The following is a 141,742-nucleotide window of genomic DNA, read 5'->3' as shown; positions in this document are numbered from 1 at the left end:
CCCACATGGCAGCTCACAACTGTCTGTAACTCCAGTTCCAGGGCACTGGATACCCATGACAAAATACCAATGCATATAAAATAAAAATAAATGATTTAAAAAAGATTTGTTAAGAAAAAGCATTTGATTCGGGATTCACAGTTCCAGATGTTAAGACTCCATGACCACCATGGCAGGGAGTGCAGCAGCAGGGACAGAAGACCAGCAGCTGAGAGCTTGCATCTGAGTTATGGGCACTAACAGGGCCTGGCGTGAGCTTTTGTGCCCCCAGTGACACACTTCCTCCAACAAGCTGGTATGTCCTGTGTCCTAATCAGTCCTAAACAGTTCCACCAACTGGGGACCATGCATTTAGATCCACGAGTCTATGAGGGCCATTCTCACTCACACCGCCACATGGGGCCTAGTCATTGTCACCTCCACTGCCATCATTCACTGCCTCTTCTCCCCCTAGAGCTCCTGTTCTTCCCAAGAAACCTCCCTCCAATGTCCATGTCTTTCTTGTGTGTCCCTCTAGATTTAGGTGGGTCTGCTTGCAGGAGTGTGGGTGGTAGGCTATCTACCGGTACATGGGCAGCTTACCAGTGGGAACCCCACTTAGGAGACGGACACCCTCCCCTGGAACCATCACCTCTTCCTCAGTGGCACCTTCTGCTGCTACAAAAGCTAGGCCAGCAGGGAGGGTGCTTCCTGCCCAGTGCCAGCTTATTTTCTGGGTTCTGTACCCATGTGGTTGGTGACTTCACAACAGTATCTTCTATCAAACCCAGGTGGAAAGCAAGAGCCTGTATTGTTTGGGAGCCTCTGGGGGCTTCCCTGACCCATCAGACACCCCATACCTATCAGACTACTGAGACAATGGCCCCCGAGAAACTGCAGTTTCTCAGGAATCTCCCGCGAGAGAAGGAAAAGGCTGGAGCCTGGGCCGGGAAAGTAGTCCTGAAAGACTTACAGTTTGTCAGGCCACCTCAGAGGATGGACCTGAGCTGCTGAGATGTGCGTGCCTGCAGATGGACTGGGGTGGAGGGGTCTCACTGGACTTCTTGGTTCCTCTTCCCAACGTGGCTATGTTGAACATCCTCCTTCCTGTTTTTCTAACTGTCCTATTGCAGGTGGGGGCACAACCTAAGTTGTTGGGGTTGCCAGCACCCCGCTCTGACTCGAACGGTTTAAGGACCATTTTCATGCATACGCAGGCCCTGCGGGTGTTGGGTTAATGCTTGGTGTCAAAGCCCTTCACCCCTCTGCACCAGCTTCCCTGTACCTCAGACAGGGAGTGTGATAAGGTTAGCATCTGGCATATGGTGGTGGTCAATAAGGTTAGTAATTTCTATTACACTTATCAGAGAAGTTAGCAACTTTTCTCTGAACATTTAAGTATAAATACGAATTACCATCCAAGGGCTAAGTCGGCAGTTGGCTGCTCAACAAAGCTCAGATTCAGATCAAGGCAGACGAACAAACAGCGAGGCCAGGAAGGACTGCTGGGTACACTCCAAGCTCTCCCGCATGTGTGGGCAAAGCAGGCACATCTGTGGTGTACTTATCTTGCGGACCTTGAGTGTTGGATAATTAACATTCAGAGCCATTGGTATTTTACAGATCTCATGGTGGGAATTGGATGGAGACTGAGGTCATTTCAAAATGCAGAGGTTAGAGGACAATTTGTGGAAGTTTGTTCTGTCATGTCGGGGCCAGGGATCAAACTCAGCTTTGGCAGCAAGCACCTTGCTGGCCCGGACTGGTCGTCTTTAAACACATAGTGGATCCACCCATTAAGGAAACCACCTGCCTTATGCTTCCTTAATCCAGCTGGAGAGTTGCTTGTCCATTCAAGGGGAGTGTTCCGTTTGTCACTGACTAGTTTCCAGCTACCATGAGCCTAAGCGGGGTCTTAACCACTGCCTCACTCCTCCTTCAGAGGGGAATCCTTAACTGCCATTAGGGGGATAGGGATGGCTGGGGGTGAAAGGGCTGACAGCGGGGGAGACCCTCTAGGCCCTAGAGTCTAAGGACCCGCGTAGAACCTGGGAGGTATTTCCATACTGGGTTCCATTTATGAATCATGTGGAGTTCATTTGTTCACACTGAGAAGAGCTACAGTGAGCTGTCAGGTTGCTCAGTGTGAACAGGAGTAATAGTCTGCCAGAGCCTGGGAAAGGGCAGAGCTGGGAGAAATCCGGCCAGGGGCTTTTTCCTGGTCAGACTTGAGCCTGGAGCCGTGATGTGAGAAGAGTCTACTAGGAAGTCACTATGAAGTCTTTATGAAGGGAGAAATCCCAGCATTGGAAGGAACCAGGAAGCAGCGGGTCAGAGAAGACAGAGTGAATCAACTAGAAAACCACAGTTCAAAGATCCCCAGGCTGAGATGCAGCAGGTGAACCGGTAAGGACCAGGGACGAGAGAGATGGCTCAGTGGGTTAAGTCAAAACAGCAGGCTCTACTCACGGGCCACGCCTTTATTCACAGCTATAGAGCTCCAGGTGGGTTCTATAGGGTCCAGCCAGGGCAGAGGGGAAGTGCAGGGCACCACCATCTGGGCCTGGACGGACTGACACCACTGACAGATATGTACCCTGGAACGAGGCTGCAGCCTCCATGAGGCCACCAGCAAGTAGGTTGGGCCATGGGCTGAGAAGGTTGGGTGCTTGGAGGCCATTTTGAAGACAGAAAATATAGCTCAGAACAGGAGTGAATCTGCCCAGTGCTCCCCACAGAAATCAGCAAATCTATGTTGTTTCCTGGCCTCAGCAGCCAACTGCAGAGTTACTTTCCACCCATGGAGGTATTCTCAGGATTCTTTAGGGGCCCTACCCTCCCACTAGCTTGACTGGGCATGGAGGAAGGGACTTGGAGCAAAGAAGAAAAGGAGAGCCAAACGGTGAGCACTCCTGCACAGTGGTGGCTGAACTGGTGTTTTCTCTCTACCCATGGCAGTCAGTGAAACCTTGTGCTCTTGATGCTGCAAATACTTTATTTTAAACACATTTGTCAAGAGATGGCATTACGGTCAGTATAAATTAGAAACTACTACACCCCCCCACTCCCAGACCATCCTCCGCAGGTCTGGATCTCAGGTCTGGCCTTTAACTCTAAACACTCCAGCCTCAAACTCTCAGTGCCTAGATTACAAGCCTGTGCCACCACGCCCAGCCTAGTCTTTTTTGTTATGGAATTAGGATTCAAGTGCACATCATCTGACTACAGTATGCTTAGGGTGTCTCTGGCTGAGCAAGTCTGGGAAACTCTGAAATTTCAAACCCGTTGCAGGTTTGCTGAGAAGGGAAGTGGGGCGAGGCTTGATCTAGCTGTGTCTTCCCTTCCTGGTACTCCTGTGGTCCTCAGCACCACGGCCCTTTCTAACCACGAACACAGGCCCCTCCAGGACCTGTCTGCTCTAGCAGCACTAAGCACGGGGCTTCACGTGTGTCTGAGCGTGGGCACCTGCATACCCTTCCTATTCTGACTCCTCTGGGATAGCTTCTTCATGCTCTGGGCTTTCCCAGCGGAGCGAGCTTACACCAGAGTGTAAGCTGTGGGTCCTCCCATCTCAGCCTCATGCTGCCCTGGAGCACATGTGAGGCCTTGAGTTCTCTACCCAGAAGCAACTGCTTCCATTACTCATCTTCCTTTACTTGCTTCTCTTCTGTAACTATGACTGCCTTGCTGATGACACTTAGAGGACTAGGCCTGGAGCCGCATTGGCCACAACAACCCAGGAAGCTGCACTGGCCACAGCGTCCTATTGGAAGTGCTGGAAAGCACACTCAAGCAGCATCCATAGTGACCCATCCTCCCTTGTCAGACAAAGGTGAAGGCCAAAGTGCCAGCAGGGACCTAGACACCCAGGAGCACTAGAAAGTGCTGCCCTTGTTCCCAGTGAAATGCCACTTACTTCCTCCACTGCTGTCTATAAAGAAGCAGGAGAGAAGCCACAGGACAGAGGGCATTCACAGTTGGAGTTTCTTTAGCACAGCCTAGGACTGAGCTCCCGACCACACACCAGTTCTCTCATGTGGTGACACGATGTTCCCAAAGCTCTTCCAGTAGCTGTCAGGGAGACAGGCCCCAAGCCTCCTATCTGTGAGACTGGGACTCCTTCCTTCCCGGATCACAAAGGCAAAGGCGTTGTTATCAAACTGGGTTTTAAACCTCGGGATGGGATGCCTGTTTTTTCCTTAGTAAAATGAGATGGGCATCAACACTCTGGTGTAGGCCCGCTCCACACTGTAATGAGGATGGACAGCATTATCAACTTCAGGGCTGGATGATAGCACTCACATGCTGGCTGCCCACAAACACTTGGTAACTCCAGTTTCAGGAGATCCAATGCCCTCTTCGGATCTCTACACCAGGCACATATGTCGTGCACACACATACATGCAGTAAAACACTCATACATAAAAAAATAAAAATAGCCAGCCTGGTCTACAAGAGCTAGTTCCAGGACAGGCTCTAGAAACTACAGGGAAACCCTGTCTCGAAAAACCAAAATAAATAAATAAATAAATAAATAAATCTTAAAAAAAAAAAAAAAAACAACTCAACTTGAAACTCTTAAGAGTCAATCCTAAATCCTTGACACGGACAAGCCCCACCGACAGCACAGAGCCTCTCACCCAGCATGAGTTACTGCATCGTGTGTTACTTTTGTTTATGCTGTGGAACATTTGTTTAATGATGTAAAGATGTGTTGCTTTTGTTTATCTCTGTGAAGCTGTGATTCTTTGCCTGTCTAAAACACTTGATGGTCTATTAAGAGCTGAATGGCCAATAGCGGGGCAGGAGCAAGGACAGGCAGGGGTGGAAGGCAGAGAATAGGAGAAACAAGGAAGAGGAGGAGCAACAAAAGAACAAGGAGGGGGGGTGTCAGGGTCCGGCCACGGAGGAAGAGTGAAAGAATGAGATACATAAGTAAGAAAAAAGAAAAGGCCCAGGGACAAAAAGTAGTTGGGATAATTTAAGAACAGTGGGCAAGAAACAAGCCCAGCCAAGTCCAAACAAATATTATTATTCCTAATAATAGCCTCTGTGTGTGATTTATTTGGGAACTGTGTGGTGGCCCCCCCAAAAAGCCAAGAATAAAACATCACACAACATTTTGGTGCCCCACACTGGGTGCCAATAGTTCTCCCTCTCTCTCTCTCTTTTTTTTTTAACTTGTTGCTGTCTTTTAATCCACAGCTGTCTGAATCATAAACTGCAACTCCGTGGCTATCAGCAGTGGTCAGGCCATGAGGGCAGCAGCCTGGGAGATTCTGCAAGTAGCTCATAGCCTCACCTTCTCGTCTGTCTGTCCAAAAGCCCTGGTGCTTCTCCTTGCCCCTCTTCCCTTCCACCTGGCTCCTCCCTACTACTTCCTGTCAGCAGGTGAATTTTACTTAATCAAACACATCTTTGCATCATTAAACCAATGTTCCAGAGCATCAATAAAAGTAACACACCTTAAAATAATATTCTACATCTTGGTCTGAGGATTGGTTGGACTCTGAAGAAGAAAACAATCACATTGATGAAGCTGTGAGCCCCACCTGTGTCAAGAATTTGCAGGCTTCTGAGGACCTATAAGAGCCAGGACCGCATCACCGGACACAGCAATGAGCACAGTTCAGAAGCTGTGAGTGACTCAGGTCTTAAGTGGCTGTCTATTCCAGATACAGAAAACTGACTGTCCACATACAGAAGCTTAAAAAACAAACATGAGGTTTTATTTTTTCTTTGTTGCAGAGAATAAATAGCCACATACACTATACGCCCATTATAAAAGCATTTCTAAAAATGTCACTGGAACAACAGTAGCTTTTTGACTATAGATAGTAGACAGCAGGTCATTTTATTTAACTTTTTTGAATACTTGGATCAAGCTACTTTAAGAAAAGGCTGAGCTTAAAAACCTCACCAAGTGTTATCTTTTTTGGTTACACTAAAAATGATCAGGTTTTAACTTATTTTATTTCAGAGGAAGTCTTTCTGTTATAAAAATTACCCCCAAACTCACAAAAACCTAAACTGACATTAAAAAGTTGGTCCTTGTCCCATCACAGGAATCGCTCAGGAGAATGTGGGGAGAGGGAAGGAGTACCTGGCCAGGCAAGGGCTCCTCCCAGCATGCATGCTGGGCTTCCCACGTGACCAGTGGGAAGCAATGTTCAGTCATCTAAGCCTATGTTTCTGAACAGGTAGGACATGGACTCTCCGTTGTGAATGCGGCGGATGGCTTCTGAGAGGATCATGCTGATATCCACGGTTTTGATCTTGGGGCACTGGAGCTTCTGGATTTCATGTGGGATGGTGTTAGTGACCACCACCTGTGAGTCACAAGAAACAAGAGCATCAGACGCCAAGCAGCTTCAGGGCTGGGGTGTGACTCATGGCAGAGTGTATGTTTGGTGTGTGAAGGTCTGTGTTCAGCCCCAGTACTGCAACAGAACAGAACAGAATAGAACAAAGCCAAACCTGGAAAACAGAGCAAAGCCAGCCAATGTCACAGCTTCACCTGAGGTTCACCCTGTTGGGGGGCCTGTCATCCCCCCACAGCTTCTGAGGTTTACCGTGTCCAGGACCTGCTCTTTCCCACAGCTCCTGCTTCCATTAGGGCAAAGCTGCTCAAGCTTCAAGATCTGATGACCTCATTCCTATCAGTGCAGATTCAGCCCATATGACGCCGACAAATGTTGGAAAAAATGTGGAGAAACTGGAACGCCTGTTCACTGCTAGTGGGGCTGGAGTTGCTCTCCTTCCCAACTGTGGGGAGACCTGGCTCCTGAAAGCTGTCCTCTGACTACACGAGCACCCACATTCACGCGCACAACACACACAAAACAGATACAGATTAATTTTAAAAGATGTAAACAGCCCAAGCTTCCAATGCCTTAGGAAGAGAAAGCATGTAGCACAGCCCCTGCAGAGCACTTTTCAGGCATGGAGACTTACTACATCTTGAAAACACTTCTTCCAGTCACAGACAACACAGTGTGAGATGGGCACACAGGCAAATCCACAGAGAAATAAAGCAGCGGTAACTGAGAGGGTATGTGCAGCAAGAGCTCGCAGGGGAGGTTTCTTCTCAAGTCAGCTGCGTGCCCAGCATACAACTGGAGCACTCTAAACATCACTGTAAGTCCTAACTGAATCAGGTCATACCTCATTCAAATGGGAAAGCGCCATGGTAAATAAAATGCAAACACAATCAACTTTTCATCCACCCCCCGCCCCCCAGTTTTTAAATTTTTTTTTTTTTTTTTTGAGACATGATCTCATTCTGTAGCCCAGACTGATGTAGAACTCATGGCAAGCCTCCTGTCTCAGCCTCTCCAATGCGGAGATTAAAGTCACAAACTACCCTACTGGTTTGCATCTTCTCTTCTTACTGAAAATGAGCTTGTACTTGTTCTGCTTTGCTAAGGATTCAGGCAGTCAGTACCCAGGCAGCCCAGTGATGGCCAGCACTACTACCTCATCAATGGCAGACTCTTCAATCAGCCGGGGGGCATCAGAGGATAACAAGCCGTGAGTTGCCATCACAAAGATCTTATATGCGCCTCTTTCCTTCAGGGTCTCTGCTGCAGCAAGAAAGCTGTCCACGTCATCAATGATGTCATCCTGTCAAATCAAAGACAGAGCAAAAGGCACATCAACCCTTGTAAAGACAGACTGGACAAGCAGGAAGAAGAAAGAAGAGCCAGGGCACCTATGGTTCAGTCTCGACAGAATGATGGCATGTTCCTGTGCCTGCACCCCCACAGCCCTCCCGCACAGCTCCTGCCACTTGCCCGGGAGCTCCTGGCACACTCAAGGCCCTGGGAGGTGGGGATAACTTTGAAATACACAGAAAAGCTTTTTTTGGATGCTTTCAACTCTGAGTAATGGAACTACTTACTTTAAAGGCTTCCCCAAGCACTTTCTTATACTTACTCCCTGTATGGGAAAACGTGACATGGTGGGTTTGTCAGATTTGGGGTCTTATGTTGTTCAGGGTGTTCCAAAGGCCTAGGCTCAAGTGATTCTCCCACCTTAGCTGGGAGTACATACAAGCCCACACCACTGTGCCCAGCTAAGCAATTTCTCTGAAAAACTCAATTATATTTACTTATTTATATATATGTATGGGTACATGAGTACCATATCACATATGTAGAGGTCAGAGATTAAAATATGGTCTACAGAGTGAGTTTCAGGACAGTCAGGACTATGTAGAAAGACCTGTCTTTGAAAAAACATTTTTAAGAGTATAATGGATGTCAGCTAGCTTAAGAGTTCTTTTGTATTTCATTTTTTGTGGATTTGTTCCTGTATTTGTGTATATACTGTGTGGGAGCGCATGCCGTAGCATGCACCTATTACTCAACCACAGTTGAGCAAGATGCAGAGTCTTAGCGAGGGTGTCTACTGCTGTGATGAACATCATGACCAAAGCAACTTGGGGAGAAAAAGGTTTATTTCAGCTACAGTTTCACAACATAGTCCATCAGCAAGGGAGTCAAGGCAGGAACCTGGAGGCCGGAGCTGGTGCAGAGGCCACGAAGGGGTGCTGCTTACTGTGCTTACTGCTTGCTCAGCCTGCTTTTTTTTTTTATAGAACCTAGGACCACCAGCCCCAGGGATAGAACTACCCACAATCAACCCCCATCAATCACAAATTAAGAAAATGTACCACAGGCTTGCACACAGACCAGTGTAGTAGGGGCATTTTCTCAGCTGAGGTTTCCTCTTTCAAAATGACTCTAGCCTATGTTAAGAGGACATAAAAACTAGCCAGCATATAGAGGAAGCATGGTCAAGAGCCTGCAGGACCTCCCTGAAGGTTTTCATTCTTTTTGTGAATCTATAATTACCTCAAAATAAAATGCTGGTTTTTAAATTTGGGGTTTGTGCATATGTGAATATGTTCCATGTATTTGAATGCAGGCAGCCTCTGTGCAAGTCAGAGAACTTGTGCAAGCCTCAGGTACTGCTGTTACCCACTTTCCACTTTGTCTGAGACAGGGTCTCTATTTGCTGGTACATATGCTGACTCAGGAGCTTCTGGGAGGAAATTCTGTCTTTGCCTGCCACTCTCCAGAGAAGCACTGAGGTTAAAAATGTATGACCTGGCCTTATGAGGGCTCTGGAGATTCAAGTTCAGGTGCATGTGAGCATGTGTGAGCGTATGTGTACATATGCCATGGCACACACATGGAAGTGGGAGGACAACCTATGGCCATCAGTTCTGCCTTTCAACAACTGCACGTGCCCTAGGGATTGGACTCAGGCCATCAGGCTTTACTTGCTGAGCTACCTCGGCTGGTCCTTGTTTGTTTTTTAAAAGCTCAGGGCTGTATAGCCGGGCGGTGGTGGCGCACGCCTTTAATCCCAGCACTCAGGAGGCAGAGGCAGGCAGATCTCTGAGTTCGAGGGCAGCCTGGTCTACAAGAGCTAGTTCCAGGACAGGCTCTAGAAACTACAGGGAAACCCTGTCTCAAAAAACAAAATAAATAAATAAATAAATAAAAAGCTCAGGGCTGGAGAGATGGCTCAGAGGTTAAGAGCACTGACTATTCTTCCAGAGGTCCTGAGTTCAATTCCCAGCAACCACATGTTGGCTCACAACCATCTATAACGAGAGCTGGAGCCCTCTTCTAGTGTGTAGGCACACATGCAGACAGAACACTGTATACATAATAAATAAATCTTTAAAAATGCACAGCTGAGTTGAGGCTTATAGGACAAACTTGTAATTCCAGCTTCTAGAAAGGCTGAGGCATGAAGACTATGAGCCGGAGTCCTGACTGAAATGACGAACTAGTTCAAAGCCTCTCTCTCTCTGTCTGTCTTTTGATTTTCCAACACAAAGTTTCTCTGTGTAGCTCTGTTCATCCTGGGACTTGCTCTGTAGACCAGGCTGGCCTCACAGAGATCCTCTTGCCTTTGCTTCCTGAGTGTTGGGATTAAAGGTGTACACCGATACTGCCTGGTTCCTGTGTTTTTCCTTAAACCATTACCATTTTTTCTGTTTGCGGCCAAAATTAACATATAGCACAAAGCAGCAACCAACATAATAATGGGCCACACCGCCCCCATGGTCTTTATGCACACAATTACAAGACAACAGAGTGACAATGGTAACAATAAAAGAGAACCACGTACCACAATGATGGCAATCCTTCCTCCGACGTCACCAACAACTGTGATTGGGGGCTTTTCTTTAGGAATCAGCACTGGTTAGAATGAAACACACACCTCAGTGCCTATGCTCAAAGGTAGAACAAAGACTTAAAAAGGTTTTAAGTAGTTAATGTCACAGGTCATGGTGGCGCACGCCTTTAATCCCAGCACTCAGAAAGCAGAGGCAGGTTGATCTCTGAATTTGAAGCCAGCCTAGTCTACAGATAAAGAGTTCCAGGACAGGCAGGGCTACACAGAGAAATCTTGTCTCAAACAACTAAAACAAATTAATGTTTTATGAAAAACTCCCAATACTTAGGAGGAAAAGGAACTCCCTCAATTGATGGTGGGCTATTCCCAGGTAGCATGAAGCCCAATAATATTGCCTAAAAAAAGGAACAAGTCAAGGACATCCCATGCACCATTGCTGCCCAGGATTATGTTGGGTATGTGAGCCAAGGAAAGAACAAAAGGCATCCGGATCAGAGGGGAGTCCTGAAACACCTCTAACAGATGGTATGCCTCTGTTACAGAACACCCCAAGAAATCCTGAAGCACAGCCCAAGCTAGCACAGGACGCTGCCATCTGCAGGGTTCCAGTTCAAATCTCTATTGTCCCTCATAGGCTTGTGGTTTGAATGACTGGTCCCTAGCTGTGGCACACTGAAGCTGGTGGAACATTTGGAAAGTGAGGACTGGCTGACAGAAGTATGTTAGCAGGAGCAGACCTCTAAGGGCTATACCCAACCCTGATTACGGTCTAGTACTTTCTGCTTCCCGGACTGCAGCTATGCGAACTGTCACTACCTTATGTCACTGATTAAGACTCACCCCACCATGCATTCCCTACACTGTACAATGAACTCTCTAACATTGTAAAGCAAAACCAAAACCAAATCTTCCCACCCTTAAGTTGCCTCTGTCATGTATTTTATCAAAGTGACAATAAAAGGGATAAATCCACGCAGAGAGCCTGGTGTTTCTTCTGATGGTGAGCAGTGACTACTCTAAAGGTGAATTATAAACCCCAGGCTGTGGATATGGCTCAGCAGTTAAAATACTTGTGATGTAAGTGGCAAACATGAGAACTGGAATTCAGGTCCCTAGAACCCATGTAAACATTAGGTGGGTATGGCAGCCCATCTGTAATTCCAGCAATTGAAAGGTAAAGACAGGGATTCCCTGGACCAAGCTAGCTGGCTAGACTATCTGTACTGGTGAGCTCTGGTTTAAGTGAGAGATACCCCAACTTAATACATAATATGGAGAGCAAATGAGGAAGACTTTGAATGTTAACCTTTGGTCTTTACATGAACACAGAAACATGCAAACACACACAGACACATACACACACATATACATACTCTCTTATATATACACATATCACATATATCTACAAAATAAGGGGGAGGGAAGCAATATACAACATACACAATATCACATATATCTACAAAATAAAGTGGAAGCAATATACATATGCACATCTCACACACATACACACACACAAATAAGGGAGAAAAAGCAATCTTGCATGTTTAAGTATTCAAGCAATAAAACATATGGGGATAACCTTAACCAAGGAACTAAGAACATCTGAAAACTAAAACGTGGCTTCAAGAAATGAAAGAAAAGATTCTTTGACATTACATCAAATACCAAACAACAAATGAAAATATAAACTAGACTTCATTAAATTAAACTTTTTGTACATCAAAGGACACTTATGACAGAAAAAAAGAACTCCCAGGATGAGACAGTATTTAAACACTGTCTCTCAGGTGAGAGTCTGGTATCATTCAACTTGATAACAAAAGCCGAACAACCAATTAAAAATTGGCAAAAGACGTGAATAGACATTTCTCTAAAGCAGCAGATACAAACAGCCCGACACAGACACTAGCTGACATTACTAGTCATTGGAAAAACACAACCACAGAGAAATGCCATTCACACCCACTGGATTTTTAAGAAATTTTAATTTTGGAGAGATTGGAGCCCTCATGTATTGTTGATACAGAATGGAACAGCTGGTGCCTTGCTGTCTTCAAGAAGACCTGGGTTTTGTTCCCAGCATCTACATGGCAGTTCACAATCATCTGCTAACTCTAGTTCCAGGGAGTCTGATGCCCTCTTCTGGCCTCTGGGGTTAACAGGCCTGCACATGTGCATGCATACACAGGCAAAATATTCATGCATAAAAAGATGAGTGAGTTTTGTGATTTTTTTTAAAGAAGTGGTGCAACGGTACAAAACAGGTACTTTTTCAAAAAGTTAAACATGATCAACAGGTTGGCAAGCAGTTCCTTGGTATACAGCCAAAAGAAAGGAAACTTGATGTCCACAGAGAAATTCAGCCATGAATGCACACAACGGTGGCAGACACAAAAATGATAGGCACAGCCTAAATTTCTACCAAATAGCAGACATCTACTATGTGACACAATAGCATGCTAGGACCGTGGGCTTCCTTCCAGGTTTTGCTCCTCCATTCTGGTCAGGCTCCCTCCCTGCCCCAGCTCTCCAGAAGACATAAACGTTAAGTCATGATAACATCTCTGGGCAATGCCACTCTCCTCTTAGATCTTAAAAGATGGTCCCAAGTGTAATGGTCTGTCCTGTCCCTTTAAGAGACAAGCCCTGCCCACCCCCACCTACCCCTACCACCACTGCCCCTCTCATTTCTCCCCACCCCGTTTCTTTTTCTCTCCCCCTCTGCCTCTCTCTGCTCTTCCCCTTCTCCCTTTTCATTTTCTCCCTCCATAACCCACTAAATAAATATCCAACCTCGCTCTGCATGGTGTTCCTATCCATCTCAGTCTCTCACCCACCATGTGGCTCCCTGCCTGGGACCCGGCTGCCTTCGTGGCCCACCTTAGTCTCATGGTCTGCTGCCCATTGCTGCCACTCGAGGACCTGCAGTGTTTTTTACTTAAACCATAACATTGGTGCCATGACTCGGTATCTATTCCACTTTGTATTCTGGAAGCATATACTTAATCAACAGGAAAAGGAGGGTAGATTAAAGCTAGAGAAAAAACTGCTTCAGATCAACACTCTGAGTTTCACCCATTTCTGTATAAGATGATATTTATATAAGACTTGGGACTTTTGAGTTGTTACTAGAACCAAGTCAAGACTTAATTGGAGTAGGGCAGTGGTGGTACACACCTTTAATCCCAGCACTTGGGAGGCAGAGGCAGGTGGTTCTCTGTGAGTTCAAGGTCAGCCTGGTCTACAGAGCTAGTTCCAGGATAGGCTCCAAAGCGACACAGAGAAACCCTGTCTTGAAAAACAAAAAAGGCTTATTTGGAATGGACTTTTAGGACTATTGGCTGGAATGATATATTTTGCATGTGAGATAGACATGGGTTTAGAGGCTAAAAAGTGAAATGCTGTGCTCTGACTGTTACAAGCTACTGCAGTAATTTAGGAGTTGGGCTGTTACACTTTGCATTTGATATAACATAAGACAGAACAGTTTTGTGCATAAAGAAGCTTCCTGCCTATGACGTCATGCACTGAAAAGACAAATGCATACAGCTCCCCGAGGCACAGCCCAAGTCTAAACTGCAGAACATTTTTCTAGTCTTTCCTAAATGTGGGAGGCTAACAGGTACCATAATTCAACCAGAAAGGGTATTATCAGTTTTTGCCGACTCAAAAAGTTAAGAGAGAGAATAGAAGGACTGAGTTTGGGTCCCCAGCACCTACATTAAGAATAAATAGATCTGGGTGTAATGATGTGTACTTGTAATTCCCAGGTTGGAGAGGGTAAGACAAGGGGCCCCTGAGGCTTGCTGCCTAACCAGTTTAGACAATAGGTGACTCCAGGCCAGCAAGAGACCTTGTTAAAAAAACAAGCAAAAAGATGGAAAGCACTGAGAAAAATACCTAACATGGATCTCTGGCTTCCATGTGCACGTGTAGCTGCAAATATACATGAATATGCATGTGAACACACACACCAAAAAGAATCCATGGGCTGCAGAAGTGGCTCTGTGGTTAAGAGCACTGGCTATTCTTCCAAAGGACCTGAGGACTTGAGTTTGGTTCCTAGCACCAAGGTGTTCACAATATCCTGTGACTCTAGCTCTATGGCATCTGAAGCCACTTTCTGTACTTGCACACATATGGTATACACATAAAAACCAAAAATAAATATAAAAAACTAGTAATTTTAAAAAGAGAATTTATATTAAAATATCCACTCTACAAATTCAAGCAGCTCAGAGAAAAGTGACAAAAAGGTACTTGTGGACACTTACTTGGGATCTCCAGGCTGGGGTGGATAGCAGCTACACTCCTGACCATGGGTGGGGAGTGCCGGCCATCCACCAAGTCAGACTCAGCATCCTGTGCTTCTCCATGGATCACTGCAATTCCCAGTCGCAGACGCTCTGCAAAAGATTGCGCCCTGCAAAGAACAGCAGATCAAAAACCACACAGGACCTCGGCCTATTAAGGTCTGGGCAAGACACTAAAGGACATAAGCAAAATGTCTCTCCCAAAGGAGTAATTACAAAAGAAAATGACTGCCAGGTGGTGGTACACACCTTTAATTACAGCACTTAGGAGGAAGAGGCTGGTAGATCCCTGAGTTCGGGGCCAGCTTGGTCTACAGAGTGAGTTCAAGGACAGTCAGGACTACACAGAGAAACCCTGTCTGGAAAAACAAAAACTCCAAACTAAAACTAACCAATCAAACAAAACAAAAGAGAATAACCACTTAAGACTCAGAAAGAGGGCTGGAGAGATGGCTCAGAGGTTAAGAGCACTGGCTGCTTGCTCTTCCAGAGGTCCTGAGTTCAATTCCCAGCAACCACATGGTGGCTCACAACCATCTTACTGAGATCTGGCGCCCTCCTCTGGTGTGCGGGCATACATAGAGGCAGAATGTTGTATACATAATAAATAAATCTTTAAAAAAAAAAAAAAAAAAAGACTCAGAAAGAATGAGCGTAGAACCTAAAAATGAGCTGCTTTCATCAGCTAATGAGAAGCTAAATGTTAAGGAACCACCTTGAAGCCTCAAGTTTTCTTTCTTGCAATTGCTAATACTATCTGCGAGACCTCTCTGAGAATCAGTCATATGAAACAAAGTCCATTAAACAGTCTTTAAAGCACTACATATTAATTTTTAAAGCTGTATGAAGGTACAATGAAAACACAGGAAACTACATACTCCAAGCACACAGCTTCACAACCTCTGAGAGATCTGTGTATTGCTGCTTATCTATTTACTTATTCCTAGGAAATTGAGTTACTTCCATTTCTCATTTAAATTTTTTTATTAAGGATTTTTATTTTACTTTTTTTGGGGGGGAGGGGATTTGAGACAGGGTTTCTATTTAATTTTGGAGCCTGTCCTGGAACTCACTCTGTAACTAGGGTAGCCTTAAACTTAAGAGATCTACCTGCCTCTGTTTCCCAAGTGCTGGGATTAAAGGTGTGCATGCCACCACTGCCTATTTTACTTTTAATTATATGTACAGATGTCTCTGTCGTGGATATATGCACATGAGTGCAGCTGCCTGTGGAGGTTAGAAGAGGGTTTTGGATCTCTGGAACTATCCTCTGTACCTGGTTGTGAGTTACTTGACATGGCTGCTGGATTTGGACGGTCTCACTATGTAGAGCAAGCTGTCCTGAAATTCAAAGTGATCCTCCTGCCTCTGCCTCCCAAGTGCTGAGATTAAAGGCGTGCGCCCAGCATATATACGGACCTTTTACAAATTTACTAAAGTGACTATTAGTCCTGGTATCATTTTCCAAAGTCCATGAGATTCCTATGTAAGTGAAGAAGTCATCACTGCATCCACACACATTTTGATTGTTTACCTGCACAGCCCAGAACCTCAGTACCATCTGAATACAAATGAAAGAACAGACACTTCTGTCTTGTTCTAGAACTGGGGGGGGGGGAGGGGCGGCAGCAGTTTTCAACACTGAGATGTCAGCTCTAAGGTTTTTACAGAGCTTTACATGAAGAAAAAGTTCCCTTCTATTCTTAGTTTGCTTAAGCTAGATTGTCAAATCTTTGAGTCTGAGATAGTTATGTGGCTTCTCTTTATTTTTGTTCTTTTTTTTTAAATTTTTTATGGTTTATTTAACTTTATTTTATGTGCATTGGTGTGAAGGTGTCAGATCCCCTGGAACTGGATTTTCAGACAGTTGTGAGCTCCCATGTGGGTGCTGAGAATTGAACCTGGGTCCTCGGGAAGAGCAGTCAGTGCTCTTAACCACTGAGCCATCTCTCCAGCCCCCTTTTTTTTTTGTTCTTTTAACATGACATTCACAGACCTTTAACAGCTGCCACACCAACCTCAGCTCCTGAGGCAAACTCAAAGGGCATGGTGTGCTCATCTTCTGCGCACTGTTCACTCAGATCGCTACCGCGGTGTTTTAGGACTTTCCCTCTTGGTTCACTTACATCCGCTATCAGCAAGGAAGCCTCAGAATTAGGTGAAAGCATCTACTGATCACTGACCATTTTTCTGGAAATGTTTATAAAGTTAGCATTCACTTTCCCATAAATGTGTCACAGAATCCACCATTAAAATCTGGACCTCACTGGGTGTGGTGGTTCATGGGCGCAATCCCAGCTATGGAGACTAAAGCAGGAGGAATGCTTTAAATTCAAGGCCAATGTGAGCTACAGAGAAAGACCTTGTCAAAAAAAAAAAAAAAGATATAGTTTGTATGACTTTAATCATTAACAAAAAATTGTTTTGATATGTCATGTGTATGCAGTGTCTACAGAGGCCAGAAGAGGGTGTTGGATTCCCTGGAACTGGAATTTGAGATAATTCTTAGCCACCTCTTATATATTTTTTAAATATATATATATATATTACATGTGTGAGTGTTTTGCCTATAAGTATGCATGTGCACAGGTGTGCTTGGTGTTCAAAGAGCCCAGCAGAGATTTTTGTGAGCTTCCACTGTGAATAAAAACCAGGTCTTCTAGAAGAGTAGCCAGTGCTTTTAACTGCTGAGCCATCTATCTCTCCAGCTCCAACTTTAATAATTTTAAACTCGGACCTTCTTTACAGCTCAGAATGTCCATTCTGTCGTCTCCTGGTGGAATCCCTGGCTGACCTGGGCTTAGCAGCCTTTCTGAGGCTGCTGTGTGTTCTGCTGGTGGCTGACAGGGAAGGTAGACTGCTGACCATCCCTGAGGACACACCCACTTCTCCTTACAGTTACTGTATTTTGAAAGAAACCCTGCTACTTAGCTCACAATGACTGCAATTTATCACACCCTCCTGAAGAAGTGACCTTTCCTCCTTTTGAGGGTGATGACCTTCCCATGAGAGCAGGCCTCTCCACAGAGGACAGGAAACAGAACAAGCACTTGCTGCAGAGCCCCAGTTCCTACTTTATGGATGTGAAATGCCCGGGATGCTATAAAATATAAAATCCCCACGGCTGCCTCACTGTACTGTGAGCCCACAGGCGAGAAAGCGTGGCTGCTGGAAGGATGCTCCTTCAGGAGGAGCAGCACCACAAGCACACGACTCAAGATGAGTGGGAACCATCCCAGGAAACACACTGTAGGGAAAAAAGGAATAACCCTTTCTCATCATGAAAGACGGTCCTTACTCCTGGGAGTGCTTGTCTCCCCGGCTGTCAGGGGTCAGCTCAGCCACTCTCATTTATTCACTTTCCCATGGTCTGTCACTGTCCTACTCTGCTTTCTGCTGCGGTGACAGACGACAACCTAAATCAACTTCCTGATCACAGTCCACACTGAGGGCCAAGGCAGGAACTCAAGCAGCTACCTCAGAGGAATGCTGTTTATTAGTCTGCTCCTCAGAGCTTGCTCAGTCCGCTTTCTTATACAACTCAGGACTACCCGCCTAGTAGTAGTACCATCCACAATGAACTGAACTCTCACACTAACCAAGAAACTGCCCCACACTAACCCACAGGCCAATTTAAGGGGGCAATTCCTCAACTGAGGTCCCTTCTTCTCAGGTATCTATAGTTTGTCAAATTAACAAAAATTACCCTGCACAGTCATGTTATCTTTTAACTTCAAATCCCACCCTCTTCCACTCACTGCTGTGCACCCTGCCCACACATTATACCCATCCTCCCTCCCCACTGGGCCAGACCCCAATTACATAGGACCCAGCAATTCTAGTCTTGCTTTTCCAGCACCAGTAACAATTAAAAACAGGCATTATCCACAAGCTCACAATAGCTAGAGGGAAACAAGGGGGAGGGAGAGACCATCTCAGTCTCAGGGATAACACTTAGATGACCTCGGGAAAAACAGTTCCCTGGGGTGGGGAGGGGAGGCAGAACCTCCCTGGTACAGCATTCGCACTGCTCCTCAGTTGAGGGAAGTGCTGCTACAAGGCTAGTAATCACTCTAGACATCTAGACTCAGGCTCAGTCACTGTCAAGGTACATTTTTATAGAGACATAAAGCCTCTTTCAGTAGAAAGTGTGATATCACTGTAACACACGCACCTTAATTGTCCAGTGACACCTAAGTAAGTCACCTGCTGGCTTGGTCCTATCGAGAAGTAAATTCACATTTCTAAGGGAAATATGAAGAACCTGTGCCAGACAGTTAAACATAAAAGGTGATCTGTATGTGTACTTCTGTCTGAGCTCAGAGAAAAGGGCTGAGTTACAGAGGGAGAATCTTTTATTAGGAATTACCAAATACCCCAATATTTATGATTTGGTATTGGAGGTTAGGGTGTGGCTCAAAATGGCAGAGCACTTTCTGACCTGTCTGATGCTGAGTTCCATTCCCAACACCAAAATAACAGCAGCAGTAATAAATTAAAAAGCTGTCTGACATCACGTCAGCTGGTAGTCACTGTCCCAGACGTCATAAGCATCACACAACACACACAGATGAACCTTCAGGACATGGTGCTGGGTGAAGAAAGCATAGGTCATTTCCTTGTGATGGCAAATCCACAAAAGCAGACAGACAAGCGTGTCTGCTAGGGGCAGTCTGAGGAGAAGGATGGCTTGATTTCTTAATGGCCACAGGGTGTTTTTCTATGGTACTAAAGTCTTGAAGAGTGACAGGTAGCATTTGTCATTACTGTAAATGCACTATAAAAGCTATGAACTGTGAAAAGACTCCAGTCCTTCCAGACTCTTGGGGTTTGCATCGCGATTCAACTTTACCAGATACTGAAAGCATCAGAAAACTACTTATTTCTGTCTTGAATATGGAGATACATTGTTTTTTGCCTAGTTTCAGCAAAAAGACCTATTTATTACTTTGCACTAGGAATTATATAATTTAGAGATGATTTAAAGGTCACAGGAGCAGGGCTGGAGAGATGACTCAGCAATAAAGAGCACTTGCTGCCCTTGCAGAGGATCCAGCTTCAGTTGCCAGCACACACTGAAGTTCAAAATCAGCTATAACTACAGTTCCGGAATCTGATGCCTCTTCTGGCCTTCATGGACATCAGCCATATATGTGGTGGTGGACACACACACACACACAAGCAGACAAAACACTCGTAAACATTAGAATAAAATAAATTTTAAAAAAATCATAGGTGGAGAGCTGGGTATGGTAGTATGTCTTTAGTCCTAGCACTTAGAGGCAGAGTCAGAGGATCTCTGTGAGTTTGAGGCCAGCCTGGTCTACATAGTGAGATCCTGTCTCAAGTGGATGTGCGTAAGTTACATGGAAAAAATATATTGTCCTTCCATAGTAATGATAGTCCCTGATTTCTTTACACCATCTTGTTTTTTTAGTAAAAGTACTATATTATTTATTATACTGTATTAGTATATGTATGTATTTATGTATTTATGTATGTATTCTAGAAATCCAGTGAACTAAGGCATTTGATTGGGAAATGATTTTAGTTTCTTTCTTTTTCTTCTTGGCAAATAATTTTTACAGAGTTTGAATCCTGTGTGATTTTGTGCTTTCCCGCTCTGGGGCAGTGGTTTTTCCAGAAAGGACTAGTGATTGGTATGTGGAAAACCTTTCAACCAAAACCAGTTTGCAGTAGTTTATCATCAAGCTACCGTACCCTTGGCAAAACCTGGCTTGCGTTATAGATTCTGAGCTGCCTTAGAGTGCTTCCATTTTGTAAATGTCATTTTTCCGCACACACAAACACGTGGCCTGTCAGCTGGATACAAGTCTGCTAATAAGTCACTGAATTCTTTGAAGACGAGGCAATAAACAAAGTAGATTAAGTCATATTTTTAAAAGTTACATTTATTGCCAGGCATGGTGGTGCATGCCTTTAATCTTGGCACTTGGGAGGCAGAGGCAGGTGGATCTCTGTGTAGTCCAGGACAGCTAAAGCTGTTACACAGAGAAATCTTCTCTCAGAAAAACAAAAACAACCACCCCCTACAAAAAACAAAACCAAAAACAAACCCAAAACACTTATTTATTTAAAATGGGTTAGGGATGTATGGAGGTCAGAGAACAATTAATAGGAATTGGTTTTCTCTTTGTACCATGTAGATCCCAGGGACTGAACTCAGGTTAAGCATCAGGCTTGGCAGCAAATGCCTTTACCTTCTGAGACATCTTACCAAATCCCTCAAGCAGGACTTTAATGACAGATCTGGAGACTAAGAGTAGATGCACTAGGTCAATATTCCTCAGATGGGATGACTTTGGTTAAGAAATATGACTGGCAGATACTAAAATAACAGGTAGGTGGCAGCATAATACTAAATTAACCAATGGAAGAAAAATAAGGGGGACTAGGGGAACCACTGCAGCCTGACCTGGACAATGGGATTCAATGGAGAAATCCTAAAGACATGGCAAGAGAGGCTATGCAGTGCCCCTACCTCTTGGCTGAGGCTGGAGACTTGGCCACGATGACTGCGTTCCTGTAATCCGGGATCTGTGGCAGACAAGAGGCCAGGGATTACTACCTTGTCTCAAAGAGGCTATTCCAACAACCAACAAACACGAACATTCCAGCAGACTCAAAACTGTCATTTGGTCACTTAGAAGTTTCACCAAAAAAGAAAAGTTCAAAGTAAAATCTCCCTTTGGGAAACAAAGATAAAAATGTTCTCAATATAAATTTACCTATATATAAAAACCCAGTACCATGGTACACATTGTGAAGTTAACAGAGGTTGCTCTGTAAGTAAACTGACTGCTGTACAAGAGTGATGAGCCAAACTTGGCTCCCCAGCACCCACATAAAAGCTGGGTATGGCAGCCTGTGTTGTAACCCCAGCGCTGGGAGTGGGGGGTAGGCAGATCTCTAAAGCACACTGGCCTAATCCAGCTAATCAATGAACTCCATGTGCAGTGAGAGGCCCTCACAAAGCAAGGTGAACTGAAGAAGACACTGAACACTGACCTCTGGCCTCCACATACATGTGCACCCACACCAACATGTGCACATACAAAAATGCATACTTCACACCCACATCCTACAACAAAACAATTAACAGAAGCAAACCAGGTGTGGTAGTGTGGGTCTATGATCCCAATTACCCAGGAGGCTGGGTTTTAAGAGCTGCATGGTGTGAACCTGTCTCAATAAATAAATATTTTCACGAATCGCACATTGAACGTAATTTCACAATACAAGGATGACATTCACTGAACCTGAATACAAATTCATGTCATATTCCAAAATACTGTGGTTTAATCAGGTGACAAACACAATGTAGTCATAGTCACTCCATGCTAAGGAAAGCCATTTGTGAAAGGATAGTCAACCTAGTGCTCCTTAAAAAAAATATGATAAAAGTCCCTCCAAACAAACAATGCAAGCAACAGACAAGTGTGGTGGCACCTTTAATCCTAGCGTTCAGTGGGCAGAGGCAGAAAGACCTCTGTGCGTTGAGAAAAGCCTGGTCTACATAGTAAGATTTGTCTCCAAACAAACAACAAACAAACCAATCAATCAATCAACACATGACTTACAAGAAAAACCAAGTTAACTAGAGCAAAGTGAGGTGGTACATGACCATAAGCCAAGTACTCAGGAGGTAGAGGCAGGAGGATCAGGAGTTCAAGGCCATTCACTCTTGGCTATGTAGTTTGATGCCAGTCTACTTTACACGAGATTATCTCAAAAATCAAACAACTAAACCAAAAAGCACACAAATAATCAGCCACTTTGGGAACCTTTTCACTGTTGAAAAACTAAGTACTTAATGCTAATGATGATTAGGGAAGATGTCATTGTGTCTGTATATACAAGCGGAACAATTTTTAAGCTGAACAGCAGTCTGCTGTTTCTGACTTCATCTTGGCAGTATTTTCAAACTATAGTCTTAAAACATAAGCAACTCATTAAGTGGCATGGTTCCACTGAAGACCATTCCCATTACTGTTTCCTTCACAATAACATGGCAGTTGTTTTTTTCCTATATGTTTGTCTATGTACCATGTTTTTATGCCCAGTACTGCAGAGGCCAAAAAAGAACCAGATTCCTTGAACCAGAGGTACTGTTGTGAGTCACTTTGTGGATGTTGCAAACTAGTTCTCTGGTAGAGCATCCAGTTCTCTTAAAAGCTAAGCCATCTCTCTACCCTAACAACACTGAATCTTAACACAGGTATCATCCAAAGCCCTGCTAGATAGCAAGTATTCAGTAAGTGAACAAAAATGCTGACTGGACTTGCATTAAGAAAAGACACACCCATGCACTGCTCTCAGGCAAGAAAGCAGAAAAAGATATCCATTTAGGTATGCTGTTTCAGTCAGAAGTCTTTCTGAACCATCCCATGCATTTCACTGCCTCATAATATCACACCCTGTCAAGAGACAGTGAAACAGCCAACAAAGCCATCAATGAAACCAAAGGACTCTAATAAAAACAGGCTGTCTCTTCAGAAGGTAAAACAGGAAATCTTATAAATAAATATCAAGGTTTGATGAGAAAGAACCAAGAAAAAAACCTAGGAGGAAGAAGCTATTAGTCCAAATAAGCTAATGAGCAAATCTGGGAGGAGAGAGCCAACTCCCCCAGGATGCAGTAGTCAAGTGTTAGACCAACAAGTTGCAGTAACTCCAGCCTGGCTTCACAAAAACGGCCAGGTACAATGTGAACACTCAGGAGGTTGAGACAGGAGGATTACCTGATTCCCAGAGTTCAAGATCAGCCTGGTAACAGAACAGAAGCCCATCTCAAAATAAATCAGTAAGTAAAATGAACTGAATTTTTTAGCTTATTGCTGGTCTTACATATAACTCTAAAGAACTTTAAAGAACACACTTCTAATTCATTTCACTACGAATGGGTGTGATGGCTAATCTCCACTGTAAACCTTTCAGAATGTCTACAAGTGTGTTTTCAGGAAGGTTTGACTATGGAGGGAAGAGTCACCCTGAATATGGGTGGCACTGATGGACTAGGTCCTGGACTCAATAGGAGAAAGCAAGCTCTGCTTCCTGAAGGGATGTTGCGACAGTGCCCCAGGTTCCTGCCACAGTGACTCCCCACCATGGGACTGTGCTCTAACTCTGTGAGTGAACAGCTGCTCTGTCAAATCTTATCACAGCAAACAAGGAAGTCACTGATACTATGCCTTAATCATCGAATAACATCAAACCCTGCCAGAGAGATACAATAGCCAACCAAACAAAACCACTGGCAAAACAAAAGGATTCTAAAACAGGCTTAAGAGGAAGACCTGGACCATCAACCAGAAAACATGCTTCAGAATTATCCAAAGTGTTGCCTTCAAATGCAACACCAAGAACGAAGCTCTCTGGAAGAGTTACTATAGAGAAACACCTTATGTGCTAACAACAGCTCCTAAAAGCAAAACACCAGAGTACCATAAACCAAAAATGTAAAAGGCTTCTGAAATAGCAGATTACATATATTTATAATATTAAACAAATTCTGAAAGCATTTGGGCAAGATCATGGGATAGAATCTGCCCCTGTGTGATCCAACAAAGGGTCAGGTCAAGAAAAAAACATACTATTTTAAAGAGACAGAGTTTTCCTTCAGAAATTAACAAAAGGGAACTGATGAAGTGAGACGCAGGCCAGCAAAATGTGCAAAATATGAAAACTGGATGAAAAAGTCAGCCATGTGGAACTCACAAGTCAATAAGTATAAGGAGGGTGGGGTGAACGCCTCAGCAAGCCAGGTGGTGGTGGCACACGCCTTTAATCCCAGCACTTAGGAGGCAGAGGCAGGCAGCTCACTGAGTTTAAGGCCAGCCTGGTCTACAAGAACTAGGACTGTTACACAGAGAAACCTTGTCTCAGAACAAAAAAAAAAAGAAAAGAAAAAAGAAAAGGTTCAGCAGTGAAGAGCACTGGTTGTTCTTCTAGGATTTGGGGTCAATTCCCAGCACTACATGGTGGCTCATCTGTAACTCCATCTCTAGGGGATCTGCTGCCCTCTTCTGGCCTTGATGGGCACCAGGCATATACATGATGGACATACATACATGCAAGCAAAACAGCCATACATATAAAAATTGGAGGGGGGGGGGAGTTGAGTGGAAAAACATACAGAAATGAAATTTTAGAGATGTGCACTTATGAAGTATAATAGTTCTTTAAACCAAATACATAAAGTTTTGATCTTTTCGGGGAAAACCAAAGAAATAGAATTGTACCATCCCAGAATATTACCATGAAAATTAGATCTAGCTTACCTCCTCTTGAATATACTGTAACAGGAAGGGGGAGGCTCTTAAGTTATCCACTGGAATATTGAAGAAGCCCTGGATTTCCTTCTGGTGTAAATCCATAGTGATGAGATGAGTTAGACCTTCAAACGTAAACAGGTGAAACATGTCAGCAATACCATAATACTACAACAATGATTGGGCAAACACTCGAAAACCTGGCACCTCTACTCCTCCTAATTTTAGTAATATGAGACACATGATTTTCACTTCCATTTCAAGTACAGAAGTAGTGGCTGGAGAGATGGCTCAGCAAGTAACTCTTGCAGAGGATGTAAGTTTGGACCCCAGCACACGCCAGGAGACTCACAACCACCTGTAACTCCAGTTCCAGAGGCTGAGGTCCTCTTTTGGCCTCTAGAAGCCTACACATATGTACATATACGCACACACATACACAAAAATAAAAATAAGTCCTTAAACATAACAAAGAAGCGGTGCTTGCTCTGGCAGCACACGTGCTAAACCTGGAATCAGAAGTGCTTATGAAAGTGCTGTCGCAGCAGATGGCATCTCCTGAAGTTTCCTTAGTGGGGACGACAAAAGCCCGATAGTAATACCAACACCAGGTCACTGTGTCAGCATTTTGTAGGGTCCAGTGGCTAATACTGTCAACCTGATAGGATTTGCAATCACCTAGAAGATAAGCCTCTGGCATGCTTGTGAGGGTTATTTTGATTACACAGAGGCAAGAAGACTCACTAAGTGTAGGTGACACCATTCCCTGGGCTGGTGTCTGCGGCTGCATAAGGAGTCCAGCACTCACTGCTTTCCTTCCTGACTGCAAACAAAGTGTGAGGTGCTGCATAAAGGTCCTGTTATTTTACCTTCTGTGCTGAGATTGCTGCATCTCAGCCTGGGAGTCAGATAAACCTTCCTTCTTAAGTTGCTCTTGTCAGGGGTTGTCACAGCAGTGATGTCATTAACTAACATGGCTGAGGTTTCTGGAATTCACATTTTTTTAAAGCCATGTTTTGCTTTTGCCTTCTTTGCAAAGCTACTTGGAAAATATATTCCATAATAAGTGTATGAAACAGCGACCTGGGGAAGGTACATTCCTTTGTTTGCACAAATTTCTGTGATCTGTACCTCCTCTATCATCATATATACTCACAAGCACAGAAGTCTGACACATACAATGAGAGCTATGTAAGAATTTACAAACACATAGAAAATATTTAGGCTGTGGAATGAACAGACAACGCACAGGATAGGAGAAAATCTTTGCCAGCTACATATCAGACATATCAGGGGAGGTGTTATCTGGAATATAAAGAAATGCACAAAATAAATACCAAAAAATCCAAACAAGCAAAAAACAACCAAAATCCCCAAAACACAAACCCCCAAACTGTCAATCAAACAGCAGGCTAATGAACCAGCTGTTCTCAAAAGAAGTCATAAGATGGGCAACAAATATTTTAGTGTTTGACACCTTGAGCGATCAGGGAAACATAAATAACTACTTTCAACTAGGTGTGGTGAGGCACGCCTTTAATCCCTTGAGACCGCATCTCAAAAAAAACCAACCAAATAAAGAATCCCCCTATCATAAAAAACTTTGAGATTCAATCTCACCCTAGTAAGAATGGGATGGAAAACGAGTAACAATAATTGCTGTCAAGGCCGTGGATAGAAACACTATTCACTGCTACCGAGAGTACAAACTGATGCAGTCGCCGGGAAAATCAACATGGAGAGTTCTTACAAAATCACACATAGAACTACCAGGGGCAGCAGAGATGACTTAGATGTTAAGGGCACTGGCTGCTCTTCCAAAAGAGTTGGTTCTGTTCCCAGCACCTACATAGCAGCTGACAAAGGCCCGCAACTCCAGTTCCAGAGGACCCAATGTCCTCTTCTTACCTCCGAGGGCATTGCAAACATGCAGCACACAGACACAACATGTAGTCAAAACACAGATAAATATTAAAAAACAAAAGGCTACCATATATCGCAGTTAAACCACTCTTTTGCAGATATGCTCTGCCACACAAATACTTGCATATTCATATGTGTCAGATGGTGGTGGCACATGCATTTAATCCCAGCACTTAGGAGGAAGAGGCAGGCGGATCTCTGTGAGTTTGGGGCCAGCCTGGTCTACAAGAGCTACAGACTCCAAAGCTACCAAAAAAAAAAAAACCAACAAAAAAAACCATATATAGTGCTGCTCTATTCACAACCATGAGAAAACAGAATCGGTCTAGTAGTACAAAAAATGACTAGATAATGAAATTGTGGTGCATTATAAACAATGGAATTTTATTCAACTGTAAAAAAAAACTTAATAGGAAAATGGATTTGAATAATCATATTAAACAAAGTAATCCAGACTCAGAAAGACATATACGCATGTCCTCTCATATGTGGCTCCTTTTAATGTTATATGTATGTGTATGTATATGTTGGTATATGATATGGATTATGAGACTAGAAAGAAAAGAGGTACTGAGAAACAGAAAGGGGGGTAAATTAGCACAGCCTACTTGAGGAGCTCCAAGACAATGAGAAATCCTGTCTCAGAAAAAAGGTAAATGTCACCTAAGGAACAACAGCCACAGCTGCCCTCTGGCAAGAGCACACACACACACCCATACACACATGCCCATGCACTTGCACACACTCGTGCACACACGCACACACATCTCTAAAATGAATGATGAAACCTAATAATCTGTACACTAATTTAGAAAATACAAAAATGTTTTTTTAAAATATTTAGGCTGTTACAAGCTGAGAATGTTTAACAGAAAGGAGTACATGTGGTAAAATGAAGATGGTCCCTGTACTAGAGTCTAGCAAAACCTGAATATGACTCAAACTGTCAACACAAATGTTAAACAAGTAATTCAGGAAACAAATGAAACAGAAGGTCTTCTCATTACTTCTGTGTCTTAGGGTGCTGGAAGCATAATTCTCTGCATTTTACTAATTAAAACAGACCTCAGTTTACTGTGGTATGTTTTTCATGATTTCAGATACCCATGGTCCAAAAATACTTAATGAGCCGGGCGGTGGTGGCGCACGCCTTTAATCCCAGCACTCGGGAGGCAGAGGCAGGTGGATCTCTGTGAGTTCGAGGCCAGCCTGGTCTACAAGAGCTAGTTCCAGGACAGGCTCTAGAAACTACAGGGAAACCCTGTCTCAAAAAAACCAAAAACCAAAAACCAAAACAACAACAAAAAAAACCTTAATGACAAGTTCCAGAAAAAAAAAAAAAAAAAAAAAAAAAAAAAAAAACAATGGATAAGTTTAAACCTCAGGTCACCAGCGATGTGACCAGTCTTGTGATGGTCTTCTCCTCCCCCAGGACAGGGTACTGGTGATGTGTATGCTACCCAGCTGGGATGTGAAATGTAACCAGTGCAGTATTACAGGGCCAGCACACCTCTCCAGGGAAGGGCCCGCTGTATAAGCTATCTGTCTTTAGATGTCTTTAAAAGCTGTTCCACTGTTTGCTCTCTGTCCAGAACTCTAGTCAAGAAAATGCTTTGAAATTCCTAAGGTAAAAGACAAATCTGCCATGGTGGTACACATCTTTAGTTTCCTCCTCTGGAGGTAGAGACAGGCAAGTCTCTGAGTTTGAGGCCAGCCTGGTCTACACAGTAAGTCCCAAGACAGCCAGACATAAAGAGACTATCTCAAAAAACAAACAAACGAAGTCAATCTGCCATTCTTACCAGCTTTGCACATCATGGAAGCCAGCAATTTTGAAACAATGGAGCCCCTTTTTCTCATCTTGCACTGCTTGCTATAAGGAAAGTAGGGGATCACACCGATGATGCTCTTGGCACATGAGGTCTTACATGCATACACCATGATCAGGAGCTCCATGATAGTGGTGTTCACGTCCCTGAAAGCCGTGGACAGTGTCAGACACTTAGTATGTTACTTATAACTATAAGACTTAAAGCATTAGACACAAAAAGGACAAATCCCTCTTCTCTCAGAGCTCCATCAGCTCCTGAGCAGATGCCCTGTTTTCTCACTGCTCTGTAGAGGACCAGTGCCACCATCATTCACCCTTCTCCTGCCCCTCATCCCTGTGAACCTCTTCCTCATCATCTCAGTCCTCTGCCCCTCTTTGGAGGACATCCCAAGAGAGAAGTCTACAGTTGCCCTCTCCTACTCTTTGCTCTCTCTCCCATAAATACGCCAAAGAAGCTTTAGCATCCAAAACAGCTCCCCAACTTCCATCAAGAGTCTCCAACATTTGGCTAAATCCGTTGGCTAGTCAGTCTTTCCCTTTCTGCTGCCTCTAAGGCAGCCATTCACCTGTGCGTGCCTACATTAGATGCACAATGTCCCTCTGCCTCTTTGTGATAATTTGAATGAAAATGGCCCAATAGGCTCATAGGGACTAGCACTACTGGGAGGTGTGGCCTAGGTGGAGTAGGTTTGGCATGGTTAGAGGAAGTGTGTCTGTCACTAGGGGTGGGCTTTGAGGTCTCCGTTTCTTCCTGTGGCCTGTAGATCAGATGTAGAACTTTCAGCTCCTTTTCCAGCACCATGTCTGCCTGCATGCCACTATGCTTCCAGAGTTATGATGAAAATGGACTAAACCTCTGAACTGTAAGCCACCCCAATTAAATGTTTCCTTTGATAAGAGTTGCTATGGTCATGGTGTCTCTTCACAGTAATAGAAATCCCAACTAAGACACTACTGCTTCCTGTGGTTCTTTTCTTGGCTCCCACATCTCCTGCCACAGTCATATGTATCCTCCTCCTTTCACCCTTCATCTTTCAGTTCTGTAAATGCTGGCCACTCTCACAGCCCCATCCCTCGCCCAAGATCCCCTGGTGCTAGGTGTTTCCATCTGAATGTGAAAATCTAACCCATACTAAAAGAATTGCTTTTCCCTGAAAGTGCCTGCATCTCCAGAAAACCTGTGCCCACCACCTCACTGGCCACACTGCTCCTCAGGCTACTCTGGACAGAGTCAGAGGTGGCTAGATGACTCTCTTCACATGGTTTTGCCTTCACCGCTCCACTACTATCCTCACTGGCTGACAGTGGCCTGCTGCTGCTCCCCCAAAGCCCTCAGTTTACACTCTAAACAGAGCAGCTTGTCTTTAAAGCCCTGAAATAGTTCCCCTCCACCCACAGCTACACAGTGCCTCCCAGGGCCCTCTAAGATCTGCTCTCACAGTCTTCACCTTGACACTTGCTCCACGTGCCTTCTTAGACACCCACTCTCCTCTTCACTGAGGCCTGCCTTGTCTGTCCCTTTACCCTCTGACCACCATCATCCCAACTCTCTCCCATCATTTAAAAAAAAACTTTGGCAATTTTAGGATTGAACTTAGGGGCTCTTGAATGCAAGACAACTCCTCTACCAGTGAGTAATAGCTTTAGCACTCCCCATTCCGTGCTATATGTCACAAAGCACTTATTCTATGGTCTACCTGCTATCTATCAAATTCTACTTTTTGTTTTGTTTTCTTTGAGAGAAAGGCTAACTATGTGGGCAGGGACTGCCAACCTTTTGACACTGTGACATAATACTGAGGTCTACAAATGTGCTGGGCCTCGGATGCATACAACCTATGGCCCACAGGACAAATACACCTTGTCCATGATGCTACTCTGAAACTAATGATCCTTCCGCTTTAGTCTCTGAGTGCTGGGATTGCAGGCATGCACTACCTTGTCTGGTTTATCATGTTCTCTGTGTGTCTTCCCCGACTAGATCACTTACTATTCTGAGCACAAAAGCATTTTGCACATGTAAGAGGACCCCAATTATTAAAATTATTCAACAAATATTGTTAATAATCGAATGCCAATATTTGGATGAGAAGGCTGTATTACTATTGAACAAACCTGATCCCAGATGAATTAAAAATACTTTCAGAAAAGCATTCTGTAAGGAATAGTAAGCAGGGGAACCATAACAAGTAGATAGTCACCCTGAGGCCAATACCACCCACCACTAACTCAGATAAGCAAATGGATGACAGGAAAACGTCAGTTAATGGACAGGATTGCCTTCATTTAAAATATGTCCTAGGTTTTTAATAGCTTAAACTAGTCTGTACTTAAAAGAAGGGGTGCAGTACAACTTAATGGTACGATGCTTGCCCAACAATAGGAGGCACTTAGTCTGATCCCTACTACTGCTATTAATCCATCAGCAAGTTAACCGACCAACACAGTGCAGCAGCCACTGAATGTGACACTATTGAATCCTTAGCCTATCTCTTGGCATCTCAGAAAGAAGATCCTGGTGTACAGGCTTTCTGCAACCTGGTCAAGACTGAGAACATGTGGAGAGAAAGATTTGATCATACATGTGGGCAAAATAGCCACACAAGTAAAATTAAATAAATAAATCTTTTAAAAAAGAGATTTATTTATTATATAAAGTGTTCTGCCTGCATGTATGCCTGCTGGCCAGAAGAGAACACCAGACTTCATTACAGATGGTTGTAAGCCATATGGTTGTTGGGAATTGAATTCAAGACCTCTGGAAGGGCAGACAGTGCTCCTAATCACTGAGCCATCTCTCCAGGCCCTAAATAAATAAATCTTAAAAAAAAAAAAAAAAAAAAAGAGAGAGAAAGAGAGAGATGGCTAAGAACTGTCTCTAACTCCAACTCTAGGAGATTCAACACTCTTTTGATTTCCATACAAACCAGGACGACATGCAGTACATTTACATACATGTACACAAAATATGCATACACATAAGATAAAAAATACATCTAAGAATACAGAAAGGAGACACAGCTCAGTCAGTAGAGTGCTTGCTAAGCATGCACAATGCCCTGGGTTAAATCCTCAGCAGTGCATAAAACTGAGCACAGGGGCGTGTGCCTGTAGTCTCAGAACTCACAAAGTGGAGGCAGAAAGAGCAGCAATTTGCCATTCTTGACAACTGTCAAAGCAAACAATACCAAACACACAAACACACAAATCCAGTGAAGGGTAGTCACAGTGGTATTTGCCTGGGAAGGCTAAGGCAGAGAGATCTCTTGACACCAAGAGTCTGGGACTGGCCTGGAAATATATCAAGAGTTGAAAACAAAACAAAGAAAGGATTGAGGGGGAGAGGGGTAAGAAAGTCAGCGGTTTTGATAGAAAACCTAGCAAAAAAGGGAGCTGCAGAGAGGGCTCAGTGGTAGAGAGTGCAGGCTCTCCTGGTGTCCAGGAGTATGTGGTACTGCTGTCTGGCTCAGTTCCACTGGATCTGGAGGCTGCTACATAGAAGCTCATGACCATCTTGAACTCCAGTCCCAGGGGATCTGATGCCCTCTTCTGACCTTTGTAGGTACTTGGCACACACACAGTATGCAAATAAACATGCAGGCAAGAACCTCACATAAAATGAAACTAAAGACTAGCAAAAGCACATCAGTTTTAAACTATCTTTTCCTGTGTGTTCAGGTCTTCAGACTGATAGGCGTACCCAACAGGCAGTGAGAAACCACTTACTTTGAAATGGTCTGGATGATAAATACATCTTTTCCTCTCACAGACTCTTGAATTTGGACTCTTGTTTCTAAAGGGAAAAGGAAGGAAAGATACAGTCAATATTTTAAGACATACACCAAGTCTACATTAATTTCCAACCTTGCAAACTACAGAAACCAGGACCACAACCAAACAACAAAACTCACTGACACTAACATATCGCCATTAGTCATACTTCTGAATCAAATTTAGGCTTCTCCCATCACAGGAAAGCAGTGATGTACCCAGTCATCCAGCATCAAATGAAAACTGAGGCATAAACAGTATACTATGAGATAAAGAGGATCAGGAATATGCCTGTTATTAGCAACAAAGGACAAACCAGGACAGAACACTCCACGGGGGTAGGTCTGTAACATCAACACTGGAGGAAAAGGGCAAAGTGTGGTCCAGCTCTATATCAACAAGAACCACATCAACCTTCTGTGCATAGTAGTGCTTGCCTAGAATTCCAACACTCAAGAAGCTGAGACAGGAGGATACAAGAGTTGGAAGCTAGACTGGGCCACAAAGACAGAGCCTAATTCATAAAATAACAGCAAACAAAAACAAAAAAAAATTTAAACATGGAAAAATCCAATCACTTGAAGCTAGGAAACATATAAAACTAGCAACAACAACAAAAATCATTATTATAGCTAATGTCTTAAAATGTGGCAAAAGTTTTTTATTTATGAGCAAGAACTTTTATATAGGAGATGTGACCAGATATCTAGGATTAAGTAACATATTCAGATAGTAAAACACCAAACCCATGTGGTAGACGTCAATAAGGCCAGTCATGGTACTGTTCTTTCAATTATCTCCTGTTGGAAAGTTTTCATTAAAATGCTGGCAAATTGGAGATGTTAACTCAAAATAATTTGCTCAAGACTCTGTGTTCCATTTCAGTAACAAAAAAACAAAACAACTGGGTGTGGTGATGCCCACTTGTAATGCCAGCATTCAGGAGGCTAAGGCAAGAGAATCTCAAATTTGAAGCTAACCTGGGCTATATGGCGAGTTCAAGGCCACCTTGGGCTACATAGCAAGGCATTGGTGCAAAAGTAGCAAGATCATTAGAAAAAAAAATGAGTGTGCTCACAAAAGATTGTGGTGTGCTGCTACAAATGGGCTTTAGAGTCAAGGTATCTGGATCTAAACCCTCGCACTGCTACTTGTGAGACTTTATACCTATCCCTGACCCAGGTTTTCAGAATCTATGAACAGTAAGGAATACAGAAGCTAGTTTCTTTTTTTTTTAATATTTATTTATTATGTATACAATATTCTGTCTGCATGTCTGCCTGCAGGCCGGAAGAGGGCATCAGATCTCATTTCAGATGGTTGTGAGCCACCATGTGGTTGCTGGGAATTGAACTCAGGACCTTTGGAAGAGCAGGCAGTGCTCTTAACCTCTGAGCCATCTCTCCAGCCCCCAGAAGCTAGTTTCTCTGAATAAAACTAAGGCTTGCCCATCTCATTACTCCTAAGCTGGGGAATGAACCAACCTGCCTTGTCCCATAGCCCCATCCTCCCACAGCACTCCCTCATCCAGTCTCCCTGAAGAGAACCCCCCAGATTCTAATCATGCTCTGCTCTGTAGCCACCATCTTAGAGGAGGGCAGCAGCAGTACTGGTTGTGAGCTTTCTAAGACTTAATTAAATACCAGACAAAATCCCGTTGTGAGTACAGAGAGAGAGAATGAGTGTTTACTGAGCACCTACTATGCGTCAGAAGATTATGTCAAGTACAGAGATTATTTATTACTGGCCAAGGATAAGGACTTATATGTCCATATAAGTCGACCACTACCCTTGCTAAAAGAATTTCACTAAGAATGCCCACCATTCTAAAGAAATGCCAAGGGGGCTGGGAGATGGCTCAGAGGTTAAGAGCACTGCCTGCTCTTCCAGAGGTCCTGAGTTCACTTCCCAGCAACCACATGGTGGCTCACAACAATCTACAGTGAGATCTGATGCCCTCTTCTGGCCTGCCAGCATATATGCAAGCAGAATACTGTATACATAATAAAGAAATAAACCTTAAAAAAAAAAAGAATTAAAAAAAATGCCAGGGGCTGGAGAGATGGCTCAGAGGTTAAGAGCATTGCCTGCTCTTCCAAAGGTCCTGAGTTCAATTCCCAGCAACCACATGGTGGCTCACAACCATCTGTAATGGGGTCTGGTGCCCTCTTCTGGCCTGAAGGCATACACACAGACAGAATATTGTATACATAATAAATATTAAAATAAAAAAATGCCAAAGATTAAATAACATTTCTTGCAACTATTTCCTAGAAACACTTTAAGGCATTAACTCTTTGCTTTACAGGAACTAAATAACCAATTGGTGTCAGAGGAACAGTTCAGTAGTAGGCAAGCATGAGGTCCTGGGTTTAATAATGCAGCACATATGAGCATGGGTGTACATGTAGTCGTGCACATGCCCACATACCTACAAACTAAAAGTATAGGCACACAGTACTTAATCACGTTACCGACAGCAAAATAACCTCTACCTACAGTTAACTAACTAACATTTCCATCCAGCTGACCAGCTGGTTATATACTTATGCAGTATTTATTGAATGAGATTTAAGAACCAGCATTCAATCCTACATGTGACTTGCACCAGGGATATTTCTATATAGTATTAGTAAGGATTAAAAACCAGATCCTCCACCTTGCCTGCCTGACTTCCTGCTATCAGAACTGACTAGATAACTGGATCTAACTGTCTGGCAGTCAAGGATAACTTGATGACCCATTACACCACATCCTGTAAGAAGATCCACAATATATATGTCCAAGGAAGCTCACCTCTGTTAGGTTCCTGGTAAACCTGCACTTTGCCCATCTCCACCCCCAGCCGCCTAGAGAAGAGAAAGGGGAAAAGCTGAGAAGGCAACAGAATAGACCCAACATCTTTACTATTAGAGATGACTTATAAGTTGACAAAAGTAAAAGTTATTCTAATTATGAACTAAAGTAAATATTATATCATATCTGTTTGTTGCCTACCCGATCTCACCCCATGACCACCCATGGCCTATGCAATCTGGCTCTCCTGCTTCACAGGCCATCTTCTTAGTGCTCGGGGCCCCACAGCCCACGTTCCCATAGGTACCAATACCTCCTACACACCACAGGACTTAGAACCTGCTGCTCTCTCTGCACAGAGGGGTGGGCTCCACCCCAACCTTCAGCTGATGGCTTATTGGGATCTCTCAATTCCTAGACATCCCTTGGTTTAAAAGGTACGAGAGCACCTAAACTAAGGTAGACTATTCTACCCCATTCGTATGCCCTCCCTGCCTTCTTCCTGGCATTTGTTACCACCTGAAATTACCTAGTTGGTTGTCTTAGCTTGCTTGTCTGGCTCCCATACTAAAATGTAAATTACATAAAAAGAAAGTGTTTGACTGGCCTGCTCATAGCTCACAACATCCAGATCAAGGTTTTTTGTTTTGTTTTGTTTTGGTTTGGTTTTGGTTTTTCGAGACAGGGTTTCTCTGTAGTTTTAGAGCCTGTCCTGGAACTAGCTCTGTAGACCAGGCCAGATCAAGGTTTTATGTATAGCAGAGATTTGGTATGTGTTAAATCAGTTTGTAAAAATAACACTAAACTGTAAGCTGTAAACTATTCTCGTACACTGCATTCACTCCTGTCTGCTAGACTCCAAGAATTTGTCTACAGTGGTGCCTACCACACTCCTGGGAGTTATGGTCACTCACATACAGTAGCCCTGAGTATATTCAGATGATATACAGGTTAGTTATGCCTGCTTTTGAGCTTGACAATCAGCAACAGTCTGATTATCAAATTTAAAATATCACAGGGCATATGGATTTGACTGGTAAAACTGGAACTCACTCAGCAATTTTCTTTGAAAGCTCCATACAGGAGGAATTGGAATTTGCTGAAAACAACACCAGACCTCCTTTGGTTATGTTCATCTTGGTTTCTAATTCAGGAGGCGCCACACAAAACATCAAAACCTTCTTAGCTTTCCACGTCTCAGAGCCTGGAAGAAAAGAGTACAGATAAAGATCACCGCATATAAACACACAGGAGCAGATTTTGTCTGTACACAAAGAATGGCTTCAGTAGAAGGCAAACAGCTGCCGCCATAACGGTGGCTTTAATCTTAAGGGAGATATACTGTGGGCAAGAACAGCCCTTGGAGTTTAAGACCGCAAAAGGCACCACAGTTTCATTACTTTTCATGCCCACTGGGAATAAACGATAAACTTACAAGAAAGGCGGAGCTGAAGAGCTCAATGCTTTACTGTTTGCTGCTTAAAGTCAATTATGGACAACCTCCTGTTATTCTCTGACAACCAAATTCCTCCTGGATTAACACAGAAACATGGCAGAGCCATTAGCAAGGACACGGACTAGCTGATCCTTAAACAAAGAATAAATGGCCCAGATCTTCAATAACACCCGCTCCCCACACTCCCACCCTGCAGCTGCTCTGTGTCACATCTAAATTTTAACTTGTTGATGATGGAGGTGGTTTTGTGATTAAGAGCACTGGCTGCTCTTCCAGGGGACCTTCATTCAATTCCTAGCACCCACACAATGGCTCATAACTGTCTGTAACTCCAGTTCTAGGGATCCAACACCCTCATCTGGCCTCGGCACCAGGCAAGCATAAGGTGCAGACATAAATAAAAATTTAATAATAATAATCATCATCATCACTGGGCATAGCAGGGAACACCTTTAATCTTAGCTCTTGGGAGGCAGAGGCAGGACAATCTCGGTGAGTTTGAGGTCACCCTGGTCCAGAGTTCTATGACGGCCAGGGCTACAGAGAAACTCTGCCTAAATAAATAAATAAATAATCATGTTCCGTTCAGTATCAACTGCAGCAAGACTGACTAGATAACAGTGGTTGTAGGATATGTACATAGTGGGGCCCCCAAGTGACAGATATCAGCACAAGAATAGGGCCTAGTCTAAAGGTGACCTTAACCCTCTCTGGGCTAAGAGTCCTCCTCACACAGCAAGTGCCAGATTGGGTGGAAGATGTGACCATCCAAACCCACACAACCTTTCCTCCACCTCTTCCTTTGTTTACTCAGCTTAGCTAGCTCTAGGGGGACTGGGGCAGCTGTTTTGTTTTGTTTTAAAATTTTTATTATGCAAATTAAAATATTTATTATGCAATAAACCACAAATACCTCTTCCTAGTAAAAACCCGAGACAGCATCACTAAGGCGGAATTCACCAGCACCACCCAGGCTCTTCCAGGACTCCTCCCTGGCAATTAGGGTTCTTCAGCATAACAAACACACTGCCTCAGGCATTTTCCACACATCCACTTGAACTCTAAAAAAATATGGAAAACACACATTCAGTGTTTCTAATACAAAAAACTATCATTGTGAATAGCTCTAAGTTGCTTGTTAGCCAAACTTGAGTCACAGGACAACCGAGTCTGTTCTTCCTAACTGCCGCCTGGACTTGAGTGTGGCTCTGCTGTTGTCAGAATGCCATTATCTGAAACAGGCTTCATACACACAGCAGTGGGACCACCTGGACCTAGGCAACTCAGAGCAGCTCCACCAGCAGGCTAGGAGCACTCCGTAGCAGAGCACCCTTTAGGAGACATTCCAAATGGGAAGGCTAAGGGTCCAACGCAGGCTACAGGGCAATTTCCCTTAAACTGACAAGTCACAGACAGAAATGTCTGCAACCAACTAGTGCTGGTAAGGAGTCCACTGGAGAAAACTGTGGAAAGCAGCTGTGGACCAGGGCTCCCTAAATACTGTTCCGCTAAGACCAGTCCTCCCAAAGCCTGCTTCCATAAAACACAGCCAATTCACTTGTGTACCAACTGTTTCTAGATATGCTGAGCACAGCCACAAAGCCTGAACTGTCCCTTCTGTAAAAAGTATTTCGATCCTGGCTTTCAGAGAATGCAACTCAAAACCCTGGGTGGTGGGAAAGAAGCCCTAACACTGGCAAGGCTGGAGGGATGGCTGAGGTTACTGGGCTCCCAGCAGGCACATGGCAGCTCACACCAGTCCTGGTTACCTACTAAACAGGAGGGCTACCTTTCTACACCCCCTCTACTTCAGTAAGAAGCTCCCAAATAACAACACAAGAGATCCTGAGAGGATCTGGGTGAGCTCTGAGAAGTTCTTCAGCCTCTCTCTCTGCTAGATCTATAGGATTCAAGTCCTTGGGTCTGGAGCCCACATCTCTGAGACCAATCACCCCAAATTCTGCCTTAGAACTGGTCTTCCTCTCCTTGTAGCCTCGTTCTTTCCTTGAAGATTTAAAGGAAACATCCTACTCTTCGTTCACACAACAGCCCAGCCTCTCTTAGCCATGTGTCCCCCCAGGACCTCTCCTGAAGCCTTTCTTTCTGTGTTTCAAATGCACACAGCAGCCGGCCTGGTCTCCAAAGCTGACTTGCAGAGCGACAGCTTCTAAAGTCAAACTGTGACATAAGGGCTGGGGTGTAGCTTAATGGTATAAGGCTTGCCTATCATGAGCTTGGGCTCCATGTCAAATCCCCATGTATGGCCACCCTTGAACAGCGGGGATGGGCAGGGCAGGCACCTGGAAGGGCAGAAGAATCACTGTGACTGCCCAACTCACAAGCTCTTCACCTCTAAGGGCAGCCACTGGTTCCACTCTCCCTCACTCTCTGTTAGAAATTCTGTGGTTTTTGGTTTTGAGACAGACAGGCTGGTTCTATGTAGCCCTGGCTGGCCTGGAACTCACTATGAAGGTATGCCTTAGACTCACAGATACCCACCTGCTGCGGCCCCCCAAATGCTGGGATTGAAGGTGTGCATGCACCAAGAGCAGCCTCTATCTGTGAAATGCTTTTTCTCAGGCTTGGGAGCCCCAGTAGAGGGCTGGGAGGTGCCCATTAGCACAAAGTGTCAGTGTAAATAAGAGGACAGAGAATGTTCCCACCCTCCCCCCATATGCCATAATTACTTTTGTGTTTAACATAAACTTACTCTAGAATATGTGAAAATTATTTATGCATGGGTGAAAACACATCTTTTCCAGAAAATCTCAGCACCTTTTAAGGAGCAAAATCACAGCCATCTCTCTGAATGAGATAATCTGTCAGGTCTCCTGAAGGAAAGCCCTTGTTTAGATGGATTTACTGTTTCAAAACCAGCATCAACATTCATGCTAGAATTAGGAAGCCTCACACAGATGTCTTTGAAGCATCCACTATGTAACCAACCTTCTAAAGAGAGCTTGTAATCCAAGAGGCCTGGCCACATCTTAGGCTCACTGGACTCCAAGACAACAAAGACAGAGGCTTGGTAACAGCCTCCCCACCAACACTGAGAGTTAAGGTAGCAGAGGGTCAACCAGTGCACGCTGAACAAAGCCTCACTTCGGGGACAATAATGGCAAGCAGAACTGAAAGTCATGTGTTAACAAAAAGTATACAGAAGTTACTTTTATTAGTGATATACCTCGCTCCAAGCGAATCTGCTGCAGTGGTAGAGCGTTTGCCTATATACAGGGCCTAGGTTCAACTCCAGCATGGTAAAAAAGCTGACACCAAAGAGATAGACTGATGGTGGACCTTAGTGAATAGTGGATGCTTTGTGCAGCACGCCTGGGTTCAACCAACACCAAAAATCAAAAGTACAAAATGAAATTCTGAAAAACTGGGGGGCAGAGCTTAAATCCTTCTGCGGTGCCTGGCGTTTTGTGCGCCTATCATGAGAACGCTTTCATATGGCCAATGCTATATATTTATGAGTTTCTATTTCTTGGGGACAACTTGAAGAAGCAGGAACTAGATTTAAAATTATTTTAAACCTGGGGAAGTAAACGTTTTAATCTTATTTAATGTGCATGGGTGTTCTACCTGCATGTTTGTCTGTACACGTGAGCCTGGTACCCTTGGAGGCCAGAAGAGGGTATCAGATTCTGAGACTGGCATGAGAGGTGGTTGTGGGCTGCCACGTGGGTGGGTGCTGGGACTCAAAGTCCAGTCCTGAACTCTTAACCACTGAGTCGGCCACACACACCTCCAGCCCCACATCTGGGAAGGTAGTTTTAATAAGAAGATGGGTTTGGATGAGGACCCTAAGAGAGACATACATGGATCTAATTTACATAGGAAATAGAAAAGGGTAAGATCTCCTGAGTAAATTGGGAGCATGGGGACCAGAGGAGAGGGCTGAAGGGGAGGGGAGAGGGAGAGGAACAGAGAAAAATGTAGAGCTTAATCAAATCAATAAAAAAAAAAAAAAAACCCAAGAAGATGGGTTTGTCATTACTTTCCATACTCTTTAACGAAATCACAGTAGGTAAAAGCTTCTCCGACTTTTCAGCCTCTTACTCAGGACACTGGCCCCAAAAGGACAGAGCTCAGTTGCAGTCTGCCTTTTACTACAGTTCTTTGAATACAATAATAGGTTGCATGGCACTGGGTTACACACACACAAAACAACATGGCAACTTGATGAACTCCACAATCAACAGAATCAGACAAATACCTAGATTTTGCAACGTCTACTGTAAACATACCTTACTCAGAAAAGACCCATTTTAAGTGCTAAAGAAAGAAAATGTTTTTTTTTGGGGGGGGGGGTGTTGTCAATTTTTGGAATTTATCCCAAGTAAAGAGCTATGGTCAATAATAGGAACTGCAAGGTTTGTTGTTGTTTTTTTAAGATTCTGTAGCCCTATCTGGCCTGGAACTAGCTATGCAGACCAGTCACGATCTTCCACTAGCCTCAGGAATTAAGGGGTGGGTCACCAGGTCTCACAAACCGCAAGATTATTTAAGAGCAGACACACTGGCTCTATCATACATCTCAGGATAGCTAATAAATATAATGTTCATATCTATGCAAATATTGGGTGACAATGGTACAAACCAGAGCAGTTACAGAAAAAGAACAAGAAGGGTGTCCTACAGTGGGGCTCAATAGCATGCATTAATTATTTTTATTTGTGCATTGAAATTTTTCAGCACTAGGACAGGGCTGGCTCAAAGGCAAGCCACTTGCATAGCTTGCAGCACCTTGCGTTTGGCCCCAGCACGACACGGGAAAAAAGAAAAAAACCGTAAGATACTAGAACTTACACTTCCTCAGGCCTCAAAGCCCGGCTCAGTATTTTCATATCCCTCACAAAAGCTAAACACCCAAATTGCGGCAACATCAAAATAAGAAAAACCCTTATCAACAATAAAAAAGCATTTTCGGGTAGAGTATCTTATACCACTCCTCGCTTCTACGTCTGAGTGGAGTACAATCATTCTTTTCCCGGCCACTAAGGTCGGTCGAGCCGAACACGATGCTCCGGGCTCGCCTGGCTGCAGTCCGCCCGCCGCGGCTCCCGCCCGCCTACCTGGTCCCGACCCCAGCCCGGCCCGCCGCAGCCTCGGCTGCCGAAGGAAGAGAGCACTGCGCTCCACACGCCGTCTTACAGCAAAATGGCGACCCAAGCGCGAGACAAGCGTCCGAGACTGCGAGGCCAGGGGCGGAGCCTGGGGGGGCAACTGGCTGGATAGGGCGTGGCCTGAGGGGCGTGGTCAGAAGGGAGAGGGGAGGGGGCGGGAGGTGTGGGTAGAAGTAGGCGCGACATTTGATGCTGTGGGCGTGGCCCGCCAGAGTGGGAGGGGAAACGTGTTGTGGGCATGGGAGGGGATTTTTGCGTGGGCGTGGCCAGACTTGAGGAACGGGAAAGGAGGCGGGGCCCAGAGCAGGCACTCAGACCAAGACTTTGGCCGGGTCTGTGGGAGTGGCCCGCCCAGGAGGGGTAAGAATGAGAGAGATGGGGGGAGGGAAGGGAAGATGAGAATGGGCGTGGTCAGAAGTGTGGCGATCTGGCTGACCAGAGAGAAGTAAGTGGTGGGAGGTGAAAGTAAGTTGGCCGCTGGTTGCGAGGATTCCAAGTGTGGACCTCGTGAGTATGAAGGTTTAAATTTATAGATTCTGGCTGGGTTCAAGTCTTTCCTGGTCTGCAAACTTGAACCAAGTCGCCTCTTTGGTGCCCTTTCCTCTTCTGAGAAAGGGATGACAGCAGTACCCGCATCTCGTGGGGTTGTGAGGACTAAGAAATCCGCAAACCTCTCAGCATGGTTCTTGTCATACAGTCGCTACTCAGTTATCATTGTTATTATTGTTATCCTCTTCGTTGTCCCTTTCTTCCTTTATTATAGAGAAATTGGTTCGGTGTTTGGTATGTATACTGCTTTTCCAGAGGACCTGCGTTTGGTTCCCAGCACCAATAATCAGGCTCTAGCTCCAAGAGGATCTGACCTCCTCAGACACTTGCACTCACTTGTATATACCCACACAGAGACATACACACATAATTAAAAATAATATTTTTTTTTCAAAAAGGAATTTGTTTAGGCTCTTACTTTGTAGTCCTGACTATCCTGGAACTCAGAGATTCACCTGTCTCTGCCTCCCTGGTGCTAGGATTAGAAGTGTGGCCACCACCCTCAGCAAATTGATTGCTGTAGATATAATATCATTGATGGTGATCCCTTATCATTTATAACATAGTAACAAACAGGTAACACATGCCAGGCATCAGACCATTTACATATGTTTATATATAATTTACATTAATGAGTATAAACAGTAACTTCCAGAGATGGGTTAAAACTTATCTTCATTTTAACAGCTGTGGGAACTAAGCTTCTGGTGAAAAGCCATGGACAGACTCCACCCGCACTTCCTGGCTCCACATCAATACTTAGTGACTCCCATGCCACCTCCAGTTCACAAGCGAGACAAGCAGACATTTATTGGAGGGTGCCTAGGTGGCTAGAATATAATTATCAGAAGGCCAACAATGGTTAGAGTTCATTGGGGGCACGTGGGAAGCTAGAATTCATTGGCAGTGTGAATGGAAACTCCTGACAAGAAGCTCTGCCTGCCTGCCTGCCTGATGCCTGCCCGACTGACTAGGATCTCAGTCCTGTGGAAAGAGACTGGCATGTTATAGATCCAGAGCCTAGTTACCTCATCTCAGGCTAGCTCTACCCCACCGCCAAACGGCCATTTCTTGCCCACCTCTGTGTCTAAACTAACATCTTGTTGCTTAATAGAAAAAAACCTTTTGGAATCTGTAATTTATCTGCTGGCGTTCTTAGCTTTTGGGTTGGTGGAAGGAAGGGTCTGATAAATTCAGAAAAGCCTCCACCATCCTGCTGTAGTTGCCTCTCTGATGCAAACGCAAATATATTTTAACCTTAACTTAATGACTTCCTTTGTTCTGTAAAACTATAGAAACTTCATAAAACCTAGAAAATGGAATTCAGGGAAACCTACACCTATGTTCCTGGGCCATGGTCACTTAGAATGGCTCCAGAATAAACTGTCTTCGTAAGATGAGAGCTATGGTTTCTGTGTTGACAGAAGGCAGGGGAGTAGAGAAGCTAGAATTCATTGGCTCTAGATTGCACTAGGAACTGGGGAATCAGGTCGTCTTAGACTAAGACGTTATTTTACAGGCAAAGAGCATTAGCGTTTCAAACTCTGCATTCTAAATTAGGTGAAGGCGCTACTTCACAGGAGAGGTTGTTTAATGGTCTTCTTTGCTCGACAATTTTCACTAGACAAACAGCTCTTTTAAGTGGAAGGACTGGAGTTGGCACAGGACACACCAGGACCAAGTTCTCAGCACAAAGGAGATCGGTTTGTCCTAGGGGGACAGAGGGCAGGAAATAAAAGACAAAGGCAGAGGACAGAGGATGAAGAAGAAGAGAAAAGGAACAAGGGGGAGGGGAAGGGGTATTTACCCCAGGGATACAAAGGACTGTCTCTGGATAGGGAGGAGACTTCCATTTGACCCACAAGCAAATGGAAGTTTATAAAAGGGAAGGAGGAGACCCTGGGTTGGGATGAGCTGGTTTTTTTTTTTTTTTGATTGGGCATGCAAATTAGGGTAGTCAAAAGGGGGCTTTTGGTTGCTGGACTTTTGATAGCTGGACCTTTCTTGGTAGTCAGTGTCAAGAGGAGGAAGTGGTCAAGTAAGGGAATAGATCTCGGCGACTAGCTTTAGGACTGTCATCTAACGGTTCTGGTTCTTAGCAAGGGGAAGGGTAAAGGCAAAACTGTCAGCGCCATGTTTGCCATGCTTGGCCTGCCAGAGGCCTTCAGCAAGGCCTGTGAGGTCACGTTTGCAGGATTCACTGATGCCTCTTCTATAGGACCCTTTAAAGTTTTACTTCAATTTATTAATTAAACATTAACTAATTTTAAATTGTTTTTCAACTTTTGAGATTATGATATAAATTATAGCATTTCCCTCTTTACTCCCCTCCCTCCACACCCTCCCGTATACCTGCCTTGCTCTCTTTCAGTTTCATGACCTCTTTTGTTCTTAATTGTCCTTCGTGTGTGTGTGTGTGTGTGTTCCTAAAAACATAACGACAATTTATACAACATTTTTGATTGATTGACTGATGGAAACAGGCTCTCACGTATCCAAGGCTTGACGTGGACTCTCGTCAAAGCCAAAGATGACCTTCAACCTATGATCTTTCAAATGCTGGATTTTCTGTCTTCCTCTTAGGGACACATTCTTGGGGAGTGGCAGATTTTACTCCGCATTTGTTTACTTGCCTTTGTTGGGGTGTGGATGGAACTGGCCAATCAAGGCAAGCCATCCCTTTCAGCTCGGTGGTTTGCGCCTAAGCGTGGGCAGCCGGCTAAGCCAATCGCAACGCAGGAGCCCTGCTCTGGCCCCGCAGCGAAGGCTCCTCCTTTCCAGTTTACTTACTGGAGCCACCACCGATTCTTTGCCGGGAGGAAAACCCTCAGAGGAAGACAGAAGAGGAAATGGGTGTACAGACGGTGCTCGGTAGAGCTGACGCAGAACTCTGAGATCAGCCCGCCCGGGACTGCTCCGAAGCCTGGGTTGGTTTGCATCCCTGTGGACTCGCAGCCCGAAGCCTGATCTTCCATTCCTGCCCTAAAGGCACTTCCTTCTGTTGTCCACTCTGCCCGCCCGCCCGCCCCCAACTCTCCCTACCATTCTATTTCCGCACAACTGTTCTCTTCGAGTCGTTTAAACCAAGTCCTTCACAAATAAATCAGTCTCGGCCTGGAGCCACACCCACATGCAGATCTTCACGTGCTCAATAATCCCTTGTGGCAAATGTTTGGGATTTCTGGTTTTTTGTTTTGAGGAATCCGTATTTACATAGTGAAACACCTTAAGATCGGGCTTAAGTCTAAACTCAGAATTTACTTTTATACCATATTTCAAATGTAACTTTGTGTATGAGACAAAGTTTTTTTCCCTACAGATAATATTTATTTTTATTGATATTTATTGAGCTCTACATTTTTCTCTGCTCCCCTCCCTGCCTCTTCTCTCCCCCCTTCAACCCTCCCCCAAGGTCTCCATGCTCCCAATTTACTCAGAAGATCTTGTCTTTTTCTACTTTCTACTTCCCATGTAGATCTATGTAAGTCTCTCTTAGCGTCCATATTGTTGTCTAGGTTCTCTGGGATTGTGGTTTGTAGGCTGGCTTTCTTTGCTTTATGTTTAAAAACCACCTATGAGTAAGTACATGTGGTAATGGTCTTTCTGTGTCTGGGTTACCTCACACAAAATGATGTCTTCTAGCTCCATCCATTTTCCTGCAAAATTCAAGCTGTTGTTATATTTTTTCTGCTGTGTAGTACTCCATAGTGTAAATGTACCACATTTTCCTTATCCATTCTTCAATTGAGGGGCATTTAGGTTGTTTCCAGGTTCTGACTATGATAAACAAAGCTGCTATGAACATAGTTGAGCACATATCCTTGTGGCACGATTGAGCATCCTTTGGCTATATACCCAAAAGTGGTATTACTGGGTCTTGAGGAAGGTTGTTTCCCAATTTTCTGAGAAATAGCCACACTGACATCCAAAGGGGTTGTACCAGCTTGCATTCCCACCAGCAATGCAGAAGTGTCCCCTTTTCCCCACAACCTCTCCAGCATAAATTGTCATCAGTGTTTTTGATCTTAGCCATTTTTTCAGGTGTAAGATGGAATCTCAGAGTTGTTTTGTTTTTCATTTCTCTGATGACTAAGGATGTTGAACATTTCCTTAAGTGTCTTTCAGCTATTTTAGATTCCTCTGTTAAGTTCTCTGTTTAGGTCTGTACTCTGTTTTGTTTTGTTTTTATTGGATTATGTGATCTTTTGGTGTCCAATTTCTTGGGTTCTTTGTATATTTTGGAGATCAGACCTCTGATGTGTCTAATTTAAAACAATGTAATTTCTTGAGTTCTTTATATATTTTGGAGATAGAGGAGAGGGTGTCTGAACTGACCTTACCCTGTAGTCAGACTGATGATTATCTTAAATATCACTATAGAACCTTCGTCCAACAACAGATGTGAACAGAGGCAATGACCCACATCGGAGCACTGGACTAAGCTCCCAAGATCCATTGAAGAGTGGAAGGAGTGAGAATATGAGCAAGGAAGTCAAGACCATGAGGGGGTTATCCACTGAGACAGTTCGCCTGAGCCATTGGGAGCTCACCAACTCCAACTGGACTGGGAGTGAACAAGCATGGGAACAACCAAGCCCCTCCAAAGGGGGTTGACAGCTGGGACAGAATGAGGGGCCACTGGTAGTGACACTGGGATGTGTCTCTACTTGCATATAGTGGCTTCATGGGATCCTATTCTCTTTGAATGTAAACCTTGCTCAACCTAGATGTAGTAGGGAGGGATTGGACTTTCCACAGTGTGGAGTACATGGCACTCCCTTAGGGTTGGAGGGGTGTGAGAAGGAGACTGGGAGGAGGGGAGGAAGGGGGAATTTGGGTTGGTATTTTTTAAGTAATAAAGGAAAAAGATAACACAATGTAAATATTTACTCTTTTTAAAAATTTAGCGGTTTTCTCACAGAGACTGAAGCAGTGAGCTCAGGGCCTACATGGGTCTGCCTAGGCCCTCTGTGTACGTATTATAACATTTAGCTTAGTATTTTTATGGGACTTAGTGAAGATCTTTTCCCATTCTGTAGTGTGCCGTTTTGTCTTGTTGACTGTGTCCTTTGCTTTACAGAAGCTTTTTAGTTTCAGGAGGTCCCATTTATTAATTGTTTCTTTCAGTGTCTGTGCTGCTGGGGTTCTATTTAGGAAGTGGTTCCCTGTGCCAATGTGTTCAAGTGTACTTCCCACTTTCTCTTCTATAAGGTTCAGTGTAGCTGGCTTTATATTAAGGTCTTTGATCCATTTGGACTTGAGTTTTGTGCATGATGATAGAGATGGGTCTATTTTCATTCTTCTACATGTTGATGTTGGGTCCAGGGGGGTTGCGCAAAGATAAGAACACCACTAAGTCTAATAAACCAGAAGTAAAGTTTATTCCAGAAACCAGATCCTAGGAAAACCAGAAGCAAACTTAAAAATAAAAAATAAAATTAAAAAAATAAAAAAACACCGCAGGGCACAGAAGCTTATGAGCTAGCTGAGATCACAGCCAGAGATGGTATTTGTTAGGCTGTGGCAAAAGGCGTTTCTGAACCCACTTTTTATAGAAGGGCACCATGCATTAGCTCTGAACAAAGGAATTTTTACGATCTTGCCCTGACCTGTGGGTCAGTCAACGGAGACCCTCAAGAGGGGAATGAGTTCTAGTAATACCAGAAGGTTAATAAATTAGAATTAACTGGTTCTTAGGCTGAGAACTTAGGAGTTAGCAGAAAGCTTTTTATACTACCTCAAGGTAAAACTCAGATACTGACTGTCTGATATTACTAGCAGTCCCTTTTCTGACTAATTGCTAAAGACATCTGTTTTCTTGCAATTAGTGACTTTTGCTGTAATCTCCTCTGAAACATATTTCATTATAGCTGCCTAGTTACCTACTGACATTAGAACTCACTCTAGAGAGCTTGGGGCTCTCTGTTCACTCAACTATGTTGGCCACATGGAGAGTCCGAGTTTGCAAACTTGTGTAAGAATAAAGGCTCTTAGCTTTTACATACAGGGCTCGGTCTCCTAGTTGGTTTTGGGGGGACTCCGTTGATCTGGGCATAACAGGAGCATTTTCCATTTTGGATTTTGGGATTGGGGGGCTCAGTCTGTATTTAGACAATGATAGGATAAATAGCCCTACCCAGACCTCTTGAAGCCTCAAGAGAATAGATTCTTTGTCTCTTTTGCTAATCACTGCTTCACAGTACCCAGAAATGCCAACCACACATATTTTACCAATATAAAAAACAAAGAAAATGGATAGCTTATTCTCAACCAAACATGAAGTTACTATGGCACAGGAACAGGGATTCATATTACCCTCACTAACATAGATATAGAAAGAGTTTCATGACATTTATATAATTGCAGAACAAAAGAAAGTCATAAATCCAAGCATTTACCAGGCAAATTGTAATGGAGAGATCACCAGGTAAGCAGGTGACAGCTGAGAGGAGAGCTCTGTGCTCTTGTAGGGTTGCAGATGGCTGTCTGATGACATTCTTCCCTTTGGGCTTGAGGAAGCAGAGTTTAGTGCATTCCAAAAGGTTTTCCCTGGTACTTACAAGGGTGTTGTGAAGGAGACTCAATAAAGCCCAAGATGATTTCTTTCTGGTTTTCCAACATTCCAGCTCTCCACAGTCATGAAATTCTGATTGGTATTATTTGGTCAGAAGCTTCACCTCAGCCCCCTGGCACCCCTTGATACAAAAAGTCTGGATTGTTTGCCTGGGGGCTTCACCCCAGCTCCTGGCTTAAGCTCCCTCCTCTGGGAGTTGCCTCAGTTCAAACTCCACCTCCAAGAAAGCCTGCCAAATGGTGACCCCTCCCCAGGGAGGGTCAAGAAAGCCCACCAAATGGTAACCCCTCTCCAGGGAAGGTCGGGACTACTCCCACAGGCTATTTAAACTGCCCCACAGAGAATGTACACGCAGTCTCCCCCTTTTCTCTCCGGTAGTTGTTTCAGCTTTCCTCCCCCCCCCCCCTCTGTGTTTTCCTGGGACCACCCAGGAGCACAGGCACCCAATTAAACCTCGGTATCTCTTAATTCAGTCTGATTTGGTCTGATTGGGATTGTTTGCATCTGCAGAGAGGTTTGTTGGCAAGAAAATACTTAACAGGTATCAGCCTTGTAGACTCCTTAAACTGTCTGGGTCTTTCTCTGAGCACTTCAGTTCACAGAGCTAAAATGCCAAGTTAAAGTAAAAGAAATTCAGCTTTCACAAACCAGTCCAAGGTGGTTCCTGCCCACCCGTGCTCCCAGGATCCTTCGGGTTGCCCTCTGCACACACACAGGTAGACACCACCTTTGGTGTACCACTCTTTCTACTTTTCCTCTTCAGAAGACTAGAAATCGTTGGTAGGCTGATGTCAAGTTTCTCAGCATCAGCTGTTGTGGACCAGAGCAGGCATCCAGCCTACCGGGTTACTTCATGACAACAGCCCTCGCCACCAGCAAGCTGCACCTGTTGAGAGACCTTCAGCAAGAGTCACCCAGTCAAACCAGGGGACACTGGAAAGCTAAGTATTACTCTTTGGATGAAGCAACCAAGTTTGGGAAACGTTTGGGAATACTTCATTTCCCAGCAATGGGTAAAGAGCAAGAAAGGCTCAAGGCGCGCTGGGCTGTAGCTCATCAGTAGAGCACTTTGTATGTGCTGAACACCTTTAGTCCCAGCACCTGGGAGGCTGAGGCAGGAGGATCTCTGTGAGTTCAAGGTCAGCCTAGTCTACAAGAACTACTTCCAGGACAGGCTCCAAAGCTACAGAGAAACCCTGCCTCGAAAAAAAGAAAAAAAAAAAAGAAAAGCCTTGACTTCTCTCAGAGAGAAGGGACAGACAGACAGCTGGGATGGGAATGATTCTCCTTTAAACATTGTTGAAATGCAAACACAGTATTATTTCTGTCACATTATAAAGCCTAGACCAATGACCTTGGATAGACACCCTCACTTTTCTGAAAGCTGGTTACTAATGAAGGAGCTGTGTAGAATGGGGTTGACTTGCATTGAGGTGGTCAGGCAAGGGTCTAGGCAAGTAGCCTTCACCTTTGCTATGACTGTCTTGCCCACCAGGGAGGAAAACGGGGCTTCTGATTTTCTCCAGTGGAGGCAGAGGGGGCGATGGTGGCAGCGGAGAACCATCAGAGGTGGCAGAGGGGGAGATGGTGGCAGGAGAACCATCAGAGGCGGCAGAGGGGGCGATGGTGGCAGGGGGAGAACCATCAGAGGCAGCAGAGTGGGGGTGGTGGCAGGGGGAGAACCATCAGAGGCCCTAGTCAACTCGCCAATCAAGGGAGTCACGTTGGCCTTATTTTTTTAGATTTAACTTATTTTATTGTATGTGTATGAGTGTTTTGCTTGAATGCATTTATGTGTACCACATGCATAGCTGATGCTGTGGAGGTCAGAAGGAGGTGCTGGATTCCCTCAAACTGGGGTTACAGATGGTTATGACCCACCACCACATGGATACTGAGAACCAAACCCTGGTCCTATGAAAGAGCATCAAGTACATTTAACTGCTCTCTAACCCCTTGTTTTGTGAGTATACACACACATATATACATAGATTACATTTATTTGTTTTTTGGGTGGGAGCCTCAATGTGTATGTATGGGACACATGAATGCCACAGCATGCAATGTGAAGGACAGAGGACAGCTTGTCAGAGTCTGCCCACACATACTTACACTATGTCCCTAGCCTGGTCTCAAACCACAGTACTCCTCCTGCCTCAGCCGCCTGGTGTGATAGCCAAAGTTACTTTGTAAGTTTTTATTCCTATGAACTTTGGCTCTATCAAACAAACAAACAAACAAACAAACAAACAAACAAACCACCTCTGATCTGCAAGCCCCTTGCCCAAGGACAGATAGTTCCTGAAATGCTGGGGGCCGTTGTTTATGAGAGAAAACAAGTCACATATTTTCACTCCCCTAAACAAGTTTGTTTGACCCATCTGCACCAGATGTGCTTGATCACATGTGCGCGGGAAATATGTAAGGATGTACACTTGCCTCTGATTGGATGTAGGCAGGAGGTATGCAGGCAGGGAGTACTTCAGGATGTATGCTTGCCTCTGATTGGACCTTGTGGGAAATGTGGTGAATTACGGGTTTAGCTTCTTAAGCCCCTGCAAAACATGACTCGGGGTCATTTTCTGGGAAATCGGAGATGGACCTGGTTAGAGACCATCAACCTATCTAACATTTAATCAAAGCTGGCTTCAAATTTGACTTTAAACTGTGGTAGTGGTCTCATTCTTGACCAATTGGATTAACACTGGGTATTCATTTTCAAAAAGCTAGACAAGAAAGAAAAATAGTTAAATGATATTTGCCTTATCCCAGGTAGAGAGGTAGTAATCATACTTGGTGCTTCTGGAGTGATGGATTACTGGCTGTGCCACCACACCCACCTACCTTCCTTCGTCTCTGTTTAAAGACTTATGTGTATGTCTGTATGGGCATGATATGTTTGTGTAGGTGCCTGCAGAGTCTCAAAGAGGGGGTCAGAACCTTTGTAACTGGAGTTATAGTTATGAGCCACTTGACGTCGGGGCTCAGCCACCCTTTAAAAGTTTTGTGTTTGCAGTCCTGTGGATGGAAGTATCATGATGTGGTCATTGTTGCTCCACAGTGTGTGTGTGTGTGTGTGTGTGTGTACACATGCCTGGTGCTGAAGATGGCCTTGTAAATCTAGGAGGGGGCTCTGCCACTGAGCTACATCCTTAAATGCAGGATAGGCTGAGTTCAGCAGAGATTGTAATCATGGATTGATGGGACAGGATGCTCATGAGACTGGAGCCAAGCGTAAGGATGAGGATTCTGATAGGTTTGCAGAAGGTGCTGTGCTGCAATTGGGAGCCATATTCTGGGAGTGTCTGTTCTTGAACTGTTTCTAAGGATGGGGAGGGAGTGGATGTTGGAGGAGGATCGTACTCAGTTCCCGCACATTCTTTTTTTTTTTTTTTTTTTTTTTTTTCCGAGACAGAGTTTCTCTGTGGCTTTGGAGCCTGTCCTGGAACTAGCTCTTGTAGACCAGGCTGGCCTCGAACTCACAGAGGTCCGTCTGCCTCTGCCTCCCGAGTGCTGGGATTAAAGGCGTGCGCCATCACCGCCTGGCCCCCGCACATTCTTTACAGAAGTTCCCAAACACAACAAGTCTCTCCTTCAAGCTGAGCTTTTGGACTTCTGGTCCATTCCTGTCACATACATAAAGTGACCACATCTGCAGAATAGCTAGCCCTCTGATGTGCAAGTGGTTTCTCTCCTGAGTTTGCCCGTAAGTGACTCACTCAGCTTGCCACCCACTGTGGGATTTCTTACACAGTGAGAAAGCACATGTTTCTGCTGCCCTGAAACCTTCAAAAATGTTCAGAAGACTGACTATAACATTACATTTTGTGAGTAATTACTGCAACATTTCTGATTTTTTAAAATATTTATTATGTATACAGTGTTCTGTCTGCATGTATGCCTGCAGGCCAGAAGAGGGTGCCAGATCTCATTACAGGTGGTGGTGAGTAACCATGTGGTTGCTTGGAATTGAACTCAGGACCTCTGGAAGAGCAGTCAGTGCTTTTAACTGCTGAGCCATCTCTCCAGCCCAACATTTCTGATTTTTGATCTTATAGCTTTTATAAAAGGTAAAGAATTAATTAAAAATTATTAGGTCTCAAAATAACTGAAGTTATATTTATAGTATTTACAGCCTGGGGATATAACTCAGGTTAGGCTGCTGGCTTAGCATGAGTAAGGCCCCCCCAAATAAAAATCAGTGAGGCCGGGGCTGGAGAGATGGCTCAGTGGTTAAGAGGCCTTTCTAAACAGTCACAAACCTGAGCCTGAGCCTACTGCCAAAAGCACTTTGCCAAATAAAGTGGAGCCAGAAATGTGGGCCTGAAGAGGGATTTCCATATGGAGAAGCTGCTGGGCTCTTCATGGCACCAATGGGCAGCTGGGGCCAATGCAGAGACTGAAAGGAGGCCTCCATTCAGGTCTGGGCTGCCTCAACAGTCAGTACTGTGGAAGACAATAAACATACGCTAACTGGTCAGGATTGGCTGAGTTCAGCTGCACTAACAACTAAGTCCCGGTGTGTTGGCTGGCAGTGTGTTAGTCAGCTTTCTGCTTCTGTGACAAGATAACCTAAAGGAAGAAGGATGTATTCTGGCTCATGGTTTCAGAGATTCCAGTTCATGGTCCCAGGGCTTGTGATGAAGCAGTCATGGCTAGAGTACGTGGTGGAACAAAGTTACTTACATCATGGTGGTTGGAAAGAAAGAAGGGCTGTACCTAATATCTCTTCAAGGATACATCCCAATGACCTAGCTTCCTCCCACCTGTCCCCAACAGCTAAGGGCCAAATTCAACACACGAGCCTTTGGGGGACACGTATCCAAATCATAACATACACCACTACCACCAACAAAAACCTTTTCATGCCATCTGTGCCTTGTGGGTCGCTTCTCAGTTCTGTAAAAGGGAAAGAAGTCACACAGGCTAGGGCTGTGGGAAGTGAAGTCAGGAGGTTGCTGAAAACTTGTAAACCTGCTAAATGTTACTGCACATTATTCCAGCCGATTTCAGGGACAATTAAGGTCAGCGGTCTCTGGCCTTCACCACCTCTCAGCTAAGAGGGGCCTCATTAACCAGCCAGTCAGAATGCGTTTGGCTGAGGGTTTCTGCATGGCCAATGAGTTGCCTCTGAGGACGTCTGTTTTAGGACATCTGTTTTGAGCTAGAGGCGGGGAGAGGAAATCAGAACCCCCAAAACTGGAGTTACAAGACTGTTGTGAACCCAAGCCCTCTGCAAGAGCAGTGAATGCCCTTAATTGCAGAACTATCACTTTAACCCTAGTTCTCTATAAAATTTCATATATGTGTGTGCATACAAACACACACACACACACACATTTTTAAAAAAATGATGTAAATCAGCCAGGTGGTAGTGATGCATGCCTTTAATCCCAGCACTGGGGAAAGGGGAGAGAGGCAGGTAAATCTCTGTGAGTTTGAGGCCAGCCTGGTCTACATTGCAAGTTTCAGGAAAGCCAGGGCTGTTATACAGAGAAACCCTGTCTCAAAAAACAATGAAAAATGCTGTAAATCAGTGTGTGTAAATGATATATGTGGGTGCATGCACTTCTGTTTGCACATATAGGGGCCAAAAGAATGTTGGGTATCCTCTGTCTATTCCTCTGAAGCAGGGTTTCTCTATGAACCTGAGGCTTGCATTTTCCTGGTTGGGCTGGAAGCCAGCAAGCTCTAGTAATTTTACCTTTTCCCCCTTTTAGAGCCAGAGTTACAGGCTTATATAGGATGCCCACCTTGTTCTGCAGGTGCTGGGATCTGAACCCTGGCTCTCAGTAAGTGATCCTAACTGCTTGACCATCTCTCCAGCCCCAAGCAGTTCTCTATTTTTTTTTTTTTTTTTTTTTTTTTTGTTTTTCGAGACAGGGTTTCTCTGTGGCTTTGGAGCCTGTCCTGGAACTAGCTCTTGTAGACCAGGCTGGTCTCGAACTCACAGAGATCCGCCTGCCTCTGCCTCCCGAGTGCTGGGATTAAAGGCGTGCGCCACCACCGCCCGGCGCAGTTCTCTATTTTGGTTGGTGTTATATGGAGTAATAGGAGCTCTTCTTTACTGTAATGCACACGCGCTTCCTACAATGCACCCTAACATTTCAAGTTATATTTTATTTGCAGTATGACAGTGTCTGGCTGAATTTTGCATATGGATATCCATTATTCCCAGTAATAGTTGGGCAAACTAATTTTTTCTAGTTCTTTAATGTGCATTGTGTTCTGTTTCGAAGAGTTTTGACCTATCAAACTTTTAAATGGCTACAATGTTCATCTCTAGTTTTGTCAATTGGACTTTAATCCATTGATTTTAGATATCTACCCTTGAACCAGTACCATTCTTTAGATTATAAACTATCTGTGGTTTTGAAATGTTGCAGGTCATTGGGAACCAAATGAAATAACAAATGTTAGATTGATACACACTTTTCATTAAAGGAGTCAAACAGCTTAAAGGACAACATAAAGAATACCCAAAGCCAAGCCCTGGTGGGTAAGATGTAGAAAGGTAGTTTTTTTTTTTTTCAATAATGAGACCTCTCCAGCAGCTAACTGGCCATAATGCATGTGGCTTCACTGAGCCCTAAATCTAGGCTTTGCTTCAAACAAATACAAAACCAAGTTATTTTTTACCCTGTCCTAAAACAAAATAAACTATCATAAAAGAGCTTTTGAGTAATCACAACACAGGTATCAGAGTTCTCACCTGTGCCGGGTAGTGCTCAAATGACTTCAGTCAATCCTCTGTCAACCCTAAAGGGTTAAACTCTTCCCCTACTTGGCAAATTGAGAGATTCATGATAGATGCCCAAGGAGACACACAGCTGAACACAACAGAGCTGGTTTGTGACCAGGTGGACCCCTAAGTTAAGCTGCAGAGACCCTTGAGGAGATGCAGAATAGAGTTTTCAATAGATAATGTTTAAGTTAACATCTACCCATGGTGCGAGCACAGGACTGTTTTAGATGCAGCATGCTGCATGGGGAAGGGTCTGGAAGGTGTGCTCAGGTAGCTCATCTTGGAGAGGCTGGGCAACTTCACATAGCTATCTACTGCTGAACGATCTCCAGGACAGTCCTGCCCACGGAACTCCTGGGAAATCTGCTAATACTTGTTCAGCAACAAAGGTCTTCATAAAACTTTAAAATTGAACCAAGGAAAAGCAAAGCAAAACCCACAGCTGGAGAGATAATTGTGGTTAAATACTGCTCTTGCAGAGGACCCATCTAGGTTTGCTTCTCAGCACTCACATGGTGGCTCACAACAGCCCATACCTCCAGTTCCAGAGAATCAATACCCTCTTTTGATTTCCAGGGGCATCAGACATACATGCAGTGTACATACATACATGCAGGCAAAACACTTGTAGGGATAAACCTTAAAAACAACAAACAAAACCAACCCACAAAAAGCCTACAGGCAATTCCACTTGCTCCCCACACTATTCTCCCTCAGCACCATAGCAGCTCTCTGTGGCCTGGTCTCCTGTGCAGTTTGACAGAGTGCTGTGTGGTCACCCTGGCAGCGAGGTCAGAGTCTTGTTTTTTCCTTTTGATCCTTTGCCAGTTTGCTTTCATCTCTTGTACAAATGCTGTCATTTTAATCATGGATTATTATACATCTCCTATAGGCACTGCTTTATAAATTTATTTTTTATTTTTGAGATAGGTTCTCTCTACCATGTAACTTTGGCTGTCTTGGAACTCACCCTGTAGACCAGGCTGGCCTCAAATGCACAGAGATCCACCTGCATCTGCCTCCCCATTGCTGGGATTAAAAGTGGGCACCACACACTCGGCTGCACTGTATTTTTAGGGCCATCATTTCGGGTCCAATTTCCTGATTTATTTGACAAAAATGCTGCCTTGACCTTTGATTCTTCACTCAAAGATAATGTTCTCACCAGGTTTTTGTAAAGCATGAAAGGGACTTGGGAAGGATTTAGTAGTCTGCACAGCTGCTGATTCAATGATTCAGAACCCACAAAGCCAAATGCCATCTAGAACTGGGTCAGTATGAAAGACTGAGCAAGACAAGTTCTCTGAGCAGTAACAGCTCCCTGCCAAGTTACCGTCCTACAGAAATGAAAATTAGGATGGCTCATAAAGACTATAAAGAAGGGCAATTAAAAGTAAAGTTTGTACTCCTCCTCAGGGTTTTTTAATATTCGAGTCCATGCGCTCATGCCTAATTTGCCCCAATTCAGGTTCCTCTTCCTTGTTCTTAGAGATTGAGACAGGGCATCCATAATCACAGTACTTCCTGGTTCTTATGCTGGACTGTAGAACAACATCTCTTGTGAGAACTGGGGGAGGGGCACTATGTTACGTAAAATAAGTCATTCATTCATTCATTCATTCATTGAATGTTCTCAAACAAAATAATGAAACTGGGTATCAGCAGTTTTAGGCACAATATCCCCAAGCAAGAGATGCTACTTCACAGGACCAGCTGGGTAGAGGAGGAAGTAGCAAAGGGATGAGCTGGAAGAAGGGATGCCATCCTGTCTGACCAGAAGTGCTTCAGGAAGTGGACACCAAGCACCTGCTCCATGCAGAGGGAGGTATAGGGACCTACACATGTCAGATGCATCATTCTGAGGGACCTGTTCTATGCCCTCATCTCTTCTTCATTCAACTCAACTTTCTCCTTTTCACCCCTAGAGAGTGAAGTGTCAACTAACGAGAGCTTCTTCACAAGCTCCTATACCTGGTTTGTGAGGCCAGCACAAACCTCTAGCAGAAGAAAGAGCACATGGGGCTGCAGGAAATCATTATGTCAAGAACAGGTCTTCAACAGGTGACCGTTAAAGAAAATTCATATAGCAAGAAAGGCCAATCAGCAGGTTCCCTGATAATTCCTCTACGTACATCCGCATGGTAAATAGTTCTCCAGGTTATGACTTGAATAGTGGTGCTGACCCACGAATGTGTGAACTTGTCTATTTCCATTTTATGAAATACAGATATGAAATAAAAATACAGAAACATAAAACATTTATTTATTATTGCTATAATCAAGGCAAAAATATTTTTAAACAGTTAGCCTTGATAACGGTAGTATAATCAAAACCATTACTCATGAGTTTACAGTTTGTTCTCCACTGCGAGCCTCTGCTGCTTTATACACAGACCTACCAGACCTGACGTGAGACGAGCTTGAGTTACAGTGTGGTCTCCACACTTCCATTCCTGACTTCACACCAACCTTCCCTCTCAATCTTTCCATATTGTGGTTTTGAAAAGTGGTGTAAGAGGCCAACTAAGTCTACTTACTTGGAAAATCAACTGAGATAACATGGTAATTAAGAGAACATGAAAGAATTCAGCGTAAAATCTAAAAAAATTATTGCAAACAGTTATCACTAATGTAAGGAGGGGGTATAGTCTGTTTTCAGGAGCTTGCATGACAGTCACCAAGAGTCTTAAATCCTGGAGCAGGACAAAGGCTATTAATGACCAAGTTTTTCCAACCTACTCACTAAATAAGCATTTGGCTTGACAAGCCACTTAATATCAACCCAACTATAACCTAAAAACACTGTCAGTTTTATTTAACCTTAATATACATTTGTACAAGCAATTTAAAAAAGGCTATTACACAATGATTCAGTGAGTTTTACCTAGTTTGGAGAATAATGCATGCAGTTACAAATGAGAGGTAGAAACACTGTAGTAAAGACCTAAAAATACAAACATCTTATAAATAAATTTTCAAATTAACTTCTGGAATTTCACACAGATAAATAATGTAAAAATTACATTACTTTGTCCACCAAGTAAATGAAAACCACGCTGTCTCTGTTAAGTGCGATGCCAAAGAGCTTCTGCGCAGCTCTCAGAGTGCAGGTCGTTATGTGAAAGGGTTGAAATGAAAGGGTTAAGACAGGTGAATGCTTTATTCAAGTATTCAAGCAGGAAAGTAAAAGGAACCAAACAATACACAGCACAGGAACCGTTCTTGGAGAGATGTTAATTCACTGTGACTAGCTATTTGGTGAACTGTCAGGACTAACACTGAAAAGTGCACATTAGTCTGGAGAGAGCTGCCCAGTTTTCTAAGGAGAACAAATCTCACTTCTTACTAATTTCATGTAGAAACTCTACATCACTAACAAGCCTTTATTCATCACTTTGATTTGGCCCTATTAAAATTCTCAAGAGTATCTCTTGATTCATGATAGCTTTCTAATACTGCCCAAATAAACTTAGCCTTTAATAAACCTATGGTCACAGGTATCAATGCACATTCTGCATGCACAACAAAAAATGCAACAACCAGCAACTCAAAATACCACTGAGAAGATCTGTTGGTGAAGATTACAGGTGAGAAAAATGCAAAGATTCACATGAATGCAAGTTTCGACCATTTAAAACTTCAATGGAGTATACACATGAATTCTGAAAAGAGCCTATGTATGTAATCAAGTAAAATATTCTAAACAAGTCCATTGTGCCTCAGTTAGTTTTAAATTGCAAAATTCAATACACAGTTATTTTAATAAATTAGTGCAATATGAAAGATTTTGGAAGATTAACTTATGTCCACATTAGATCAAGTTGAAGATGTCACAATTCATCCAAGAGTCACCTTTTGCTTCTTCTTAAAACACTTCCTCCTGAGCTGTTTAAAGATGCATGCTCAGATTCAGACAAACTTACCCCAAATCTCAAACTGTCTGGATGAGCTGTAGACTCTTTGCTTGTATATGCCTTAACAAAGCATGGAATTTCATAGATTACTCAGGGTCGAGTAAAGTGTCACTCACTTTCTTTCCTGTTTAATTATCCACAAGAATAATTGTACTTATGATTCTAGTTCTAAGGTACATTTATTTGCCAGGTTTAATGTGTGGATACTCTTTTGCTTCTGCTTCTATAAAGAAAAAGGAAAAGGGGAGTGACTTCTCCAGTAAGGCAGGTTTTCTACAAACATGTAGTTTTATATTGTTTTTCCTTCTTAAGTTGCTGCTTGTTCTTTGGTAGTCACCACGGTTTCTTGGGGTGGGTGACAGAACCAAACTATAATCCCAAATATGCCACCTCATGTTCCCATGCTGGTCCACAGACAGGTCTGCTGCTCATACAGCTCCAGAGCTACTGCAGAGTGCTGACAATCTTCTTTCAATACTACATTTATCTAGAAATAAAATTTAAAATTATATTAACAAAAAGAACTATTTGTGTTTTCTAACTAAAGGACAGAGGAACTAAAGGGGAAAATTACAACTCTCCCACCATGCTCTGCCGCCCTGTCTTTGCCCCAGAGTTAACAGAATGAATATACTTTCTTTTCTCTGTCCAGTGACAATTCAGATAGGACCTGTAGCTTAATGCTTCAGTGGTAAAATTGGGACTAACATACTGTTAAGAAAAGATTCAGATCTAACAACTCACTTGCTTAGAGGTGTAAGTGATGTCGGGACTGCTGTCCTCTTTTATTAAAGTGTGTATGACCACATACACCAGATACTAGGGAAATATGCATCATACTGGTACCCTGTCACTCTATGTTCTGTTAGCTTTATCAAATCTGTAGTACAGAGATCTTTATAACATTCTTTGGTCTCTAAGTCTAGAAAGTTTAAAAGAGTTCTATTAAGTAATAAACATCTTCCTACATTCTTAAACAGGAACTTGAAAACAATATAAAGTAATGAAAAGATCTGAAGAATAAAAGTAATCTGTATTTCATTCATTCATTCATTTATTTATTGGTTTTTCAAGACAAGGTTTCTCTGTGTAGCTTTGGTGCCTGTCCTGGAACTAACTCTTGTAGACCAGGCTGGCCTCGAACTCACAGAGATCTGCCTGACTCTGCCTCCTGAGTGCTGGGATTAAAGGTGTGCACCACCAATGCCTGGCATAATCTATATTTTGTATGCAGCCTCTCTAATCCTTTGGCATACAAGGTTGACACTGTTCTCAGTGTCAACTTTTTAGAGAAAAGATACTGAGACCACAAAAAGATTAATAATTTGTTTAAGGTTTTAAAGCCAAGACTTAGCTCAAGAATGTGATCCCAAACTTACAACTTAGAGGACAAACTACAATTAATTAAATAATAAATTAATTAATAAATTAAATTCAGTGTTCTTCTTTACCCACAAAAGACACGTTCTAAGACCCTCAATTTATGCCTGAGATTATAAATAGTATCAAATTTTATCTACAAGCATAGCACTATCAATACATTATACCTTGTAACCACTGTTACTAAGTGACCAATAGGTATAGAGAACAAATACAGCAAGTATATACAGTATATACTGGACAAGGGGGTGGATGGGTCATGTCCCAGGTAGCTGAGGACAACTCAGAGAACAGTGCAAAATGTGGATGAGGAAGAAGAGAGGCAAGGGGAAACAACAGAAACAAATTTTGTTTGAAAAAATCCATAATGAAGGCTGGAAAGAAGGCTCAATAGTTAAGAGCACTTGCTGCTCTTCGAGAGGACTGGATTCAAGTCCCAGATCCACTAACCGCTCACAACTCTCTGTAACTCCAGATCCAGGGGATCTGATACCGTTTCCTAGCCTCCAAAGGCACCAGGCATGCATGCGGTACACTTACACATACATGTAGGCAAACACCCAAACACAGAAAATAAAAAAACAATAAAAATTTAAATGCCATAATGATACTCAATTATTTAAAAACTAAACAAAAAGACTTAAAAACAAACAAACTATGAACCAGGCAGTGGTGGCAACACTTAGGAGACAGAAGTAGGTGAGTTCAAGGCCAGCTTGGTCTACAGAGCAAGTTCCACTACAGCCTGGGCTATACAGAGAAACCCTGTATCAAAAAACACAAACAAACAAGAACATTTATGGCGTTTTATTTCTGAGTTTTTTTCATTTAATAGTTTTGAGTCCAGCTGTAGAAAGCTAGACTGGAGATGAGGGAGCACTACTGTGCACTACTGTACCGCGACTTACATTTATGCACATTTTCAACATCAGTAGGGTCCTGCAGGATCTTAGTTAGGCCTTCCAAAAGAAGGGCTGCCTTGTGGTACCGATATACAATGTCTTCAGTCTGCTGAAACATCTCATCCAGGGCTGCAGATTGAACCTAGAACCAGTAAACAAAATGAGAAGATTTGCAGCTCCAAAGATACATAAGTCCTTATGAACAGTGCCGCTTAAAAAATATTAAAATCAATATATTTTGATGAAAGGAAGAAAAACTGTAATGTTATGGTTAAATCCAGAAAGGAAAGAAGCAATGTAATTCCTAGCATAAAATTCTTATTGTCTTAATGTTGTATAGTATTATATACTACCTGCCATTCCAATCAATAGTCTAGAGCAATAGGACATATTCTTGTCAGCTTACATTCCAAAGTTATTTTATAAAACTACTTTTTAGCTATTAAGGTAAATCTAAGGGTATAGCAATAGTACAACTGTAATTTCTCTAAATGGGAGAGATCTATTATGTTGAACAGGTAAAATAACATTAGTTCATAAATTTTCTAATTGAGATACTTAATATCTAAATGTTATATATTCCTCAGTCATTTCCCCACAGTAAATAGAGAAAACTCCAATATTATCCTCAGACAAATGGAAAGTAGCTTTTCCTCAGAGTCTCTATAAAGTCACTCAGTCAAACTCAAGCACCTACATTTTTGTGGATTAACAAGCACTATTTTTTCTAAGTTTTACAGAGCCAGAATTTCTTAATTAGCAGAAAAATGCTAAACATTAATCCAAATTTTAGATAAAACTATAAAAGGATGAGAACATGCCTATATAAATGAAGTTTAAAAGAAAATACAGTAAAACTTATCAAGTGTAACAACTGAGATTATGGACTATAGTAAGTTTATACACTTGGGAGGCCGAGGCAGGCAGATCTTTGTAAGTTCGAGGCCAGCCTGGTTTACAGAGCTAGTTCCAGGACAGGCTCCAAAGCTACAGAGAAACCCTGTCTCGAAAAACCAAAAAAAAAAAAAAAAAAAAGAAAGAAAAAGAAAAAATGTTACAATATATTAAGTACTCAAATGTCTTAATCTAATTACTTCACTAGATAATCACAACACTTGGGACTTGAGAAAGGGTAGGATATAAACTCTTAAAGGGCAGATCATTGTAAGCAGGTGTTCAATAGCCTTGAAAAGGTTACCATTTCCACAGCACAATTGTAGATGAGTTTCTCTGCAGTCACACTGTTGATTTCATCAATAAATCTCTGTTTATCAGAGAAGAAGCGATTCAGCTTTTCTGTAAGTTTCTTGCACATGGTGATGCAGAATTTATATCGTTCATTCAGATTTTTAACAACTGAAAAAAAGTTGAAATTGGAATTAGTTTTAATTTCCTTCCAGAAATAACAGTGCTGTACTTTTCCTGCTTTTGGAAAGAAAGTGACACTACATGGCCACTGAGGGAAAAGACAAAGTCAGGTTCTCCGATCTTTCAGTATGAAAAGACAGACCAAGTACTTCTGACTTTTCTGTATCAAGTAAAGAATTAGAAACAAAAGATCAGCAGAGACTGACTTGGGACAAGGCATGACACAAAGGCCCTTGGAGCCATAGACTATGGTCTGCTCCCGTACCTTGTTTCACAGCTGTGGATGGGCTCAGCTTCCCGGACTTGATCTGAGCTTTGGCGAGATGCAGGGAGGCTGCCAGCAGCTGTGCTGCTTTCATGTATAACACCAGCTGCTCCACCCGCCTGCACCGGAAGACAGGAGCAGACAATTATCCTGGGAACTGACCACAAGACTCAGCATGCTAAATATCAGGCCACAGAGGACTTCATCCTCAATCCCCTCCCCTGCATGCTCCAGACAAGATTTTCCTATGATCCCTGGCAGGTGTCAAAGTTATTAACCCTCCTGCCTTAGTATCCCAAGTGCTGCATGTGTAATACCACACCTGGCCCCACCTTGACTCATTTAATTTTTTTAAAGACCTCTTATGAGGTTTCTTTCTTTCTTTCTTTCTTTCTTTCTTTCTTTCTTTCTTTCTTTCTTTCTTTCAATTTTTTATGGTTTATTTAATTTTTTTTACATGCATTGGTGTGAAGGTGTCAGATCCCCTGCAACTGGATCTTCAGACAGTTGTGAGCTGCCAAGTGGGTGCTGGGAATTGAACCCGGAGCCTCTGGAAGAGCAGTCAGTACTCTTAACCACTGAGCCATCTCTCCAGCCCCTCTTTTTTCTTTCTTTCTCTCTTTCTTTCTCTCTCTCTTTCCTTCCTTTCTTTCTTCTTTCTTTCTTTCTTTCTTTCTTTCTTTCTTTCTTTCTTTCTTTCTTTCTTTCTTTCTTTCTTTCTTTCTTAGATTTATTTTATTTATTATGTATACAGTGTTCTGTCAGCATGTTTGCCTGCAGGCCAGAAGAGGGCACAAGATCTTATTACAGACAGTTTGAGCCTGCTGGGAATTGAACTCAGGATCTCTCGAAGAGTAGTCAATGCTCTTAACCTCTGAGTCATCTCTCCAGCTCCTGTCTTGACTTTTAAATATACATTTAACTCCTAAATGGAGAAGAATTAGTATGGAGAAAGATATGTGAACTTTGAATATTACAGGAACACTGAAACAAAAATCTGTATGACCTCCTTGGTCATCAAGTATCTTCAGTTGTAAATTTTCAGAGAAAGGTGATGTTAAGGTCACATAATAAGTTTTTGTAACATCTCACACAATTAAACAACTTAGATTTCCTTTCAGCTTTTAAAAATGAGACATGGTTTTTTTTAACACATAACAATGCTTACATTTAAATACAAGTTTATAGGAAGCGTAAAGAAACTGGAAATGAATGACAGGAGGCACCTACCCCCAATCTTTGCTTAGCTGGCTGATCTGGTCCACGACTACACTCTCCTGAATCTGGTACAAGGACACAGCAGATGTGCACAGCTCAGGGTTCCCACCCCTCACTGCTGTTAGGTCCAGCACGCATTCAGTAAACATTAGCATCACGTTCAGATGGCGTAAGGTGTCTGTGTGTTCTCGCTGCAAAGGCAAGGTGTTTTATAACGTTTTACATTAAGGACTTAAATGTATTGTATATACAAGGTTTTCCCATACTTATGACTGTTGGAATGATCAAAGAAAACCAGTGTTTTTAAATTTTAGAGAGCTGTTAGAAAATAAATACAAATCAAACTAAATATTATACACAGATATTTCTGCATTTATTATAGCATCCACATAGGTAGGCTACAAAGGTTGCTGTGCTTTAACCAGAAAAATAAAACCAAACTAAACCAAAACCTGAATAATTGAATCAATATGTGTAAAACAAAGACATAACAAATAGGCGGTAGGATATACTACTGTTATATGGAGAAATGGCTCAGTGGTGAAGAACACTGGCTGGCTGCTCTTGCAGAGGACAGGGCTTCAATTTCAAGCACCCACATGGTGGCTCACAAATACTTGTAACCCAAGATCCAGGTGATCTGATACCCTCTCCTGACCGCCATGGACAACAGGCACACAAATGGTGCATAGATACAATGCAGGCAAAACGGCCAAATACTGTATATGTGGTGTGTGTATATACATACACTTTTTTTTTTTGAAACAGGGTTTCTCTGCTTAGCCTTGGCTCTCCTGGAACTTGCTCTGTAGACCAGGCTGGCCTTGAACTCACAGAATCACCTGCCTTTGCCTCCTGAGTGCTGGGATTAAAGGTGTGTGCCACCACTGCCAAAGGAAAATAATTTTTTTTTTTGTTTTTAAGACAGAGTTTCTCTGTGTATTCCTGGCTGTCGTGGAACTCACTCTGTAAGATCAAGCTGCCCTCGAACTCACAGAGACCCAAATGCCTCTGCCTCCTGAGTGCTGGGATTAAAGGAATGCACCACTACTGCCCGAAGAATAAAAAATTTATAAAAATTTAAAGATTACAAAGAGCCGGGCGGTGGTGGCGCACGCCTTTAATCCCAGCACTCGGGAGGCAGAGGCAGGCGGATCTCTGTGAGTTCGAGACCAGCAAGAGCTAGCTCCAGGACAGGCTCTAAAGCTGCAGAGAAACCCTGTCTCGAAAAAACAACAACAAAAAAAAAAAGATTACAAAGATAGGTTTGGAGAGATGCTCAGCAGGTAGAAGCACTTGCCATGCAAGCTTGAAATTCTGAGTTAATCTCTAGAACCCATCTGTAATCTCAGAACTGTTATAGTGAGATGGGAGGTGAAGAAGGGGAAATCATCCAGAAACCCATGGGCTAGCTATAGGAGCACACACTGCAACACAAACAAGAGAGATCTTGTTTCAACAGAGTCCCAGAACCAACTCCCCAAAATTGTTCTCTGACCCCATATGGCATAAATGTGGCACCTATGCCATCATAAATTAAAATATTACAAGGACACTCTTAACACTAAACTTTTTCTTTTTTCTCCTTTTCTGAGATAGGGTCTTGCTATGTACACAGGCTAGTCTATAATTCTATCCTGCTTCGCCTTCTGAAGCTGGAATTACAGCTGTTGCCAACAAGTGCTATGTATTTTACAGCTCAGTGAGTTTTAAGTCTGGGGTGGTTTTTAGTTGAGAGTGATTCACAATAAAGCTCTGATTTTCAGATGAGAGCATGAGAGACATTCTAAAGGATGCCCTTTCAAGACAATTTCAAAATTCAATTCTAAAATTTTCTTCTTTAATTATAAATTTATTTTAAAATTCCAATTAAGATTAAACATTTATTTAAATTGTATGTGTGTTAGTTAGTATGTGTATCTTTCCATGATCAGTCTCCACTTGTTTTTTAAAAAATTATTTGTATTTATTAGTGTTTGTGTGTGTGTGTGCGTTGTATGGGCATACTTGTGCAGGAATATGAAGGTCAGGTGATGATGTCAGGTGTCCTCCACCACTCCCTGTGTATTCTTTTGAGGTAGAGTCTTCCCCTGAACTTAGGGCTCCTATTTTTTCATCAGGGCTGGAAGCCAACAAGCTCCAGTGATTTCTCTGTCCCCTGTCCCCTAAGAAACTGTGGAGTTACAGGTGGGTGGAGACACCTGGCTTGTTACCTGGGTGCTAGATTCCAAATTCTATTCCTCAAGAATGTGTATTAAGTGTTCTAAATCAAATGTTTTGTGACAGAGTTTTCCCTTAAATGTGAAACTGTGATTCAGACAGACTGGCTGGCAATAAGCTTCTGGAATCCACTCCCTTCAGGAGTGGTTATAGCCATGCCATGTCTGTTATAATCTGCTGGCCTGGTCTGTCACCTGTGTGCACTGTCCCTTTAAGAAACAAGCCCACCCTCTCCCAAACTGCCAAGGGAAGCAGATAGCCTGCCTCCTCCAGCCTGAAGAGGTAACTTCTGCACTCTCCCCCCTTCCTCCCCCTCACTTTTCCTTCCTTCTCCATAACCCACTAAATAAACTCTATACCCAAACTCTCTCTGCATGATGTTATCTGTCTCCCACCTACCAAGGTGACCTGCCAAGGCCTCAGGGGACTCTCCATGACCTCGGGTCACCTGCTGCTACCCCTTGTGGGGCTGGCCTTCCCCCGTCCCCTCTTATATCTTAAAAAAAAAACCACAGACCCCCACTACTATATGTTTAAAAAAGAATAACAATGTCTGTCTTTTTTTTAAAGATTTTATTTATTATGTATATGATGTTCTGTCTGCATGTATGTCTGCAGCCAGAAGAGGGCACTAGATCTCATTATAGATGGTTGTAAGCTACCATGTGGTTGCTGGAAATTGAACTCAGGACCTTTGGAAGAACAGCCAATGCTTTTAACCTCTGAGCCATCTCTCCAGCCCTGTATGTCTTTTTTTATGTGGGTTCTGGGACCCACTTTCAGTTTCCTGTACATGGGCAGTAAGCATTTTACTGAGTCATTTCCCCCAGACCCCCAAGTTTTTCTGAAACAGGCGAATAAAGCACTAGAATTTCCAAATGTCTCTCAGTTTTGTGACAGCATATTAGACTATATTCACCAATACATAGAGTGTTGTTCTTAAGTTGGAGTGAGGAACTGGGAGATACAACTCCAAAATCATAAAATGATCTCTGGTTCTAGATTTGTGCTCAGCATGGGACAGATAACATACACTGTGGTTTTTCCTGTAGAACTGGATCCCCAGAGGGAAATTACTGATCTATGAGTGTAGCATCTCATCTGCTTAAGCAGAAATATTTCTGTGTTAATGACTCACCTGGTAGTATGGCTTGTTACTATTATTATTGACATAGGGTCTTTCTATGCAGCTCAGGTTGACCTCAAACTCAAAACACTCTGCCTCAGCTTCTAAGAGCTAGAGTTATAGGTATGTGCCACCATGTTGGCATAATTATTATTTTATTTTATAATTTAGTATTTTTATTAATTTTTTGAGAAGTTCATGCAATGTACTTTGACCATATTAACTACCTAATTATCTCCCTAACTCCTCCTAGATCTATTATGACCTCCTTACCTTCTAATCTTCAGGTCCACATTTTTTAGTAACCCACCAAGTCCAATTTGTGCTGCCTATATACTTATGGGTGTGGGCCATCCACTGGCGCTACAGAGGCCACCTCCTTAAAGGAAACTGCCTCTCCCTCTCAGAAGCCAAACTGTCCGCAGACTGGCATTTTAAATCTACGTTTAGATGCTTTTTACCTAATGAAGGAAAGAAAGTACTGAGGATAAAACATTATGTTTCTAGGGAAAATCTTTTTTTTTTTTTTTTGTTTTGTTTTGTTTTTCGAGACAGGGTTTCTCTGTAGCTTTGGAGCCTGTCCTGGAACTAGCTCTTGTAGACCAGGCTGGTCTCGAACTCACAGAGATCCGCCTGCCTCTGCCTCCCGAGTGCTGGGATTAAAGGCGTGCGCCACCACCGCCCGGTTAGGGAAAATCTTTTAAATTCCTACAAATAGAGTTGGGCATGGGTGGTGCACAACTGTAATCTCAGCAATGGTGACTTCAAGGTCAGCCTCGCCTACACAGTTTTAGGGCGTCCAGGGCTACCTAGTAAGATCCTGTCTCAAGCAAACAAACAAAACAAAAAAGGGATTTTGAAATTTCAGAAATATTTGATATAATTTGTTCTTTCATTATTGTTAGAACACCACATCAGATCAACAATATATTCACACACCTCGCAATCTCTTCCCTACCTCCATCAGTGTCTCCTCTGGTAGTTCAGGGGCTTCAAAGGTGATGAGTCCCTCTAGGCTGGGTGGTGAAGCACCATAAGGCACATATCTCAGGCTGGGAGCTGCCTCTGCTCCTGGTGGGGAAGAGCCCAAGCCCGGCCCAGGTGGGGAGCCCACACACACACGGCCACTTGCAGAGCACAAGGAGCCTCCTGAGCTGCTGGACCCCACTGCAAAGAAACAACACATGTAGCACATGTCCAAAGTAGTCAGAAGAGGCTTTCATACTAACTTCTCATTTACTGAGCATAACCTATTCAAGTGACAAAGAAAATATTTAAAGAAAAGTCCCAGGCTCCTCATTCTATTTGAATATATAAACATGGTCTCTTTACGTATATACATACATACACACACACCCACACATACATGGATGCCTACCCACCAGAAGAAGGCACCAGATCTCATAGATGGCTGTGAGTCACCATGTAGTTGCTGGGAATTGAATTCAGGACCTCTGGAAGAACATCCAGTGCTCTTCTGAGCCCTCCCCAATCTCCCATATAGTATATAATATATAGCATATAGTAAAGTATGGTATAGTATATAATAATTTTACTTTTCATGTTACTTCATTTACTTCTGACATATAACTCTTTAAGGAGGGTAAACAGCTGCAATCACTTTACTGGAACAGAAACCAAAGCCTAGAGAAGTAAAGTGATTTGTCTGACTTCACATAGCAGAACAGTCATGTAAGGCACTAGAACACTGCTCCTTACCTGAGGTGGTTCTTGTTCGAAGGACCATGTGAGTACAAGTAGGGGCTGTGGCACTGTGTGGAGGAGACCCCACAGTGAAGAGGACAGCTCTGGCACTTGCTGCTGCTCCTGCTGGCAATGCCAGCATAACACTACAGGCTCCTGCAGGAGCTAAAACAAAAAGTTGGCCAGATATTAGATTACATTCACAGTATCCTATATGGAACATAAGAAAACATATTTTTATATTAATTTTAAATGTTTATTATTTTAAATTATGTGTATGTGTGTGATGGAGAGTATATACAGGTGGGTACAGATATCCACTAAGGCTAAGCATCAGATCCCCTTGGAGTTGGAGTTACAGGCAGTTGTGAGCTGCCTAATGTGGATGCTTGGAGGCAAACTCATCCAATGCAAGAGCAGTAAGTCCTTTAACTGATGAGCCACCTCTCCAGGCTTGTTTAATATTAATTCTAAAATTCTAACATTAATTCTAAAATGATTATTCAATATATATTTCCAGTAAGAATATTTTAAGGGTCATCAAACTGGGTCAGCATGAGAAATTGCCCTCAAAGCTGATGACCTGAGTTTGACACCTAATAATATCCTGAAGGTAGAAGAACTGCCTCTGGCAAGTTGTCCTCTGCCTTCCACATGCATGCAGTGACATGTGCATGCCTACATACATATATACACATGCAAAATAAAAAGCTTAATGTAATTAAAAAGAGTTGGGTGTGGTATGTCACATTTATTTATTTGGTTTTTCAAGACAGTGTTTCTCTATGTAGCCTTCTCTGGTCTGGAATTTACTCTGTAGAACAAGCTGGCCTCAAATTTGGAGATCCACCTGCCTCTGCCTCCTAAATGCTGGGATTAAAGGTGTGTGCCACCACCATCCAGCTGGTAGGTCATATTTTTAATCCCAGCACTTGGGAGGCAGAGGCAGATAGATCTCTAGGAGTTTGAAGAGCCTGGTCAACATTGTGAATTCCAGGCAGACAGGGCTACATAGTAAGTAAAAAAAATCCGTAGCCGGGCAGTGGTGGCACACACCTTTAATCCCAGCACTTGGAAGGTAGAGGCAGGCAGATCTCTGAGTTCGAGGCCAGCCTGGTCTACAAGAGCTAGTTCCAGGACAGTCAGGACTATTACACAAAGAAAAACTGTCTCAAAAAAAAATCTGTAAGAAAAGAAATTTAGAGTAATATTACTACCTCTGTGAATCTTCACACCAAAGCCTAGTATTCAAAGTTTTAGATAGTTACAAAATATCTAAACTGCAAGTTAAATCTGTTGATAATTAGAAGAATTAGACACTGAGAACTACAAATAAAAATACAAAGGGAAGGGGCTGTAGAAATGGTTTAGTAGTTGGGCGGTGGTGGCGCACACCTTTAATCCCAGCACTCGGGAGGCAGAGGCAGGGGGATTTCTGTGAGTTCGAGGCCAGCCGAGTCAACCAGAGCTAGTTCCAGGACAGGCTCCAAAGCTACAGAGAAACCCTGTCTCGAAAAACAAACAAACAAACAAACAGAAACAAAAAACCCAAACCAAAACAAAAAAAACCCCAACAACAAAAAAAGAAATGATCCAGTGGTTAAGAGCATTGGCTGCTCTTCCAGAGGACCTGGGTTCAATTCCTACTACCTAGCCAGGTGGTGGTGGTGCATATCTTTAATCGTAGCATTTTGGAGGAAGAGGCAGAGATTAATTTCTGTGAGTTTGAGGCTAGCCTGGTCTACAGAGTCAATTCCAGGACAGCCAGACTACAGAGAGAGACCATATCTTGAAAAACAAAACAAAACAAAAATCAGTTCCTAGCACCCACAGGGCAGCTTACAAGCATCTGTAAGTCCAGTTCTGAGGGATATGGCACACTCACACAGACATACATGCAGGCAAAACAACACAACACAAACAGGAAACACCCAAGTTTAAACAAGGTATATCTATGCCTTCAGATAGATATCAGGAAGAACGGGAGGGTACAACAGGTACTAGTCAGGCTGGGGCTGGTGGATTGACTTTGGATTAAATGAAGGGTAGCTGAAAAGTTCCCCCATCTACCAAAGCATGCAGAACCAGCAAGTTTAGTTCAGAGCCTTTTAACAGCCAGACATTTAAAAATTATTATCTTTATGTGACCAAACAATAAAATATTTACATATAAATCATAAACATCAAAGAAGAGATCTTAAACTGAGGGAATAGCTAAATAAGTACTGTAGTTTTGCTTGCTTTAAGATGTCCATATATTACTTTTTTGAAGTTATTTAAGTGTAGCAGTATTTTGCTCAAACTTATATATGTGCACTATACATGTGCGTGGTACTCAAAGAAACCAGAAGAGGTGCTGGATGCCCTGTGCCCAGAGTTATGAACAGTTTTGAGCCCCCAGGTAGGTACTGGGGACTGACCTGAGTCTCCTGTACGAACAAGAAACATTCAACTACTGAGCCATCTCTCCAGCCCCTATAAATCATTAATTTTGAAAGACTAGGATAGAGCTCAATGGTATGTGTATGTGTGTGTATATATATTATATATATAATATATATAGTACATATATTAATATATTACCTGGTATGACAAGGCTGTAGGTTCAATTCCTAACACTATAATCGGTCTACATAATAAGTTCCAGGCCAGTCAGAGCTACACAGTAAAACACTGTCCTGGTGGGGAAGCCGAACAATATGTTACTAGTCTCCCATTAACTTTAGTGCCAAGCGACACCTCTAACTGAAGATGCCTAAGAAATGAATGCCATTCAATGTCAGACACTGCTTTATGTTGCCATCTTTCCTTATTCTGCATCTTAAACTGCAAGGTTAACTTTTTCTAAGAAAGTAACTAAAAAGACATGGCACACAGCTTACTAACCAGAAGCTTTCTGTCTTGATTTACAGAGCACAGAACATACAATAACTTTAGATAATACTGGAGTGTGCATCATCTGACACAACCTCATAATCTTGTCCCTTAACTAGAATTGGAACCATGCATCATCTGCAAGAAAATAACATGTTTATTACCGAGCCTGGCCTAGAAAAGCATGGCTAGGTTATGACTACAAGATGTTTTAATGAAGAGGTTGTGGGACTTGGAAACTGACATCATTTCCTGATCACTGCACTCTGAATTTTTTCCTTCCCTATATGAACAGTGACTGTACTGAGTTCCTTAAGGTGTAGATTTAAAAAATATTTTATTTCATGAATGTGTGCCTGATTGTATACATGAACATACAGGAACTGCTGGAGGTCAGAAGGAAGAGTTACTGGAACTCCTGGAACTGGAGTTACTGACAGTTGTGATGCTGGTGTGCCAGAGGCCTGGAACCAGACCAGTGACTCACTGCAGTGAACATTTCTGGGCGGTGCTGAATGGACAAAAGGGTTTACTGCATGACACACCACAGCTCCCAGTGCCACTAGGAGGAATGAAGAGGGGTTGGAGAGGCAGGAAAGACAGGAGCGAAGTGGGTTTTTTTGTTTGTTTGTTTGTATTATTTTTAGTTAATTTGGAGGGTTTCTTGGGGTGCTGTGAGAGGTGGATATTGAGAATCTGGGAAGTGAGCAAGATTGGTGTACATGTGAAATTCCCAAAGACTCAATAAAGAATTGTGTTATTAAAAAAATTTTATATAGAAAACTCTTTAGAAATGAACGGAAGAGTTGAGCTATTGCCTTATTTGCATAAAAATAAAAAGAATAAATCTTTGACTTGAGGTTACACTGATATACTTCTTACTGGAGAAACGGGTCAGTGGATAGAGCACTTACTATACTATTCTGAGTTTGGATCCTTAGAACTCACATGAAGCTAAGCATGCCTGTTATCCCAATGCTTCTAGGGTAAGTGGGAGGTGGAATCACGAGAATCCCTGGAAACTCATGGCCTTGTTGGCCTAGCATAGCCAGCACTGAGTAAGACTATCTCAAACATGGAGAAGGTGAAGAATGGCACTGAGGGTGTCCTCTGCCTTAAACACACAGTGTTACATGCATGCCTCTACTTTCACACACAAATATGAATATACACACAGATTGTTAAAAGCTTTTTCTTTGTTTTTTTGAGATGGTTTCTGTGTAATCCTGCCTATCCTGGAATTCCTTCTGTACATCAAACTGGTCTTGAACTCAGAGATCTGCCTGCTTCTGCCTCCTGAGTGCTGGGATTAAAAGTGTGCACCACTACTCCCTGGCACAGATATTTGAAAAAAAAGATAAAAGAAATATTCCTAAATAAACAAAAACTTAACAGAGCTTGAGACGACCAGATTTGATATTCTGACAAGAAATACCAAGGAAAAGTTCTTCAAGTCTTAAGTAACTGGCCCCAGAAAGTAATCCATAGAGGTGAGGGGGAAATAAAAGTACATTAGATAAAGGTAAATATGTAATTATTAAAGAGTGTGACTGCCCCCTCCTTCTCCTTTCTCAAATGATTTGAAAAGTAACTTTGTAAAAATAACATGCATGGAGCTAGAGAGATGCTTCAGCAGTTAAGAGCATTTGTTGCCCTTGCAGAGAACCTGAGTTTGGTTTCCAAAACTCACATGGTGACTCACAACCATTTGTATCCCATATGCAACATGCACAAACATGGTGCACATAAATACATGAAGGTAAAACATTCATATTCACAAAACAAAATAAATAAATCTAAAACAAGAATAACATATAATTTTGTTGTTGGGCCTGCAACATAAATAAATGTAATTTATTTGCTAATAACATAAAGAATACAGATGAAAACAAAGCTGTATCTGAGTAAAATATAACATTAGATGGAAACTCAAATCCACAGAAGCAACTAAAAACAACCAGAAATGGTAATTAAGAAAATAATGTACTGAAATATTAATGTAAATTACCTTTTTATTAACTCAGCTTTTTTTGGCAGGTGGTGCTGTCTACGTGCTGAGTTCCTTTTTTCTTTTTTTTCCTTTTTTATTGATATTTTTATTGAGCTCTACATTTCTCCCTGCTCCCCTCCCTGCCTCTTCTCTCCCCCGTTCAACCCTCCCCTAAGGTCCCCATGATCCCAATTTACTCAGATCTTGTCTTTTTATACTTTCTACTTCCCATGTAGATTAGATCTATGTAAGTCTCTGTTAGCATCCATATTGTTGTCTAAGTTCTCTGGGACTGTGGTTTGTAGGCTGGCTTTCTTTGCTTTATGTTTAAAAACCACCTATGAGTAAGTACATGTGGTAATGGTCTTTCTGTGTCTGGGTTACCTCACACAAAATGATGTCTTCTAGCTCCATCTATTTTCCTGCAAAATTCAAGCTGTTGTTATATTTTTTCTGCTGTGTAGTACTCCATAGTGTAAATGTACCACATTTTCCTTATCCATTCTTCAATTGAGGGGCATTTAGGTTGTTTCCAGGTTCTGACTATGATAAACAAAGCTGCTATGAACATAGTTGAGAACATATCCTTGTGGCACGATTGAGCATCCTTTGACTATATACCCAAAAGTGGTATTACTGGGTCTTGAGGAAGGTTGTTTCCTAATTTTCTGAGAAATCGCCATACTGACATCCAAAGGATTGTACCAGCTTGCATTCCCACCAGCAACACAGAAGTGTCCCCTTTTCCCCACAACCTCTCCAGCATAAGTTGTCATCAGTGTTTCTGATCTTGGCTATTTTTTCAGGTGTAAGACTGAATCTCAGAGTTGTTTTGATTTGCATTTCTCTGATGACTAAGGATGTTGAACATTTCCTTAAGTGTCTTTCAGCCATTTTAGATTCCTCTGTTGAGAGTTCTCTGTTTCCATTTTTTTTTAATTTTTATTGGATTATGTGATCTTTTGGTGTCCAATTTCTTGAGTTCTTTGTATATTTTGGAGATCAGACCTCTGTCTGATGTGGGGTTAGTGAAGATATTTTCCCATTCTGTAGGCTGTCGTTTTGTCTTTTTGACCATGTCCTTTTTCTTTACAGAAGCTTTTCAGTTTCAGGAGGTCCCATTTATTAATTGTTTCTTTCAGTTTCTGTGATGCTGGGGTTATATTTAGGAAGTGGTTCCCTGTGCCAATGCCCATTTTCTCTTCTTTTTTTAAAAAAATATTTATTTATTTATTATGTATACAATATTCTGTCTGTGTGTATGACCGCAGGCACCAGACTCCATTACAGATGGTTGTGAGCCACCATGTGGTTGACTGGGAATTGAACTCAAGACCTTTGGAAGAGCAGGCAATGCTCTTAACCTCTGAGCTATCTCTCCAGCCCCCCACTTTCTCTTCTATACGGTTCAGTGTGGCTGGCTTAATGTTGAGGTCTTTGATCCATTTGGACTTGAGTTTTGTGCATGGTGATAAATATAGGTCTATTTTCATTTTTCTACATGTTGATATCCAGTTATGCCAGCACCACTTGTTAAATATGCTTTCTTTTTTCCATTTGATATTTTTTGCTTCTTTATCAAAGATCAGGTGTTGGAAGATGTGTGGATTGATATCCGGTTCTTCTATTTGGTTCCATTGGTCCTCCTGTCTGTTCTTATGCCAGTACCAGGCTGTTTTCAGTACTGTAGCTCTTTAGTAGAGTTTGAAGTCAGGGATTGTGATGCCTCCAGAAGTTCTTTTATTGCACAGGATTGTTTTGGCTATCCTGGGTTTTTTGCTTTTCCAAATGAAGTTGAGTACTGTTCTTTTGAGGTCTTTGAAGAATTTTGCTGGGATTTTGATAGACACAGCTTGTTTTTTTATAATATTTAAAAATTATAATTTAAAATATTTTATTATTTCCAATTATGTGTATATCTGTCTGTGCACATGACAAGAGCCCCAGAAGGTCAGAAAATACCTTGAAGCTGGAGTTACAGGTGGTTGTAAGTCTGGTTCCAGAGGCTCTAACACATTCTTCTGGCCTCTACAGGCACCTGGCAAAGGTGGTACACATACATACACACAAGCAAACACTCATATTCATAAAAATAAAATCTAAAAAAGTATCACATTGGGGGCTGGAGAGATGGCTCAGAGGTTAAGAGCATTGCCTGCTCTTCCAAAGGTCCTGAGTTCAATTCCCAGCAACCACATGGTGGCTCACAACCATCTGTAATGGGGTCTGGTGCCCTCTTCTGGCCTGCAGGTATACATACAGACAGAATATTGTATACATAATTAATAAATATTTTTTAAAGTATCACATTTTCTTATATGTGTAGAGTAACAATGGTAGCACTAAGAAAGGAAATGGAAATTAGTACTTAAGAGGAGTAATTTTTTATTAATTTTTTCATTTATTTTACATACCAACCACAGTTATCCTTCCTTCCTCTCTTCCCACTGCCTCCCCCTACCTCCCATCTATCCCCCATCCACTCCTTCTATATTCAGAAAGGGGCAGGCCTCCCACAGGAGTCAACATGTCAAGCATTTCATATCACATTGAGGCAGGACTACGCTCCATCCCCTGCATCAAGGCTGGGTGAGATATCCCTGCATGGGGAATAGATTCCAAAAAGCCAGCTCATGCACCAGGAACAGATCCTGGTCCTACTGCTGGGGACCCCCACAAACAGGCCAAGTTACATAATTGTTATCCACATGCAGAAGGACTAGGTTGGTCCCATAGGCTCCCTAGCTGTTGGTACTGCGTCCATAAGCTCCTGATCATACTCTTGACTGATGGAGGAGAGTTATCTGTCTATGTTACTTTCATTGGTTAATTAATAAAGAAAACTGCCTTGGCCCTTTAAGAGACAGAAAATTAGGTAGGTGGAGTAGACAGAACAGAATTCTGGGAAAGAGAGGGGAGACGCTTCAGGCAGTCTCCATGCTTCTCCTCTCCGAGATGGACGCAGGTTAAGATCTCTCCTGGTAAGCCACACCTCGTGGTGCTACACAGATTACTAAATACGGGTTAAAGGAAGATGTGAGAATTAGACAATAAGAGGCTGAAACTATGGGTGAGGCAGTATTTAAATGAATACAGTTTCCGTGTAATTATTTTGGGTAAAGCTAGCCGGGTGGCAGGACACAGCCCGCCGCTTCCTTCTACACTTGACCCACCCCCCTTGCTCGTACAATCCCTGAGAGGAGTAATATTTCTATATGTTACTAGAATCAAGTTAGTGTAAATTTCAAGTTGATGGTGAAAATATATGGTAAGTCCTAAGGCAATCGTTAAAAACTAAACAGTTAAAAAACACCATTAAGGGAATCAAAATGTGACATGAAACTGATCACAAGAAAGCAGTAAAGATGGAACAAGGGCAGAGTGTAGTGGCACACATGCCATCCCAAAACTCTAGAGGCAGAGGCCAGAGAATAATAAGTTTGAGGCCAGTCTGGCCTATCTATTAAGTTCAAGGCCTGGCAGGGTTGCACAGTGACAGTCTGTCTCAAAAAAAAAATCAATATCCAACTTTATACATGTACACAGGACATGTTCTAGCACCAAAGACATTCTTTTTTTTAAAAAAATATTTTATTATTTATTATGTATACAATATTTTGTCTACATGTATTCCTGCAGGCCAGAAGAGGGCACCAGACCTCATTATAGATGGTTGTGAGCCACCATGTGGTTGCTGGGAATTGAACTCAGGACCTTTGAAAGAGCAGGCAATGCTCTTAACCACTGAGCCATCTCTCCAGCCCCCACCAAAGACATTCTTAAGTTAAAAAGAAAAAGACAACATTAACAACTATTGAGATTCCACAGTCCTTCTCTTCAGAAACCGTATAAAAAAATCAGAATGAAGTGACATATTAACGCCTATGGTCCTTAGGAGTTGTTCTCTTCAGACTAGAGAACAAATCCAATGAGGTAATTTGTTGCCCAGATACTTTTTAAAATTTTTTATGGTTTATTTAAATTTATGTGCATTGATGTGAAGGTGTCAGATTCCCTGGAACTGGATTTTCAGACAGTTGTGAGCTGCCATGTGGGTGCTGGGCAGGGAACCCGGGTCCTCGGGAAGAGTAGTCAGTATTCTTAATAATCACTGAGCCATCTCACCAGCCCAACCCAGATACTTTTTAGAATGTAATAAATACAATAGAGAGCTGGGCATGATAGCTGGGCATGGTGGCACATGCCTTTAATTCTAGTACATCCAGGAGACAAAGGCCAAGTGGATCTCTAAGTTCTAGGCCAGCATCATCTATGTAGTGAGTTTCAGGACAACCAGGACTATGAAAAGAGACCCTGTCTCAAAGAATCAAAACAAAACCCAAACAAAAAAACCTAGAGAAAACAAGATTATGATAGACTGCAAGATGTGGGTATATATAATACTTAGGGATGCCTAGAATACATTCCAGAAATTTTAATTGCAGACAACCCTGGGGTAAGGATATGAAATCTCGCTGGTGGTTTTTTTTTTTCTTATTTTTGGATAAACAGTTCAGATAATCTCAAAAGGAGTGGTCAATATATATAAACCCTGGAGCAACTCTGAAAGGTCTAGGGGCCTTAGTAACTGGATCTTTCTGGGATTCGGCTGCTATTTAAAAAAACAAAAAAGGTTTGAGAGTACTGTGTTTAGGCTAACTTCAGCCAGGACAATCCTACCAACAATAACATTTTGGTCACAAATCTTCCAATCATAAGAGTATTGCTCATCAAGCTACTGAGTAAGATTTGTTTGGATGGGTACTGAGAAGGAAAATGAGATGAAAGAATGACCTCTACAACTATATAAAAATATGTATTTGTGTTGTTTTAAGCCATCAAGCTTGTGACAGTTTATTATAAAGTAATAAATTACGCATATGCTAACAAATTACCTGTTGACAAGTTAAGAACATTTTCTTACCTATATCCATAGGTCGTTCTGTATTTAAACTATCTGTGCTGCCCTGGTGTCCACCTAATGGCACCTTTACTTGCTGGTCTGATAACTTCCCAGTACTGACAGATCTAAAAAGAACAGTGATGTGAATAATAGGAAAGCACCTTTTAAAAACTGATAAAGAATACTTCAGCATATAGACTGACTTCTCTAACAAAAATAAAAGAAATGGTTTACTCAAGAAACTCAGGAAGAGCTCTGTAGTGGCTGGTTTGGGTATCAACCTGATATAAGCTAGAGTCATCAGACAGAAAGGAGCCCCATTTGAGGAAATGCTTCCATGAGATCCAGCTGTAGGGGATTTTCTCAATTAGTGATCAATGGGGGTAAATATCAGCACATGGTGGGTGTGGCTATCCCTATGCTGGTGGTCCTGGGTTCTATAAGAAAGCAGGCTGAGCAAGCCATGGGGAATAAGCCAGTAAGCAGCACCCTCTATGGCCTCTGCATCAGCTCCTGCCTCTAGGATTCTGCCCTGTTTGAGTTCCTGTCCTTTCTTCAGTGATGGACAGTAATATGGAAGTGTAAGCCAAATAAACCCTTTCTCCCCAACTAATTCCAAATGTATATGGTACATATTATTAATCACATGGCATAAACCACCTACTAATGTATCTTATTGCTTTTACAACAGAATACACTGATTTATAGATTAGTTTTCATTAGTCTTTTACCTGCCAAATACTGTCTTGCTCTGCAGCTCAGATCGTTGCCTCTCACTTCCTTGGACTAAGAGGCAATGGGTACATGCACGAGGGTCATTTCCATCTTTGGACTGGCTTTCAACAGGCCCATGACGAGTAACCAAGGCTAAGAGGTTAGAAGACGCTTGTGTTTTAGGGATTTTGAAAGGAGCTGTAGTCTAAAGAAACATATAAAAGCTAGTTAATATGATGTACAAAATGTTCAGAACAAGCAGGATATACGGTACACTCGTCATGAGTATAGATTTGGGACACAAATGTAGATTCAAATACTGGCTTTGTATTTATGAGTGATGTTTTATATGATGTTTATAATATGGGTTGTTCCTTTAAGCTCTTTAAGGCCCAACTGCCTTTTCTGAAAGGAAAACACTCAACCCAGTAACTGTTCACTACAATTATAACTATTCTTATGATGTATCCTTTTATAAGGTACCAGTTCATAAATATAAAAGGGCTTAAGAAACACACCTTAGTAGGAGAACCAATGATTGTTGGTAAAGGAGTTTTAAAGAACCAGTCAGAACTCCGTGGAGAGGACCCCATGTGCTTGGTGGGAGAGGTTCCAAGGCTGCCAGGCCGACTAGGCTGAGGTGAGTAACTATACCCAGCTCCTGCATGCGATGGACACACGGGGTCGGAGTGCTGCTTTCTGAGCTTCTGCTTGCTCTGATAGATATCAGTGAGGGTGGGGGCGCTCTGTAGTCTAGCACCCAGCAAGAGTGACTGTGGTGACTGGGTCTGTGGCACTGGAGAACCTATCAACAAAATGAAGGCAACATTAAAACCCACAGAGAAGTGCACAGATAAAACACAGGAACTGAAAAAGGCAATCTACGTGTGTCCAAGGACAGTGAGTGTCTCAAGGAGTGCACGTGGAGGCCAGAGAACAACCTCAGGTGTGGGCCCTTGCCTTCCATGCTGATTGAGACATACACCTAGGAGACTAGGTATCCCTTTTCCACATAAATCATGTTGTCCAGCGAAGATCACTAATACTTAAGTTCCACTAAGACACTCTCTGGAGTTTCTTGCAAACCAAATTATTACTACTAACATTAAGAGTATGTAAGTATCCCCAGTATCCAATCTGACACCAAAACCAGGTTTGGTGGTACACATTTGTAATCCCATAGTCAAGAGGCTAATGTAGGAGGATCTCAAGCTTAAAGCCAGCTTGGTACTATACAACAAGACCCTGTCTCAAACAAGTAAACAAAAAACCCAATTAAATAACAAAACCTCCAATAATTATAACAACATAAAAAATATCAATTTTTATTAAAAGCATGGTGGTGCATGCTTTTAATCCTAGTACTCTAGAGGCAGGTAGGTCTCTGTGAGTTCGAGGTCAGCCTACTCTACATAGTGAGAATTCCAAGACAGCCTGCACTAAATAGAGAAACCCTGTTTTTAAAAAAATAAAACAACAACAACAACAAAAACCAAATAAACAGCCGGGAGGTGGTGGCAAATGCCTTTAATCCTAGCACTCAGGAGGCAGAGGCAGGCAGATTTCTTTGAGTTCGAAGCCAGCCTGGTCTACAAGTGCTAGTTCCAGGACAGGCTCCAAAGCTACAAAGAAACCCTGTCTCGAAAAATAAATAAATAAACAAATAAACAAAAGTAATTATATAGCTTTGTTACTTACCATTCCTGCTTGATCTCATTCCAAACCTGACATTTATTAAGAACATTACTTAAAAAAAATTTATATATTTTATGTATGAGTGCTCTATCTGCATATACACCTTCATGCCAGAAGAGGGCATCAGATTCTAACTCAGGACTACTGGAGGAGCAGACAGTGCTCTAAACCAGAGACCCCTCTCCAGCCCTTATTATTCTATTTTTTTTTTTATAAAAATAAACTTAAATAAGTAGAAAAGTAAATGTCACGATCAGGGAAATTTATTTAAATGTTCCTTTAAAAAATTAAAAAATTAAACAAAATGAGTGAAAATTTTAATAATATGTGATTTCTTTAATTATTCTACTCATTACATGTTCACATAGTAAATGTGACTTATAAAAGTGTGATTTACATGTACCTTTCTAGGAATATGCATTATCTAATACAACAATAGAAACACGCACACATATATTTTTTAAAGTTTCTTCTTTCCTCCTTCTTTCTTTTTTTGATACAGTTTTAATACAACATGCTGGCCTCTAACTTGCTATTTAACTGAGGATGTTCTTGAACTTCTAATAATTCAGAGTTCTGGGATTACAGGCGTGGTTTTATATGGTACTGAAGACAGAACCTAAGGTTTTGTACATGCTAGGCAAATACTTTACCAACTGAGCTACATACCCAGCACCTTAGTTTCTTAAGGTTAATTATAAAGAAATCTTATGATCACAAGGAGATATTAGACATATGACACATTAGAAACAATAGACAAAAATTCTAAAAAAAACAGTATAGGATAAGGAATATATCATAGCAATTCTGTTTTTTTAATAAGACTGGAAAATATAACTCAAATTGACTCATAATAAATATATTTTCCTACCTGAGGAGTGTCTACTCCTGGCTTCATGGCCCTGAGGATGCCCACAACAGCACTGACTAAACTGTTCAGGAATGGTACCAACTAGAAATGAAACAAAGAAGAAGAAATTTCATTTTAAGCAATAAAGGACAGAAATGGGCAATACATACACAAACTGCTTAATCTGTAGTAGTTTACATAATTCTAACTGTAAAAGATTTAATATATCTAATCAATGTTTAATATATCTAATAGGTGTCAGGAAGGGTAAGATTTTAAAAGTATTATATAACCATAAAACAAATAAATGCCCCCAACAGGTAGGTCGTCATAGCGTAAGTACAGAATTTGGATAAATGTGGGGCTTGTGGGGTTGCAGGCTCCAGCTCAGTCCTTACACATCACACTGGTGCTGAGGTCAGGTTCCTGACATTTAGGTCTGTTGAGTAGGTCATGGAAATTCATCTGACAGCTCAGTGCTTCAGGGCTATTCTTGTAGTCTGGACAAAACTTTTTAGGCTTTGCTATAGTCTGAGACTCTTCTTTCCTGATTTTTTTTCTTCCTCTCCCAGATGTCAAATCTGTACTTTGGTCTAAAGTCTTCACTGCTTCCTCTTGACCCTCCCCTTAGCCTTTACAGGTGGTTCTCCAAGCAATCTACTGGATATATAATACCTTCTTTTCATCTATCTTACTATGAACACAAACTTCCAGGAGCAAGAAGTTTCAGGGTGTTTACACAGACATAAGACGTTTATAACAGGAATGGGCTCTGTCCAAGTTGTAAGGCAATGAGTGCTTTCAGCTTTTTTTTCCAGTTTATTTATTATGTATACAGTGCTCTGTCTGCACGTATGCCTGCAGGCCAGAAGAGGGTGCCAGATCTCATTACAGATGGTTGTAAGCCACCATGTGGAGCTTGGAATTGACCTCAGGACCTCTGGAAGAGCAGCCAGTGCTCTTAACCTCTGAGCCATTTCTTTCAGCTTTAAAGGTAAGGTTTGGTGGCACAGGGAACCACTTCCTAAATATAACCCCAGCAGCACAGACACTGAAAGAAACAATTAATAAATGGGACCTCCTGAAACTGAAAAGCTTCTGTAAAGAAAAAGGACATGGTCAAAAAGAAAAAACGACAGCCTACAGAATGGGAAAATATCTTCACTAACCCCACATCAGACAGAGGTCTGATCTCCAAAATACACGAAGAACTCAAGAAATTGGACACCAAAAGATCACATAATCCAATAAAAATTAAAAAAAAAATGGAAACAGAGAACTCTCAACAGAGGAATCTAAAATGGCTGAAAGACACTTAAGGAAATGTTCAACATCCTTAGTCATCAGAGAAATGCAAATCAAAACAACTCTGAGATTCAATCTTACACCTGAAAAAATAGCCAAGATCAAAAACACTGATGACAACTTATGCTGGAGAGGCTGTGGGGAAAAGGGAACACTTCTGCATTGCTGGTGGGAATGCAAGCTGGTACAACTCCTTTGGATGTCAGTATGGCGATTTCTCAGAAAATTAGGAAACAACCTTCCTCAAGACCACTTTTGGGTATATAGTCAAAGGATGCTCAATCGTGCCACAGGATATATGCTCAACTATGTTCATAGCAGCTTTGTTTATAATAGCCAGAACCTGGAAACAACCTAAATGCCCCTCAATTGAAGAATGGATAAGGAAAATGTGGTACATTTACACTATGGAGTACTACACAGCAGAAAAAAATAACAACAGCTTGAATTTTGCAGGAAAATGGATGGAGCTAGAAGGCATTATTTTGAATGAGGTAATCCAGACACAGAAAGACAATTACCACATGTACTCACTCATAGGTGGTTTTTAAACATAAAGCAAAGAAAGCCAGCCTACAAACCACAATCCCAGAGAACCTAGACAACAATATGGACACTAACAGAGACTTACATAGATCTAATCTACATGGGAAGTAGAAAGTATAACAAGACAAGATCTTCTGAGTAAATTGGGATCATGGGGACCTTGGGGGAGGGTTGAAGAGGGGAGAGAAGAGGCAGGGAGGGGAGCAGGAAAAAATGTAGAGCTCAATAAATATCAATTTAAAAAAAGGTAAAGTTTGGATATTGTCTTTGCAGACCATAGCATGTTCTAGTGGCACCTGTAAGGGTGAAACGAGGCCAAGATTTGAATTTTTTTTAGCTAAAAACAGAATGGATGATGAGGCTCTTAAATTTTTTTTGTTTTGTGTGGTGCATGAATGTGGATGCCAAAGGTTAATGCTGGCTGTCTTCTAATACTTTTTTCCTTGCTTTTTGAGACATGGTCTCTTATTGAACCTGGGGCTCACTGCCTGGACAACTTGCCCTGCCTTCCCCTAGGGCTGTGGTTACAGATGCACACTGCTTTTACATGGATTCAGATTCAAATTCAGACCTTCATGCTTACATGAAAAGCACTTTACCCACTGAGCCATCTTCTCAGTCCCTAAACTTAAAAACACAGTGTCAGTGAGTATCTGGATTCTGACTACAGATGACCACATACCATCCTGGTACTCTATGCAGGAGATATTACAGACCTAGGTGCTTTGGCCTCCCTTACGTATTCTGACTTCAGAAATGTGTTTCTTTCTTTCTTTTTTCTTGTTTTGAGACAGGGTTTCACTGCAGTTTTAGAGCCTATCCTGGAACTAGCTCTTGTAGACCAGGCTGGCCTCAAACTCACAGAGATCCACCTGCCTCTGCCTCCTGAGTGCTGGAATTAAAGGCGTGCGCTACTACGCCCGGCCTCAGAAATGTGTTTCTTAATTTCACTTAAAATGTAGTTTATCTTTATGTTCGCTGTAGTTTCTGGTATTTCCTCTCTTTTAGGCTTTCTTAAACAACCACCAAGGAAAAGTAGAAGGATCTATAACAAAGCTGCTGACATATTACCACTCTGAGCCAGAAAGCTTTTGGTGAATGTGATCCAGGATTGTATTTTAACTAGTTTTTGCTCATTTTAGTGTTAAATCGGGAAACATTTGATATAATTTAATCCATGGCTTAGGCTAACCAGAAGATGAGGATCCTTTTGATATAAAAGATAAATTTATATTTTCCAACTGTCATCATACCGATCATAGAGATTTTTTTCTCTTCTCCGTGTGTCTCTCTTGGTCACTCTTCCTCCTTATTCTTTGAGGCACAGTCTCTCAATCAGATCCAGAAATTACCTGCTTGCTAGGGAGAAGCAGGGGGGAATTTCCTTTGTCTGCTTTCCAAGGCTGGGATTACAGGTAGGTCACCAAAACTACCCAGCATTTTTGTGGGTTCTGGGGATCTGAACTCCAGTACTCAGGCTCACCTGACAAGCACTTTAACTGTTGAGCCATCCCCCAGGTTCCAATGCAGAGACTGTTTGTTTATTTACTTACTTATATTATTTATCTATTTATTTATTTTGATTTTTCAGGACAGAGTTTCACTGTATAGCATTGGCTGTCCTGGGACTCACTCTGTCCACCAGGTTGACTTCAAAGTCACAAAAATCAACCTGCCTCTGCCTCCTGAGTGCTGGAATTAAAGGTTTGCATCATACTGTCTGGCCAATACAGAGATTTTTAAGATGAAGTCAGGAGTAGGATACAGTACAAAGGTTAGAGTATGTCCTATAATCAGCTTAAAAGCACTGTTATCATGACTCTGTACTCCTTGAGAGTTTGCACTATCCAATTTGTTACAGGGAAAATCAGCTTAAAGATGATTGCATTCAATTTTCCTCACCCAAAGGGGATGGTGAGTAAGGCCTGGAAGAGCCAGTCGAGAGTCTTCGTCCTCCTGTCTGCACTGTGTCTGCTGGTACAGGAGAGCAGGACCCGACCCGGAGGAAGCCCATAGGGCTGGTGTTAGACCTTCGTACCACTGCAGATCTGAAAAGAAAAAAAGAGAATTATTTCCCATCTGATAGGACCCAGAACAGAACTTTATTTCTGACAACTCCCAACAGCACTCCATGTAGAATAGTTTTTAAACATGTAACACATAATGGTTACAAGAAACAAAAATAAAAAATGTAAAATGAGCCAGGTGTGATGGCATATGCCTTTAATTCTAAAACTTGGGAGGCTGTGGCAGGTGGAATGAGTTCCATGACAGCCTGGTCTACATAGAGAGTTTCAGGACTACGTGACAAGATCTGGTCTCCGGAAAAAAAAAAAAAGTAGTAGTAAAATGATAGTTTCCACTCTATTCTTCCTCTTAATCCTTCATGCTTCTCCACTATTCTTAGTCTCTGGTGTATCCTTCCAGAGTTCACTAATGCCCTGAATTCATAACATCACTATCAGCTTTTAACCACTGAGTAATACGTGACATACTAACCACTGTCAATCTGACTCAGGTCCAGTTTCTTTTATCCTCTGAAAAACTACTTAGTTTCCAGACAGCTTTTATTAACTTCTATAGATTGTTACTTATTATATATAAACACATTTTTTAAATTAAAAAATAATGAACGTATTATGTTTAACCTGAGATTACAAAAGGTAAATATATTTTCCAAGAAAGTATTTTAAAGGGAAGTATGGTATTTTACACTTTTGAAAAATCTCTAATACCCTGCTTAATAGGAGACATTTGAATTTTTATAATTGTTTCTGCAATCAAGTTGTTATTCACTATGTTATTTTGGGTGAAGTATATGAAGAAGACAAATTTACACAGGTATGTCCTAGAAAAGCAAAAATATTTTGGTAGCCTTTTCAAGACAACAGTGATACTCTTCTTTGATACTAAGCAAGCAGTGATATCTAAAGAGTTAACCACAACATGAAACTATCCATGAATATTGTGCTCTAACATTAAAGTTCATTCTTCTGAAAAGTATTGGCTCTTTGAATAAATTTGTGCACCATTTTTAAAACAATTTGGACAACATAGTTTCACTGACTATGCAGATAACCCAAATATTGACAATTACACAACAAAGGGCCACATTCGTACCAAAATGTCACGCTATGGAGCTGAAAAGATAGCTCAGTGGTTTAGTGCATTGTTTGCTCTTGCTGAGGACAGGAGTTCAAGTATAAGCACCCACATGGTAGCTCACAACCATCTGTAACTCCAGTTCTAGGGGATCCAACACCTTCACTCTAGCCTGACCTCTAAGGATATCTAGGCTCATAAGTGGGGCACAAGCATACATGTAGGCATAACATTCACACGCATAAAATAAAATAAATCTAAAAAAATGTCACCATCAATAATACAGAAATATCAGAGCAAAAACTAATAATACCTGTTAGCATTATAGTGGTGAGTATGTTTTCCAGAGGTCTGGTTTTGTTTGAAAACTCATTATTGTTTTAATCCTCATTGTTTTCTTCCAAGTAGAAAAACTTAGTTCATTTCTGACAAAATGGCTGCTCTACTCCCATACCATAGTTTGTCATTCTTTAAAATAAAGAGTGCTCAGTGAAAAGGGGGCTAGTTTATCTGGCAGTCCAATCATGCAGTGTTTAACCTAAGGCAAGTAAGTATCTAATATACTACAAATGTGCTTTATTAGCATACTGGGTAGCCTACTAATCCTAGGGTTGTGATTTTTCAAAGACTAGCTTTTGCTGAGTTGTTGAGGATATTCTTCATATGTGTTTGTAAGGATCACAAAGACTAACAGTACACTTATAAGTCATTACCTTATTCATGTTAGGATATAAGCAGTTTTGTTCATTTTTGCTTTCTTCACCATTAATGCATATATCAACACACTGAGAAAAGCAAACTATATTTTAGGCTTATTATTAAGCAGTTTTGACTATGAGCTCTATGAAGAGATCTAAAAACAACACTCTTTGATTTTGGAGACAGGGTTTCTTTGTGTTAACAGCCCTGACTGTTCTGAAACTCACTTTGTAGACCAGGCCGGCCTTGAACTCACAGAGATCTGATTGCCTCTGCCTCCTGATTGCTGGGATTAAGGGACTGTACCATCATTGCCTGACTAAAAAAAAATCACACTTTTTTCATTTTATATTATAACTTGTAAACTTTGTTGTGTCAGACTTAGCTTCCTTACTCATTTGGAATAGAATGTGCATAGCTTTCTATTGTCATAGATGGACTACAAAAATCAGCATGGAAACACTGGTGGACACAGCTTATTTCTCACCTTTTGGTATTGTAACAATAAGCTATGTCATATACAAAGACTGTTTATGGAGAATATGTATTTGACTATGTACACATACATTAATAACAAGTTACCAGAATTGCAGTGTTATCTCCTCCTTCCATGCTAACCTGATTTCTCTGAGATTTAGGCCTCCATTGGGTGCAATGATTTCTGTTGTCAGAATCCTGATTACATGCACAGTTCTGCTGTGAGGAAGTAGAATTCTTCCATCATCTTTGTTTTCTAGAAATTTAGTGACATCTGTCACTATGGAATATTTTATTATTTTATGTGGAGTTAGTCTTTTTACTATTACCTTGGGGTGTGTGTGTGTGGTATCAGATGTAGAACAAGTACACAAGACATATAAAAAATTGGCTGAAACTGAAAGTCTTTTTCCTTATTTTCTCTTTTGAGACAGAGAGATTCACTGTACCCCAGAGTAGCCTCAAATTGTCAATCTTCCTGCTTTGGTCTCTCAAGTGATGGGATTACAGTCATGAGCCAACACACCAGAAATACTATTTATTAAACAAGTTCTTTCTTTTTTTCTGGTTTTATTTTGAGATAGGGTCTCACTGTGTAGCTCTGGCTGGCCTGGAGCCTAATATGCAGCCCAGGCTGGCCTTGAACTCAAGAGTTCCATTTGCCTCTTTTTTCCCCCAGAGTTAAAGGGTGTGTGCCACCAAAACTGGCTGTTTTTTTGTTGTTGTTCGTTTTGTGGGTTTTTTAAAAAATTTTTAAATTGATTTTATTGAGCTCTACATTTTTCTCTGCTCCCCTCCCTGCCTCTCCCCTCCCCTTCAACCCTTTCCTATGGTCCCATGCTCCCAATTTACTCAGGAGATATTGTCTTTTTCTACTTCTCATGTAGATTAGATCCATGTATGTCTCTCTCTTAGGGCCCTCATTGTTGTCTATGGTTTTGTGTTTTGAGACAAGAGCCCATATAGCTTGGGATGGCATTGAAATTACTATAGTTAGGACAGATTTGAATTTCTGATCTGCTTTCACCTCTCAAGGGCTAGGTTTACAGGAATGCACCATCTTGCCTAGTTTATACAGTGTTTGGGATTGAATGAAGGATTGAATTGTGCATGGTGGTGGGTAAACATTCTGTAACTGAGATACATTACCAGCCCAAGTTCTTTCTCAGTAATTATATTCTTAACAAATACATGTGTGTAATGTTAAACACAAATAAACTTTGAGTATCAATAACAACAACAAAACCTATTAAAAAATAAAAAGAAAAAAGACACTGGCTTACCTTGGAGAACCATGTGGATTTGTGCCAGAGCTGGCAGTGGATATAAGATTCTGCTCTATGCGCTGATAATTCCTTACTTGAGTAGGAACTGGAATTGGGGCTGTTTCACTGTGAGGTGACACAGTAGGTTGATACTGCCTGCCACCATAATTTAAGAAAGAAATAGTAGTCAGACTAATTTTCTTTCAGTTGACCTATTAGCTATATTTAGAGAAAATTCTAGAAAGCTAAGTGATCACTTTTAAATGTGAATAAACAATATCCTGTTTAAAAAAACATATGTAGCCAGAACTCATATCTGTCAAGAACACTCCTACACTCCTGATAGCCTGGTGGTGGTGGTGCACGCCTTTAATCCCAGTACTCAGGAGGCAGAGGCAGGTGGATCTCTGTGAGTTTGAGGCCAGCCTGGTCTACAAGTTCCAGGACTGCCAGGGCTACACAGAGAAACCCTGTCTTGGAAAAAAAAGGGTGGGGTGGGGGGGAGAAAGAGGTAAACTCCCAGGAAATGGGGGAAATCAGCTGCAATACCTGTCACTGTACTGAGCACCAGGGCTAATCAGGCTGCATAACAAGGAGAATATATTCAACTTACTGCACTATAAGCTTTGACATAATTAAGAATAGAATTTATGGATTTGTTATCATAATTGAAATTTGTTTTAATGGGTTTAGTGACACAGACCGGTAATCCTAGCTACTTAGGAAACTGAGACAAGGTTTCTAGTTCAAGGTCTGCCTGGGTAAAGCAGAAACTGTCTTGAAATAAAACCCAGAAAACAAGCTAGGAATACAGCTCAGGGGCACAGAATTTGCCTAGCATGTGCAAGACTCCACATTTAATCTCCAGCACTGCAAATACACACATAAACACAAAGTTGTGGAGGCCTGAAAATGTGAGCCTATTTCCACATTGATCAAAGGTCCGAGAGTTCGAACTTACCTCTAGTCCTTCAAAGTTATTATGTTACTTCAAATAAAGGTCCCACCTAGACTTCGAACACAGAGTTCTCTCTCAAGGTTATCCTTAAGAGGTGTGGTGAATAGCCAGACCTTGAATTTCAGGAATAGAGAAGTAGATATGTTTCTACCTCAAACAAAAGTCTGAGAATCCAACTAAGTACCAGTTCCCTTAAGGAGATAACTTTGGATTCCAAACAGGCAGTGGTTTGCTTACAGAATGTTTTAGTGTGAGGGTGACTTGTTCTAGCAACACAATGTTTAACTATGGATGTAGCCCGCAACCTTCAATTGGTATGTTCATTTCCCTATATCGTGTTAATGTAGTTTTTTGTCCTACCTTTTGGGTTCAGGGGTATTTTAAGCAGTTGGAAATTAAACACAGGTGAATTTTCAGTACTCACTGGAATTCCCTCCTGATATAATCCTATATGTTTCTCTGTTTTATTATTTTCATTTGCATCTTCATATTCTTCTTATTAATTAATTTATTTATTTTGGATTTTTGAGACAGGGTTTCTCTGTAGTTTTTTGGTGCCTGTCCTGGAACTAGCTCTTGCAGACCAGGCTGGCCTCGAACTCACAGAGATCCACCTGCCTCTGCCTCCCGAGTGCTGGGATTAAAGGCATGCACCACCACAGCCCGGGCTGCGTCTTCATATTCTTTATTATATTTCTAAATCCCTATGCCTCTATCCTGGCAAGAGGTATTTTTTGTCGAGGTTGGTTCCTGACATAAAGTAAAAGTATTATTTTTTTCTTTTAAAAAATAAATTGTAAGCTTTTCCTAGTAGTGCAAGCCTGTTCAAGAGACTAAGACAGGAGAACTGCAAATTCAAGGTCATCTTGGGCTTCTGTGAGTTCAAGGTCAGCCTAGGCAATTTAGCAAAATGCTATCACAAAATAAGAAAAAAAAGGTAATGGGTTGGGTACACAATTCAATAGGAATGCTTAGGTAGCATGTCTGAGGTGCTAGGTTCAACCCCCATACTCAAAACAAATGAATAGAACGAAAACAAAAAAAAAAACCCAAAATAGTATGTATGCATGTTAAACACATAAATGTATACATGTGTAAATTCTGAAGCAAAAAGTAAATCAAGAACAAAATTTAATAAAGTCACAAAAATAACAAAATATGAAAAATATTTCTTAAATTAAAATGTGAACTTCTAGGGCTGGAGAGATGGCTCAGTGGTTAAGAGCACTGACTGCTCTTCCATAGGTCCTGAGTTCAATTCCCAGCAACCACGTGGTGGCTCACAACCACCTATAATGAGATCTGGTGCCCTCTTTTGGCCTACAGGCAGGATACTGCCTAAATAAATAAATAATTAAATAAAATCTTCAAAAAAAAAAAGTAAGCTTCTGATCACCCTGCCTCCATCTCCCAAGTGCTAGGATTACAATAGTGTCCCATGCCATAGTGTTTATTTACATGGTCCCACAGTGGGACCTAGGACTCTGTGCAAGCTAGAAAAGCATTCCACCAACTGAACACATTCCCCAGGCCCAAAATACAAAAACTCTTCTGGTAAAATATATAAACATACCCTCCACACATGAAGAATTCATTTGAAGCACGTCTGGCAGCAGTCCCCATTGGCACATCATCTGAAGAGAAAGAGTCAATTCTGTTATATCACATGCTTTAAAGAATGGAAATCTCTTCCAACATGATGATTTAGAAATAATCTGAAGGGCTGGAGAGATGGCTTAGAGGTTAAGAGCATTGCCTGCTCTTCCAAAGGTCCTGAGTTCAATTCACAGCAACCACATGGTGGCTCACAACCATCTGTAATGGGGTCTGGTGCCCTCTTCTGGCCTGCAGGCATACACACAGAATATTGTATATATAATAAATAAATAAATATTAAAAAATAAATAAGTTTTAAAAAAAAGAAATAATCTGAATACAACACAAACTTATCCATATTTTTGTTGGATTTTTTTGGGGGGGGGTGTCATTTGTTTTAGTTTCTGGATGAATGATCTCTCTACATGCGAATGTCCATGAACTCATTATGTAGACCTTCAATAAGTAAACCTACAACCTTTTTTTCTTTTTTTTTTTTGTTTTTGTTTTTGTTTTTCGAGACAGGGTTTCTCTGCAGCTTTTTTTAGAGCCTGTCCTGGAACTAGCTCTTGTAGACCAGGCTGGCCTCGAACTCACAGAGATCCGCCTGCCTCTGCCTCCCGAGTGCTGGGATTAAAGGCGTGCACCACCACCGCCCGGCTACCTACAACCTTTTCTGTTTCGTTTTTTTTTTGTTTTTTTGTTTTTTTTTTTTTTCTTTTTTTTTTTTTTTTTTTTGGTTTTTCGAGACAGGGTTTCTCTGTGGCTTTGGAGCCTGTCCTGGAACTAGTTCTGTAGACCAGGCTGGTCTCGAACTCACAGAGATCCGCCTGCCTCTGCCTCCCGAGTGCTGGGATTAAAGGCGTGCGCCACCACCGCCCGGCAAATGTAGAGAAATCCTGTTTTGTTTTTTTTTTGTTTTTTTTTTTTTTTTTGTTTTGTTTTGTTTTGTTTTTTGAGAAAGGGTTTCTCTGTGGTTTTGGAGCCTGTCCTGGAACTAGCTCTTGTAGACCAGGCTAGTCTCGAACTCACAGAGATCCGCCTGCCTCTGCCTCCCGAGTGCTAGGATTAAAGGCGTGCGCCACCACCGCCCGGCTTGTTTTGTTCTTCAGGTTGGCCTCAATTTACCACTTCTCTCTGTTTCCCAAGTGCTTGAATGAAGGGAATGTGACATCACTGCTTGGCTTTCTGGCTCGGTCTTCTTTACGTTTTTGACAGATTCACCACTCAAAGTTATAAGAACTAATTTCTCCTGATGAATCTGAACTGCAAGCCTGGGAAAGACAGTCCTATCCGGGTATTTCTAGGCTGTGGCTGGGCACCACCCAGCATAGCCCATGATCTTTTTTTGAGTTAAAGTTTTTTTATGTTGTGCTATGTTTGTGTATTTCTTCACTATTCCTTTCCTAGGCTTATGTAATTTTGTGTGTTTGTGTGTGGTGTAATATCTGTATGTTGTGTGTTGTTACTATGTGTTGTTGAGATGTGTCTCACCATGTTGCTCAGACCAATCTGAAAGTCACAGACTCACGGGTCTGTGCTGCCTTTCCTTCAGTTGTATCTGGGACTCAGGTATGCATCCCCATGCTGAGCTGGCTTCTACAGTCTTGGCTTTTTGAGACAGATTCTCTTGATGGCTTAGTGACTTTTACCACACAGTTTTGCATAAAATATATACATTGCATTATACCAGACCTGGTTATAAAACAAAGCATGGCTCAACAGAATGCCGGAGTGCCCATTCTCTTGTAAAACACCTCTATGAGATTTTGAAGCTTGTTGAATAAGACGTTCTTGTGAATACAGCAGCAGACACCATAGGCCATCTTCATCTTCTCATCTATCTTTTATATCATCAGTTCCACACAGTTCAGAACTCAGGCCCTAACACTGCTATACTTCATCACAGTATCCTACGTCATCCCATGTGATATTGAATAACAGTTGACCAAATAAATATTTCTTAAATAAACCATGCTGATAACCTGTACTCAAAAAGAAAGGAGAGTTACAAATATTCCTGTGAATGATCCTGATAAGAAATTGAGCACTGCATTTATTTGGCACATTTTGGGTTCAGCTCAGATGAACTTATAACCTAGACGTCAAAGAACTAGAATGCAGTGCAGTAATGTCAGGTAGGGATAGGAGGTCTAGAGAAACTAAATGAGGCAGTGGACAAAGAGCAGTGGAGCGAGACGGGTACCCACTTAAAGCCACAAACAGACCCTGTGCGTAAGGAAACGAGAAGAGGCAGGAATGGACACCCGAGCCTAGAAAGGCAGCTCAGCAATTAAGAACATCTACTATTCTTCCAGAGGACCCAACTTGGTTCCCACCCATACATCAGGAAGCTTACAACTGTCTGTTAAACTAGATCCAGGGGACCTAATACTCTGGGATGGCCTCCTCAGGCACTGCATTCATGTGCATAACCTTCTCCCACATATACAAGTAATTAAAAACTAAAATCTAAACAAAAATATATATGTATCATACATATACTTTGTTTTTTGTTTGTTTGTTTTGTATTTTCGAGACAAGGTCTCTCCTTAGCTCTGGGGCCTGTCCTGAAACTAGCTCTTGTAGACCAGGTTGGCCTCAAACTCACAGAGATCTGCCTGCCTCTGACTCCCAAGTGCTGGGATTAAAGGCATGCACCACCACCGCCTGGCAATATACTTTGTTTTTTGTTTTGAGTTTGAAACTATGTAATTATAAAACAAAATTAAATAAAAAAATTAGTAATCCCTAGAATCCAAAAGTACATATCAACTTGGTAACTTAACCACAGAGTGGGAAGGTATTTCAAGTGACTTTAGGTCTGGATAATTTGTATATCCCTAAAGACAAAAAACTCCAAAAAAGATCTCCAATAGCTTTTAGTAATTATATTTAAGTCCTATTTATATTATACTATGATCCCACACTAGTACTTTGAAACCCCAAAGACAGAAGGAGACAAATAAGAACCTGTACTTACACAGGCAAGGAGACAAGAAAGGCTTACTACCAGAGAAATGTTCAAGTCAGGACTGGTTTTGGTGCCATATTTGCTGGAAGCAAAGACCTGTATTTTGAGATCTGCATTTTGTTTACAGCCATCTTAAGCTCACAAGGTAAGAAAAATATTTACCTCTATCCCCTCTGCAGGGTCTAGGAAATCAACCTGGCATCTTATCTCCTAGCAGAGACCTGCAGGCACCAGGCTCTGGAGCCTATTAGCATTTTCCTTGGTTGGTCAACAATCACAGACCCTCAGTATTTACTTATCAGCTAGGGATGTCTCCGGACCTGAATACCAGCAGACCTGAGTTTCCTGACACCCTTCCCTTCCCCCCTTTGCCTGTTTGCTATATAACAGCCTCTGAGAGGGAATAAACTGGACGGCTTGATCAGAAATCCTGTCTTGCTGTCATTTCTCGGGTCTCTTGTCTCCTTTCATTCCTCTCCACTAGGTTTATCAGGGACCCCCGTTCGTATCCCGCTGGCCGGGATACATATTCTTGTATTTACCACCCACCTCCCGACACACACATGCACATACACACACTCAGGAAGGTAGAACAATCCTCTTGAAAATATGCCTCAAAAAAAGGGAAAAAGAACAAGAAACTGAGGGAGGAAGGGAGAAAGAGAGGAAGAGAAGAAAATAAATTAGAAAGATGATGGGTAAGATTAGGCTCTTTTTCATCTACTTGATCCAAGGAAATAGAATGGTAAATCTATTCTAAATCTATAAATCTATAAATCACTATACATCACAGAATCCTAAAAAGGCTTCAAATAACCAGCAATACCAGGTACATATACCTTTCAAAGTGGGACTAAAGACAGATTATATGAAAGTCTGTTTTAAAAAAAAACAGGCTGGCAGGTTGGCTCAGCTGGTAAGGACGCTTGCCACCAAGGCTGAGGACCTGAGTTCAATCCCCAAGACCCACATAGAAGGAGAGAACTGAGTTCTGCAAGTTGTCCTCCAATTGTCACAAATACATACACATACATAAATGCAATAAAAACTTAAAGCACAGCACACGCTTTAATTCAGCACCTGGGAGGCTGAGGCAAGCAGATCTCTGAGTTTGAGGCCAGTCTAGTCTACAAAGCTAGTTCCAGGACAGACAGAGCTACACAGAGAAACCCTGTCTGAAAAACAAAAAAACAAAAAAACAAAATTAAAGTTAGAACATAGTAAATAATAGCATATTAAATTTTTGATAAATGACCAGATTATAACTGTCATTATAAATGAGGAAAAGATGTTACTGTGAGAATATGGTTATGTTTCATTATAATAACCATTTTACTAGGTATTCTTACTATAAAAATATCCTATCCCTTAAATATAACCACAGAATTTATTTTAAAATATACAGAGGAAAAAGCAGATATAGAAGTCTTCTCCAATTTACTATAGGCAGCAATGCTCATCCACAACTAAGTTCAAGACTAGATATAAGTACTTGAGACAGAATCAAACTGGTCCCTGTACTACAGAATGCCACGAAGAATTAAAGGTAAAGCACTACAGCTCAAATGACTGACAAAGTAAGTTATTAAGTAAAATTTTACACTAACTCTCGAAACTACAGGCATTCATTATACACTAAAATACTATCAGGATTATATTCTTTAGGCAGAAGACCATGTCAGAGTAGTCTTCCCCAAAGGAAACAGTCCAATGAAATGCAACCCAGTAGAGACACTGAGGTAAGACACAACTTTCTTTTTTCTTCTCTCTCTCTCCTTCTTTCCTTCCTTCCTTTCTTTCTTCCTTCCTTATGTGTGTTGTTTTTTTTAATTTTTATACATATTTATGTATTTATTTATATAGTCTCACTATATAGCACTTGGCAGACGGAGGCAGTCAGATCTCTGAGTTTGAGACCAGCCTGGTCTACAAAAGCAAATTCCAGGACAGCCAGGGCTACACAGAGAAACCCTATCTTGAAAAACAAAACAAACGAAATCTTAATTGGCTTTATTTTCTACTGTAGAATTAGCAAACGCTTTCACTTTGTTCTATGAAACAGCATAAGTGTTCCACAGACTAAATAGTGGAGGTTGGTTTGAGAGTCAGAAAGGACTGGAGAAGAAAAACCAAAACAAGGAGCCATGGGTTATGGACAAGTCACATTCCTTGTAAGGTTTGGACAGAGTGACAGACCATAGGAAGTAATAACTAATTCCTTAGCATTAGGTTATTTCCTATAACTCTTTCTGTGCAAAGATTAAGAAGGAAAGGGAGCTTAATTATGATGGCTGTTATCTCTGTGATTATAATACTTCTGATTTCATGAAAGATCAGTTTCAGAATGATGCTGTGGGACTCCAGTGTACCGACTTCATGACTGCCCACTGAGCCCTAGTCCACAAAAGCAATGACTTCCTATAACATTTACACTTTTCTGCTGAGTTCTTAATTTGCCAGATTTTCAATTATAGGAGCTCTTATTTTACACTGCGATATTTCGTTTCTTTACACTCATGACTAAGGGGATTTATGAGGTTGAGGAGGTGTCTCAGCGGAGGCCCGGGTTCTGTCTCTAGCTCTCACACAGCCACAGCCATTCGTAACTCCAGCTCTCAGTGGTCTGGTTCCCTTCCCTTGTGGGTGCTAGGCATACAATTTGCCAGTCACAACATTCATACACATAAAGTAAAAATAATAAATCTTTAAAAATATAGAGAATTTAACTGGGGCTGGAGAAATGGCTCAGCAGTTAAAGAGGACCCTAGTTTAATTCCCAGCACCTGCATGGCAACCCACAACTGTAACTCTAATGCCAGGGGATCTGATGCGCTCATACAGACATATGTGCAGACAAAACATCAATTCATGAAATAAAAATAAATCATTTAAAAAATAATAGAGAATTTAAAGTGTTCAAAAGGAATTAAAGGTGTGTGCCACCACGACTAGCTCACGTCAGTTAAGACTTTTTAAACTGGGCCTGCTGCTAAGCCTGATGACTTGAATCTGATCCTGGGGATGTATAAAATAAAAGAAGGAAGGAGATGAATCCTGAGGGTTGTCTTCTGACCTCCTGGCATGCAGGCACATACACTAAATAATAATTATCAGATTCTTTCATTTATTTGATCTATAAATAAATTGCAAAAAAAATTTTTTAAAGAAAAGATTGTAAATTGGGGAGTACAAGAGAAATTAGAGGTACAGCCTCTTGACACAGATATAGCATGAATAATAAAAACCCAGAGACAGATACTGGGGGTTCAACCCGAAAACCAGAAAAGTAAAGCAGCCAAGTCACTAGAGAAGTATCTCTTCCAAGGCTGGGTAATCACCGACTAAGCTGACTAAGCCTCTTTCTCCCCTCCCATTTTATATTTCCTCTAGTGCTGGGATTAAAGGTGTGAGGCACCACCACTTGGATTTGTTTCTGCATGATCTTGTGTAGCCCAGGGTAACCTTGAATTCAAAGAGATCTGTCTGCTACTTGTCTCTGAAATCCTGGGATTAAAGGTGTGTGCCACCACTGCCTGACCTCTGGTGGTTTAGCTTTGCCCTTCTGATCTTTAGGCAAGCTTTATTTATTAAAACATTAGTATCACTATACACAGAGACAAATTCTGCACTCATATTTTATAAGGTACCCACTTTGAAGAAATTCTGGTATCTACACAGACATGTTGTCAGAATTCAGTCTGATAAGCCAATGGTATTGGGGTGACCTATAATACATTTTACTTGTGGTTTTGAGCCTAGCCTTTAATGGCTGAGCCATCTCTCCAGCCTGACCTTTAATACATTTTAAATACTGAAATTTCAGAAATAATTTATTGTAAATCAGTAGGGAAATAGGCAAACTGAGCTTTAGTTGTCCTGTAAAACTGAAGCATTAAAATGAACTAGTCACGCATTCAGATGCATAACAAAAATAGAACAAAAAATATAGAAATAAACACTGTATAACACTTATTTCAATGAGAGAGAGAGAGAGAGAGAGAGAGAGAGAGAGAGAGAGAAAGAGAGAGAGAGAGAAATACCATGTTTTATATGGGTTCAGGTACAGGTTAAAGGATCAAAACATCTACAGGAAGAATACATAACCTGAGGACTGAGAGGAACGGGACTTTAGATGTACTGGTAGTATTTGCCTATCTTTAGAAAAGTACTTCAAATAAATATAGCAAATCCTGACACATGCAGAAGCAGCATGTTACAGTGGTGACTTGAGTTTCTGCTGTACTATTTTGTTTGAAATATTTCTTTTTTTCCCCCAAGACAGGGTTTATCTGTAGCTTTGGACCCTGTCCTGGAACTAGCTCTTGTAGACCAGGCTAGCCTTGAACTCATAGAGATCCTCCTGCCTCAGCCTCCCGGGCTGGGATTAAAGGCGTGCGCCACCACTGCCCGGCTTGAAATATTTCTTTTAATAAAGAAAGCAAGTCACTGTACTACAGGATGATATTTAAAGGTAATCCTAGTTTTCACAGCACTGATTCTAAACTGCACACTTGCTGTGGTCCATGTTTTCCTCTTTGTTCATGCTGGGGATTATGATCTTGCAAACAAACAAGCAAGGACAATGCTGAGAAGAAGCATACAGTCACTAAGCGGGTGCTTAGTAATTTAAGCAACTACACAGACCTAATGCAGATCTCTTCTGCACACAGGAAGTACCAAATCTTGACTTCCCCTGATCCTAATCCCTGCACAACCACATCAGGGGTCTCTATCTTGTCAACATTTCTGCCTAACTTCTCTTCTATGGGTTTTCTGGCACTCTTCACCATTCTAATCAGTCCTGTCTAAATTTATTTAATCTGGACTCTGCTGAAGAGTCTTCTAAAGCTAAGTATGATGGTACATACCCATTATAATCCCAGGACTCAAGAGGCTGACACAGGGAGATTGCAAGTCCGTTGTCAGCATGGGGAAAATCCTGTCTCTTAAACAAACAACTGACTTTTAGATTTTTTTCCCCTCAAATGGATTCTTCCTCTACTTCATTTCTTTAAAGATACTTGCTCATTATGCTTGCTTCTCTCTTTCTTTTTGGATGTAAACATAATTTGAGATCATTTCTTTAAACATTTTTCATTACCTTCAGAATTCAAAAATACTATCTTACAGAAAATCAATTACTAAGCATATTTTAGAAAAGTAGGTATATAATTCCGAGAATTCAAAACAACTAAATAAATGCTCATTTGTAAAGGTGCCCTACACAATAAGTTTAAATATAGAGGTTTAAATTTAGTAAATTAAAAATATATAATGTGTACAAGTAGAAAAGATTCTCACATGAGTGGTCTGACGAGATGTTGTGTGGAACCAAAACAAAGTCATCCGTGTCACAAGAAGAGTTCTTGCTACTATTACTGGCAGAATCTTTGGACACCTGTAGATAGTTGGGAGGACCCAATGGTGGGGAGGATAAGTTTTCTTCCTGAATATGCTGCATATCTGGAAGGGACTAAAATTGACAACATAAAATTAAAACTGTCCTAATCATCAAACGCAAGTCAGAATAGCCTGAAGAGTACTGCTTTTGTAAAAATGGGAATAAACTTCCATCTAAGATATCACAAAAAAAAAATCTTTTAGAAAAGCAGTTTAAAATGTTTGCAGAAAGACTTCCGAAACATTATTCTAAAAATGATCCTTAAAAACACAGCATTTATCACATGTAAATATTAAACTTGCCTGGAGCTTTAGAGAAGATTGACTTTTCAATCACTGCAATTTCCCCAGTCCCAGATCATGGCCTTGAAAATCAGACACTAATTAACTATTTACTTAAGAGCTACATATAAAATGTCTAGTGACTTTGGACATAAAAAGTTCTAGACATACTAAAGAAAACATTGTACACAGAGAAGCAAAAGACCACATTATGTAAAAGAACAGACATACAAACATGGGTAATGTCTGTTAGACTACAAGTTTACACTCACAGAAAGATTTAGATAACCTAACATGGGTGTTTTCCTTTTATTTTCTATTTTATTTTTTTAAGGAGGAGGTAGTTTGTCTGTGGAAGATAAGACAAGAAAGGAAGAGAAGTATATAATTAATTTAAATGACTTAGGCATAAGTCGTATCTTTTGGCATTTGCCAAGTTTAAAGACTCTGGTGATAACTCTACTGAAATGCCTTGATTGTACAATGGTTCTAAATCAATTTTATAACTTGTGCTAAGTCTCTACGGTTCCTGTACTTCAGAGAACGAAAAAACAAACAGCAACAACAACAAAATTCTACATCATATTCTTTAAACCCAAGCCTTAAATATCACTTCTGTTGAGACTTTGAATAACAGTTGGAATGAAATAAGTCTGAAAGCACTTACCACGTTTGTATGTGTTTATGTGTGTACATCTGGGCATGTGTGAAGTTGTGTGTGCAAGTGCACATGTATCAAGAGATCAAAGGTCAAACTCTGATGTTCTCCAAGAGCCATTCATCAACGGTCCTGAAACTATATAGACCAGGCTGGCCTTGGGCATACAGAAATCAACCTGTCTCTGCTTTACAAGTGCCAGGATTAAAAAAAGCATGTACCATTGGCTCTGGCCCTGATCTTACTCTTTTTTTTTTTTTTTTTTTTTTTTCGAGACAGGGTTTCTCTGTGGCTTTGGAGCCTGTCCTGGAACTAGCTCTTGTAGACCAGGCTGGTCTCGAACTCACAGAAATCCGCCTGCCTCTGCCTCCCGAGTGCTGGGTTTAAAGGCGTGCGCCACCATCGCCCGGCCTGATCTTACTCTTAAAGAAAAAATTTACTTATTTTGATTTATGTGTATGTGTGTTTATGTGTGTACACTGTGTGTATGCAGGAACCCGCAGAGGCCAGAAGAGGGTGTCAGATCTTTTGGAGTTAGAGTTACAGGCAGTTTTATGCTGCCTGGCGTGGGTGCTGGCAATCTAATTTAGGTCCTCTGGAGGAGTAGCAAGTGCTCTTAACTCCAAACCATTTTTCCAGCTCTCTCACCTTGTTTTTTTGAAACAAGGTCTCTTGCTGGGACCTGTGGCAAATCTCCCTAGCCCCATGTCCTTATTTTGTGTGTCTCAATATGTAATGAAAAGTTCCCTCACCTCCCTTTTGAAGACTGCCTGAAAGCAATGACATGAAGGGAAGGTGAGGGAAGGTGAGGGAAGGTGAGGGGAGGTGAGGGAAGGTGAGGGAAGGTGAAGGAAGGTGAGGGGAAGTGAGGGAAGGTGAGGGAAGGTGAGGGAAGGTGAGGGGAGGTGAGGGGAGGTGAGGGGAGGTGAGGGGAGGTGAGGGGGGAGGTGAGGGGAGGTGAGGGGAGGTGAGGGGAGGTGAGGGGAGGTGAGGGGAGGTGAGGGAAGGTGAGGGGAGGTGAGGGAAGGTGAGGGAAGGTGAAGGAAGGTGAGGGAAGGTGAGGGAAGGTGAGGGGAGGTGAGGGGAGGTGAGGGGAGGTGAGGGGAGGTGAGGGGAGGTTAGGGGCTGCCGCTGCCAAGTACTGACTGTGACCCAGGCACTCTACCCAGCACAGCTGATTCTAGTTGTGCTCTGCACTTCATTTCACAACCACGTAAACTACAATATACAAGCTCAGAGGGTTAGGTCATTTTCCCAACATTGCACAATTAAAAGTCAGTGAAGCTGACTACCTAACTCTATAATTTCTTGCCAGTGACTTAGACTGAAACATTGGAATTTCTTTCTCTGCTATCCAAAAGCACCTGCATCCACATCCACCTGTCCTATCTTATTTTGTTCCAAGTGATGCTTCTCTTCTATCCAGAGCTTATCTGTCTAGCCTGCTCTGTATTCCATTTTCTCTAACTCTTCATGGCACAGAGCAGATCGTGGCTTTTACATAAACATGCTTCATTTTTTCACCTCAACTCCCCAACTCTCTATGATTACTACTCACAGTGTAGCCCTGGCTGTCCTGGAACTCACTAAGTAGACCAGGCTGGCCTCACACTCGCAGAGATCTGCCCACCTCTGTCTCCATAGTACTGGGATTAAAGGTGTGTACTACTGTGCCTGGATTTTTTTTTCTTCCAAGACAGGGTTTCTTTGTGTTGCTTTGGAATGCCTGGATTTTTTAATAAATTATCTCTTTACTTATTTTTACTTTTGTTTTTGCAGGGGTAAAGACAGAACTAAGGGCCTCAAACACAAACATTGGGCTGCAGCCAGCCCTCCTCACTTTTTTTTTTTTTTGCCCTCCTCACTTTTAACAATATTCCCTGAAATCATCAATCTTCATGTACTCAAATTCCTCACCTCACACATTCTGAACTTGGAAAATAAGAAAGGTAACTTGAGGTAACTCGAGGGCAAGATCCTATCTGTGAAAAGTTGCATGGTGCAACAATACAAAACCGTTTTGGAAAACTTTAAAGAGAATAAGTGAACACGAGACCCTCCTGGAGATCCTGTTCCAGTAGGGCCTTCTAGGGAAATATTTTCCCAAGTTCAGCCAGTCAGACACTCAGAGGCCACTACCGCTCTTGTCCAAGGGGGACAGGCTCCACTGAAGTTGGCATTACCCATGTGGCACTGGTTTTTCAGGCATGAACATGCAAGAGTGAGTGGGTAAAGGAGGACTTGGCAAGGCTTAAGGAAGCTGCTGAGGCCCAGGCAATATACAAAAGGGTTAGACTCCCTGCATGGAGCTCTTTAGTGGGCTGTGAATGAAGCCTTGAAGGTGAAGCTCTGATGGAACCCAGATGATACTACCACAAATCCTAGATGCAAAAAATGAAGCTGTGGGGTTTGATATTTGTCCTGTCTGCTTCAGCCTTGCTTTGGCCCCCTATTTCTTTGATATCTTCATGTTTCTCCTTTCTGAAAAGGGAATGTTCACCCTGGTCATTATATGCTGGAAGCACCTAACTTTTTTTCATTTCACATGGGTTCACAATAAAGAATGCCTTGATTCTTACAAGACTCTGGACTTCAGAACAATGTTGGAATGTTAAGATTATGAAGACTTTTAAAGTTGGATAGAGTGCATTTTGAATTAAGAAGATGACTATAAACTAATGGTAGAATGTCACGGTTTGAATGCAAAATGTCCCCCACTGGCTGATGTTTCAACACTTGGGCACTAGCTGATGGCACTGTTTTTGGAAGTTGCGGAACCTTTTAGAGATGGAGCCTAGTTGACAATGTAGGCCATAGGTGTATTCTTCTAAGTTATAGTTTGGCCCAAGGCCCTCTCTGCTTCCTGATCCACACAACCTTGAGCAAGTTTTTTCCTGTTGCCACAGCCTTAGGCAGCTCTTGTCACTGTATCTTTCCCTTCATAATGAACTGTATACCTTTCAACTGTGAGCAAAAGTAAACCCTCCTTCTTCCAAGGCACTTATCACAACGGCAAGAAAAGTAACTAATATGTTACCCTAAGTATTCCAGAAAGATACAGGAAAAAGCATTCTTTCTTTCCTCTTAAACTGTCAAATTCAGCCAGGCGGTGGTAGCAAAGGCCTTTAATCCTAGTACTCAGGAGGCAAAGGCAGGCAGATCTCTGTGAGTTCGAGGCCAGCTTGGTCTACAAGAGCTAGTGTCCAGGACAGGCTCCAAAGCTATAGAGAAATCCTGTCTCAACCACCCCCTAAAAAAAAAGAAAAAAAGAAAAAAAATCATCAAATTTACAGAAATGTAAGCCTTATGAACACATCACATTTTTAAAATTTGGTTTATATTTGTGGGGTTGTGAAAGAAAGGGTTTTTTGGGTTTGTTTATTTTACCCTTTTCTATGTTATTTTTGGTATGTGTGTATGTATATACATACATATATGGATGGATACAGGTGCTCTTGTCTGTGTGTGTGCATCAGGAGGCTAGAGTTGACTTTGGATTCCTTCCTCTCTCTCCTTATTTTTTGAAACACGTTCTCTTTGGTTAGTCTGGCTGTTCTGGGAGCCTGTGGTATCTACCTACTTGGAAACTGCACCATGCTGGGTTAATAGGTTCATGTGCCATCATACCCAGACTGTACATGGATGTGGGAGATCTAAACTGAGGTCCTTATGCTTACGCAGCCAACACTTTGACCACTGAACCCATATCTGACGGTTTTAAAACTAAAACTCATCTTTCAGCAATAAGCTTTGCTCTGCATCTATTTTATCTGTGGTTACCCGGTTTCTCATGAAAATACTAATAGCAGTTGTCACTGACTGTAAGTTTACTGAGTGTCACGGTGAGGGTTTATGTTCGGTTATCCTTGAGGTAAACTGCCTTCATTTCACATATGAAGAAACAAGCTCAGAGAGATTAAGGCACTCATCCCATTACCATGTCAACATGGGATACAGGAGCTTTCAAGCTTCCTTGTAAACTTTTATATTGTTTCAACTGGCTAATAACACAGTCACCTTCTTTTATGGCTCCCCTATCTTTCTGCCAGAAACCAAAAACTTTATGTCTACTTAGCTAATATGTAAAATACAACAGCTGACACAAGAGCTCCCTGGGCCTTCAGCTATAAAAAGTCTCAAGATCATAAGGCTGCAACAGAGATCTGGAGATTAGCCTAACAACATGTAGAAAAGAACTAGGTAAAACAGAGAATAGAGCCGGAAGGACAAACAACCAGAAAATCAGAAGTCTTCAGGGATAAGAAGCCGCACTTAAACTGGAGAGGACACAGCATTAAGGATTAGCTGGAAAATTTCAGGAGACTGAAGGGACTTGAGTGGCAGGGCTAGTAATCACTGTGAAATCAGTAACATCTAGTTCCAAGGTTATTCCCCCATTCATCAAATCCTATGGAATCTGAACATTTACAGTGTACAGTAATTGTTTATTGCTTTTCCACCTCTAATGAGCATGCTTTGTTTGCATGTATCATCAAATTCTCACGTGAAACAAGAAGAAGGTGGTTGTAATAATCACTGTTCAGAAAAAAAAGGTCTTCAGACACATCATTTTTTTACTGATATTATACAGTTAACAGAGCAGAAGGCCAATGGTGGGTCTACCTGATCCAACTCTGATGTCCTTTCTTCTAGACTTCAGCTCCATAGCAAACATACCCACTAAGAGAACAAAAGCCCTAACTCTGAAATCATTTTTAATAAAACCCAACTTACTGGTGGAGAGGCAAAGCGACAAGATGGTGAGCTGCCGCAAGAGCTTCCAGGGATAGGGCCAGCATACACAGGCACTGGGACGGGGCAAGCTGGGGAAGAAGCACAGTCAAAAATCTGCATCTCTCTATAGTGGGTTGTAAGTTCTGCCAAATAGTACAAGCTCTAAACCAACTACAATCTTATTTTAACCCAAAAATTGTATTCATCTGTTCATTAATTGTTACAAGGATGGAACAAAAAAATGCAACAAGCTCTTTAAGAAAGAAAAAAAGAGCCAGGCGGTGATGGCATACACCTTTAATTCCAACACTCATAATATTCAGAGGCAGATCTCTGTGAGTTAAAGGTCAATCTGGTCTATAGAGGAAGTTCCAGGACAGCCATGCTATTAAATAGAGAAACCCTGCCTGGGGGGGGGGGGGTTGGGAAGAGAAGGAAAGGAAAAAGAAAAAATGGCTGGGCAGATGGCTCAGCAGGAAAAGGTACTGGCAGCCAACCTGACCACTTGAGTTTGATCCCTGGAACCCATGGTATAAGGAGCCCAACCAAATTGTTCTTTATCTTCCACATGTGTGCACATACATGAATACACAAGCACACACACTAGGTAAATAAATGTAAGGAGAGTTAAGAGTGTTAGTGTGGTTCCCAACATCCACATCAACTGCCTTACCACCATCTATAACTCTTGGATTTCCTGAGCACCTGCACTCAAGTGTACATATCCACACACAGACAAGAAGATATGCTTAAAAATAACAAAGATAGATGTTTTTAGATTTTAATTTAACAAAAATATAAAATTTGGGCTAGAGTGATGACTTAGCAGGTGAATGTGCTTGCCACCACACCTGACAACCTGAGTTTGATCACCAGGACCCACATGAATAGAAGGAGAGAACGGATTCCTGCAAGTTGTTCTCTCACACACACACACTCACATGAGCACACACCATGAAAATAATTTTTAAAATTTCAAATAAAAATGCAGCAGTTACTAAATCTTTTCAATTTGGATGTAGAAAGAAAAAACTGTTGTTGAACAAACACAATTATAGATTGTAGTGATATTTTATGTTTTAAGCAAATAAAGCTTGCCTGAAGATCAGAGAGCAGAGCTAAGCAACTAGAGGCCAGGCAGTGGTGGCACACACCTTTAATTCCAGGACTCAGGAGACAGAGGCAGACGATTCTGTTAGTTCAATGCCACCTTGGAATACACAAGATTGAATCTGTTTAAAAGAGAAACAAAGCTCACACAAAGGTGATTCCAGCACTAGGGAGGTGGAGGCAGGAGTGAGATGCCTGGGCAGAGAGAGGAATGTAAGGCAGGAGGAGACAGGAGCTCAGTACAGTCTGAGGTTTGGTGGCGATAACAGTTGCAGTCTGAGGTTTGATGGAGACAGATCTAAACAGTCTGAGGACAAGATTGCCCCTTCAGTCTTGGCATTGGTAGAGGTAAGAACTCTCTAGTAGCTGACCACTCTGCTTCTCTGATCTTCAGCATTAACCCCTATGTCAGACTCTAGGTTATTAATACCAATTAGAATTTGGGCTACAGGCATATAGGGAATGCTCAAAAATTTTTGAGAAACAATAAAAATTAATTTTGTGTTGTAAAATACTAATTTTTTTCTTTCAGCTTGCATACTCTAAGTAAAAATGGGTACTTACATTTTTTAACTGGAACTTGCTCAAGAAAAGGATGGCTGAAAAATGCTTCTGTAACGGAACATGAGAACACAACCTTTAGAAAAGACATTGGCTAGGGCTGGAGAGATGTCTCAGCCATTAAATGCTAAGACTCACAACTAAACGACATTGACAAGATAAATAAACCAATGAGACCACAAAAGGCAGAAAGAAATAGAAATATATCAGAGCAAAGAAATGATATGGAATAGTAACTTAAACCCATATGGATATCAGAAGTAGTAGATATTTATGTTAATATTAAGACTCTAGTCAGGGGGTGGTGGCACACGTCTTTAATCCCAGCATTCTGGGAGGCAGAGGCTGGTGGACCTCTGTGAGTTCAAGGCCAACCTGATCTACAAAGTGAATTCCTTTGGACTACCTTATTTAAAATTTTATTTCCTCATTCTTTATCTCTTCCTTTGTTCTACTTTTGTGCAGTAGCTGGCACCTTATAGCATAACTACAATTACAGTTACAGCTCATCTCTTCCTCCTCAAACTGTTGACTACTTGAAGACCCAGTTTTCTCTACTACTCTATCCCACATTCCTGGAACATGATGAGCACTTGTTGAGTTTTTATTAAAATAGTGAAAGGAAAAAAGACAACCAAAAGCAAAATGGACTTTTAATTTTCTATGATAACTCTATGCAATCTATACAATTCTCAGAAAATATAAAATTAAAAAACACACAAAGCTTGAAGCTATTACTTACCAAAATCTATTCTATCCTTTTGATTTCTCTGAAGCAAACCCAAAAGGAGATTAGCCAAGTAAGGTGATGTTTCTCTGGGAATACTAAAGTAAAAGACAATGTAAGTGGTGAGTTTCTATGTATTTAACTACATTACTTTTGCCTTCATCCTGGTAAATGAAAATGTATATACACTTTCACAAATATTACATCTATAACAAGAAGACCCGATGAAGCTTCATAGCTTTACATGAGAAAAAAGGCACTATACTAACTTTTGATAATTATCAACAATTAATATGCTAAACACTGTTATTTACAAGAATCTTCTAGAACAGAGAGCCTGAGATTTAACACAACTTGTATTAACAGTTGCTATAAGAGTCTCTAAAGAAAAAAAAAAAAAACACCTCCTCTAGTTCTGTCTAGAAAAGGGCAAACTTTAATCAAATACAATTGACAGGGAATCCAATTTCCAAAAGCCAGTATTAAAATAACAAAGCAACTGAAAAAATGAGGAACAGAACAGAAACACACACACACACACACACACACACACACACAAAACCATGGGATACAAACTAGTAAAAGCTATTAGGGCAAATAAAAATGAGCCAACTTCATTAATGAAAAGACTAATGTAACTTAAAATAGCTAATTGGTCTTCTTCCCTTTATGGAAAACGTACTCTGTTTACACTGCTGCATCATATAGGAAAGACTATTCAGAGAGCCAATCTTAAAAAAGAAAGAAAATACAACTTAAAATGTAATTTATCTCACACTGCATGTACACACACACACACACACACACACACAAGCTCTCTCAAGCATGTGTAAAGAACTCCCACAAAGAACATTTGGAAAAATACATAATAACTTATTATTACTACAGAACGCCCAGAGCCGAGGGGGAGCTTTCTTCCTGCTCTATGAGCCTGTGTCTGCCTCTACACAAGTCACACACAAGTTCTGTGATGGCTTTTCTTAAATTTGCATTTTAAAAACAAATAACAAACGACACAGTACTGCCTATGTATTTGTGGTGTGTTAGAAACTTTCTAATTTCCTATTATAACATTACTATAAATTGAAAAAGACTCATCAACAGAAATTCACAAAATATTAAGTTTAAATAAATCACACTGCACTCATGAAGAGTAAACCCAGACTAGACAGGAATGATGGTTCTCCCCTGTAGTTACACTCATAAAGGTAAGGCAGGAAGGTCGTGGGCTTAAGGCTAAATGAGCAACAGAGAAAGACTACTACTTAAGTATGTAAATAAATTTTTAAAAAAAAAATAAAACACAGTAAAATTTGAATAAATTTTAATCACATACCTAGGCATTAAGCTCCTGTTTTTTTCATAAAACATCCTTAAGTCTTGAGGACTATTAGCCTATTTAAGAAAAGAAAAAGTTAACTTTCTAAATAGAGGGGAGCAAAACTTCCAAACCTGTTCCTACTGCAAAATGTTATTGATACTGACCCTGAGAGCTATAGACTGATCACGAATGGATTGCTGGGCACAAAAGACTTAAAAACCATCTGAGATAATATGCAAATTCTGAGTATCTTGGTACAATATATTCAGATCCTCCAAGGAGCCTGAACAGAAGAGTTCTCTGGAGGTTACGCAGCCTTCCCAGTAAGTACATCACTGCTGTGTAATGCCTAGGTGTGTTTTACTGTATGACTTTCAAGGGACTCAAGAAAAAATAATAAAAAAACCAAAAAACAAAAACAAGTATATTGCCGATACTGTCTCTCCCTAACAGTAGCACTCTTACAGGAAGAGTGGCTGCATCAGTAAAACTTCCTCTACCTAGGAACCATACTGGGAATGCAAAGCAAGTAACTTGACTGAATTACTGGTTTCTTTTTATACCATGTTAAGTGAAGAATTTCACTCTTTATACCATGCTAGGTAAAGAATTTTCAGGTTAAAAAATTAATAAAACAGCCAGGCGGTGGTAGCAGCACAAGCACGCCTCTAATCCCAGCACTTGGGAGGCAGAGGCAGATGGATCTGTGAGTTCGAGGCCAGCCTGGTCTATAGACGAGTTCCAGGTCAGGCTCCAAAACTATCCTGTCTCAAAAAAAAAAAAAAAAAAAAAAAAAAAAAAAAAAAAAAAAACTAAAAAAATTATAACATTATATATAATATGAACTCAAGAGATGCCGGCATATCCTCTGAAGGTCAGGCTCTTAATAAGAAAAGAAGATGAGGAAGAACCAAAAATTCAGTAATTATCCCCCTCTCATCCACAAAGTGCCAGGAGATGTAGGAGATAAGTTTTCTATGACCCATCAGAACAATGCCCACCTCATCTGGATTCCCTGACCCCGAAACCAGGCTAACAGGAAGAGGTTTGGTTACCATTCATTATAGGGCTAGCTAGCCCTGACTCTATGCTACTAGCGGAGAAAACATCCAACAAACTTCATGGCAGTCCAACTACAGATGGCAAGCAGACAGAAAAGAAAAGCATACACCCTGGCTCCCCACAGCATTACCTGTAACGAAATCAAATAAATCACAGAAGAGCCTAAAGCCTATTGATTTCAAAGTAGTCCTTATTTTATAAATCAAAGGTAACTGCAAATATTAGATACTACTAGAACCTAGAACATAAGAAAAAGTGAGGCTACCTGAAAAGGTGGTTTTCCAACTAGGCATTGATAGATCACTGTTCCTATGCTCCATAAATCTGCCTTAGCATCATAATGTTGAGACATAATAACCTCAGGAGCCTGTACACAAAAATTCAAGAGACATGAACTATGTTAGTTATAGTCTTAATGTGCATACATTGATTCACTATTAATAATTTGATATTACAAAATAAAAATGTTAACATCTTGTAATATTACCCTGATAGAATGATACTTAGAATTACAATACAATGCAGCATGACAAAAGAAACAAGTATGTCTATATATTATAATGGATACAAAGAATAAGCATTATAGTAATAAAGAAAATATATACTGACAGGTGGTGGTGGTGCACGCTTTTAATCCCAGCACTCAGGAGGCAGATCTCTGAGTCTGAGGCCAGTCTGGTCTACAGAGCAAGCTTCAGGCCAACCAAAGTTACATAGAGAGACCCTGTCTCAAAATAAAACCTACCCCCCATCCAAAAATAAAATATCAAGTAAACAAACATTAAAGAGGTCAACTATACTTAATGTGAAACTATTCTCCATACATAACACTTGTTCCCAGTATTTAATTTTATATTTGTAGATGTTTTGCCTGCATGTGTATGTGCATGTGTGTGTCACATGTGTGCAGTGTCCTCAGAGGCCAGAAAAAGGTATTGTTCCCCTGGAACTGGAGTTATAAGTGGTTGAGAAGCACTGAAAGGGTGCTAGGAATTGAACCCAGTGCTCTGCAAGAAAAAATGAGTACTCTTAATTGTTTCATGTTTTTTTTTGTTCCCCTAGTAAATGTCTCAATTCAGTCTTTTCCCCCTTTCTCATGGTTCAGATGATTGATCCCAGGGCCTCACTAAGCTATATTCCCCAGAGAGTCAACTTTCTTCCAGGCTAAAATTTCTTTTTTTTTCCTTTTTCTTTTTTGAGGCATAGTCATGCTATACATAGCACAGGTTGCTCTTAACTCTTGATCTTCCTACCTCCACTTCCTAAATGCTGGGATTAAAGGCATATTATGCCAAGACCTGCCCTGACCTAACTTCATACTTAAGAATTTTTAGAATGCTATTAAAGTATAGATGTTATTATATATAAGCAATATATTTAAATATTTAAAAAGTAAATCCTATTTAAATAAAACTAGACTTTTTTGTTTGTTTTTCAAGAGAGGATTTCTGTGTACCTCTGGCTGTCCTGGAACTCACTTTGTAGACCAGGCTGACTTTGAACTCACAGAGCTTCCTGAGTGCTGGGATTCAAGGCGCCACCGCTGTCCAGCTTTCTTTTTTTAATATTTATTTATTTATTATGTATACAATATTCTGTCTGCATGTACACCTGCAGGCCAGAAGAGGGCACCAGATCTCATTACAGATGGTTTGGTTGTGAGCCACCATGTGGTTGCTGGGAATTGAACTCAGGACCTTTGGAAGAGCAGGCAATGCTCTTAACCGCTGAGCCATCTCTCCAGCCCCCGCTGTCCAGCTTTCTGTAAGTACTCTTAATTATTACACATTAAGTATACTGTGACAGTATTATATAAATTTTTATTTTCAATTGACTCTAACAGGGTGTTGTGGTTTGAATGAGAAACGTCCTTACAGGCTCATGTATTTGAGTCCCTGGCCCCCAGAACATGTTGCTGTTTGTGGAGATTATGGAACTTTTATGATGCAGAACCTTGCTGAAGGAAGTATGGCTCTGAGGGATTATAGCTTCACCCCACTTCCTGTTTTCCTGCTTGTGAACATGTGATCAGCCATCCCCCTGCTCCAGCTGTCTGTCTACTGCCATGTTTGTCTTGCCATTGTGGACCCTATCCCTCTGGAATCATAGTCAAAATAAATTCTTCCTTCCACAAGCTGTTTTTGCTCATGGTGTTCCATCACAGCAACAACAAAACAGCCAGTATTTAGAGATTTCTATCATAATTGATCTTTAATAAAAACAGGGCCAGGCATGGCAGCACACACCTCTAATCCCAGTACTTAGGGGACAGACAGGTGTATCTCTGTGGATTTGAGGGCAACCTGGTTTACAAAGTGAGTTCTAGGCCAAAACAGGAGGATGCAGAGATGGCAAGATAGCTCAGCAGTTAAAAGCACCAGCGGCTCTTCAAAGTACCCAGGTTCAATTCCCAGCAACCACATAGCTTACAATTGTGGCAACTCCAGTTCTAGAGCATCTGATACCACCTTTTGGCCTCTTCAGGCACTGCACTCATGTGGTGCACAGACTTATGTACTGGAAAACATTCATCCACATAGAAAAATACAATTTAAAAAGACTCAAAACACTAAAATCAAATGTAGAACAACTTTTAAGTTCACAAAGCTAAAGCAAGGTGTCTGTGTGATGGAATCACTGCTAACATAATTAACAGCAACAATATAAATCATTGTTCAGATCAAATACAGAAGTTCTTCTCACTCACCATGTACATTGGGGATCCACACAGTGTTGCTGCCATTGTGTTACTATGTAGATAACGTGCAAAACCAAAATCAGCTGTTTCACAAAATTAAAAAAAATTAAAAGAACAAATGACACTTTGCTCACACTTTACAAATATATAATTTTGTAAGACAAACAAGAAACAAAAGAACTGTGAAAAATAAAGTGTTTCTTGAAAGTCTGTACACCAAAGGAAAACAAGTAGCTATCTCAATTTAAAGAAGTTAAAAATAGCAACAGTCAACGGCGTAAGTCACTACTTTACTAGCTATTTAACCAAGAATCCTTGATCCTTGCAAGTGAAGATGCTATTTATAATAAATTATTAACATAGCTCTCATCAAACATCAATACCACACTCAGAATTTGAACTCTCTCAAGCACTAAAAGCCCCAGCAAAGGCTGAGTGAGGCCCTCTAGACATCTGTGTTGTGTTAGTGACCCACTGTCTGTAAGTATACTACATCAGCTCCCCTCCTGGAGAAGCAGGCTTAGCATCCGGCCCTCGTTAGACTTAGAAAAAAGATTCATGTATCTAAACAGATCTCAATGAACCCTGTAACAATTTCAAAATAGCATCAATAAAATCCATCAGTCTAACAAATCTGAACTAAAATGATCTAAAAATACTGTCTGAAAAAAATGTCCTTTCCACAAAGCAATATATGGCTGTTTACCTATTTTGATACGAATACCACTGACATTCGACTTCCTCCGATTGGCATAAGACAACAAGATATTCTGAGGTTTGAGGTCCCTGTGGATGACACCTTTGCTGTGCAGGATGCGCATGGCTGCTGCAATCTGGTGAAGAAACACGCGGATGGTGTCTTCACTGAGAGTTCCTTTCGCTGGTGGAAAAGGAGTTACATAAATTTTTAAACACATAAAATCAAATGTCTTTTCATTTCACTAAGAGAATTCAGCTGTTAAGGAGGTATGAAATAAATAAGAAACTGGGATTCATATGTATTTCTTTTGTTAATTCAACAATCTAAATCTATGAAGAGGTAACAGATTTCTCAAAACATGGTACCTAATCTGTTAAAGAGAACTAATTTGCGATTTTGTTTTTGATGTCTTTTTTCTTTCCCATTTTTACTAGTCAAGGTTCCTATAGCACAGTTCTGAACATAAGAGGTGCTCAACAAATGCAATGTCCTTTATAGATAAAAAATAAGTTCCCTTTTACATGGGTCACGCCTAGGAAAAATGTTCAAGTTTAGTACCAAGCAGCTCATGGGCACAAACTAAAGACAATGAAATCCTTATGTGGACCTGTTGTCAGGGAGCTAGCTGTGTAGCACTGTCTCTGCTCTTATCTCTCACAGACACAGTCCTCCTGCCCCACACAGGATAAGTGAAGAGACCTTCAAGCAGTCATCTTTCCACTGCTGTAATAACTATTCAGTAACTTTCACAGCATTTGGAGAGGCTATAGGCTAACAGTGTGGTGCAGGGTGTAAGGCTTTTAAAATACCAGCTCTTGTCCCATGTGTGATTCTGGAAGACAATCCCTCTTCTTTATAAGTTTGATGAGACTGACTTCATAAAATAGTTGTGATAATACAAAACAACATACTTAGTATTGGAAACTTCAAAAAAGCCTAGCATATAATATACACATAAATATAGTTAGGTATAAAAATATAAATTTTCTATAGTAATGAATCTAAAATGTCTCAAAATATCTCCTGAATCTACATCTGGAGAGAGGACTCACAGTTAAGAACACCAAGTTCAGTTCTCAGCACCACATCCTGTGATAAGAACGACCTCTCACTCCAGTTTCAGGAGCATCAGTGAGCTCTTCTGGCCCCAACAGACACTGCACATATGTGACACACATTCATACAAACACACACAAGAACATTAAATTTCTAAATCTTTTGTGAGAATATTTCTGTCCATACAATTCTTAGAATAGCATTTTCAAATGTGTAAAAGGTAAAAATAACATTGACATCTGTAGTAAGTGAAATCCTATAGTTTTAAAATTACTTTAATAATATGCCAACTGACATTTTATGGTTTAAAAATACTTTAATAACTTGTTGATCATTGATCCTTAAGATCATTGAAAAAAGTCTGAGCCAGGCGGTGGTGGTGCACACCTTTAATCCCAGCACTTGGGAGGTAGAGGCAGGCGGATCTCTATGAGTTTGAGGCCAGCCTGGTCTACAAGAGCTAGTTCCAGGACAGGTTCCAAAGCACAGAGAAACCCTGTCTTGAAAAGCCAAAAAAAAAAAAAAGGGATCATTGAAAAAAGTCAATCTCCATGATTTAAAATGTACCAAATTACTTTTCTATCAGGGTTGTTCATATCTTCTCCTCTGAGGCTCTTTTTTCTAATGTCCCCCTCTCCCTCTGAGACAGGTCCTCTTTACACAGTCCTGGCTGTCCTGATATTCACTAAGTAAGACCAGGTTGGCCTCGAACTCATAGATCCACCTGCCTTTGCCTCCCAGTGCTGGTTGGGATGAAAGGTGTGCACCATCACAACCAGCCTATAAAATTTCAATGTACTCTAAACATAGAAAGTGAAATCTCCTATATCATGAACACTAAAGAATGTGCCCGGTGTGCTGGCATATAATCCCAGCACTCAGGAGGCAGAGACAGGATCTCTGTGAATTTGAGGCCATCGTGGTACAGAAACAGAGTGATGCCCTGTCTGAAAATCAACAAGAATTTGAAGTCTTTAGCTTGGTACAGTTCAATGCCAACCAGAGTCACATGCAACTCTTAAAAAAAATCTGACTCCAGCACTCAGGAGGCAGAGGTGGGGAGATCTCTGTGACTTCAAGGCCAGCCTGGTCTACACAGTGAGTTCCAGGGTATCCAAAACGATGGAGGGGGCTGGAGAGATGATTCAACAGTTGAGAGAACTCACTGGTTACTCTACTAGACGACTCAGATTTGAACTCTAGGTCCTACATGAATCTCCAGTCAGGGAATCTAATACCCTCTCCTGGCCTCTGGAGGCTTCATGCACAGGTTATACAAACATATGCAGGCAGAACAACCAATTCCTACAAAATAATAATAACAAAATAAAAATTTAAAAATCTGGAATATGGGTCAGAGAGATGGCTCAGCAGTTAAGAGCAATGGCTACTTTTCCAGGGGACCCAGGTTCAATTTCCAGTACCCACATGGCAGCTCACAACTGCCTATAACTTTAGTTCCAATTGATCCAACACCTTCACACAGATACACGTTAGGCAAGATACCAATACACATAAAAATATGAATCTTAAAATAAATTTTAAAAATCTAGAATACATTTTTCCACATCTACTTTTTCTTCCCCCCCCCATGGTATTTATTGAGCTCTACATTTTTCTCTGCTCCCCTCCCTGCCTCTCCTCTCCCCCTTCAACCCTCCCCCAAGGTCCCCATGATCCCAATTTACTCAGAAGATCTTGTCTTTTTATACTTTCTACTTCCCATGTTGATTATGTAAGTCTCTCTTAGCATCTGTATTGTCTAAGTTCTCTGGGATTGTGGTTTGTAGGCTGGCTTTCTTTGCTTTATGTTTAAAAACCACCTATGAGTGAGTACATGTGGTAATGGTCTTTCTGTGTCTGGGTTACCTCATTCAAAATAATGTCTTCTAGCTCCATCCATTTTCCTGCAAAATTCAAGCTGTTGTTATTTTTTTCTGCTGTGTAGTACTCCATTGTGTAAATGTACATTTTTTTTTTTAAATCCATTCTTCGATTGAGGGGCATTTAGGTGGTTTCCAGGTTCTGGCTATGACAAACAAAGCTGCTATGAACATAGTTGAGCACATATCCTTGTGGTACGATTGAGCATCCTCTGGATATATACCCAAAAGTGGTATTATTGGGTTTTGAGGAAGGTTATTTCCTAATTTTCTGAGAAATCACCATACTGACATCCAAAGGAGTTGTACCAGCTTGAATTCCGACCAGCAATGCAGAAGTGTTCCCTTTTCCCCACAACCTCTCCAGCATAAGTTGTCATCAGTGTTTTTGATCTTGGCCATTCTTTCAGGTGTAAGATAGAATCTCAGAGTTGTTTTGATTTGCATTTCTCTGATGACTAAGGGTGTTGAACATTTCTTTAAGTGTCTTTCTGCCATTTTAGATTCCTCTGTTGAGAGTTCTCTGTTTAGGTCTGTACTCCATTTTTTATTGGATTATGTGTTCTTTTGGTGTCCAATTTCTTGAGTTTCTTTGCATATTTTGGAGATCAGACCTCTGTTTGATGTGGGCTGTCGTATTTTCTTTTTGACCATGTCCTTTGCTTTACAGAAGCTTTTCAGTTTCAGGAGGTCCCATTTTTTAATTGTTTCTCTCAGTGCCTGTGCTGCTGGGGTTATACTTAGGAAGTGGTTCCCTGTGCCAATGCCCACTTTCTCTTCTATAAGGTTCAGTGTGGCTGGCTTAATGAGGTCTTTGATCCATCTGGACTTGAGTTTTGTGCATGGTGATAGATATGGGTCTATTTTCATTTTTCTACATGTTGATATCCAGTTACGCCAGCACCACTTGTTAAATATGCTTTCTTTTTTCCATTTGATATTTTTTGCTTCTTTATCAAAGATCAGGTGTTCAAAGATGTGTGGACTGATATCCGGGTCTTCTATTTGGTTCCATTGGTCCTCCTGTCTGTTCTTATGCCAGTACCAAGCTGTTTTCAGTACTGTAGCTCACATGTACTTTCTTATAAACGCCAAGATACTACTGGGGCAGTAATGGGTGGTGCATGCCTTTAATCCCAGTACTAGAGAGGCAGAGGCAGGTGGACATCTGTGAGTTGGATGCCAGCTTGGTTTACAAGAGCTAGTTTCAGGACAGCTAAGACTGTTACACAGAGAAACCTTGTCTCGAAAAACCAAAACCAACCAAACAAACAAAAACCACCAAGATATATTTTTCTTTCTTTTTTTTTAATATTTATTTATTTATTATGTATACAGTATTCTGTCTGTGTGTATGCCTGCAGGCCAGAAGAGGGCACAAGACCCCATTACAGATGGTTGTGAGCCACCATGTGGTTGCTGGGAATTGAACTCGGGACCTTTGGAAGAGCAGGCAATGCTCTTAACCTCTGAGCCATCTCTCCAGCCCGATATATTTTTCTTACTGTATGTGAGTGGGTGAGTCAAATCAATGTCTCTATCAGCAGTCCTCAACCTTCCTAATGCTGTGACCCTCTCATATGCTGTGGTGACTCCCCAACCATAAAATTATTTTGTTATTTTGTAACTGCAATTTTGCTGTTATGAATTGTAATATAAATAACTGATATGCAGGATATCTGATATGGGACACACACATACAAATACACACACATGTTACACACATTTGGGGTTCAGAATTTCAAGTATCATTTAGTACTAAAATCTACCACAAAATAATTTCAGTATTTTTAATTCCTTATTATATTACTGGCTTTTTAAATTATAAGAAATGTCCATATAAATATATCCTTTGACTATGAGTTTTTAAATTTAATTATTTTGTGTATAGGTATTTTGCTTGCATGTATGTATGTGCACCACATACAAGCCTGGTGCTAAGAAAGACCATAAGAAGGCATTAGATCCCCTGGAACTACAGTTAGTGATTGTTGTAAGCCGCCATGTAGATGCTGGGAACTGAATCCAGGTCTTAACCACTGAGTCATCTCTCCTGCCCCACTGACTATGATTTTAATTTTTCAAATGTTTGTATTATCATATATTAAAATTTTAAGTAATATTTACTTATTCATTTAGTGGACAGGAAGCACATATATGGAGGTCAGCAGACAACTTAAGAGGGTATGTTCTTTCTTTTCACCATGTGGAACCCTGAGTACTGAACTCAGGCTGTTAAGCTTGGCAGCAAGTAGTTTCACCCACTGGGCCATGTCTCTGGTCTCTTATTAACATATATTAATTATACATAATAATGATGTTTTGTATATGTCCATACATATAGATAATATAACCCTCATTACCTTTCCAATTCCCTTCTCCCACTCACTCCTTCAACTTTCATGGTTTTAAAAAAAATTCTTTTTGTTTTTGTATTTTTTGAGACCGGGTTTCTCTGTGTAGCCTTGGTTGTCCTGGAGCTCACTCTGTAGACCAGGCTGGCCTCGAACTCACGGAGATTCACTTGTCTCTGCCTCTGCCTCCCAAGTGCTGGAATTAAACATGTGTAACACCACTGCCAAGCTAACAAATCTCTTTTTAAAGAAATAAAAGAAATTAATGGGTCAGTGATGGCAAACCAGCTGTACCTTTTGGAAAAAAATATCTATTTGGTTTCTTCCATCCTGGGGAAAGCCCCTTCTCTAATCTCCTTCCTCATTGTCAGAGAGAAAAAATTCAGTATGTGTGTAAGTTTAGAAAATCAGCAAAACGACTACCAGTTAAACAAGCACACAAATATTTATTGAGTATTTCTACACAAGTTTGGGACAAGTTTCAGAAAAACCTCATAGAATGAAACAGACTGCTCCTTATTGAGTATGACAGATAAACATAAATTTACCTTGCAGGGTTAGTGAGATGGTTCAGCGGGAAAAGAAAAATGTCTATGATCAAACCTGACAACTTGACTTCCATTTTGAGACCCACTTGGTCTCTCTCTCTCCCTCTCTCTCTCTCTCTCTCTCTCTCTCTCTCTCTCTCTCTCTCTCTCTCTCTCTCTCTCTCTCTTTCTCTCTCTCTCTCACACACACACAGAGTAAATACAGTAATAAAATTACCTTGCAAATAATCTGCCAGGTCTCCACCATTGCAATACTGAAGTGTAAAAGAAAAAGTAATCAATGTCAAAAGAAACTGCTGTTGTGATTAAAATAAACTATTTTATATCATGACAAGGCAATGTACTTCTTTAATCCCAGCACTTGGAAGGCATAGGTAGGCAGATCTCTGTGAGTTCAAGGACAGCCTGGACTATAAGGTAAATTCTATGCCAGCTAAGATACATAGTGTGAGACCTATCTCAAAGAAAAACAACAATAAAAACATTTTAGGTTTAGAAAGAAAAAGAAAAGAGGGTGTTTGAAGAGATCCAGCAGAGAAGGGTGCCAAGTGTGACTTGAGTAGAATCTCTCAGGATGGATGGAGAACAGAGAAAGCCAATGCCTCCAATTCCTTTGATCTCCAAACCAGTGTCCACCCTCTCTCTGACAGATGCACACGATAAATAAATAAATAAAATATTGATTTAATTTTTTTTTGGTTTCTCGAGACAGGTTTCTCTGTAGCTTTGAAGCCTGTCCTGGAACTAGCTCTTATAGACCATGCTGGCTTCAAACTCACAGAGATCCCCCTGCCTCTGCCTCCTGAGTGCTGGGATTAAAGGCGTGCACCACCACCGCCTGGCAAGAACTCTTGCCTTATAGATCAGGCTAGCCTCTAACTCACAGAGATCCACCTATCTCTGCCTCTAATGGAATTATATGCAAGTGACACCATACCCAGCCAATAAAGTGCAATTTAATTTTAAAAAGTAATTAAAATGAGGACATTTATTCAAAATGAATTTAATCATTATGTTTATTTTAATTTAAAAATAATTTGGAAAATAAAATCTAATTTTAAAGTATTTTAATTATCTAATTAAAACAATTAAATTTTACATTCTTTATGAAGCAGAATCTAAATCATTCAATCAACTTTATTAATACTTACTTGTCAATACTGGTAGAATACCTACCTCCATCACCAGAAAGACAGAGTTGGGTAATTCCTAGAAAATAAACACAAATATCACAAAAACCAAGTTTAAAAATGTTAAGTTAATAAAAATATACTTATTCGTTATTGAACTAATAAAATAAACTCACAAAATTCATCAGAAAGTGAAATTAAAATTCCCAGGTAAGAGGAATCTTTTTATTTTCATTTCATTGCACTGCTGAGGATGGACCCAGGGTTGGACCACCCTAGAGAAAAACCTCTATGCTATGCCTCCAGTTCTAAACTTCTCAACACAATATTTTAAGCATCCATTCTGCACAGTCAAATTAAATTTTGATGCATTATAGTAGGTATCAAAACATTCCATTCTGCTTAGAGTGCTGAAGGATAAATCAGCTTCAGGGTATGGATATGACAAACAGTAAAATGAAAACATGTTGACCAGGCACAGTCAACAGGCACATGGAAGAGCACCACAACTCAAGGCTTCATCAGCATAGCAAAACCCTGTCTCCAACAGCACCATGATGTATTCACCACTTGTGAGGAGAGAGGCTTCATTTGGTCCTCACGGAAGTGAGTTGGGTAGCAAAGGTCTTACACTCCTTCCTACCAAAAGTAAGGAAGTGATTTCTGAAACACAACAACTAGGACAAGCAATTTTTGGTGTCTCATTACATTACACAAAGATATGTTTAAAGATTTAAGCAAATTGCCAGGCGGTGGTGGCACACACCTTTAATCCCAGCACTTGGGAAGCAGAGGCAGGTAGATCTCTGAGTTCAAGGCCAGCCTGGTCTACAAGAGCTAGTTCTAGGACATGCTCCAAAGCACAGTGAAACAAATTGTAACACTTATATAGCTTAAAGTATGTTGGGTTAGTCATTCAGAGACTAAATAGTTGGCAATTTTTATTGCTTTTTTAAAAAAAATTGTAAAGTTCAATCATTTTGAACTGGCCCTACAGCTTAAAATAAGCAATACTTGACAGGCAACAATTAATCTCAACAAGGTCCAAAATTCAAAGACAAGGTGGTCTATGGGCATCACAGAAAAGTAACCCGTTCTGGTCAGAAAATGGTTTCCTACTGTCCACATATCTATAACAAAGAATTAGAGAAATTAACTATAAGAATCTGAAAAAACTTAAAGATATTCTACAAAATAATTTTTACTTCTGAATCTAATAATATGAACTCTAACCTGGAGGTCTTTCTCACTCACAAAACACTTGCCCAGCATGCATACATGAGCCCCATGTTCAGGCTCCAGCACCACATAATAAAATAGGTCCCATTCCTCGATTTGGATGTCCATTTATAGGGCCTTTTTTGTTCCCTTTTATAGCAACTTGTCATTAAATTTAAGTTTCAGTTTATCCAGATCAGAAATAAAAGCTGGTGCTTCAGGTCAGGAAGTCAAGCAGCCCCTCCCCAGACGTAACCATTAGCCCCAGGAATGAGTACCACGAGGGGCTGCCACAGAGCTGTTCTGCCACCATTACCAAGGGGCTGTCCACTCCAACGCTAGACTTAAATGTGAAGTTACAGCTACAAAAAGTTGTGACGTAGGATGAGTTGCTTCTTTTATTTCTTAAGAGAATTAGATAAAAAGAATGGAAGCCAGGCAATGGTGGTACATGCCTTTTGGGAGGCAGAGGCAGGTGGATCTCTGAGAATTTGAGACCAGCCTGGTCTACAGAGTGAGTTCCAGCACAGACAGAGCTGTTACACAGAGAAACCCTGCCTTGGAAAAAAAAAATGAGTGCTTTCTTCCTTTCCAGAAGACGTGAGTTTGTTTCTCAGCACTTATGCTAATCACCTGTGACTACAGCGCCATGGGATCCGACCTGTTCTGGCCTCCTAAGACACTTGCATGTACATGTGCACACACACACACACACACACGTAATGCCAATAAAATTTTTAAAAGACTTCTTACAAACAACAAAAAGATAACCCAGTGGATAAACAAGCAAGAAACTTTCATGGAAATTCCAAAAAGATATTTAAATGGTTAATAAACATACAAATCACATTCAAACCAGAGACAACAGGAAAATACTAACTAAAATAATAATTAGAAGGTAGGCAAAGTTGTGCATCACTGTAATCCTAGTACTTGGGAGGCAGAGGCAGAAGATCAGAAGTTCAAGGCCATCCTGAGCTACACAGTAAGTCTGAGACCAGTATGGACTATTTAAGTCCGTCTCAAAAAAATAAAATTAAAAAATCCTAACCCAATTCAATTACCAGAATAACTAAAACTGCCAAATCTTAGCAAGAAGGTAGAGAAGTGGAACCTTCACACACTGTTGGCAGAAGTGTGAAGTGATTCACTGGCAGTGTCTACTGGAGGATCTATATTTACCCTACCAACCAGGCATTTTATAGAATGCCTTTGCAAGGCCTATTTCAATGAAAGGAGAAACCACAAGAAGACTTTTCCACTTCTTTCAGCCTCTAATGGGAAGCTTTTGGTAGAAAGAATGTGAAGGTAATATACAATTAATGAGGTGCTCCTGATTTGGAAAGATAGCCTCATTAAGAGCCAACAGAAGACAGCAGAAGAGTTTGAAAGCTGGGGCTAAAGAAATGGCTCACTAATTAATAGCACTTGTTGCTCTTGCAGAGGACCTGGGTCTAGTTCCCAGCACCCACATGGAGGTTTAAAAACCCGTAACTCCAGTTCCAGGAGATCCAACACCCTCTTCTGACCTCCACAACCATCAGACACACAAGTGGAGCATATATGTGCAATAAAAGCAAACATACACATAAAGTAAAATAAATATAAAAAGAGAAAGTTATATATAAGATACACCAGTGGTTTCTTCTAGAAGTAAATGGGTTGAGAACAAAGTATCTCATATATGCTTCATATATTGTTAGACAGTTTGGTTTTTACACTAAGGATATATTAACTTAATTTTTTAAAAAGTGAGTTCTTTACAAGTTGAACAGCAGTACCAAGTGGTTCTCTGTGGCAGAATTTACATGTCTCAGAGCAGAAATGAAGAAAACAGTAGGATACAAAAGCAATAGAAACCGATTTACTAACAAAGGAAAATTTAAAGAAAAATTTATAGTTCCTAAAACCCAATCTTTCAATTTCTCTGTTACACTTGCTTGTCTTGAAACAGGTTCTCTCTCTACATAGCTCTGGCTATCGTGGATCTGGCTATGTAGACCAGGCCACCGTTCTTTTTTCCTTTTCTTCTTCTTCTTCTTTTTTTTTTTTTTTTTTTTTTTGTTTTTTGTTTTTTCGAGACAGGGTTTCTCTGTAAGCTTTGGAGCCTGTCCTGGAACTAGCTCTTGTAGACCAGGCTGGCCTCGAACTCACAGAGATCCGCCTGCCTCTGCCTCGTGAGTGCTGGGATTAAAGGCGTGTGTCACCACATCTGGCTCCGCTACATTTTTAAATTCATTCTTCAATCTTCAGTTAACTTCTATGAGATATCTCACAGAAAAAAAAAAGAAATATAATGTCATTCTTATAGTCTTTAGTGTCATTTCCCTTGTGGTTAATTGGCACTGGACAACCTCAGGGTACCCTATAGGGTACACTCACGCCCAGATTAGTGACAAAGGTAATAGTGTTAACTTGGACAAGATCCTAAATGAGTCTACTGTAAAAACAACACTCTAATTTAAGTTTCCTTACATTCAGCGCTTATCATGTTTGGTCATTTCTGGCTGTTATAACAACCAATTATAGTCTGGGTAGCTCAGTAATAGAAATTTACTTTGTGTTTTAAGTATTGTTTCAAACTATGAATGCCAACCACCTTCTTTTGCATTTAACTGGCATATACTTTACATACACTAACATTAAATAGTCTTATTCAGCCTTACAGTTCAATTAATTATGACATATGTGTGCCTTTCAGATCAAGACATGTAACATTCCCATCTCCCATAAAACTCCCTAACTCTTTGTCATCACCTCCTACCAACAAGTACTGTCCTGATTTTTCCCATTCTTATTATTCTGCCTGATGCTTCTTCAAAGTCACAAAACCAGATTTTTTTTAAAGAATAAAGATCATACCACCTGGCTCCTTCTAACCTCTCGAGCACCATCAGCTCTCGTTTCTGTATTCTGCTCAGGAAAGCCTTCTCCTTGGCCACCAAGCTCAACAGCTCAATAACTCTTCCTTTCTATGACCCTCACAAGGGAAGTCCTTGGGATACTTGCTTGCTGCTTGCTCACCAACTCCTAGCCTAGCCTTCCCACCCACCTATCAAATAATTTCTTCAGGGAGCCTTCCCCCCCACCCCCTGGCTCCTCTCATTGTTTCCTCCAAAGTTCTGCAGCAGCTCTTCACACAGCCTTTGGCATGCTTAAACTATTTTTAAACATTACAACTATTTGCTTGATGTCATCTTCCACACAAAAACCATAAACAAGAACCACTTCTCTGCTCAACACTGCTTTCCTTAAATGGCTCAAGAAAATACTAATTACAAAGCAATTAACAACAAACACACCAGAGGCAGCAAGGAGAAAGTCAGAAAAGAAATAACACAGGGCAGCCAGGCAGCTGTAGCACAGGGCTTTGATCCCAGCACTTGGGAAGCAGGTGGATCTCTGTGAGTTTGAGACCAGTCTGGTCTACAAAGGGAGTTCCAGAATAGCTAAGAGCTGTTACACTGAGAAACCCTGTCTCAAAACCCCAAAAGAAAGAAAAAGAAAGGAGGGAGGGAGAGACGGAGAGAAGAAGGGAGGGAGAGAAGGAAGGAAGGGAGAGGCAGAGGGAGAGAGGATAAACAATCGGCAAATATAACAAGATGATTCATTTACTAATGATTTATGAAAAAAATATTAAACTTCAGGGGTTTTTCTCATATGAGATTTGTCAAGTATGGGGGGCTCCTATTGCTTGAAATAAACTGACATAACCTTTTCAGAGTCAACATGATAAAAATTTTTAACAACTAATTTCAAGAAAGATAGGAACCAGCCAGGTGGTGGTGGCACATGCCACTCGGGTGGCAGAGGCAGGCGGATCTCTGTGAGTTTGAGTCCAACCTGGTCTACAAGAGCTAGTTCCAGGACAGGCTCCAAAGCTACAGAGAAACTCTGTCTCAAAAACCAAACCAAACCAAAATAAAGAAAGCTAGGAACCCTATCAGACATGGTAATCAATGCACACCTTTAGTCCAGCACTAGGGGGGCAGAGGCAAGGTGGGGCTCTATGACTTCAAGACAAACCTGGTCTACATAGTGAGTTCCAGGCTAACCAGAGCTACATAGTGAGAGCTTAAAAAAAAGTAAGCTGGGGAGTGGCTCAGTTGTTAAAGTACCTTACAAGTACTAGAACCTGAATCCGAGCTCCAGATCCCACACAGCACAGACGTGTGATCCCAAGTGCAAAGAGAAAGCAATAACAGGCAGGGTTTGCTACCTAGGGAATGAGCCTTGCCTATCTCATGAGAGTTTGGTGAGAGTTATTGTCTCCAAACAGGGAGGACAACACTAGACAAACACACACCGTATTTCTGTACAAAAACTGTTAATAAATTTCTCACAGTTAAAAGTATAAAAACTGACAGAAGGAGAGGATGGTTGTGGGCAGGATGAGCCCTGGGAGTCCAATGACTGCAAAAGATAACAGGCAGCATGGTGCCATTGGGGGCATGAGCAGCCTTCCACACGACGAAGGCATGCTGTTGGTCCCCGAAGAATGGGCCGCAGCCGCCAATTAGTATAATATGTACAAATGGAGCATGGTGACTACTGGAAGCTCCCTGACCGGCCGCTTACAGTATGAGAGGTATCCATAGAATGAATGGGACCACCCGGACGTGAGGTTGAACTGGGGTGAACTGATGCACTGGAACCTAGACATGTTTATCAAGAATCATGGGAAGTCATGTGCAAATAGCTCTTTGGCTTCATGGCCTTAATGGTTTTCATGTTCTGGGTTGGGGCGACACTCCCTCCTGCCAACCTGTAGAACCAAAGCAGCCTTACAATAATCTGTACCTGGAACAAGGCGGTGGTCCTACTACCGAACCTGAGCTGATGGTTCAATATGACATCTGAGGCGGCTTCTAACTAGGACCCCCTCATTCCTAGAGGTTTAACCCTAATGAAATCACTAGTAAAACAGTACTATGAAAACACAACAACAACAAAAGCATAAAAACTAAAGATTAACATGTGTTATTTATAAAAATCTTTTTTTTCTTTGATATAGGGTTTCTCTGTGTATCTTTCTCACTCTATAGACCAGGCTGGCCTTGAACACACAGAGATCCACCAACTAACTTGAGTACTGGTATTAAAGGCACGTGCTACCACCGCCAGTCTATAAAGATTCTAAAAAAAAAATACTAAACAATATTTACACCTGAGAATTTTTCTGATTTGTTATTCTAACAATGTCTGATGGTTCTAACATAACTAGAAAATGTGTCTTCGTGGTTTTTTTTTTTAAAAAAAAATATTTATTTATTATGTATACAATATTCTGTCTGTGTGTATGCCTGCAGGCCAGAAGAGGGCACCAGACCTCATTACAGATGGTTGTGAGCCACCATGTGGTTGCCGGGAATTGAACTCAGGTCCTTTGGAAGAGCAGGCAATGTTCTTAACCGCTGAGCTATCTCTCCAGCCCCCATGTTTTCTTTATGTGTCATCTAAACTATAACAATGTCAGAAGTTCTTGAGGACCTGGGGAAGATCATACACACAGCATGGGCAAGCTTACTATGTTTGAACACCAGTGCAACAAGGAATAAGAAAAAGATGGGGTGCAAGGAATTGAATGAAGCAAGGAAATTATGCAATTTATGAAAGCAAATATAGTCGGTCATGGTGGCACTCGGGAGGCAGAGGCAGGTGGATCTCTGTGAGTTTGAAGCCAGCCTGGTCTACAAGAGCTAGTTTCAGGACAGCCAGGGCCACACAGAGAAGCCCGGGGCGGGGGGGGGGGGGGAAGCATATACAGGCCAATGAGATGGCTCAGTGAGTAAAGTAAACCGAGATTCACATGGTAGAAGTGAATAAACTCCTCAAAGTTTGACTTACAACCCCCCACCATAACACCTCATCCCCCACATACAAATAAATAAAAATGTAAAAAAAATCTTTTTAAACATCACATCACACACACACACACACACAAAATTTACTTAGCTCTCCAAAACTGGTGAATAAAAGGGACATTCCTGTTTATATAAAGTCTTATACTAGTCTCTAAACATACTAGTCCCCTTTATGAACAAACAGAATCAAAGAAGCAAATCTAAACTATTAGGTAAAGATTGTTTACTTGGTAGCCAAAGACTATTCTTAAGTATATTTTATATCTTAGTTCTAGGAGTACAAAGTGGGTGATTAAACATTTTCATCCAGACACTTTGAATTCAAAGATTAAGAACTTGGACCTTGTTTACATTATTTCTAATGATAGCTCATTCCACAATCAAAACTGGTACTAAAAAATGCTTTTCATTCTGAGAGAAAAGGCATATAAGTAAAACTACTCTGAAAGCAAAACCTGCTCTGCTATTTCCAGGGTTTTCTAACCCTTCTAAGAACGGTAAACTAGAAGTCAATATCATTTAACAATTTTTGTACTAGGCACCAACTTGCACCGCCCAGTGCCCTCTATCCACAGAGAGTACAAGCTACACAAACAGCCCCGAGGAGAATGGACATTTCAGCTAGGGATGGGGATATGAATTTAGTTTTGGCTTGAGAATCTTTTGGTCTTTTCTTTCTATATTGCTTTGAATTTCACAAATGAAGGAGTGAATTATATCTATAAAAGCTGGTACTAATATTTTCTGTACATTGGAGTTTATATTGCAGACTTTTTTGGAGAGCAATCATACTGTATAATCAAAATTTGTAACACTGTTCATGGTATTTGAGCTGGACATTCCAAACCCCAAAGTCAAAGATACTTTCAGAATGGATATATTACTGTTGCTTCTGTAAAAGTTAAAAACTTAAACATCTTCTAATATGGGTTTATTAAATATCTTGTGATATGATATGACTAGATAAGCATGTAGAGCAGCTCATTCTGTATCATCCCACACCAAAGTCAAGAACTTTGTCCATCACTTTATTTCTAGACTGAGAAAATGCCTGGTATATGGCAACCACTCAAAAAGTTTGCAAAATAAATCATCTGAATAATTTTTAAGAAATTAATGAAGAAAAGTTGTTAACTAGAAATAAAATAAAATCCCCTAACCATCCATTTACTTTACTGGAATTCAACTGTCCAGATGAAGGAAAAGAGTAAGAAGAAAGGCAAACTTTAAATATCGGTCTTCCCCAGAGTAAAGATTTTAAGAAAATGCTATTCTGTCCCTTTAAAGATGCTCTCACATTGAACATACTAGCCACACATGACTCTAGTATATAAACCATGACTTTAAAAAGAAACCCATCATATACCCTCTAATGCAAGCCAACTACTTCATCAGAAAACTACTTTTCTCCAAAGATTTCCAAGAATGATTCTGACTACAAAGTTTGATTTAGATGACTTTAGACTCTGTCTCTAAAAAGCAAACAAAAAATGACCTTAGAATCCAGATATCATCTCTAAATAAAACACAGTTCTAGCATATGCCATGCTGAAACACACACACACACACGGTAAACATGCACAGCATTCTTAGTTTTATTTCCTACTACTATGACTTCTTTACATTTACTAAAGAAATGCTCAGAGTCATTGGTGGTAGCTAACCCCAGTACTTGGGAGGCAGAGGCAGAGGCAGAGGCAGAGGCAGTTGGGTCTCTGTGAGTTCAAGGTCAGCCTTGTCACAAAGTAAGTTCCAGGACAGCCAAGACTACACAGAGAAACCTTGTTTTGTAAAACCAAGCACACAAATGCTAGATTTGCTATAAACCACAATTTACCCTAAAGCAATACTACTCCACAGTGTATTTATATTTATTCATGCAACACATTATTTACTTTAACCTAGGGCTCTATGCTATTTTTAAAAGATTCTTGGAGCTGGTGAGCTAGCTCTGATGCTAACAGTACTGACCACCACACCTGAAGATCTAACTTCAGTTTCTTGTACACCACAGCATGAATTCAGCCACACACACACATAATACACATATACAGATGCACAAAACAAATACAATTTTAAAAACTTAAATGTTGCAGAATATCTGTACACTGTGAAGATGTGTTGCTGTTCCTGGTATAATAAAAAAGCTGGATGGCCAACAGCTAGACAGGAGGTATCAACAGGACTTCCAGACAGAGAGAAAACTCTGGGAAGAAGAAAGGCAGAGTAGCCATTCAGACAAGGAGAGGAAAGAGAAGGTGCAAGATAGAAAAGAGGTAATGCAACGTGGCAGAACATAAATTAATATAAATGAGCTAATTTAAGTTATAAGAGCTAACTAAGACTGGCCTAAGATAAGATCAAACTTTCATAATTAATAATAAGTCTCCAGGTCATTATTTGCAGGCTGACGGTCCAAAGATAGTCCAACAAGGAAGTCTGCTATACTGTATTCATTTTTATGTGTATGGGTGTTTGGCCTGTATGCATGCCTGTGTGTCATGTCTTTGCCTAGTAGCTAGGTAGTAGCATACAGAGAAGCAGGAAAAAAACTTTGGATCCCTTGAGACTGGAATTACAGACATTTGTAAGCCTCCATGTAGGTGCTGAGAATCAACCCATGTCCTCAGGAAAGCAGGCAGTGCTCTTAACCACTGAGCCATCTTTTTACCCCACATAAATCCAATTTTAAAAGTAAAAAATTTTATTGTAACTCTGATTGTATGTTTTTCAAAACAAATTAAGGAAATCTTAAATTTCCAATAAAATTCACTTAAGTTCACATGAAATAATTTTTTTAAATTTTAAGTTAAAAAATATCCAAAATAAAGTACCTGAACATCATAGAGTGCTACGATATTTTCATGCTGAAGTTCCTGGTAAGGAAATAAAGAATTTAAAATATTATTACATAGTCTGATAATCTTAATATATTTCTAGTATACAAATAAAACTCATTTCTATATACACCTATACTATTTGTAGCATGTGATACCTTTAGTAACAGCTTAGAACAAGTCAGCCCATTACAGAATAAAAATGTGCATCTGATCAGACTTTACTTGAGAACTAAATTTTGTTTTTACCACCAGTTCTTTTTTAATGATGTATCTTATTTATCTATTTGCCTGTACATGCACAGGAGTTCTTGCCTGTTTGTATATCTGTGCACCGTGTAGTGCAGAGGCCAGAGGTGTCAGTGTCCCTGGAATTAGAGTTATGTAGAGCTGCGACCTGCCAAGTGGGTGTCAGGAAGTGAACCAAGATCCTCTGAGAAGCGATTATCTCTGCGGCCCATCACTGTTCACTTCTTAGACTTCCAATAAGTGTTGTTTTCCAAACAAATGCCACGATTAGTATGGTGGCAGATTGTCTACTAGCCTTCAATTTTTAACGTTTCAAATAGTAATAAAGGCATAAAAAATTCCAAAGTGCTTTTAAAAAACACTATCTGTCAGGTGGTGGTGGCGCATGCCTTTAATCCCAGCACTCGGGAGGCAGAGGCAGGCGGATTTCTGAGTTCGAGGCCAGCCTGGTCCACAAGAGCTAGTTCAGGGAAACCCTGTCTCGAAAAACAAAACAAAACAAAACAAAACACTATCTGCCTGAAATATAATTCATCACTCAAAGAACTTTTCTTTAGGAATCATAACTTCTGCATCATTTCTCCCATCCCACGAACTGTAATTCTTATCAAAAATTCTCTGCAGAATGCTTTTGAGGAAAGCAGATGCTGGAGGAAGTTTCCACGATCAAATTAGTCTGGAAACACTGGGGTGAGGATATCAAAACCAGCAGAAAATTTGAGCCAAATGTTTGTACAGACAGTCACTAAACAAAGTTCACCAAATATATTTGACTATGGACTCTTTTTTCCTTTTCCCCTGAAAGTGCCTTACTTTGATAATGCTACAGGCTGTGAGCAAATCTAAAAATTAACTTCCTTCTGGAGCTGGCTCAGTGCTTAAAGCACTGGCTACTCTTACAGAGGACCTGACTTCAATTCCCAGACCAAACATGGTAGCTCACAACTTCCTATAAATTCAATCCGGGAGATTCAACAAACCTCTTCTGGCCTTCTTGGGCACCAGACACTTACACAGTGTATTTACATACCTACATGCAGGTAAAAATACTTATACACATAAGGCAATAAAATAAACAAACCTGAAATAATAATGAATATTAAAAATAACTTCTATTTATAAGGAGCAGTGAACACACCAAGTTCTCCTGTTTCTCTCTAACACTTAAGGATAACATAAAAAATGTCACCAGAGGGCTGGAGAGATGGCTCAGTGGTTAAGAGCACTGACTGCTCTTCCAGAGGTCCTGAGTTCAATTCCCAGCAACCACATGGTGGCTCACAGCCATCTGTAATGAGACCTGGCGCCCCCTTCTGGCATCTGGGCACACATGGAAGGAATGCTGTACACATAATAAATAAATCTTTTTTAAAAATGTCAACAGAGCCGGGCGGTGGTGGCGCACGCCTTTAATCCCAGCACTCGGGAGGCAGAGGCAGGCGGATCTCTGTGAGTTAGAGGCCAGCCTGGTCTACAAGAGCTAGGTCCAGGACAGGCTCTAAAAAAAAGCTGCAGAGAAACCCTGTCTTGAAAAAACCAAAAAAAAAAAAAAATGTCAACAGAAGACAACAAGATACTAATTGTACCTGTGTACCTGTGTGGCATTCAAACAATAACTAGAAGAAATCATAAGAAGTTAAAATCATTCTTTACAGAATCCCTCTGTTTGGCCAAGAGTTACAAATTATCTATTCTTAAAAATAGCTTCAAAGGGGGCTGCAAAAAAGACACAATGGCTGAGCACACTTGATGCTCTTGCAGAGGACTCAAGATCAGTTCCTAGCACTCACATCCAGTTCCCTGAATTCCAAAAGCCTCCACTGGCCACTGCATTCATGTGTATGTTCGCACACGTAAACAAACTTTTCCTAGCCACCTGGAGGCAGAAGTTGGCATATCTCTGTGAGTTTGGGACCAGCCTGGGCTATCCAGTTAGTTCCAAGTCAACCAAGCCTATGTAGTAAGACCTTAACTCAAAATAAGTAAATAAACAAACACATATTTGAAAAATATCTTCAGGCTATTCAATATTTCAAAAACAAAACTGAGCATGCAAAAATGAGCAGCAACTAAAAATTACCAAACTTTTACCCAACTTTAAATGTTCATGTTCATTTAACTCGGGGTAACTTTTAACCTAGTATGTAACTGTACTATAAAATAACATACCTTTAAGATTTTTATTTCCTTTCCAAGCAGAATTTGTGATTTTGACAAGTTCTTTTTATTAATACTTTTAATAGCTACCTCCCAATCAGTTTTCTGAAAAGGAAAAACAGTGTTATGCCTGAAAATTATAATACAGAAATGATTCAAAAACAATAAAAACTTGTTAAGTGTAAATATATTTTTAGCAAATCAATGTACATACAGTACTAGGGAAACATGATAAAGATCACAAATCTCAAACAAAAAATGGTTTGATAAATGACACAATACCAAGGCAATGTCCTACAATATAGCCAGTAAAAGTAGTAAAAACAATGTAGCATTAGTTGAAAAAAGTTTACAACTATATGGCATTATGGAGAAATGTGTATATAAACTTGGGAAATGATAGGGTTCAACGAAAAGTAGCTTGGCTGGATTACACTTTTTTGTTTGTTCTGTTTTTCTTGAATTTTACGTTACTTCATAATGAATGAGAAACAGTACGTTTTAACAGGCCCTTTGACAACAATCAAAACAACCAAGGCCTTTTGCAAAAAATTATTTCCACTCCCTATGTGCCGTTCTCAAATTCTTTAGATTCTAAAACCTCGTGTGACCCTACTTGCGAAACAGCGACTAGAAAAAAAATGTTTGAGGCTTGAACTTGCATCCACGTTGTATTATTAGAGTCAAACTATCTTTCCCACTTGGAGTTCGTCTAACTCAAGAAGGGGAGAGACCGTACAGGGCACCCCGGACACGGAGGAAAGCGATACCATCCTAGTCCGAGAAAGTCGCAGGCTAACGGGAAACTCGCCCGTTTTCCGCTGGGCGTGCAATTATCCACCTTAAAGGTGACAAGCTACGGAAAGCCCGGGGCGGGGGAGAGGGGACAAAGGTCCACCAAGCATGAACCCGGACAAGCACATTGCACCATGCAAGCACTGGGGTCTTAATCGCCTCGGGACCACTGGCTTCTCTTCCCAGGCGTACTCCGGTTACCCAGCACACTGACAGGGAAGCACAGCAGTGACCCGCCGCTGGTCGGTAGGTGGAGCTCAGCCTAGCGGCTCCGGCCTCCAAAACAAACCCTGAGACAGTGACAGCAAGCACAAAGGCAGGCCGGCTAGGGGCGCCCAGCTCAGCGGACGGGACCGGGGCGTCGGCTCCCCGGCCTTCCCCAGACAGCGGGTGAGCGGCGCTCACCTGGCGGTGCCGCCCCCGGAAGACCACAGCGAAGGCCCCGTGTCCCACGAGGTCCCGCTTGCTGTACTCGAAGTCGCCCACCACCTCCATGGCCGCGCCCCCGGGACATAGAGCGCTCGGGTGGGCAGCGTGGCGGAGAGCCGGGATCAGCACCGCGGGCCCGAGGGCCCGGAGCGCGCCCAGGGGCGGCGGGACGGGGGCAGCCACGGCCCCGGGCCCGGACTGACGCTCATGCCGAGAGACCCGAGCGGAAACGGGGCTGGCCGCCGCGCGGAGCTGGGGTCAGCGAGACCTGGGCCCGACCGCTCCTCATGGCCCGGGCCGCCGTCGGCCGCGGGGCTCTGGCCAAGCGGCCTGGGCGCTGCCGGGCAGAGGGCACCGCCGCCGTCACTGGGCGTCCCTGGAGCTACCCGCGCGCCCGGCAGCGGTGCAGGGCCGGGGCCGCGCCATCCCCGCAGGTGCGACCGCCTCGGCTCGGTGCGCCCGCGGCGCTGCTGTGTGGCGGCCGCCGCCCTGGAACCCGCACAGCCGCGGTGGCAGCGCCTGCCTGCTTCGCGGGAGCGGCTAACGCACGCGCGCGCGCCGGCCGCTCCGCGCCGACTACCGGCCCAGGGCGACGTCAGCGCGTCTTGTAGGACGACGCGCCCTGGCCTGCTCCCTCCGCCGAGAAAAGGAGTGCGCGCTCCGGGACGCGGCGCCAGGCACCGCGGCGAGTCCACCGTCGCTGAAGCTGAAGAGAGTTGCAGTGCGTGTGAGGCCACAGCTGGTTAGTTACCGGCGGCTGCGGACTCGGCGTCGGCGCCTGGGCTGGCTAGGGCCTGCCCCGCCCTGACCCGAAGCCGCCCTCTAAGGGGCGGGTCTTGAACTCCGGCCCGGGGGAGTAGCTGCAGACACCGAGGGTCTAGCGCAGACAAAAAAACAAAACAAACAAAAAAAAAAACCAAAACTCCAAGGACACGCCTTTCCAATCCAGACGGCACGCAGCCACACTTCCCACTGAAGGGAGAGAGTCTGTCAGGGATCTGCGCCCGTTGCAAGAGGGAAGGGGGCTAGACTTCTGTGGGAGGTTCAGAACCTCCTTTGAGAGATTGTCTGGTTATCCAATACTGTGTGCCTTTCTAAACAGAACCGTCTACCAGTTTCCCTCAGCCTCCCCCCCCCCCCCGCCTTTGATGATTGTTGAGGTGACAAATTGTCAAATTCTGCTCAAGAAAGTATCTTACAAAATCATGGTAAATAACATGGGTGACCCTGTAGCTTAGGTTTTTGGGGTGCTGTTGTCCGATTATGTCAGTTTCATCACCTCTCCCTGAAACCCACCTCTCTTTTTAACAGATTTTACTTTTATGTGTAATGGTATTTTACCTGCATGTATGTCTGGGCCCTGCAGGCGTACCTGGTGCCTGCGGAGGCCAGATGATGGTACCAGTCCCCAGATGTGAGCCACCATGTAGGTGCTAGGAATCAAACTCAGGTCCTCTGGAAGAGTAGCCAGTGCTCTTAACCACTATGCCATGTCTCCAGCCCCCCTAAAACTCATCTTGACAACCAGGTAGAGACCCTAAGAATCTCCCACTTTGAGACAGCTCAGGGATCTGAAAGCAATGTCTCTTAGTCAATGTTCTGTTCCTAAGGACACAATACCACAGACTCAATAAGTCCATTTTCCATTGTCAGGACAAAATGCCCCAGGCTGGACACTTTATGAAGTAATGAGATTTACTTAGGTCACAACTTTGGAGGCTGAAACTCCAAACAGCAAAGCGCCACTCTGACAAGGGGCTAGTGGAGAAAGGCTTCTCAGGGGACTATGGGACAGAGAGAGATCACACTGCCAAGAAGCCAGAGTGTGGGAAGAGACTGGGGCGTGGCTCTTTTATAACAACCCTGGAAAGAAATGGTATCCAGGAGACCTACATTAATCCCTTTCATGGGCACTGCCCGTGATGATCTCTCGATTCAACTCCGACCACACACTGAAAACCAAGCATCCAGCGCAAGAAATTTTGAGGGACACAAACCATCCAAACCATAGCACTAAATTATAAAAGTTTATTTTGGCTTGTAGTTCCTGTCCGCAGTGGAGGGGCTGTATCTGGTGATGGCGTTCTTGCTGGCAGAGTCATGAAGTGGCGCAACCACAGGGCACCCTCAGATGAGATCTAGGGACGACTTGAGGGGACCTGGGCAAGCCGCAACCTTTTCTCTCTCCGTGTTGAGGATCAAACCCAGGATCTCACACATGCTAAGCGAAGTGCTCTCACACTGAGTTATGTATTTATTGTGATTTTGCTCACTTATGTAAAGGTCAGAGGATAACTTGCAGGAGTCAGTTTTCTCCCTCCACCATGCGGGACCCAGAGATGGAACTCAAGTGGACAGAAGGTAAGCACCTTCATCCTATCAGATAAGCCGTCTCATGGGCCCTCCCTAACTGCTTTTATAGCAGACTCACTCCGAAAGCAGCATTAGTCTGATAATCTCATGAGTGGATTTGTCTGTTCATGAGGACAGTCCCATAGTCACCTCTCACAGACCCTGGTCCTGGTCCCAAATCTCCTGTTTGAGAAGGAACGAACTATACTCAGGCCGTGGCACCTTTCTTCCTCCAACCATCAAAGTGTGGGGCTTTGGATTCCTGCTTCCCTGACTGCTCACTTCTATCCTTACAGAAAAAAAAAAACTGGCCCAGGTGTTGTGTTCAACATAAAAACTAGCCTTCAGAAGCTGAGGGCAAATTAAACAACTCTACACTTGCATTTTAAAAATATGGAGTGGATTCCGAACCTCACTAATAGACTGCAGTTTATCTCTAAATGTGAGCACTTCATAGGGTGTAGGTTTAACATGATAGCACTCAGTGAATGGGAGATCGTTGGTTCCGAGAGGCTGTGGGACCTTGTACAAGCTCCTCAACTTCCCAATCTACAGTTCCCTCATCTATAATCTGGGGATAAGGACAACTACTATTTGCCTGGGCTGTTTGGAAGATTAAATCACAGGAGTGGGAGAGACCACTCAGCTGTTAAGAGACTGTAAGACTCTTGCAAGAGGATCCAAGTTCAGTTCCCAGCAACACCAGGGGACTCGCAGCTGCCTGTGTCTTCAGTTCCAGGGGATCAGATGGTTTTTTTTAGCCTTTGCAGGCACGCGCGCGCGCGCGCGCACACACACACACACACACACACACACACACAGAGAGAGAGAGAGAGCGAGAGAGAGCGTGAGAGAGAGAGAGAGAGAGAGAGAGAGAGAGAGAGAGAGAGAGAGAGAGAGAGAGAATTAGGGAAATAAAGTATAACTGTTTGGAATATTATCTAGTACATAGAAAGTCTTATTTAAAGATTATTTAAAAATAAAGTATCAAAGCCACCTTTATGCAGCATCTCCCCAACAGAGACCAGGGCCCTCAGAATTTCCCCCCTTTTCCAATCACTCCCCAGGTGGTTTTCAAGTGAACTGAGCCCAAATATTTTAGCTTCATAATTAGACCCACCAAGGGCGGTTTACAAACCTGGAGAGGTCGCTATCTATAAACTCTGAAGAGACAATGAGTGTAAGGTATCTGAGTGCAGGGAAGCAATGGAAGAGTGCGATCGTATTGCTGGTCAATCTGACAGGATAGGCATCACTTAGGAGACAAGCCTCTAGGCTCACCGGTGAAGGAACTTTTAGATTAGATTAGCTGAGTATCGTGATTCGGTTCATTGAAGGGAGGCAACTACTCTTGAATGGCCAGCACTGTTTCCTGGACCGTACCAAAAGAAGAAAGGCAGCAGGCAGGGCACAAGCGTTCATCACTCTCTGCTTCCTGGCTGAAGATGCCACGTGAGAAAAGCTTTATGTAGCTCCCAGTACATAAAGCAGGGAAGTTGGGGCAGAGGGAGCCTGAGAAAGCAGTCACACATTGTATCCACGTTGGAAAACAGAAAGCTCGAGTACATGCAGCCAGCTCGAATTCTCCTTTTACTCAGTGCAGGAGGACCCCAAGCCAGGGAATGATTCTGTCCATTTTCAGTCTTCTCACATCCACGGTGCTCCCAGGTGACCCCAGATTATGCCAAGTCGACAGCTAACACCACGGCAGATTGCTTTTGTCAGGATATTTTACCACAGCAATAGGAAAGTCACTACCCAGGGTAGAGATGACACAGCTAGCGTGGGGCTGGCAGCAGCTCCCACAGTGTGTGATGGCAGCCAGACCAAAGAGCACAGAGAACCTGCCCTGTACCCAGAACAGCCAGCTTCAGTGCAGCGTCCTGATTTCCCAGAACAGCCAGCTTCAGTGCAGCGTCCTGAGTTGTTCCCATTGGCCTCTATACTCTCCAGGAGCAGTACAGAGCCTTCTTGCTGCTCACCTCCCTGTCCAGATGAGGCCACACTGGCTTGGCCGAACACACTGTGTACACACGTCTTTATCTTTGCTTTCATCTGGGATACAAATCACAACCCGTGAAAGTCCTAGCGAAGAGCCTCTAAATTCCCGGCGTTAGCCAGTCATCACTGTGACAAAGACCCAGCAACCAACTTCAAAGGGCAGAGGTTTATGTTTGACTCCTGGTTTTCGAGGTTCTGCTTCGTGGCGGCTGGCTGGCTCTATTGTTTCTCGATGAGACAGAGCATTCTGGTGGAAGGGTGTGGAAACAAAGCTTCGTACTTCATGCACTGAGAAACAAGGAAAGGAAAGGAAGGTCCAGGGACAGTCCTTGCAACTGTGTGTCCAGTGAGCTCCTTGGTCCAAACATCAAGTTCCCATAACCTTAGTAATACCTTCAAGCTATAAATCCATCAACAGACCAAGCAATTGATTAGGTTGGAGCTCTTATTACTCAACTGACTCTCAATGATTAGATCCAGCTGGGAACCAATCCATCAACACCGGAGAGTTAAGATGTCTGTATATGATGTCATTGAAGATACATTCCCACATTAGGACATTTCAAGTGTCAACAAGCCACTGCTGGGTTCTTACTGTGAAACTTTATCACGCCTGTATCCACAGGCCAAACATAGGCAGCTTGCACATACTGTAATGATCTTTTGTTTATGTTTTAACAGGAGTGATAAGGCTGGGTGGAGAGTGGAATATAAGGCGGAAGGAGACGAGCTCAGGGAAGTCTGAGGCTTGGTGGAGACAGATGGAGACTGGAGATGCAGTCTGAGGACAGGACCGCCCCTTCGGTCTGAGCAATGGTAGAGGTAAAGGAACTCTCTAGTGACTGCCCTCTCTGCTTCTCTGATCTTCAGCATTAACCCCTTTATCTGACTCTGGGTTTTTATTATTACGACCAATTAGAATTCATGCTACAACATATAGTTTGACCTTGAGGTTCATGATTTTTAAAAGTGGGTGGGGATAAAAGCAGGAGAAATTTTGCTAAGGGGATGTTTAATTAGGACTATGTAGGTAGCAACTAATAAAGGCTGGATGTGAAGAAGTTAAAAGAAGGCAGCCTAGGAGCCAAGAGATGGCTTAGAAGGAAAGGTGCTTACTGCCATGTCTGATAACCAGAATTCAATGCCCTAAACCTGCAAGGTGAAAGGAAAGGACTCATCGAACTCCTATGGATTGCCCTTTGACCTCCATGTGCATATGGTAGCATATGTGTGCTCCCACATACATACACACATATACTCTCTAACACAAAATAATGTGAACTTTTTGCTCACCCATTTTTGTTTCTCTCCCCCACCAAATGCTGGTGTAAGCCCAGCACTTGGGAGGTGGAGGCAAGAAGATCAGGAAAAGAGTTCAAGGCCATCTTGGCCTACGTGACCCTCTTGTGTCCATCCTCCAGTTGCTGGAGTTACAGGTGAATGCCACTATGCCCAACATAAACAAATCTTATAAAATGATATAGTAATCAACTTCAGTCTAGGAAAGTACAGATGCAATGTTGACATTGTGTTGTAGGGAGGGGGCCTGCTTGTTTGTCCTGGCTGCCCGGCTAGCTTAGCTCCAAAATAACCACACAGAAATTGTATTCACTAAAACACTGTTTGGCTTGTTAGCTCTAGTTTCTTATTGGGTAATTCTTACATCTTAATTTAACCCATTTCTGTTAATCTGTATATCACCATGTGGCAGTGGCTTACCAGGAAAGATTCTAACCAGCGTTGGTCTCAGGCAGAGGATCCATGGCTTCTCCCTGACTCTGCTTTCTTCTAGCATTCATTTCTGTTTTCCATGCCTACCCAAGTTCTGCCCTATCAAAAGGCCAAGGCAGTTTCTTTATTCATTTTTTAATATTTACTTATTTATTTATTTATTATGGATTCAATATTCTGTCTGTGTGTATGCCTGCTGGCCAGAAGAGGGCACCAGACCTCATTACAGATGGTTGTGAGTCACCATGTGGTTGCTGGGAATTGAACTCAGGACCTTTGGAAGAGCAGGCAATGCTCTTAACCTCTGAGCCATCTCTCCAGCCCCAG

At 41.8% G+C, this 141,742-nt stretch overlaps 2 protein-coding genes and 1 pseudogene across 8 annotated transcripts; 1 reads left to right on the top strand and 2 right to left on the bottom strand.

Moving 5' to 3' along the window:
* Nucleotides 1–5,686: 5,686 nt before the first annotated feature.
* On the bottom strand, nt 5,687–41,717 carry Prpsap2 (phosphoribosyl pyrophosphate synthetase associated protein 2). Of its 5 annotated transcripts, XM_038326834.1 has the most exons (13): nt 41,595–41,716; nt 37,430–37,577; nt 36,496–36,591; nt 36,114–36,264; nt 35,061–35,113; nt 32,220–32,286; nt 28,465–28,637; nt 24,749–24,864; nt 20,950–21,005; nt 14,409–14,557; nt 10,126–10,196; nt 7,456–7,602; nt 5,687–6,308 (listed from the first exon to the last, which is right to left on the bottom strand). In XM_038326834.1, the coding sequence occupies exons 4-13, from the start codon at nt 36,230–36,232 to the stop codon at nt 6,150–6,152; spliced, it is 1,110 nt and encodes a 369-aa protein (XP_038182762.1). In that variant the 5' UTR covers nt 36,233–36,264; nt 36,496–36,591; nt 37,430–37,577; nt 41,595–41,716; the 3' UTR covers nt 5,687–6,149. The 5 variants fall into 5 exon arrangements, with proteins under 5 accessions (XP_038182762.1, XP_038182763.1, XP_038182764.1 ...); XM_038326835.1 differs by lacking the exon at nt 36,496–36,591; XM_038326836.1 differs by lacking the exon at nt 37,430–37,577 and having other exon boundaries at nt 41,595–41,690.
* Nucleotides 41,718–57,754: 16,037 nt separating this feature from the next.
* On the bottom strand, nt 57,755–135,669 carry Ulk2 (unc-51 like autophagy activating kinase 2). 3 transcript variants are annotated; one of them, XM_038325931.1, is made up of 27 exons: nt 135,308–135,663; nt 134,120–134,212; nt 131,699–131,740; nt 121,829–121,861; nt 120,870–120,906; nt 114,818–114,991; nt 114,121–114,194; nt 111,679–111,780; nt 110,367–110,425; nt 109,046–109,128; nt 108,307–108,354; nt 106,633–106,721; nt 100,860–101,031; nt 92,562–92,622; nt 90,049–90,186; nt 86,390–86,535; nt 82,658–82,738; nt 80,610–80,896; nt 80,109–80,296; nt 79,399–79,502; nt 69,626–69,775; nt 68,865–69,073; nt 64,573–64,751; nt 63,343–63,461; nt 62,908–63,065; nt 61,716–61,851; nt 57,755–59,914 (listed from the first exon to the last, which is right to left on the bottom strand). In XM_038325931.1, the coding sequence occupies exons 1-27, from the start codon at nt 135,395–135,397 to the stop codon at nt 59,856–59,858; spliced, it is 3,111 nt and encodes a 1,036-aa protein (XP_038181859.1). In that variant the 5' UTR covers nt 135,398–135,663; the 3' UTR covers nt 57,755–59,855. The 3 variants fall into 3 exon arrangements, with proteins under 3 accessions (XP_038181859.1, XP_038181860.1, XP_038181861.1); XM_038325932.1 differs by lacking the exon at nt 90,049–90,186 and having other exon boundaries at nt 135,308–135,669; XM_038325933.1 differs by lacking the exons at nt 100,860–101,031; nt 106,633–106,721 and having other exon boundaries at nt 135,308–135,665.
* Nucleotides 122,337–127,860, top strand: LOC119813537 (annotated as a pseudogene).
* Nucleotides 135,670–141,742: the final 6,073 nt, after the last annotated feature.

Source organism: Arvicola amphibius, chromosome 4 (genome assembly GCF_903992535.2).
Source record: "Arvicola amphibius chromosome 4, mArvAmp1.2, whole genome shotgun sequence".
Classification (NCBI taxonomy): Eukaryota; Metazoa; Chordata; class Mammalia; order Rodentia; family Cricetidae; genus Arvicola; species Arvicola amphibius.
The sequence above is the reverse complement of the archived record's forward strand: the minus strand, read 5'-3'. Positions and strand labels throughout refer to the sequence as shown.

Bases quoted from the DNA above. Each gene is read 5' to 3' on its own strand.
- Ulk2 (XM_038325931.1), bottom strand. From the start codon at position 135,397: ATGGAGGTGGTGGGCGACTTCGAGTACAGCAAGCGGGACCTCGTGGGA. The intron at 111,781-114,120 runs GTGAGTGAGAAG...TTTTGTGTACAG, and splicing joins GTGGATCCCCAATGTACATG to GCTCCTGAGGTTATTATGTC. The intron at 69,776-79,398 runs GTAAGAAAATGT...TTTTTGTTTTAG, and splicing joins AGAACGACCTATGGATATAG to CTCCTGCAGGAGCCTGTAGT.
- Prpsap2 (XM_038326837.1), bottom strand. From the start codon at position 36,232: ATGTTTTGTGTGGCGCCTCCTGAATTAGAAACCAAGATGAACATAACC. The intron at 24,865-28,464 runs GTAAGAATGGCA...TTACGTTTGAAG, and splicing joins TTCCATGATGTGCAAAGCTG to GTCTAACTCATCTCATCACT. The intron at 7,603-10,125 runs GTACGTGGTTCT...TTGATTTGACAG, and splicing joins GAAGGATTGCCATCATTGTG to GATGACATCATTGATGACGT.